This window comes from Gossypium arboreum, chromosome 4 (genome assembly GCF_025698485.1).
Source record: "Gossypium arboreum isolate Shixiya-1 chromosome 4, ASM2569848v2, whole genome shotgun sequence".
Classification (NCBI taxonomy): domain Eukaryota; kingdom Viridiplantae; phylum Streptophyta; class Magnoliopsida; order Malvales; family Malvaceae; genus Gossypium; species Gossypium arboreum.
In genome coordinates, this window is record NC_069073.1 from 2,626,463 (window position 1) to 2,748,358 (window position 121,896).

Sequence of the window (121,896 nt, forward strand, 5' to 3'; positions counted from 1 at the left end):
ATAGAACCTTTGATGTTACTTCAACATGCTCATATATGTTCTTCGAACCTGTTTCCTACAAAGTAGGTTGCACCACATGGTCAGTCTTAATAGTTTGATTTATACAACCACCTTTAATTTTCGATGTGTTACTCGAATTATGAGCTTGAAGGGTGATTGTTTCGTCTCCTACACGAAGTGTTAGTTCACCTGTGCTAAAGTCAATAATTATTCTAGTAGTTGCTAAAAAGGGCCTTCCTAAAATTAAAAGAACGTTACTATCCTCCTCTATGTCTAGAACAACGAAATTAACTAGGAATATAAATTTGTCAATTTTAAGGAGTACATCTTCAATAATACCCCCAGGAAATCTGATAGTTTTATCTGCTAATTGAATGCTCATCCTAATTTGTTTGGGTTTTCCAAGACCTAGTTGCTTAAAAATTTTGTAAGTCATGACATTGATGCTAGCCCCTAAATCAGCCAAATCATTATTAATATCTAAGCTACCAATTAAACAAGGTATCGTAAAAATCCTTGGATCTTTTAATTTGTTGGCCAGCTTATTCTGTAGTATGGCTGAGCAAACTACATTCATTTCCACATGCGACGACTCATCTAACTTCCGCTTATTTACTAAAAGCTCCTTTAAAAATTTGACTGTGTTCGGCATCTGCGAAAGGGCTTCAATAGATGATAAGTTAATATGTAATTTCTTTAAAAGTTTAAGGAATTTACCAAATTATTCATCTGAGTGGTCTTTCCTTATCACATTGGAGGTATAGTACATGAGGTTTGTATTCTGTACTTACCTATTTTTGGTCATTGTGGTCCACCTCACATTTACCTTTACTTACCACAGTTTCTTGCCTCGGTTCTGGTTCAGATGTAACTAGCCCTTCCTCATCTTGAATGGTAATTGCATTGAGCTGCTCCATTGGGTTAGATTCAGTGTTACTCGGCAGGCTACCTTGTGGTCGTTCAGATATCAATTTAGCGAGCTGGCCTATCTGAGTTTCGAGCCCTTGGAACGATGCTTATTGATTCTTAAGTGTTGTCTCAGTATTCTGGAAACGAGTTTCTGACACCGAGATAAATTTTGTTAGCATCTCCTCAAGGTTCAGCTTTTTCTCTTGTTGGTAAAGTGGTTGTTGAAAGCCTGGAGGTAGTGGTGGTCTCTGATTTCCTTGGCCTCCCCATAAGAAATTTGGGTGGTTCCTCCAGCCTGCATTGTAAGTATTACTATAAGGACTATTTTGAGGTCGATGATTATTACCCTTATAATTTATCTACTCGTTCTCCATGTTGTGGCCATATGGTGGGTATTCTTAATTGCTCGATCCACATCCACTTGCTTCGCATTGCATTACTGGGTGAATCTGTGAAGAACCAAGTAAACCGTCAATTTTTTATTCAAAAATTCTACCTGATTGGAGAGCATGGTGACTGAATCGACGTTAAAAACGTCAGTTACTTTTGTTGGCTTTGTCCTCATGACTTGCCACTGATAATTATTCAGTGACATTTCTTCTATAAATTCATAAACATTCTCAGGTGTCTTATTATTGATAGTCCCACTAGTAGTTGTGTCAATCATCTGTCTAGTCGAAGGATTTAGACCGTTATGGAACGTTTGAACCTGTAGCCAGAGTCGTAATCCATGGTGATGGCATCTTCTCAAAAGGTCCTTCTATCTCCCCCATGCATCATAGAGTGTGTCTAAATCCATATGTACAAAAGAAGAGATATCATTACGTAATTTGGTCGTTTTAGCCGGAGAAAAATATTTTAATGAAAACTTTTCAATCATTTGTTCCCAGGTAGTGATTAACCCTCGTGGTAACGAGTTCAACCACTGTTTAACTTTGTTCCTCAATGAAAAAAGGGAATAATAGAAGGCGAATGGCATCATCAGAAACGCCATTGATTTTAAATGTATCACAAAGTTCCAAAAAGTTCGCCAAATGAGCGTTGGGATCTTCGTCCTGCAAACCATCAAACTGAACAAATTGCTGTATCATTTGAATTGTGTTAGGTTTCAGTTCAAAAGTATTTACAGCAACAACAAACCTAACTATGCTTGATTCAGTTTCTGTTAAAGAAGGTTTAGCATAATTATACATAGTGCACGAAGCAGGATTCTGATTAGCAGCAATCGTAGGAGGTAGCGGATTTTCTTGGTTTTTAGCCATCTCATCGGTTGTGGTTTGAATATCATCCTTTTGCTCTTCTTTTGTGTATCTTAGGCTTAGCCTTATTTCTCTTCAGTTTCTGCGAACTGTGCGATTGATCTCATCGTAAAAAAATAGTGGTCTTGACGGTTTTCTTCTGGTCATAAACTAGAAAAACCTATCAGAAGAAAATAAATGAAGAATTAGAAAATAAAATAAAAATTTAAATTGCAATAAAAGTAAAATGGCTAAAGTAATAAAAATCGAGTGTTCCTAATGACTTAGTTCCCCGGCAACAGCGCCAAAAACTTGATGTGTGTGATAATTGCAACAGGTTTTAAAAATTTATAAATGAATCGTTCTTGAACTAACTATTATCATGATGAAGGTAAGTGTACCTGTCGGATAGTAATATAGCTTTAGCAAGCCGGATTGTAGAACCAAAGGAATCAAGAGTACTAGTAATTACTTTTTTTTATTATTTAGCCTAAAAATTAAGATGTTTGTTTATCTAAACTTGGAAAAAATACTTTTTAGAAATTTAGATTGATTAAGACAATACCTAAGGAACAATCCACCTAGACTTCACTTGTTATTTGACTCTGAATCAGACGATTTATTCATTCAACTTGTTCCGTAGAAATCCCTAAGTTATATTATTATCTCTCGAGAGACTAACAACGTCTAACCCTAGGTTGATTAATTGAAATCTCTTTCTAATTAACTCTCTAGTGTTGTATTAACTCGATCTATGGATTCCCTTATTAGGTTTCACCCTAATCCGGAAAAATCTTGTCATCCTATCTCTAGGCGTGCAATCAACTCCGCTTAATTATGACAAATTTACTCTTAGACAGGAACTTTTGCTCCTCTGAATAAGTGCGTCAACTTGAATCAATATCCTAAAATATTAAAACAAGAATTAAGCACACATAATTAAGAACAAGTCAAATATTTATCATACAATTCAGAACATAATAACAAGATTCATCTTAGGTTTCATTCCCCTTAGGTATTTAGGGGGTTTAGTTCATAATTGTAAAGGAAAACATCTCAGAAGAATAATGAATGCAAAACATAAAGAAAACCCAAAACTCCTGAAGGGAAATTGAGGGGAGATCTTCAGTCTTGATGGTGAATCCAGCTTCTAAGATAGATCAATCAGCTTCCTTCGAGTAATTCCTTGCTTCCTACTTTCCGTTCCTGTTCTAAGTGCCTCCTCAAGTGTTTAAATAGGCTTTAGAATGCCTAAGAGCCCTCAAGAATGGCCTTTTCCGAATAGGACTATACTTGGGCTCGACAGGGACACGTCCGTGTGCCACGCCCGTGTGCGATTGCTTCAAGCCGTGGTCAAGGTTGTTAAATAAACACGGGCATGTGGTCTACCCATGTAAGTCGTGCTTCGATTCTGCCAAATTGACACGACTGTGTAGTCAACCCATGTGAAGAGGTCCAAGCCGTGTTAGAGCCTGTTAAACCTACATGGGTGTGTGATCCACCCGTATAAGGAACTCTAGGCCATGATGATTTCTCACGTTGGCCCGTTTTCTCCATTTTTGGCCCGTTTCTTGATCCTTTTACCCTCTTATGCTCATCTAAGTATAAAACATGAAATTAAAGGTTTAGGAGCATCGAATTTACCAAATCTAAGGAGAAATCATCTATAAAATATGCTAAGCATGAGATAAAAATATGTATAAATTACGATTTATCACCTAACATCAATCTGTACCCTTACTCTCATTAAATTGCGATTCTTTTTTCCCAGAATTGATCCATCATATTCTAGAAAAACCCTATAAAATTACCCAATTGTATTACTAAATTTTCAGAAAACAGACCAATTGGGACATTGTGGTTTTGTACTCAAAAGGAGAAAAAATTAATGGTACTTCTAGTGGATCTTCCCCCCTTTTCAATTTGTAAAGCTCCAATAAGTGATTATTGAAAGTCCATGGTGACCCTTCAAAACCCTTTCCATATCCATAATATGAAAAAACTGAAAAAGATACCTTTGTTCCCTTAGATCTCGAATTTGAACCCCATGAACAGGGTGCCACAAATTTGCCATAGTACTTTTCAAAGCTGAGAAATGGATTATATTGACTGTTAGGAAACACCCTATTAATTGAAACTCTTCCACTCCTCTTTCTGTACCTAGATCTTTCTGTATCTGTAAAATCTCTTTTTCTTCCTCATTGAGTGTCAATTGTGCTAATTTGGTTTCCATGATTGTAGGTTTGAAGACTAGAGGCGAAAACAGCACTACCCAACAACCGTATAACAAAATTGGCCTTAGAGGCACCGACTGCAAAACTAAAGGAAAAAAAAACACAAAAAATGTCAAAACACAACGAAAAACCTAAAACCACATGCCAGAGGCGGCAGATAAAAGCGTGCTAGGGTAGCAAACTCTACTTGAACGATGTTATTTACTTGTAACTTTTTACACGACATATACTTATATAATATAAAAAATTAATAAAGTATAATGTAGTTTGATTTGGAATCTTAAAATTTAATTATTTAAATTGATAATTTTGAATTTATAACAAACGCAGGTAATAATGCTTGAAAAACGATATTGTTATTTTTATAATATATTTAATATTATTCAAAGAAGATAATATAAATATATAATAGATCAATTATTTTAAAGTATTTTAAAAAATTAAAATTCAACGAGTAGGTAGCTTTTTTTTTCTTTAAAAATTATAATAATTGATTTTTAAAAGATGCTTTTAAATCATTTTAAAAAAATAGCATTTATCAATTAATTGTTATAATTTTAGTTTAAAATAAAAGTTTTTAATGTCGATTGAGTCTTTAGCTTAGTTGGCGTTGGCATTATTGCGGTGTAGGAGTACTTATATTTGAGTGAGCTGAAGCGCATTTTCTTTCTATTTAAGGGTTAGAAAGAGCTATGGGTAGTTCTAGGCATCGTTCAAAAAGAGCAGATATGATAAGAACCTAAAATGAGATTTATATTTAAAATAAAAATAAAATTTTTTAATGATGTATAGTAGATTACAAGAGCCACTTGCAATATTATGATAACACATTGAATTTTTGCTTAAAATGTTTGTGTAATTTAAGTAAAGACTAAAGGTGTTAATGGACCGAAGTAGGTTTAAGCAAAGTATTTAGATAATTTTTCAACGCTGACCTAATTTTAAAAAGATATTTTTTATTCAAAAATATTTTTAAAAAATACAATATAATAAATATAATAAAAAATATTAAAAGTATTTATATTAAAAAACATTATTAATGTTGTAGGACACTCCCATTGCCTTTTTGAACAGTGATCTCGTTAAGGTGACTAACCAACTACCTGCTTTTATATATACTGGTTTGATACGTTCCCACGTTTGCACATTGTAGCAACGTAAAAATTTTAGCTTAGCTTGGTCGCTAATTGTGGCGATTTATTAAAAAAGTTTGAAATCTGATGTTTAATTTTTTTGAAATAAACAGGGAGTCGCCACCGATCCTTTTTCCTAGGTGTGATCGGACACTTATTAGATCTCTTATTAAAACAAATAAAAGGTGAGTTTAGGTCTACGTTAAAATCCGAGAAAATTTAGGGTTCGAGTCGATTCTGCGAGGAAGGTATCAGCACCCTCGCGACGCCCAAAATTGGTATCTTATAAACAAGTGTTGTCTTAATTTTCAAAATTGCGAGTTCAAAGTAACATTGAATCGTGACCGAGTAAAACACGAGAAATTTCAAGCTTCCTTTTTTTTGAGAAGGATATACCGTTTTAACATGAGTCGATTGATATTCACCCAACATAGCGATGAAATCGATGACATAGTGTTTAAATCGGTACGTTGCCTTGCTTATGGAAATAAAAACACGAGTAAGTATGTTCGAAACAATGTAAAGCAAATTAATAAATACAAATAAATAAAAGACAAATCTAGAGGTACATTGAAGGAATATAAATGTGACAATAATATTATAAACAATAAAGACATATATGATACTAGAATTAAATATGAAATGGAAATAATGAATGTAGATACATGATATTAAGAGTATGTATGTAAACTATACATAATGTTTGATAGTAAAAATATAACTAATAATGTTAAAATATATACATAATATATACCTATATACATATGAAAGATGTGTGCACATGACGTATATGAAGAATATATACATAGTAATATAAAATAATAAGTGATAATAGTGAAAATAATGGGTATAATAATTATAATGATATACTGAAAATAATACTATATATAAAATATGTACACAAATATAATAAAATATATGTCTTGATGTTAATAACAAACATAGTAGGAATAAAATAAATGTAATAATGATATATACACAATATGGTATTAAGAATATATATATATACACAATATAGTATTTAAAAATATATACATAGGATGGTATAAAAAATATGTACATGGAATACAAGAAACTAGAATAACAATAATAATAATATTTCCAAAAAGAAAATAAAAACAAATCATGTACTAATAATAAGAAGAAAGTGATATACTTGGTAATGATAATATAAAATAATATGTACATAAAAGATACTTCATATATATGCATATAATAATAATAATAATAATAATAATAATAATAATAATAATAATAATAATAATAATAATAATAATAATAATAAGAATAAGAATATCTACAATAAAAGAAAATATTAGGAAATGTACAAAAATATATACATATAAAATATTTACAATAATGATGTAAATAAACAATATATAAAATATTTGAAATAACATATAAATAAAACATTTAAATAAGGTTAATAAATGAATTAAATAGATTTAGGACATGGTTAAAAACAAATGACAATTCAGGATATAAAAGTATAAATATTGGATAGTTAATTAGGGATCAAAACAAAAACCAAACAAGATCTGAGGGGCCAAATTTAAAAAACAAAAGAAGATAGAAAATGGGGTTAATTGAATGAGGTTGCGAGGAGGAGGACTAAACACATAAATTTCCTTTTAGGAAAGTGCACAAACTCCACCCACCAAATGAAATAGTGCCGTTTAACTCCATTATTTAAGAACAAAGATTTTTTTGTTTCATTTTCAACCCCAATATAAAAAAAACAAAAAGCTTCCATGTTCTCTTCCTCCTTAAAATCCTCTCAAGCCTTTTCTTCTCTGGTGGAATCCGGTCATTGGGCCACCGCTGCTGGTCACGCCACATTGTCGCCGCCACCGCACATGGTGGCCGAAAGTTCAAAAGGTAATTTTTGTTTTTTTAATAATATATATGTATATGTATATAGAAAGAAGAAAAAATAAGAAAAAAATTGAAAGAAGAGAAAAAATGCAAACCTTTTATTGATTTTTTCTTTGTATTCAAGTTCGGAGGATTTTGTGTTCGTCTCTTTTCAATCTTTCTAAAATCCCCTTTTACAATGCTTTTGAATCAGGTTTTATAACCCGCTTACATGTTTTTTATTATTTTTGCCATTCTTGCTTCGCTTTGTTTGTCTGCTATTTCTTGAAGGGCGTGGGCATGCGCGGGGCGTGGTGGCCGACAAGGTGGAGCAATGTCAGACGCTTGGGGGCATGGTGGCCAAGGTTGGGGAGTGGCGGCTGAAAACTTGGTGGCTAGGGTTTTTTTTGCTGCTGAAAATGTTTAGTTTGTTGGGCTAGGTGGGCTTTAGGTTTTTTTGTTGTTTGGGTCATTTGATGTGGGAGTTGGGCCTGCTGAAATTGGGGTGGGTATTTGGTTGTATTTGGGCCAAAATTGGCCTACAACAGCTGCCCCTCTTTGCTCATTATCGTGTAACGGGAATAGAGCAAAGACATAATGAAAGGCCAATTTTGCCCGGTCTTGCCAATTGTTGACTTCTTTGGCGCTCTTCTTTTCCGGGCAGTCTCTTACTAGTCTAGAGCATCTTGTAGCTTTGGTTCATTCCACTGTGACTTCAAAGAGATAGAAACTTGTGTTTTCAATCTACTCGCATCTTCAGGGATGTAAGATCCATCGTGATCTGCTCTTCTGCAACTTCAGAGAGATGAGATCTGATATTTTCAATATGTTCCGCTACAACTTCAGGGAAGCGAGGTTTGTGGTCTTTTCTTCTGCAACTTCAGAAAGGCAAGATCTTATATCTTCGATCAGCTCCACTGCAACTTCAGAGAGACAAAATCTGGCATCTTCAACCAGCTCCGATCTTTATTCTTTACTCGGTGTGTGATCCTGAGCTTAACTCATTTCTCGTAAAACTAGACATTAAAAACAGAAATCGAAAAATAGCTCAGCACATGAGCTAAAGCTCAACTCACTTCTCGCAATGTGAGTTGATCTTTTTGAAACTTAATTTGAAAAGCAGATTTTGAAAATACCTCGACATATGACCCGAGGCTCAACTCACCTCTCGCAATATGAGTTGATTTTTGAAAAACAGAAATTAAAAGGCTCAACTCACCTCTCGCAATATGAGTTGATTTTTGAAAAACAGGAATTAAAAGGTTCAACTCACCTCTCGCAATATGAGTTGATTTTTGAAAAATAGAAATTAAAAGGTTCAACTCACCTCTCGCAATATGAGTTGATTTTGAAAAATAGAAATTAAAAGGTTCAACCCACCTCTCGCAATATGAGTTGATTTTGAAAATAGAAATTAAAAGTTCAACTCACCTCTCGCAATATGAGTCGATTTTTTTGAAACTTAATTTGAAAAGTTGATTTTGAAAATACCTCAACGTGTCTTGAGGCTCAACTCATTTCTCGCAATATGAGTTGAATTTTGAAAACATAAATTGAAATTACCTCAACGTATCTTGAGGCTCAACTCATTTCTCGCAATATGAGTTGAATTTTGAAAACAAAAATTGAAATTAAATCAGCGTGTCCTGAGGCTCAACTCACCTCTCGCAATATGAGTTGATTTTTGAAAAACAAAAATTAAAAGGCTTAACTCACCTCTCGCAATATGAGTCAATTTAAAACATAAACTAAAAATACCTCAACAGTTCCCGAGGTTCAACTCACTTCTCATAATATGAGTTGATTTTTTTGACAAACATAAATTGAAATTACCTCGGCAGTGTCACGAGGCTCAACTCACCTCTCGCAATATGAGTTGATTTTTTGAAAAGCGAAGCAAAATTGAAAATACCTCAACGTGCCTCGAGGCTCAACTCACCTCTCGCAATATGAGCTGATTTTGAAAAACATAAATTGAAGAAAGCAGAATTGAAATTACCTCGGCATGTCACGAGGCTCAACTCACCTCTCGCAATATGAGTTGATTTTTGAAAAGCATAAATTGAAAACGAAAATTGAAAATACCTCGGCGTGCCTCGAGGCTCAACTCACCTCTCGCAATATGAGTTGATTTTTTGAAAAGCATAAATTGAAAATACCTCAACGTGTCTTGAGGCTCGACTCATTTCTAATATGAGTTGAGTTTTGACAAACAGAATTGAAATTACCTCAGCATGCCACGAGGCTCAACTCACCTCTCGCAATATGAGTTGATTTTGAAAAACGAAACAAAACATCAACATACCAAAACACCGTCATGCGGTGGAACTAGGTGTCTTTTCCTTCAATTCAATACAACTATCATCACATCTTCTTGTTCTACTGGAGTACCTATATATGTCACGCATGATGTTATCATGATATGCATATGTTTGTCTTAAATGCCTTTATGCCTACATGATTATGCTATGCGCCTTAGGCATGTTTGTCATATATCCTTTTCCGTCATGATTTTTGATGATCTGTGTTCATTGCTTCGACTCTTGACTTTCTCTTCAGTACCCGCACCCATCCTCAAGCTTCACGAGTAATCTGTATTTCTCAGATATCACTCTTTTGCCCCTGGTTGAGCTTTGTCCTTGCTTTGAGGCTCTTGTACTTATCAAATTCTCATCCGGGTAATACTCAACATTTGTTTTGTTTGGAGCATGAACTCTTCCACGTTTCTTAATCAAGAATCCTTTTGAGTATGTCTTCTTGCATAGAAATTTTTGAGTCTGAAAATGCTTCAAATCTCAGTAGTCTTCTTTGTTTGACTTGCTTCTTGAATCTTTTTACTCCTTGGGCCCAAACTCGCTTCATTAGGATGCCCTTTCGTGTTTTCATCCTAATTTTTGTTTATCAAGACGCCTTTTCAAGTTTTCATCTCGATCTTCTTCTCTCTTTTTTTTTAAGGCGTCATTACTCATTGCCCATCGTGGCTCTATTATCGACGTAGTACGTTGCCCTAATGCTCGGTTAGTATTTTGACCCAAAATCCGAAGAAATAATCATGTTTTGCTCAACCAGTTTGCCCACCGTAACTTTAGAGTCCATTCCACTTGTAATTTGGGGATACAAGGTTGGCACTATCCTTAAACCATTCCACTTGCAATTTCGCTATAGGGTGTATCCTCTTGTAACTCAAGGGTATATGATCGTAATTTGTTCCATCAATGATATTTTTGATGTAAAATCGAGGAGATAAACTCAATTTGAGCTCAAATATTTCCAACCCTTACACTTGGTAAGCTCTTGAACAATCGATCGGTTTCGTGTTCTGTACTATTTAGAAGCTTTGAGTAATATGCAAAATTCCTTTTATAAAAGTATGATTAGTCCATTAATCATTATTTCAATGCGAAATGCTTGAAAAGGATCGAACTGATGGACAAGAAGAAAATCGGTTAAGAGCATAGCTCGAAACAAACAAGTTGAACAATGAGAGTAAATGCAAGTTTATTGGAAGTCCATTTTGAAAAGAATAAGATAATCAAAGATAAATTCAGAAATGGGTAAAATGGAAAGCTAAGTGCCCCAAATATCGCAGCCTGAGCTTCTCTGTACAAACTCCTTTGAGACCATTTTGAGTTCAACATGTGTTTAGGGGATTCAGAGTACTTTGTCGATGCCCCAAGACGTAGCATACTTCTTCACTGTCAGTTCAAGTATAGCAAGACTACCATATGCCCCACCTTTGAACAAGATTTGAGCTGCCTTTTTCAGGTTTTCAACTCAAAACCCCTTTGGTCTCAAGGTGCCCTTTGCGGGTTTTCACCTTGACTTCTCCATTTTTTTTTTTTTTTTGCTTTTGAATGAATGAAGGTCACAAGGTGCCCTTTGCGGGTTTTCACCTTGGCCGCTCCTTTTCAAGTATTTCTGGACTGAATCCGAATTTAGGATTGGATTAGTATTCTTTCGGGGAAAGCCTCCTTTACCTCATAAAGTTCTTAAGCATCCATTTCCCTTTGAAATCCTTTCGTATAGAAAGGATCTTCTGCAATACCAAGTTCCTACTATGAAATTCCTTTGGGTGAACCATTTCGCCATAACTCAAAGATCATACGTTTGACCTTCAAACCCTTTTCTGCAGTCAAGTTTAATGAAGACATTTTACTTCATCCAATTCTTGATTCAATCAAAGCTTGGAGAAAAAGAATCTTAATTTCCATGGACAGAAACACCTCTAATGCCCCAGTGAAGGTCCTGGTCAACTTTAATAAGCACAAAGAGTAAAAGGTAGCTTCTTATGCCAATATTTACAAGTCTCGGTCACCTTCTATAACTTTTCTTGATTTTTGTATTTTTCTTTTGGCAGCCTTTGTTGCATTGTGATATGACATTGTACAGTTACGCATTAAAACATGATTCTTTCTGGCATTTGATTTCTTTTTTGTTTTTTTCTTGTCTTTTTTCTTTTTGTTTTTTTGTTTTTTTTCTTTTTCTTTTCATGACTGTCGACTTTATAATATTGGCATATGAAACTACATTCATCTTCTTAGTGAAGTAATTGACGGCCACGACGATGATGTCGATTGGAAGCTTTTGACGAGATCATCCTCAGAACATCTATGCCCCACGTATTGAAAAGTTTGTGAAGAGATGAAAGAAGCACGTGAGTTTTGACGTCATAACTGATGCTATTCCCTTCCCATGGTGGACCAACAACATCCGATCCTCATTGATTAGCTTGGCTATTACAGAACCATTGTCATGTGTTCTCTAGACACCCTTATGGACCTCTTTCAAGATGTTCCTAAGTGCGTCTTAATATGATCGTGCGAAAACATCCTTGAATTCTTGAAAATAACTCAATAGTCTTGCCCTATTTCTGCGGTGGGCTAGGTTTCGATCTTCATCCCTTTCCTAAGCTCACAATGTCAGCTGACCCTTTGTAAATTAGGGTCTGTCTTTTGTCTCATTCTGTCATATTCACGAGTCGTAAGATAGACACAATCTCTGTCATCTTCGAAGTCCAGAGATCCTTCTAGACACATATCTTACTCCAAAGGGAGTTAGTGTAGCGTCGCTTCGTGACATTGATATTTGGGACTCTTGTGGGTGCGAAGGCAAATTCTATAGAATAAATGATTCTAAGGATGATTATTTGTATGAAAGAATAAATAATAAAAGAATCTATAAATAGAATAAAATTTACTCAAAAGGATGCATTTCATTGAAATAAAAACCTTGGACCGAAACCTATTTCTCAAAAGAAATCTTATCACCTCTAGGTCTTAAGGCAATAAGTATGTTTTGAATATTACTCTAGATTAGCTTTAAAAGTACACAGATCTCTTCCATTGTCCCATTATTCAAAACACTCCCAAGTCACGTGAAATTTGGAGTGCAATTAGAAGTATAGTGGCTTCCTATTCCCACCACATGTGTTTCGGCTCTTTTTTCTTCATGGGTCTTTGCCTTTTGAGCTCTCAGGGCATTCCATCCTTCCATTTTTGATGGCATTCTCTATAAGTTCCCCGGATATCACAATGTTTGCAAAGTCTTTCGTAGCACTTCCTACCAACTTGTCATAGAATGGTGCTCTCAGAGTATTGATGAAAAGGACTGTTATCTCAGTCTTAGTCAATGGTGGTTCTATTTGAGCCGAGATATCTCTCCACCTTTGAGCATATTGCCTAAAGGTTTCTGCTGGTTTCTTTTCCATCCTTTGTAGAGTCATTCGGTCAGGCACCATGTCAGACACATACTTGTACTGTTCACAAAATACTGATGCTAAGTCCTTCCAGGATCGAATATTTTCTCTACTAAGTTGATTGTACCACCGAAGAGCTGACCCTGTTAGACTATCTTGAAAGCAATGTATGAGTAGTTTATCCTCGTTCACATAACCAGTCATTTTTCGGCAAAACATGACTAGATGCGCCTTTGGACATCTTGTCCCATCATACTTCTCAAAATCAGGCACTTTAAACTTCGGGGGCAAAATCAGATCAGGTACCAAACTGAGTTCTTTGGCACCTAGTGCGGAGAAGACTTCAGTGCCTTCTATCGCTTTGAGTCTTTCCTCTAGACCCCTATATTTTGCGTCATGGTTATCCGATTTCAACTTGGCTACCTCTCTTTGGGTCATCCAGATCTGGGACTAGTGGATCGCAGGACTAGCCCCCGGTTTGACGCGAATATTCCTTGCCCCAAATTAGTAGGCGAGCGGTGGCATAGGTCGATGTTCCAATCCAGTGGGTTCCCTTGAGTATACTCTCTTTGTGTTGTATATGCGGCGGTGGAGTGAATCACGGGGATAGAGTGGATCTGATCGTGATGAATTCTTGATCGAGACTCCTCAATGTCGGGGCTCGCATGGGTCCTTTTCCTTTAACTAGAGTGACATCATCTCCATCATCTTGGCCATTTGATCTCTTTGCTCGAGTAATTCCTCTCGAGATCTCACCATTAGGTCTCTCGTCTCTTGTTGTGATTTGGCCAGTTGCACTTGTAATTCTTTTTGAGCCTTTTCCATCCTTTCAATTCTCTCATTGAATTCACTTCCATCACTCTAGCTTGTCGTAGCGTTTTATCTTGATCTTTGTGGTTCCATCTTGTGGTATTACAACTGCGAATTATATATTTTGTCTTCAGTGACCGAGTATGGGATATGCAATGTATGGATGAATGCATGAATGAATGCACGAATGTCAAAATGAATGTCAGTCATGAATGAATATGCAAAAATTTGGTGTTAATTTCAATATAGCCCCTATTTAGGCATTTCCTTAATCAAAGGAGTATAATACAACGTTTCAGTCACTCGTATAATTGACTCCTCCATTAGAAACCCATTTTTGGCAACCAATCTCTAATCAACACCTTCCTAACAAGATGCCTTCGATGCATGATGAAAAATAAAAATACAGACAAACGACATTGGTTAGCGCAACACATATAAACAGAGAAAAACTGTGGAAAATCTAACAAATTAAGCTACTTGGTCCAGTGGACTCGATTCCCTTGCTTAGAAAGCACAAATGTAAAAGAAATAGAAGGTAATATGTGCTTTTCCCGTGTACTTATTTCGGTGACTACTAAACGAGCGGAGGTTCGGCATGGATCTAATTGGGTGGCTCGTAGGGTTCACTATATGCGGTTTTGGTTCTAGACAGGTACTCGAATTGCTCGTACTATCATCTGCTAAGATTAGCACAAGGCCTCGGTCATAACCCATCACAGGCTCACGAGTTCAATTCGAGGGATTACATTTACTTATGCCTATGCGGATGGACAAGTTAACTCACGAAAGCATAAGTCATATGTAACCCGAAAGTATTCACTAGCCTGTGCGGAGGGACGAGTTAACTCACGAAGGCATAGCGTTTACTTTCACTTAAACGGACAGAGCCCGGGTATAGAGCTCATGTTATGCAAAGATGTATGTGCACGGTGTGTGGGGAGAAACTCATAAACCTTTACGTTTTATTTAAAAACTAAACCAAAACTAAAATCACAAAAATTTAAAGTTGAAAAACAACCGAATAAAACAAGTTAGAATATATACAACACGATGCAAATGCATGATTTTTTGAAAACAAAAAAATTTGAGGATCACGACTAAATGTTAATTTGAACAAGGCACTTTGAAAAATTTGACAACGCGCGTTTAATTCAACTCGACTCTCAAAAATGGTCCCCAATGAGTCGCCGGTATGTGACGTAAAAATTTTAGCTTAGCTTGGTCGCTAATTGTGGCGATTTATTAAAAAAGTTTGAAATCTGATGTTTAATTTTTTTGAAATAAACAGGGAGTCGCCACCGATCCTTTTTCCTAGGTGTGATCGGACACCTATTAGATCTCTTATTAAAACAAATAAAAGGCTGAGTTTAGGTCTACGTTAAAATCCAGAGAAAATTTAGGGTTCGGGAGTCAGTTACGCGCGAGGAAGGTATCAGCACCCTCGCGACGCCCAAAATTGGTATCTTATAAACAAGTGTTGTCTTAATTTTCAAAATTGCGAGTTCAAAGTAACATTGAATCGTGACCGAGTAAAACAAGAGAAATTTCAAGCTTCCTTTTTTTTGAGAAGGATATACCATTTTAACATGAGCTGATTGATATTCACCCAACATAGCGATGAAATCGATGACATAGTGTTTAAATCGGTACGTTGCCTTGCTTATGGAAATAAAAACACGAGTAAGTATGTTCGAAACAATGTAAAGCAAATTAATAAATACAAATAAATAAAAGACAAATCTAGAGGTACATTGAAGCGAATATAAATGTGACAATAATATTATAAACAATAAAGACATATATGATACTAGAATTAAATATGAAATGGAAATAATGAATGTAGATACATGATATTAAGAGTATGTATGTAAACTATACATAATGTTTGATAGTAAAAATATAACTAATAATGTTAAAATATATACATAATATATACCTATATACATATGAAAGATGTGTGCACATGACGTATATGAAGAATATATACATAGTAATATAAAATAATAAGTGATAATAGTGAAAATAATGGGTATAATAATTATAATGATATACTGAAAATAATACTATATATAAAATATGTACACAAATATAATAAAATATATGTCTTGATGTTAATAACAAACATAGTAGGAATAAAATAAATGTAATAATGATATATACACAATATGGTATTAAGAATATATATATATACACAATATAGTATTTAAAAAATATATACATAGGATGGTATAAAAATATGTACATGGAATACAAGAAACTAGAATAACAATAATAATAATATTTCCAAAAAGAAAATAAAAACAAATCATGTACTAATAATAAGAAGAAAGTGATATACTTGGTAATGATAATATAAAATAATATGTACATAAAAGATACTTCATATATATGCATATAATAATAATAATAATAATAATAATAATAATAATAATAATAATAATAATAATAATAATAATAATATCTACAATAAAAGAAAATATTAGGAAATGTACAAAAAATATATACATATAAAATATTTACAATAATGATGTAAATAAACAATATATAAAATATTTGAAATAACATATAAATGAAACATTTAAATAAGGTTAATAAATGAATTAAATAGATTTAGGACATGGTTAAAAACAAATGACAATTCAGGATATAAAAGTATAAATATTGGATAGTTAATTAGGGATCAAAACAAAAACCAAACAAGATCTGAGGGGCCAAATTTAAAAAAACAAAAGAAGATAGAAAATGGGGGTTAATTGAATGAGGTTGCGAGGGAGGAGGACTAAACACATAAATTTCCCTTTTAGGGAAAGTGCACAAACTCCACCCACCAAATGAAATAGTGCCGTTTAACTCCATTATTTAAGAACAAAGATTTTTTTTTGTTTCATTTTCAACCCCCAATATAAAAAAAAATAAAAAAGCTTTCATGTTCTCTTCCCCTCCCTTAAAATCCTCTCAAGCCTTTTCTTCTCTGGTGGAATCCTGGTCACTGGGCCACCGCCGTCGGTCACTCCGCCACCGTCGCCGGCCACCGCACATGATGGCCGGAAGTTCAAAAGGTAATTTTTGTTTTTGTTTTAATAATATATATGTATATGTATATAGAAAGAAGAAAAAATAAGAAAAAAAATTGAAAGAAGAGAGAAAAAATGCAAACCTTTTATTGATTTTTCTTTGTATTCGAAGTTCGGAGGGATTTTTGTGTTCGTCTCTTTTTCAATCTTTCTAAAATCCCCCCCTTTTACAATGCTTTTGAATCAGGTTTTATAACCCGTTTACATTTTTTTTTATTATTTTTGCCATTCTTGCTTCTGCTTTGTTTGTCTGCTATTTCTTGAAGGGCGTGGGCATGCGCGGGGCGTGGTGGCCGACAAGGTGGAGCAATGTCAGACGCTTGGGGGCGTGGTGGCCAAGGTTGGGGAGTGGCGGCTGAAAACTTGGTGGCTAAGGTTTTTTTTGCTGCTGAAAATGTTTAGTTTGTTGGGCTAGGTGGGCTTTAGGTTTTTTTGTTGTTTGGGTCATTTGATGTGGGAGTTGGGCCTGCTGAAATTGGGGTGGGTATTTGGTTGTATTTGGGCCAAAATTGGCCTACAACACACATTTAATTAATTTAATTTAATTAATTATATATTTTTATTTTATTTACTCAATGTGAGTGAAGACACAAAATAATTATTTTTATTTATTTAAAATATACTTCTTCTTTTTTTGCCAATTGAGTTTTAATATTGTTGTCAATATAAGAGGATGTGGATTCAAGTACGTTGAAACGCATTATTCTCTTATTTATAGATTGTAGAAGATTACATCTACTTTTTTTAGATAATGTATAGATTTATTCATAATCCTCCTTAATTTATAAATAAAAGAATAATACATTTCAATACGCTTGAACTCACGTATTCTTACATTAACAATAATATTTATACTAATCGAACTAAGATTCAACTAACAACAAAAGTGGCTCTCTAAATACAATATTTATTAGATTTTATTTGTTTAAATATTTTATTAACTATAATCTAATCATAGTCTATACACAGAAGTCAATAGTCAACAAAAAAAACGTTTGGCATCATTATACGTAAATATTGTTTATTTATTTGATAAGAGCGAGAAGGCTACAATACATCATATCATAATTATTCTCCATGTACTAAATTGTCGAAGTCATAATGGAGATATACATACCCAATGGTTGAAAGCAAGCGTAGTCAAGATATCAACAAATTTATCGTACTTCTTATAAACATGTGATACTTGGACTATCCAGTCTAATCACATTAGTTTATTTTATGGTGCTGACAAGTGTGCTTTTTTGTATGGTTCATCTCTTGCTTATTCACAAATGTTGCTGCTAACAATGAAGTTAATGATGACTTTGAATTTATAATTAGGGATGATTAAAGTTTTTATCAAATATTTATTTGCTATAGATTCCAACTATACACTATATTACTTTATTTTATATTAGGTTTGAGTGTATTCAATCATGTATATCGTTGTTGAATAATTTCATTATAAGTTTTGATTATATTTGTTCTTTTTTACACAATATTTAAAATTATCCATAAATTCCTCTCAAATCTATAAATAGGAGGATAATACATTTCAGCACACTCGAACCTATGTTCTCCTATATTTATAATAATACTAATATCGATTGAATAATGTATATATTTTTTAATTTGAGGGTTGAAGAGTTATAAGTAAAAGTGTATAAAAATAATTTCCACACTTTAAAAGAAGTTATCTAGAGATTAATGATAATTTTTATTATTTATATCTCCTTCTACACACTACAAAATTATTATTGAAGTTACAAACATAAAATTACATTACATCACACTCCCATTACCATTTTGAACATTGATCTCACAAAGTAGTCTTATTGAAACTAGATATTTTTAACATTTTCAAAGGAACTGAGATGAATGGCCAACCATGCATTAAACGACTGCATGTTGATCAAGGTACAGTTGAACATACCTTGAATTTTAGGCCAAAATCACCTAGTTTTTCGTCCATAATTTTGGACAATTGGTGAACCATTGAAGGGGAAAGATAATTCACCCAATCTCCAACTTCTCCTTTCCTAAACAAGTGCTTGTTTTCAAAATTCTTAATTGATTTCCCATTTTGATTGACCTCCAAATCTTTCAATTTCTTGAAGCTACATAGTTTCACAATCTCCTCTATCAAACCTTGTTTTTCCTCTTCAACTGAGAAAGGGAGGCCCAAGAAATTTGCCAACATCTTCACATGGGACATGGCATCTTCTTTCATGTCCTCATATGTCATGAACAAAACCTTACTCGGCCTCTCCTGGCTTTCTTTCCAATACCCTAGCATATGCTCCCAAAAGGGTCCATACCCGATCACCCCCTTGCAATACATGTCGAAAGCTTCTTCTACTGGGATCGGAGGTCGGGATTCCCTCCTCAGTTGGTTGATGTAATGCCATGAAGAGATGAACGTGTCCAAAGGGTTTCGGCATACGTATACGATCCGATAATCAGAACTCTTAATCGATTCCGACAACGAACTGAACGGAATATGAGTGGCAAAAATTCTAGGCTTGGGAAGAATGGAGAGGTTGGGGTTTTGGTTGTTGGCATAAAGCTTGTATTCAAAGAAAGGTACTAGATCATGAGGGTTTGAAGCAAGCAAGGGATGGTTTCCATCAGAAACGGGGACATTGTTACGGTTCATGATGGCAAAAGTCAAGGATTTGATCCATGTTGTACCTGATTTAGGAATGGTAGCAAGGATTACATCAGAGTCTCTTGCCAGGTAGTGTTTCTGAAAAGAAAGTATGGCATCAATCTCTTTGGGTTGACACCAGAACCCTTGGAACTCATACAGGAATGAAGTTCTCCAACCTTTCTCCTTGCGACAACCATGAATCAACTCCTTACACTCTGCGCTAATTCCATTTTCTTCATCCTCATCAACAGCTATTGTGGGGTTTTCAGTGATTTGGGGACTGCCCATTGAAGTTGTTTTAGGTAGAAATTGGCAATTTTCCTTTAAAAAATGAAACCGGCTTGTGGGTTAGCTTGGGGGCGTGGGGGACATGCACTTATAGATACTTGCATGGCTAACTATTACGCGCTCTTAAATCCAGTCTATCAATGCATGCATGTTCTCTTAAATTCACTCTATCAATACATGCATGTTTATAACATGCATGCATTGATATTATCAAATCACAGGTTTGAATGATACAATTAATATTCACTATTCATAAAAAAAAAATTAACTCTTTACTTAATTTTTCAGTCTTTTTAGTTCTTAAACTTACATTTTTTGTTAAATTACTCCAAAATGAATGGAAATGTTTATATTTTTTTACTTTGTTGACGACTACGTAGATTACCACGTGAATAACATATTAATATTTAATTAATTTCTAAAATAAAATAAAAATTATAAAAATATTAAAATAATAATCTTTAATATATTTTTAAATTTAAAAAAATAAAATGGTTACAATCTATGTGTATGTCACAATAGCAAAATTAACAAACATTAATTTTTTCATCCATTTTGAAATGATTTGATAAAAATATAAATTTAAGAGCTAAAAAGAGGAAAAATTAAATAAATTGCTAAAATGACTTTTCTATAAATTTAAAAGACTAAAAAATCATTTTGGTTATTAAATAAAAATAATACTAATATTTGGTACTAAAAGAATTATTTATAATCTCTCGTTTTATTCCTTTCTAATTTTTAGTACATGCCTCATATAAAATATTATATTTTGCATACTATTAGTATTCCATTTTATTACTTCCTCTTTTTAAAATCCTCATAAATTTTTTGTATACTCTAAAATTAATTTTTATTATTAAAAATTAAATTTTATATAAAAATATTGTTTTTTCATACTAATAAAATTTGTTAAATATACTAATATACTTAAAATATTGAAAATTAAAGGAATTAAGTACATTTTTAAGACGAACCAATATTTCGTACACCCTTATAGTTTTTGGCACTCTCTCGGAAATTTGGCATGTATCCAAAAGTAGGGTTTTGCACAAGAAATCAATTTTGGTAATAATATTAAATTTTTTATATATATACTAATAAATTTATTAATATTGAAAAATAAATAAATAAAACAAAAATTTAAAATAAACCAATATTTTGTACTCTATCATAATTTTCGTTATTTCTTTTTGGACCACGCCTCATATTTTTTTTAGTACTTCCTCAAAAATTTTGATATCCTTCCTATTTTTACGGTATTTCATGTTTTTGGGTACCCTCATATTTCTTTTGCTATATCTTCAAATTTTTTGGTATGCATTGGAATTAGATATTTTGGCATGAGATATCAAATTTTCATATAAAAATAATATTTTTATACATTTAAAATAGAAAAAGAAAATCTGGAATTTCACAATTGGAACCAATTTTAAGCTCAACAAATGTAATATAATCTAATCCAATGAGCTCTAAATAACGGCTGGATAATTATGATGTCATAATATTTAAGTTCATCAATTCATACCATCTCTGAGGGATAACATTAACAATTGCCCCTTTATGTTCTTGCTCAACTCACCACAACTGCTTTTCATCTAGTTGTCTGAAAGAAAGAGTTGTTTTCAATGTAAATGAGATATCAGTACTATATTTATTTTGTAGTAAATAAATGTTATTGAATAATAAAAGAACGGCAATGGATACACCTAATTCCACAAAGGTGTCAACAATATCATTAACCTCCCTTAAAGTATTCTGAAACGAAATAGGATGCCAAAGAAAGTGTAATGACCCAATGATTATGGGTATCGAAAAAATGTATTTTTGAGTCTCTGTTTTTATAAAATAAATTCGTAAATATTTATTAAAAATGTAAATGCTCTGTAACTCAAAGGTTTAGAATTCTCCTTGCACCACTTATTGCGGTATTTTGAAATTATTTGAATTATTTAAATTTGGTTTCAGCTTTCAGATGATATGGGTAAGTCAAATTTGAGTATTTTAAAATTTTTTAATTAATATTTTTTTAACAATCTTATTATAAGTTCTGATCATATTTTTTTTTTACACAATATTTGAAATTATCCATAGTCCCTCTCAACCCATAAATAAGAAAATAATACATTTTAGCGCACTCAAACTTACGTCTTTCTGAATTGAAAAAATAAAAAAAAAAATTTATAATTCAAACCAATTCTTATCTCAACAAGCCCAACATAATTTAATCCTATGAGTTCTAGATATCAATCGAATAATTATGGTGTCATAATATTCAGGTTCATCAATTCATATCATTTTTCATCTAGCTGTCTGAAAGAGTTGTTTTCAATGTAAATGAGATATAGATACTATATTTATTTTGTAGTAAATAAACTTTATTGAATAATAAAAGAATGGCAATGGATACATCTAATTCCGCAGAGGAGTCAACAATGTCATTAGCCGCTCTTACAGTATTCTAAAACGAAATTGGATGCCAATGGAAGACTTCTCAGAGTCTCCAAGGTTTAGGATTCTATTTGCACCACTTCCTAAGATATTTTGAACTTATTAAAATTATTTAAAATTTAGTTTTAACATTTTTCACATGATATGGGTAAATGAGAATTTTATTTTTTTAATTTTGAAATTGGGTTCGAATATAAATAATTTTATTTGGATTCAAATTTGAAAAAATTAAGCTAATGTTTTTCGGATAAATGAGTCTAATCAAATTTGATTAGATTAATTTAATTTTTATTTTAAATCAAACTCAAGTTTTAAAAATAAAGCTTGAGTTAAATTTTAAAATTAAATTGTGAATTGAGTTCGAGCTTGAGAATTATACATTTAAGACAATCAGAACTTTAGGCTTAGATTTTTTTACAGATGGTCATATTTGATTGATTTTTTTAAAAAAGTAATTTCTCTTTTTGTTAAGTATTTTAATTCTTTGACCATGAAATGCTCTAGCAAACTTCTTTTAACTTCTTCTTATTTATTTATATTTTTATTTCCTATTTTGGTTTCTTTGAAAGTTATTTCTTAGGATATATTTTTTAAGATAACCTCAACACCTATGAATGTCGAGTTTCACTGTATGTGTTTAATAATATGTGCGGAATCTATTATTTAATCTTTTGATGATGATGAAAAGACATTATTATGAACTCAACACCCAAAAGTGTTCATGAGAACCTTTTCCTCTCAAGAATTTGTATTAAAAATAGAGATTTAACGTAATGGAACAAGATCTCTACTTTTAAAAGTATCTAATTTAGGCATTTTGTGATTCATAGAAGTCGACACCATGCATACTTAAGCTGCCCCATTCCCTTCCCCTTTTATATAAGTTTTATAGTTTCATTGTAAAAACAAAGGAAAAATCATTCCTAAATAACTTTTAAAATCATCTCATATCTAATCCTCTCAAAACCATTCTAGCTACTTGTGAAAATTACCACAACCTAGTTAATCAATTCAATGTTTTTCCCATAATTTATGAATTAGTGGTATGAAAGTTGTCATAAGTTCTTTTAGCCAATATTAATTTATTATTGTGTTTATCAAAAGTTGATGATAAATTTGTAATGCTACGTTGGGTAGGAGTATTATTTTTTACATATGTTTTAGCATATAAGATAGCAATAAACTAATCCAATTGGTAATATTTACCATTCTCATGACTTATTTTTGGAATAGAGAAGGAATATTTTTCGCTTATTTTGGAGAGGTCATAATTTTTACAAGAGTTTTTACTTATTTTTCTAATTTTTGACTTATTTTTGGAATAGAGAAGGAATAATTTTCACTTATTTTGGAGAGATCAAATTTTTTACCAGAGTTTTTACTCATTTTCTAATTTTATGTTTAAAACTATACTAACTATTCTTTATTTTATGTCTAGCTATTGTAATACATATGCAATAAATAAGTTTTTCCCTCATGTTATTACACTAGTAACAAACGAGGCGTAAGTCTTTTGGAGCTAATTTTATGTTATTATTGTTGTTACTATTGTAAGTATGTTTTATGTAGGGTATGAGAAAGACGAGTTTCTTGTGTATGGTTGTCATTGTAGTATGTTAGGGTTAATTTTGTTGGATTATTTGTTTTTAAAAATTATCAAATTCATTAGAATTGTTATATTATTGTTGTTGTTGCATTTAGTGAATATTTTCAACATATGGTCTAATGAAGTTGTGTTATTATGTTTTCTTTTCCATTGAAGTAAAGTTCAGACACCCTCACACTTGATCTAATCACCGAGTTCGAATATGAGACACCACATTTGTTACTAAAACCACTCGAACTGGCTTTTATTTAGAATCTAATATAAACACCAAGAACTTATCAAATCGTGCAAAAATTCATATTGATTATAATCACTTTCAATTCATTAAAAAAAACTTTAGAAACATTTTAAATGAGTTCTAGGTGTTCGAGGGTGACGAAGACCATGTTCGAGTCTTCTGGGGTCAAAACAACTCAAAACATGAGAGGTACCTCTATCTGACCCAATTGTAATATTGGTACAAATGGGTACTTCTATCAATACATCTGGCTAGTACTATTCATTTTTGGCTACTAATTTACTTGTATCCATACATTTTGCCACTTGTAACGAAACAAATTTGTCAAGACCCAAAAAATGACCCCTAAAGTCACCTAGTTTGACCCAAAACACTACCAATTCATTTCCAAACATTATAATATATAAGACATTTCATAAAGTATAAGAAATTTCATATGTTGTGAATTTGACCTTTCTTTCCATTGCCAAAAGTCACCTTTCCAACAATACTAGCTTCGAAAATCAGTAAGATGAGACTGATTATCTATCATATATTGTGAACTGCCACTATCATAATACCAAGTTCCATCATTTTTAGACTTCAAAGAGTGATGGGCTACTAGCATGCACTTTGTCTCTATCTTTACCCAAACCTGTTTCTACACTCTATCAACAATAGCGTAGGCGCTCCTTTAGGCACCAAATTTGTCGACCTCAAATCATGTAACATCTTGTAGCATCGAGGTCTTATATGGCTTGGGGTATTGCAGTAATAGAAAATAACTTTACGAGGATGAACAATCTTCTTAAGAGGCTTGACCACCATCGGTTTGAAACTTTCTCCTATTTCCTTTGATCCCGAGGCTTTCACAAATACAATAGACTTTTCTTCAATATTCTTCCTTTGTTCACAAAGCCTAATCCTCCTTTGTCTGGATCCCTTTTCCCTTCTACCAATAGATCATCAAGCTTTTTGCTACTGTTGTTGAATTTTTCGAGCACTAACTTTGTAAAACCTAGTTCTTTCTTGATCATGTTGTTTAATTCTCCTGTCAGTATAGCTTATTTAACAACCACTTGTTTGGTCAAAACAACATTCAAATATTCCAAACACTTCTTTTTTTGAAACAACTAAGTGTTGATCTCACACTCCATTTCTCATTTTCCCAATATCTCTTGATAAGTCTTCATCAGTTTCACCACTTGACTCCATATCAGAATCCTCATTACTAGCATTAGTAGTAAAGGCAATGAAGTTTTGGTGATCATCTTCTAAGTCAGGTCCACTTGAGGAATCCTCATCACTCTATGTAACACAAAGTGACTTTTTTTTCTTCTTCTTTTTCTTCAGAGCGTTAGCACAATCAAAGTGGATATGTCCATACCCTTGACATTCATAGCATTGCACATTTTTTTTTCTTATCATTCTCAACTTATTTTTTTAACACTATTCTTTTTTATTTGTTTTTGGAAATGTTTGCTCCAGCTTTTAACTTATTGAATCTCCTTGATTACTTTTTGAACATCTTATTGAAGTTTTGAGTAGGTAAGGCTATTTGCTCTTGAAAATCTTTCAAGGTAGAATTCTGAAAAGTGGGCACTTCCTCATTGACTTGAAAAACAATATTTTCTTTTTCCCTTTTTCCCTTGCTATGTTTTGCTTCATTTAGATTGAACTCAAAGGTTTGAAGAGAACCAATGAGCTTATCTATGACCAGTTGTTCAAGATTTTTGGCCTCCTCCATAGCAGTGATCTTGATGGAAAATTTCAATGAGAGATTTAAACACCTTTTTCACAAGTTTTTCATTTAAGTATTCTCATATTAATGTGAAAGCTTGGTTTGATAAGTCATTAATGTGAAAACTTGGTTTGATAAGTCACACAATTTGGCATAAAAGTCTTTTATTGTCTCTTATTATTGCATAATCAAGCCTTCAAGTCTCGAAGTTAACATTTGCATCTAAGCTTGATTTGATAAGCCACATAACTTGGCTTTCATACGTGCTTTCCACTAGGCAAAATTTTTAACTTCGAGTATATGGGGTTTTGATATGGATAAACCTTTCATATTTAGATCTTAGCAACACTCTGAATCCCCACTAGCTACTTTAAATGGTAGACTCTGATACCAATTGTTAGTAAAAAGGTTGTAGCAAAGAACAGAAGCTGCACAATCAAATTGGTGCCTGAGTTGGTAGGAACTACTCTAAGCACTAAATGGAAAAATAGAAATCACACAAGCCACAAGAAGATGATTACGTAGTTCAATTTTCCTACGTCTGTGGAGTATAGCTTAGTGAGAAATATGTATTCTCATCAATAATTACAAAGTGAATCTACATTGTCATACACGTCATGATAGTTTCCCTCGCCCTTGTACTTTGAAGTCACAATACTCTCACCATTATGATCACACCTTGTGACCACAATAAGTAAAACCACAACAACAAGTTTCACTATAAAATAATAGTCTTACAGTTTTATTTTCACAAGAACAGATTAAGTGTCTAACTCTCATTACATTTGCATACACAAGTCTCTCATATATATGGACTTTGATTCCCAAACTTGCTTGTAATCGAAGATTTAATACAATCCCATTAAAATAGTAATATCGTAAGAGTAATACATTATAATAATGACAAATGAACTAAATATGGGTTCTTGGTAGTTCATCAGTAGAATCACGATCCAATCCAAAGATCACAATCTAAGGGATTACTTTGGGGAATTTTAGTCCAAATCAATTACCAATATTTGTATTCCCAAGCAATATAATCTTTCATAATATGCTAGTTATTCACTATGTAATCAGCATAGCCCAAATATAAGATTCAATAAATTGCCATCATTTAAATATGAAAACTGTCTCCACATAGATTTGGTGGGTAGGGAGTGGACACTCCTTCTAGCACCAAATTGCCAGTTTCATATTTTTCAACATTGCTTAAGTAATTTTACATTTCATCAACCAAACAACAAAGTCTTACATTCCAACCAAATGAACCAAACAAGATGATATAACATACTCAATAATGTGTTGAATAATCTTTTATTCTAATAATCTTACTATCAAAGGTAATCTTATATTTCATGAACCAAATAACTCTAAAAGTATCAACAATTAAAATAATTTTTTTAAATATATACACTAAATCTTTTAAAGCTTTTTGTGTGCATACATTAATTTTTTTAAAGCTTTTTGTGTGCATACACTAATTTTTTTATATAATATATACGCTAAATTTCAATCTCTACCAAAATACAAAAAATTAACAAATTTTCAACTTGACAAGTTTTTTTTTTTTATGTAAGGCAATGTATTTTAAAGGCAGGTAGGGTTTTAATAATTTATATATATAATTAAATATATTTTGTTTGGTTTAAATTATTATTTATTTAACAAAAATATTTTTATTTTTAAATTTGAATGAATGAAATAATATTTTGTTATTTTCTTAAAAGTGGAGCCAATTATCATACTTACCAAAGTTAGATGTAACTCAATCTATCAATTTATTTTGCATTTAAAAATAAAAGGAAAATATTTTTATGTTGATTATTAATTTATGTCTCAAGATAAGTCTCAGATTTAGTTTTCTTATATTGGTCTTTTAATTTTGATTTTTTTTTTTGTCTCGAGACAATAAACTTCATGTCTTGAGATAATCAACTCCGAAACTAGAGATAGAAAATAAGAAAGACGTGTCTCGAAACATGATTTCAAAATCTCAAAAATTTTGTTTAATTTTAATTATTTGAATTAGAATTCATGTCTTGACTCCATATTTAACTTTGTATACGTGTGGGCCCAGTTAAGCATTTCAATTGTATAACTTCAAATATATGAACCATGTAATTAATTAAACAACCAAATTAATTAAATTATGTGTGAGATATTACAGAATGCGACATCTCAAATTCAACAACTAAATTAATTAATTTGAGTGTGAGATATTAAATTTAGTAAATAAATTTACTTTTTATTAATTGTAATCAAGTCAATCTAAATTAATTATTTTTAACTCAATCCAATATAGATTAAGTAATAGCCCTAATAAATAAATGGTACCTGAAAGCCAAAAGGTCTATCATTCACGTTTCAGATGTCATATATTTATTTGCGTTAAGCCAAAAGTTTAGTCTCCATCAATAGACAATGTGCTTTTATTTTATTTTTTGAGCGAGGAACATGGTAGATAATTTCGTTTTGGTATCGCTCCTACCAACCAGAACGTTCTGTTCTAATAATAAATCAGAATAAGAAACTTTAAGCTCTGTTTTGATACAAATTTTGGTTGATATCAATTGTATTGATACATATTGGTTGATTTTTTCTATATCAGGCAGAATATAGCGGCGAAACTCCTCTCCTCCCCTAACCCAAATTGTAAATTTAAATTTTATCAAATCATAAATTAATATAATAATAAAATTATATTTTAATTTTTAAAATTTATTATTTATTTTTATCCTAAAATAATTTTTTAACTTTGCCATATGGAGAGGAAAGGAAAGAAAAAAAAAAAAGAAAGGAAATGTGAGAATATATATTTGTATGTGGAATGTTATATATTTGTTATTATAATTTTATACGAAAGAAGAAATATTTTATTATTTAATTTATTTTAAAATGATTATTTGAAGTAATTAGTTTGTACATTGACTTATATGTCTATTTAAGATTTGAATAATTAGGGTAAAATGTTTATAAAAAGAGTACAATTTTAAATGATATATATTTAAATGATTGGTTCTAAATGTTCACATGCATTTGATTTAGATGGGTATCAGTTTTGCTTATCAACTTTTATTTATTTATTATTAAATAATTATTTAAACGAGTTAATTCATGTGATTATTTATAAATAGATACAAGATTATTAATTAAGTCTTAGCTCGATTAGTATGGGCACTGTTGTAAATATAAGAGGATATGAGTTCAAGTACGTTGAAATGCATTATCCTCCTATTTATGGGTTAGAGAGGGGTTATGGCTAGTTCTAGGTATTATTTCAAAAAGAACAGATATGATTAGAACCTATAATAAAATTGTTCCAATATATATATATATATATAGCATTTGCATCAATTCTCTTGAAGACAATTTAATTTTATACAAACTTGTTAACAATTTCTTAGACTTTTAAAATAATGTATTTAAAATAAATATTCTTCCGGTCGATCGAGTCTTAATTTAATTAGTATGAGATGTGAGTTTGAGTGTACTAAAACGCATTATCTTCTATTTACGGGTTAGGGAGGAATAGATAGTTCTAGACATTGTGTTAAAAAAAACAGATATGATTAGAATTTATAATAAAATTATTCAAAACAAATATTCTTGCAAACTAATTTATTCTTCATAAATCTCTAAATAAGCAAAATAATTTTAATAACTAATAAAAATATTTATATTTATAATTTAATTTTAATAATGTATTTTAAAGGTTTTGATGATAATTTATAAGTATATATATAAATTTCCTGGCTAAGTGGTGGAGTTAACTAGAGAATATAGGAAAATTACTGTAGATGGTTGGGTTTAATCCTTTCACATGAACTTTTTTTTCCATTGGGGTGAGGCGTGAGAGGAGAAAAAAAAGGAAAATTGAGAAATCGAAAATTAATTTAAATCGAGTATTTAGATAATTTAAAATTTGTGATTATCTTAATTGAATTGAATTTTATTTCTAATTTAATTTTAACTTTATATGATGTAAAATAAATATTTTGTATTTAAAATAATGAATTTTTTAAAAATATTATATAAAATTTATTGATTTTTTCTTGAAAAATTACTTTTAAAAAACAATATTTATGATTTACCAAATACCGTCTAAAAGTTATAAAATAAAGTTTAATTTGTCATAATAAAATTTAATTTGTCATAGTAAATCTAAAAACTCAAATTTCAAAAGTAGTATGAAAAAATAATCTGAGAAGTTCAAAAAAGCAACTAAAATAGGCCTACCTCTCATCTAATAAAGAGAGAAAAGGAAATGAGAGGAGAAGAAAAATGAAATAAAGGAAGAAAGGAATGTAGGAAAGAGAAAAAAAAATCATGTCGGCTTATTGTATTATTTTTGGGATAAATACCAAAATCATATATGAACTATGCTTTACTGTATAATTATATACGTAAACTTTAATTTTGTGTAATTTTATAAATTAAATTTTGATTTGATCCAATTTTTATAAATTATTAACACAATTATTGATATAGTATAATTTTATGTTTATATATTACGTACATAAATAATTATATTTATCCAACATAAAAATAAATTGATGTATTTATTTCTTTATATGTGTATGATTAAATCAAAATTAAAGTTTTAAGTATACATTTGAACTATAATTAGAGTTTCACGTGTATAATTCACCAAATTAAAGTTCATGTATACAATTGCACATTAAATCAAAGTTCATATATAATTTTGAGATTTATCCCATTAATTTTTTGAGTTAATAACTTTGACACAATGCCTAAAATTACCTATAGCCCCTCTCCAACCTATAAATAGGAGAATAATACGCTTCAACACACACGAACTCACGTCCTCCTGCATTGGCAACAATGCTTATGCCAATTGAATTAAGACTCAATCGGCTTATTTATTTAATTTTAAATGAGATCTTTTAAGAAGTTGGTTGTAGGTAACTTGCAAATATTTTTTTAATTTATTTTATTACATCAATACTTATCATAAAACCCTAAGTTGAATAGTGTTAGGGCATCAACTTAATCGAGAAAAGATAAAAATATCTTTACTTTACAAAGTAGATTATATTATTTTGAGGGTATTTTTATTAATTTATATAAAAATTAGAAAAATAAAATACACTATAAAATTTAAACCCATACCTTTTTAATTCTTTTTTTTTACAATTTTATTTTACCATTTAATCAAAACTTCATTTATTATTTATATAAATTATTTATAAATATATTTATTAAATAATTTTATTTTTCAACCATATCATATTTATACCATAATTTAACTTTAAATAATGCTTTTAAAATGATTGACCAATAACCTCAACCTTAAACAATTCTTGTAAATTTAATTTTCATAATTAATAAATATATTATAAATAAAAAATATTATTTAATATTTTAATTCAAAATTTTCATTTTTTTTGCTTTACCATGGTGAATATTTATATAGAGAGAACCTAAGTGGAGTTTTATTTTAGAAAATATAAAAATAAATTAAAAACCTTAATAAACTTAAAATATGTTCCCTTTTTTTTACATAGTGGAAGGATAATATTTTTATGTTGATATTAATTAATGATAGATGAGCCAAATTGTTTAAAGTGATTATAAATAATGGTAGATGGATAAAATTAAACAAATATAAAAATTAAACAAATATAAATTTTGTTTATATAATGAAGATATTTTTGAAAATTGGGAGGGTGAGGCCCTTTCATTCAATGACTATCCCACCTAATTCAATTTACTTTATTTATATTGCACGAGGAAAAAATGGGTAATATGATGATAGTGAAATTTTTTGTCCACTACCATCCTATCTTAATTGTATTAGTATTTTATTTTGTCTCATTAGGAATTAGTTATTAGTGAAACGTTTGGTGTCGAGACCATTTTTTAAATCGAGTTTTAGAAAATGAGAATCGATTTTTTTTAAAGAAACAAAAATGGGAGTCGTCACCAATCTTTTTAGGTGTGATTGGATCACCTTTAAAACATTTTGTTTTAAAATCATTAGTTTTGGTCCACGAAATAAAAGAACGGGTTCGGGAGTCGGTTACGTACGAGGAAGGATTAGCACCCTCGTAACGCCCAAAAATTGGTACCTAATTGATTATCAAATGTCTTTAATGTCGAAAATTTTAAAAATTTTAAGATGTAATCCTCTTTTAAATACTTCGATTTTTGAAAATTTGGGTTCACTCGTATCAAAACATTGACACTAAGTTAACCTTTTGGAAATCCCTATCTCGAAACGACAAATCATCACATCCAATAAGTTAGGACACAAGGCTTTGAAATTCCAAGACAGTTGCTCGTATTTTGAAAATCTTAAAAACTTAGAAGGGTATTTGACTATTTGAACTCAATGAGAAAAATTGCAACCCAATAAGTTAGGGCACTACTTTTCTCGAAGCTTTCAAATACTAAACATTGCCTTTTTTATTTTTTTAAAAATTTTGGAGCCTTGTCTTTTTTTTAAGATGATGCATGAGGGATTATATTGCATTGTAAATCATAAATAATACATGCATTTAAACAAAATGATGGCAATGATATATAAATCATGCATTAGATTCATACATATACATATAAAGCAAAAAAATGCAAACAAAGATATATAGCATGTATTGAGAACGAATAAACAAGATATATAAACATATGAGATAATATTTAAATGATGCATGATATAAAAACAAACATAATCAAATAATGCATGATATACAAATAGAATAAATATAATGTCAATATGCATATAATTATAAAAAAAAATTAACACATACATGATACATACAATATCAAACATATAGAAGAACTAATAAAAAATGATTGATTGCTAACAAAATATATATAAAATTAAAAAACAAGACATTTCATATCAATTTTAAAATAGTATTTAATATAAAATATAATAACATAATAACAAGAATAAAAGAATAATAATTATATAATAATATATTGGTTTAAAAGTATGTAAGAGATTTCATAATATAACAATATTAGTTTAAAATGAAATAATATATAGTAAATAAATAAATAAAAAATGAAATGTGTATATAATGTGAGTTAAAAATATGATTTAATGATAATAATTTACATTTTTAAAATAATACATGTATAATATAAACATAAATAATATAATTTGCGATACATGATATACATAACATATATATAAAAAACAATAAGTAATATAAAAATAAAACATAATAAAGATTATATAATAAAATGTAATATAAACATATAAGAAAAATAATAGATATAATATAAAGTAACATATAAAACAATATATATATTTATATAAATAATTAATAAATATAATATATGTGAAAATATAATAATATATAAAAGAGATGTAAAATAATAATTTAAGAAAAATAATACATAATAAGTAATAATGTATATAATTAAAAATAATAAAATAATCTTATAATATATAATATAAAAGTAAAATTAAAATAAAACAAATAATAATATATATATATAGAATAATATAATAAATATAGGACTAAATTTAAAGTTTAACAAAATTATGGGGCAAATTTTGAAAGGAATAAAACTGAATTAAGGACCTATTTAAAACGCGTGCAAAATTATATAGACTCACTGGGCAAATCGCCCTATTCCCAAAACGGCGACGTTTCCCAGAATGAGATTTAACAACTGTCAGGACCAAATTAAAACTAAAATAAAATAATAAGGCCGAATCATAAATAAAAAAAGTTTAATTGTAAACACTAAAGGGGTAGAAGGACCGATTGGGAAATTAACCCAATTTTTAAAAAATGCGGGGATCCTGCCCGGGTAACCGGGTCAACGCGCGGATCCTGAGGGTCTAAAACGCTGTCGTTTCACAAGGGTTATAAGAACCAAAACCTTAGCCCTAAAATAATTTTATACCGGGTTTTAAAAAAAAACTTAAAATTCTCTCTGAAATGAGAGGAGAGAGAGAGAATGCTGGGTTTTGGCCTCCGTCGAGCCGAACCTTAGTTCTCGGCCTCACGTGCCCACGCGCCGTCACCAATTCCTCCCCGTACGGTGGTCGGAGGTCCAAACCCCGATTTTCAACGCAAATAAAGGTTCGACCCTTCTCCTTTTCATTATTTACAGTTTATACGTATGTACATGTATTTAAAAATTTCACCTTTGAGTACTTAATCGATCGAAATGCTTGCTGTGTATATATGTGCGAAAACAAACTTTTTGCTGAATCTTTAGTTTTTTATTGATGCTCTGTGTATTTTCCAGTGCGTCCCTTTTTACAAGTGAAAAGAAAGGCTTTATAGCCTTGGTCCTTTACATATTCAGGGAAAGAAATCTAAGATTTCTTTCTATTTTGTGTCTCCTGATGTGCTGCGATTTTCTTGCCATTCTTTGCTCTGTTTTTTTCACATATCTATCGTCTGTTTCCTTTTGTGCAGTAATCGGCGAGGATCCGCGATGACCATCTTTGGTGTAGACGCCTTACCGATCACTTGCTATTTGTTGGAGCCTTGGCGACGGTCATGACGTTCATGACATAATTTGGGGTCAGACCAAGGGACGACCGATGATCGGGGCGTTGATGGGCATTGAAGGCCCTTGGGACAACTCATTAAACGATGGCCTCGATTTGGGGGTTGGCAGACGCTCCCCGAAGCTTCCAAAAATGTTTTCGGCGCCACAGTATTCAGGAAACCCTAGGGTTTCCCGTTTCTTAAGTCTGTTGGGCCTTTTGGGCTGTTTTGTTTTGGGTCAAGGTCTGTAATGTAATGGGTTAGATCTAACTTAGGCTAGCAGGGATAATGAGTCTAATGGGCTGCTGGGTGTAACGAGTCTTATTTGGGTTTGGGTTTAGCTCAGGGGTATTAGGTACTGTTTTTGGCTATTGGGTTATACCCGGATATGGGTTTTTGTATTTGGGCTATGGGTAGCAACAGTAGGCCTGGACTTTCAATGGACTATTTAATAAATAAATGTTTATTTATTTATCTAATTTATTTTTCTTTATTTAAGCCCGGTCAAATTTGGGCTATTACACTTGGATCCTATTTAAAATTCATATCAAGTCGATTAATATTTTATATTTTAAAATTGATAGCATTGGTGAATAGAATTTAGTAAATTTTATTCCGTTTGTATGTGTATCATTCTCCCTTTTCTCAAAAAGATTCATCATCGAATCTTGTATTTGGCCGAACAAGAAGGAATTTTTATCATAGGTGAAATGGTTTAATTGAGCTCCTCTCAAAGGACCAACAAATTCCTTAAAGAAAGAAATAAGTCCACCAAACAAATTCAAGTTAGGAATAGTGAAAACTAAATCATTCCTCTCATTTTATAGGTTTTTTCTTTCTTCTCTTTTTCAGTTTGAATTGAGCTCTCTAATTTTTTCTCATAGGAATTTTAGCTCATCAAAGTTGGACCATCAAATTGACTTTTATCGCTCAAGGTCTCTTTTTACATGAATCTAAAAAAACCCATTTGCTGCAGCTGATCCTCCGCTTTACGAAGTGCCACCAGTGTAACCACCACCACCACCACCACAACCAGCTTTATTGATAGAGCCACCCATGGCTTAAGAAGAATGTACGTTGCATGATTATACACAATTGAATCTAGATATTATGCGAGGTAGTATCGAATGGCCAACAATCAATACGAACAATTTTGAAATTGAATTGGGCATGATTCAGATGATTCAGAATAATTTTCAGTTTCATGGGACAATGATGGAGGATACAAACCAACATCTAAAATGATTTCTCCAACTTTGTGATGCATTTAGATTTAATGAGGTCACTGATGATGTTGTTCATCTTAGGTTGTTCCCATTTTTATTGGTTGTTAACGCTTTCTCTTGGTTAGATTCGTTGGCTCCAATTAAATTACAATATGGGACGAGCTCAAGGAAAAGTTCTTACACAAATTATGTCCCATCAGTAAGACTATCCAATTGTGGCATGATATCTTAAACTTCAGCCAGATAAAAGGGGAAAATTTTATATGAAGCATCAGAATACTTCAAATTACTACTGAGGAAGTGTCCACATCACGGTATGCAGGAATGGTTGCAACTGTAAATATTCTACAACGGTCTAGATGGTAACTTAAGGTCCAGTTTGGATGGAGCATGGAGAGTAGCCTTTATAAACAATAATTACGAGCGAGCTTGTCAATTGATTGAGGACATGGCTATGAACTCGTATATGTGGCCAAATGAAAGGTTTAATTACAGCCCAAAACCACCCACTACTAAAGCTATCCACGATGTGGAAAAGTATCAACAGATTTTGGACAAGTTTAACTGATTGATGACTACATCTACTAGAACGGTGATAAATGAACCAGCTCGCATTTATGGTCAATATATTGAGAACCAACTAGAGGAAATGAATTATATGGGAAATAGGGGTGGAAACCCATACTTCATGACTTATAATCTCAGATAGAAGGACCACACAAATCTAATATGGGATGGAAATCAAGGAGGGGGCAACTTGAATCAGAATCGATAGAGTCCTACCTACCAAACTTTTTATATGCAAATAACTTAGGAAAAGGCCATAAAGGCTGACCATGCTATATGTGATCAAAGGTTATATAACAGTCTGATTTAGATCCTAGTTGAAATAGTAGTTTTGGGACCACAAATCCGAGTTAGAAAAATATTTTATTATTATTTCTGTGCTTAAAATATGTAAATTGACATGTGAGAAAGTTTCATGTGAAAATTTGATCATTTGTGTGCTTAATTTGCAAAAAAGGACCAAATTGCGTAAAGTGTAAAAGAGGCCTACTATTTGAATAATGGCTTAATTGATATGTCTTTGTAAATGAAAGGTCTTTATGTTGCAATTGGACCATTAACAAGGTTAATGGACATTAATGACCATCCATTAAATGATTATTATATGGTTTAATAAAAGGGCAAATTTGGTATTTGATTAATAATTATAAGTTAAGTAAAATAAATACATGAAATTGGCCATTAATTCATCCATGTTGCCGAAATCATCAAAAGAAAAAGAAATAAATACAAGCTAGGGTTCGGCTTTGATTTTCATTGATTGAGGTATGAGTTTTGTTCTGTTTTCGATAATTTTTACTTTTTTGTAATCGTTGCTTTGTATACTATCAAGCCCATGTCTTAATTTCTGATTTTGGTGATGATTTTGAAATATGCCATTGATGAAATTGTGAGCTTTATGGAGTTAGATGATTGAAATTGAAAGATATGTGTTGGGTTAGCATATTTTGTTTTTGAAATTTTGATTAAATTGATTAAAATGGGCTAAATTGTGAAATTTGTAATTTAAGGGACTAAAATGTGAAACAAATGAAATATGTGGGCTTTTATGAGATATAGGAATATTCAGCCAAGCATATGTCTAAAGAAATTTTGTGTATTTTGTGATTTGTGTGATTAGGGACTAAATTGTCAAAATGTGAAATGTGAGGGCTAATTTGTAAAATGCCCTAAATATGTGTTTTTGGATTGATTTGGATGAATATGATTTTGAATAAGTTAAATATGAATTTATATAGATCAAGAACTAAAGAAAACAGAATTAGATTGGGAAAAGTCGAAAGTCGTCGAGTAACTAATTCCGTCTATCTGAATCCGTACGAAGTAAGTCTATATATGAATAAATGTGTTTTGAATTGAATTACTATTGATTATATGTTATTGAACTATGATGAATGAATATATGAGTTGAGAAAAATGAGACATTCGAGAAAGTATCGACAAAGTTCTGACGTCTGAAAAGCCCCGTGCGAACCATAGGAATAGTTAGGATACATATTTCATGACATATGATCGGATATGTGTTATCGTGTAAGACCACGTCTGGGATGTTGGCATCAACTTATGATTTACGTGTAAGACCATGTTTGGGACGTTAGCTTCGTATTTGATTTCGTGTAAGACCCTGTCTGGAATAGTGGCATCGATATTTGATTACATGTAAGACCACGTCTAGGATGTTGGCATTGTACGAGCTTTCTGAGATATACGTGTATCCTTATGATTCCGAACGGTTCAACGGGCATTCTGAGAAAATAGATGACTATGTGAATTTGTATCCGACTTAGGTACGTTTGAATTGTATACCACGTTTAAGAATGAAAGGTAAAAATATGTACCTTGGTGAATATATGATATAAGTATGATTTGCTATGGGAATGAGTTATGATATGTATATGTGAATTATGTTCAAATGAAATATAAGAGATATATGGCTAAGTGAATGTATTTTGCCTTAAATTATATGAATGAATTGATGTTGTTTGTTAAGTTTATTTGTATATGACTTACTAAGCTTTTGAAAGCTTACTTTGTGTGTGTTTACATTGTTTTATAGATATCGTAGCTATCAGGAGCTCAAGGATCGTCAAGGATCTTCACCACACTATCGAACTCTATTTTGGTACCTTTTGAAAATGTATATATTGAAGTATGGCATGTATAGGCTAGAAGTATTTGGATATGTTTTGTAATGTATAAATCAAGCCATGTGATATGGTTGGTTTGTGTTTGAACTTATGGTTTGATTTTGATATATGATATGTGATGCAAATGTGCCATTATGATGTGTTTTTGATTGGCCAAAAGAAATGGTCAATTTGGTAAGTTTTGGTATGTGCATATCTTTAGAATTGGTAAGAATTTGGCATGAAAATGAATGGAATGTATTAAAGTTATAAACCATATATTTTGGTATGTTTTTAGCTTATAGAATGACATAAATTGGTATATGTTATGAACATGAGATTGGTTGATAATGATATAACATGAATGTTGAATGTTTTGATTGTGAAATGGTTGAAATTTGATGTGCAATTGGTGTCTATTTGTTGATTGTTGGGAGAACCCTTATAGGGTGGTATTATGGCCTTGTAAATGGCTTATTTTTGTCCACACGGGCAGGGACACTGGTGTGTGTCTCAACCGTGTTGCTCAATGTCCTTTTCGGAATGAGCCTAGGCAGACCACATGGTCGTACACACGGGCGTGTGCTAGGCCATGTGGCCAAGTCAGTTTCGAACACGGGCTAGACACACGGGTGTGTGGCCCAAGTCAGTAGCCTCTCTAATTTTCACATGGCCTGGCACACGGGCGTGTTATGTGGCCGTGTGGACAAGTTAGTATGTATGCCCTGTTTTGACACGGCCTAGACACACGGGCATGTCTAATGCCGTGTAAAGCCCACGACCTGTTCACATGGGCATGTGACCTATACAACTTTGAAAATTGTTTAAGTTTCAAAATTTTCGTATGAGCTCGGTTTAGTCCTGACCCATTTTTAATGCATGTTTAAGGTCTCGATGACCTATATAAGGGACTCTATGGTAAGAATTGACTATGATTGTGGATGATGTATATGAATTGTTCGTAAAATATTTTGATTTGTCCGATAACGCCTTTAACCCTAGTCTGGCGACGGATACGGGTTAGGGGCGTTACAGGTTAGATCGAATTGAAGGGGAGATGCAGTCAATGAAATCAGACATTAGACAAGTGCAATCTGTAACACCCCCATACCCGACCCGGTCGCTGAGTCAAGGCATCAGGATGTCACATTCATTGCCGAAGCAACAACTGAAAATTTAAGATCAATGTATCATATTATTTAATTAATATAAATTATTAACTCATTTCAGTAATAATTGAATTTACGGTAGAACTAATTATGAGTTAAAGGAGCTCATTAAAACATCCATAATTAATCAAAGGCCAAATTGTATAGTTCATAAAAAAATTTTGAACTATCGTTGCGACATTGGGGTTTCCACGTCGTGACATGGCGAACTTGTCATCATGGCGTCGTCTCCATTTTCCTACAAGTTCCACACTTTATTTTTATTTATTTATTTTTTTTATATCGTTACCTGAATATATATATATATATATATATATTTAGATGTCATAACCGTCACTTCATTTTACATATCATCCACTTACATCTATTTCTAATATCAAGTCCTCAGAAAAACATGATATTCAATCAAAGATAACAAAGTATTTAAAATTAACACAAACATTAAAGTTTTACAAAGAAGACCATTGGAGGACTTGCACTTTCAAAAGTAGTTTACCCACTTTACGTTTATTTCATATTTATTTCTAAATTGTGCCAATCAATTTAATTCTTCATAAAATTTTAACAAAGAATTCAATACCACATCAATTAACAATTATTCACTTATTATTTTATCAATTTGTTTAAACATACTCACATGTATTAATCATTCTATCACTTACAACCATTTCGAAACATTTCAAATTCATCTACTATATATTTATTCATATTTTTTTTCTCCTCCTCCTCTCCATTCCACATCCTTTATGTATATATTTTTAGAATCTTTAACTTTTAGTATATAACATGCTTATATGTAACATTATCTATAATTCCACTATTTACTTATGTGTTCATATCAAAGCTGTCCACTTGAGTCATAGTCACTAAATTATTTATATCTTGAGCTAAAGAATTCAAAATTAAGATCTACTTGATTTTTTTGAAACTAGACTCAAATATCTTTTCATCATAAAATTTTCAAAATTTAGGACTTAGCCAATAAATACAGTAAATTCTTCAAATTTGTCCCTGTTCTACTGTTTGACAGCTTCGACCTTTTTTTACTAAAAATTAATTATCTCTTATTACGGGGTTTGGGATATTTTTGTTTGTTTCTATTGAAAATAGGCTCATTAATAATTTAAACATATAAATTTAAAACCCTAATTTTTTTTTTACAATTTGTTATGATTTCCCAAAGTCAGAACAGGGGAACCCAAATCCACTCCGACCTTTTTTTACAAAAATTAATATATCTCAAACTATAAAATTCCATTTCTTTCACCATTTCTTCCATATGAAACTAGACTCAATAATATTTAATTATGTATTTAATTCAATCTCTAACTAAATTTCTATAATTTTAGGTGAATTTTCAAAATTCAGTCACTGTTGCTGTCCAAACTATTTTAATGAAAAAAATATATTCTTTTCCATGGTTCTTTGCACTATCTTTCATTCATTCACACATAATTGCCATACTTTTGGTTACTATAAAATTTAGACACTTATGTTTATGTGTAGATTACATATTCATTTCTTAATCTTAGTACTTTCCACCATACAAATCACATTCTCTCTTACCAATTTAGTGTTTTAAGTCTCTATTCTTCATCAAATACTTTCTATTTCTAGTATTTAGATTAAATACATGTTTCATACATCTCACTTAAAACATCTATAACTCAATCTATTGAAATACGAGTAGGTTTAGTATGAAACTTACCTCCTTTGTCAAGAATTTCTTCATTTCTTCTTCATTCATTTCTATGCATTTCTCATCTTCACCACTTTTCTTCCTTTTTCTTCTCATTTTCTCCACCTTCACCAACTATTTTCTTGCTTCTAAATAGATGAACATATTCTCTAGAATCACTACTTCATCTTCTCTCTTTAATATCTAAGGAAATTTTCAACAATTTTGAGTAAAAAGGTATGTTGTCATGGCAAAAGACTAAATTGTAAAGAAAAGAAAACTTCTTAAATTGTAAAGAAAAGAAAACTTCTTTTCTCATCCTTTCACTCATGTTGGAAGGATGATAAATTTCTTTCATCCTTCCTTCCTTTTTTATACTACCATTTTCTAAATAAAATAATAATAAATATTTAAGTAAAATATTAATAAAATAATTTTTAACTAATTAATTAAAAAATCTCCAAAATATCATCAATATCATCATTAAATTCTAGAATTCTCACTCTTGCTAATTGACCATTTTTCCCTTTATGATCTTTCAAAATTCCATTATTGAATCATCACTTAATTTGGTAAAATTGTAATTTAGTCCCTTACAATTCTTACCTATTCAATTTGGTCCCTGCATGCCAATTTCATATCTTAGTAAATTAGATTATTTTCACTTTTGGTCATTCAACTTTCTCACTTTTACACTTCGATCCCCTAAATTTTGAATGTTTACACTTGAGCCAAAAACTTTTCATATATTTACGATTTAGTCCCTTTCTTAATACATCATGTCATGCTTCTTGATTTAACTCTCTTTTCATATATTGCAACTTTCATTTTCTTTAATCTTATACCTTATTTCGCTAAGATTTTATCTCATATTATTTACGACCAAGGGGGTTTTGAGGATGTTACACAATCTAAGTAAACGCTTGATTGAGTTAAATGACCAAATGAACCCGATGATGAGCATGAAGAGTGATATCCAAAGGTAAATTGGTATAGACATTCCAAGCAACATAGAAAACAACCTTCGTAGGGATGGAAAGGAAAAAGTTAAAGCAATTGCGCTTCATTCAAGTAAGATTCTGAAAAACTCGAATGAACCCATTCAGCAAGAATTAGAAGAGGCTAATGTAGACAATGCATCTCCATCATGTCATAAACTATCAACGGCACATTTATGTGCAAGATATTGGGATTGACCAAGAATTTGAATGGGCTGCATTGTTGAATTCTCAGAATAGAGTATGGCGTCCATTCAAACTATAGTACAAAATAATAAAGTTTATTATCTATTTAATATTAATTTTGAAATCCTTACATAAATATTATATAATTTAGAATTTTAAAAAAATTAGCCTTGGCTTCCAATTGTTGATCTAATAGTAGTTGAATATCTTCGAGCTCATCGAGTAGTCCCAAATAATTCAGGTTACGGTTCCACCAATTCAAATAATTTTTTTTCAAAAATATAACAATGAAATAATACTATAATAACTATATTATCAAATTAATTTTTCCTTGTTACGAGTGGAAAAATAGAAGGGTTGTCAGCTTGAGGATGTAAAAATGATAGCCGAAACCATGCTCATAATTGTAGAAGGAATACTTAACCGCCAATTTTAATTTTTTGTGGTTGTGTCACCCGACACATCTCTCAGTATAACATCACCTCTGATCCCCAACTATGTCAGCTCGCTTCTTTCAAGTCGACGTGTTGTAGCAGCCAGCTTAAATGTACAAGAGTTTGAGATTTATCAAGAATTAGAACACCTCTGATTAACCTCAGGATGTACTATTGGGCGTGTTGTTCTCTCTCAAGGGGACTCAAACTCTCGTAGAGATATTGGAAATTTTCTTGCAACCATTTCATCTCTATCCGCTACCGAAAAACTTGTATGTCACATTGCCTAACAGTTGCTCGCAAATGTCGCTCCAATCACCAACGAGCACTAATCCCGTAACGACTGGCCCATCCACCTATAAAGTACCAAGCTATAATTATTGGATGTCCTCGAGTGTGATTGTACACTCACCGCATGGAAGATGGAATGTGTATGTCTCGGTTCTCCAACTTTCGACCAATGCGCTGATAAGTGTGGGGTCCAATTTACACCCTCAAGCATACGAGACACGTGGAAGAATCTCGCATCTTCCAAGTAGGGTTCAATTATAGGCGATGGCCTCGAAAATAGATTGTGTATATGTCTCCAAAATCCGATCTTCGACCTAATTTTAAAAAAACAAAAAAAATAAGTTTAATCTTTTTAACTACTTAATTATGAACTTGAATAAAATTATAAAAATTAGAAATATTTTCTTACCATTATCAATTGGACTGTAGAAATGTGGCTGTCATCCAAATGAATAAGAATATTTATCATTACAAAATTTAGTTAAAACAAAAAAAATCAAAATACATCATTAAATCAAGACGAACTTAAGAGAATTTTTATTAAAATTGTAGAATTAAAAACTTGAGAGACTTGATAGACATGGATTTGAATGAAAAAAATGAGAAAAAATTTTGGGTTTATATAGAAATAAAACTAGTTGTTTTTATGGTCGTTGGAGAATTCGACTGTTGGGGAAAAACGCGTTCAGCAAGGGGCACTTTTCGACCTCATCAGAGTGAAAACGCATCCAACTAGACACGTTTGGCTGACTGTACAGGAAAATACACCCCACTAGATGCGTTTTCTTGCAAAGTTAGCTGAAAACGCATCCAACTGACACATTTTCATCCCCTCTCTCCAAAATTCTGTTAAATTTTTTTTAAAACTAGCATTTTTTTGCTAATTTAACCATTTTTGCGATTGAATATTCTCGTGATTTAAGCATTATCAGCTTGATAGGAGATATTTGCTAATTTTGTTTTTGTTGGTTAAGTTTTATCCTACTAGATTTTTTTATAGCAAGGTTTCAAAAGGACATAATAGTAAATACAATTATATATTCATTTATCTCACTTATTTATCTTGGTTTTGTAAATTTTAAAATTTATTTTGGGCATAATAATAAATACAGCTCTTATTATGTACATCTTTCATTAATTTAACCTTTATTTTTTTAGTTAAATTTAACTTTTATTTTTTAATTAATGTCGAATTTGATCATTATCCTTTCAATGTTTAAACACGGTAGCTCGAATGACATGAACTTTCCATGTGTATTTCATGCTAATTATTTTGAATTTTATTATTTTAATTTGAGATTTTTATTTTTAAATTATTTATTACATCGATATATAAAATAAAGTGTCGTGTCAATATTAAGTATCGTGAAATGCCACACATTCATTAAAAATTTAATTTTTAGTTAGTATTTTCGTTAAAATAAGTGAACTAACTCTTTTTGAAAAGTTAATTACTAAATTTAACTCAAAAAATAAGAGTCAAGTTGATAAAATCTGAAATACTAAATGTGTGATTCAAGTGAATGGGGAAAATACAACAAACAATAATTAAATTTTCTTCTCTTTTTTCATATTCTTCCTTTTCTTTCTTTGTATTTCTTGCTACATAAGGAGTGAGTTTGGATGGGCGATTGGTTACGGTGTGGTGCGTTTAGCTTACTTTTTGTCTCACACTAGAGTATTGCTCACCGCCACCACTGTTTTTCACACTAACTGCAGATAAATGCACTGCCCATCCAAAACCATCCAAAGTCTGATCGGGAAGAGTTTTTCTTTTTTTTTTAAAAAAAATCAATTATTTATTTCATTTTTGTTTTATTTATATAATGAATATAATATATATATATATATATATATATATATTTCATTTATACTTCAAATGCACACAATTGAGAAGAGTGAGTCTAGCATACATCACATGGTAGCCGACGGTTCTGTAAATAAATATCTGAGTGGAAAATTCTCAAAATCAATTCAAAACGTGCTTAAAAAATCGTACTCTTTTAATAGGACTGAATTTTATTTTTTATTTATGTAAAAATAAACATTTTATATTTAAAATATAAAGATTAACTTAAATATATTATAGAATTTTACAAAAAAATATAAGAGTTAAAGGATTATTTTATTTAATTAAAATATTAATTTTTACAGACAAATATTGAGTTCAATGGCAAGACTTATTACATTTCTAATGAAAGAATACAAGCCTGAAACTTTAAAATAATATTATTAAAAAAACAACAACAAACATCAAATATAAACCATAAAACGAACATAAATAATAAAATATTCAACCAAACCCAACCTTAATAAATACAGAAATTAAGAAAAGGAAAGAAGGCAGCAACATGTTAGCCTTTATTGTTATTAGAATTTGTCCTCGCTATTAAAGTTTCGAAAGTGATGACTAGTTATTCAATAAATAGTAATTTTTATCATTTAATTATTAGCTTTTTCTTGGTAATTTATCTTTTTTATCAACAGTGACAATTTTAAAAATAATATAATAGTAATTTTAACCCTTAACATGTATATATTAAGTAATTTGGTCCTTTTTGTATTTTTTTGTGACATTGAATGTTACAATTTTAAAAGAATGAGAAAAGAAAATTATTATTTTGAATTTTTAGTGTTTCCATTTTTTATATATGTTTTCAATAAAATTTAGCTAATAAAATTTTTAAAAATTTTTAGGTGAAAAGATGATAAAGAAAAGTAAAAGCGTATAAAAAAACTCTCAAATTACATAGTGTATAAATGTTGAGGGTTAGAATTTTTAAAATCAAGACTAAAGTGATATAATGTATAAATGTTGAGGGTTAAAATTATTTTTATGCCAATTTTAAAATTACTCCCGTCAAGCAATCGGATAACTATTTTGTAATTTTCTATAATTAAGTGACGAAAAAATATTAATAATTAGGTGACTACTAGTGTAATATACCCTTAACTATAATGGATATAATGATCTGATTTGATATTACAATTAAAATTGAATTGTTATAATGGCTTCTTTTAAAACCACAGTTTGGGTGAAGAAATTTGGATTTGAATTTCAAAATCCAAATTCCTTGTTTAGATAACAAATAAAAAGTTGTACTTGAATTTGGACAAATCCAAGACCTGTTTCATAATAGTTAAATTTTGAATTTCAAAATCCATTTTAAAACTTGGAATCTTCAAAATCTAACATGATTAAAAAATTATGGAAACTTTTTTATTCTCTTTCTTTTTCACATTTCTTTCAAAACTCAAACAATAAATAATTATTTTTACTTATAATATATCATCATCGAAGCTTAAGGTTTTCAGAATCGGACCAATAGATGAACTAGTTAGACCAATGGTACCTGATTCAATCGGTTCGATTGAATAAATTATTAAAATAAAAATATTTAAAAATGAATAAAAATTAGTTCGACCGATACAACTGGTTTACGAGATAACTAATCTAACCCCTTATTCTAAACTGATACCCCAATCGGTTCTCAATGCAATCAATCTAACAACAGTTTACATATATGATATCAATATAGTGTATATTTGTACATCAGTTTAGGTCATAATGTTATGCACTTTTGGTCTCAAAAGAATTCTAATTTCTTCATATTATTTAAGAGTTAATGTTTTAGATCCTTTTTAACATTGTTGTTATTATTTATATTATAATATCTATGTTTATATAAAGTTTATATTAATTTAGTTATAAAAATCTGAAAATAGATTTTTAATAAAAACATTAAATATATATAATTAAATTGATTCAATCACCCAATCAACTCATTCAACCAACAAATTCAATTCGATTCAAATAATAATTAAATATATATAATTAAATTAAAAATCCTCTTAAATAATTAAAATTTTAAAAGAATTAGTTGAAAATTTTAGATTAATTCATGTTGTGGATATCTTGCACACTTATATCATGATTCCATGATATCTTGCATAATTATATCATGGTTCTAGATTAATTAGCACAATATTACAGAATCATATCATATATTTCCTTATTTGTGTATAGTTTTTTTTTATAAATAGACTATGTAACCTAATGTAAAAATACAAGTTTTTTTCCTATTTTTCTCTTCTTTTCTTCTCCTTAATTTTTCTTTCTTTTTTCACGATTGCTACAGCCAACAGCAGAATTGCAACAACAGTTGTTTTCTTTTGAATATGGTTGTCAAAATCATTTTTTTGAAAAACGGGAATCGACTTTTTAAAACGAAAGTTTGGAGCTGCCACCGATTTTTTTTATGAGGTGTGATCGGGTCACTTCAAAACGTGGTCGTTTTTCAATAAACAAATTGATTTATCAAAACCATGATTTTGGTCTGCAAAAATTGGAAAAACGGGCTTGGGAGCCGATTACGTGTGAGGAAGGGTTGTCACCCTCGTCACGCCCAAATTTGGTACCTAATTGATTATTCAGTGTCTTAATGTCGTGTAACACCCCTAACCCTTATCCGCTGCCAGAACAGGGTTTCAGAGCATTACTACCATTTACAGATCACTAAAAAAAAATTTAAATACTTACCGTTTCTTCTAAGCATATATCATTCATTTCATTATATCAATATTTCATGCTCTATCATTTCCATATATTTTATGTATATTTATTAGGTAATAGTTTATATCAAACTTAACATAAATTATATTCCATGTACTTATACTTATTTCGTTTATCTATCTTTATAATTATTTCATATAACCATTCGTCATCGATACATATTACACGAATATCAATTGTTCAACAGATGTCATAGCGTCTCCCATTCACGGTCTTATTTATCTTTGACATGATGCCATAGTGTCTTTCAACTATGGTCTTACTCATTTTCTGTCATGTTGCCATGGTATCTTTCAACCATGGTCTTATTCATTTCATGTCACGCTGCCATGGTATCTTTCAACCATGGTCTTACACGTTTCATATCAGGCTGCCATGGTATCTTTCAACCATGGTCTTACACGTTTCATATCAGGTGCCATGGTATCTTTCAACCATGGTTTTACACGTTTCATATCAGGCTGCCATGGTATCTTTCAACCATGGTCTTACACATTTCATATCAAGTTGTCATGGTATCTTTCAACCATGGTCTTACACATTTCATATCAGAGAGCACACTCCCGCGAACCTCATCCTTACAGTGGGATTACCAGTCCAGGCTAAATCCCCTATAATATAAACTCATAGAGTATTGTCGGGATTACCGGTCGGGCTAAATCCCCGCAGCGACAATTACTCTAATGAGCTTGGATCTGAATTACCAGTCAAGGCTAAATTGAGACCCTAATTGGATTACCGTCCGGCTAAATCCATTTACACGTATTCTTGGGAGGGCTATATCAGATAGGATCACCCGTCCGGCTAGATCCTTTTTACCGTCAATTCCTTTTAGAGATCCATCGAATTTTCCTTTCATTCAACCGGGATTTATTTTCAATTTATATCGAGTATTATCAATATTTTTATCAAATATCATGAATTGAACATTCAAATCATATTTTCATCACATAATCACATATTTCAAGTATTTAAAATACAATTCAAGTTACACAAACTTACCTCATTGCTTGTTTGTGTTTATAATTTCATTAATCCCATATCTTTTCTTTTCCACGATCAAGTCTCATATTTGAGTCGTCCGGATCTTTATAAATAAATTTGATCACCATTTTCATTTATTTCATATTCTAATGCATTTAATTAATGCTCTAGGTAAAATTACCATTTTGCCCTTAAACTTTTCATTAATGACGATTTCGTCCTTAGGGTCAGGAAAATAAAATTCTTGCAATTTAATCCTTATTTCCAGCTATTATTCTCATATATATTGATAACAGTCCATGAATTCTACAAAATATCAGAATTTTCCATAATTTCAACACTTTTCAATTTAATCCCTAAAACATGTTTTCCCCTGATCTTGAACTAAATTAATAATTTCATTCAATTTTGTAATTTAAATAATAAAATAATGCATTTCATGCAATTTGGTCATTTCTGAAATTTTTACAAAATTGCCCATAAAGTTTTACTTTTATTCAATTTAGTCCCTGAGCCTAAAATATGCAAATTAGCCACGCTAGATGAATGTTCATACATATTTTTCCTCATCCTCCTCTCCATTCCACATCCTTAATGTAGATAACACACTTGTAAGTAACATTATCCATAATTTTTATTATTTACTTTTATGAATATTCAAGCTGTCCATCTGTGTCATAGTCACTAAATTATTTATATCTGGAGCTATAGAACTCCAAATTAAGATCCTCTAACTTTACATGAAACTAGACTCATATATATTATTACCATAAAATTTTAAGAATTTTTGGTTTAGCCAATAAGTCTGATTTATTCTTTAAATTTACCCTGCTCAACATGTCATCGAGATTCGACCCTTCTTCACTAAAAATTAATTATCTCCTCGTACAGAATTCGAATGATGTTCATGTTTGTTTATATTGAAAATATACTCATTCAGGATTCTAAAAATATAAATTTAATCCCATAATTATTTTTATCCATTTTTTTATGATTTTACAAATTCAGAACAGGGAAACCCGAAATCATTCTGACCTTGTCTCACAAAATTCATCATATCTCATGATTTACAATTCCATTGCTTACATCATTTCTTTTATGAGAAACTAGACTTAATAAGCTTTAATTTCATATTTTATTCATCCTATATAATTTTTGATGATTTTTCAAACTTAGACTACTGCTGTTGTCTAAAACTGTTTTAGTACAAGATATTAATTACCATGTTATAACATCCTTATTTTCTTTTTCTACACCATTTGTCATCACTTTCTCTTATTTTCTCTTCACTAACACATCAAGAACATAAGACCTTATGTAAGAAAACTCTACTATAACATTATTTCCATGTTTTATCAATAATAACAAACTTAAAAACATATTGAAATCTTGATATACTTACCTTGTTCTATTGATACTAATCTTTAACTTGATTTTCTCTCTCCTCCAGCTTCTATTTCTTGAATCCAACTTGATATTCTAACTCCCCATGGTCTCCTTAACATTTCTCTCTCTTAGTAGCAATGGAAATTCTTTTGATTTCTAGGTGGAAATGGTGAATTATTGGTGGAAGGACCAAATTGTAAAGAAAAGAAAATTTCTTTCTTTTCCTTCTCTTCTAACGTTGGCTGCATGCATGGAAAGATGATGAAAATTCTTCATCTTTCCTTCCTTTTATACTAAATAATTAATAATAAAATAATAATAAAATATCTCATTAAAATAATATATATCTAATTAAATAATCATAAAATATCATCAACATCATCATTACTTTCTAGATTTCTCTCTCTTCCAATTGACCATTTTGCCCTTTATTATCTTTTAAAATTCCATCCTTGAGTCATCATTTAATTTTGGTAAAATTGCAATTTAGTCCCTCATAGTTCTTCACCTATTCAATTTGGTCCTAATTCATCCATTTTCCTTAGTTTCTAGATCATTCCACTCTTAAAATATTTACACTATTGGTCCTTCAACTTTTTCATATTTACACTTAACCCCTTAAATTTTGAGTATTTACTCTTGTGCAACAAAACTTTTCTCACTTTTACAATTTAGTCCTTTCTTGAATTAATATATCATAATATACTTCTTAATATTGACATAACTCAAAATTTCCCTTTATGTCACTTTATTTCCTTATTTTACTATATTAAAGATAATATCTTACTGTAAAAATTTTCAGGGTATTACATGTCGAAAATTGAAAATTTGACAAGAGTTTAAAATACGATCCCTCTTAGTGTTAATGTTTTTTTAAAGTATTTGGATGAATTAAAACGTATGTCAAGGACCGTTTCATCTTAAGGTAAAATGTTATATCCGGTATGTTAGGACACAACACCTCGACCCTCGAGTATGAGCTTGCCTTCTATTTCATTTAAAGCTCATGTATTTAAATTTTAAAAAGGATATTCAGATATTTAGATCAAACGAAAAATCAAAACCCAGTACGTTAGGGCACGACTACTCGAATTTCTAAATACGGAATATTGCCTTTATTTTATTTAAAACTCATGTATTTTAATTTAAAAGGATAATCGGTTACTTAGATCAAACGAAAAATTGAAACCCAGTACATTAGGACATGATTTCTCGAATTTTCAAGTATCGAATATTTCCTTTACTTGAAAAATCTAGACAAAGATAATAATAAATAAAATAATACAGAGATAAAAAATGGAACAACAAATAAAATTCGAATGAAAATTTAATTTAAATCAGGAGTGGGCAAATAAACACATGTACAACAAAATATTGAATGAAATAGTTTAAAAATAGGACGGATCATAAAAATAATAGTAATAATAATAATAAATATATAATGGTAATAATATTAAAAAAAGTAAATATAATAATGATAATAGTGTTAAAAATAATAATAATAATAATAAACAAACAACATATTAATGATAATAGAAAATAATGATAATAATAATGGAAGTAATGAAAATAATAATAATAGAAAAATAGTAATAAAAGTAATAATAAAATAGAAAATAACAATAATGCATTAATAATAATAATATACGTGCCAATAATAATAACAATATAAAAAAAGAAAATAATACTATAATAATAATAATAATAATAGTAGGTTAATAATATTAGTAATAAAAGGTAAAATAATAATAAAATAATAAAAATATTATTACGTTACTACTAATAATAATAAAAAGAAAACGATAATAGTATATAGAATAATAGTTAAAGTAGTAATAATAATAATAATAATAATAATATATTATTATTATTATTATTATTATTATTATTATTATTAAAATAACACTCTCCCCCTCCCTTCTAAATCCGGCCATCGGTTCGGCCTTACTCCAGTCACCGGACCTTCACGCGCCACAGTCGGCATTACCGTACATGGCGGCCAGACCTAAAAAAACTTTTTTCTGGTAATTTTAAAATGGGTAAGCTTCTTCCCCTTTATTTTTACTTTCGTATGTAAAAAATAAAATAAAATTGAAAGATAAAATATAATAAACAAAGAATTTAAAACGAGAATAGACGAAAAAAACACCTCTTTTGCTTTGATTTTTGATTAATTTCGTGTATTTCTTGTATTGAAAGTCTCTATTCGAATCTCTTTCTTTTTTTCTCCAAAAAAAAGAACCCCCTTTACAATAGTTTTGAATGGCTTTTATAGCCAAATTTTACAACATAGGATGGTTTAGTGGGGTGGTTTATTGGTTGGTTTAGTGGGGTGGTTTAGTAGTTGGTTTAGTGGGGTGTTAGTTAGACTGTTAATTTATTTGATGTTTTGGGCTCTGCTTATTGGGCTCGGGCAAAATTTGAGCTCTACAATGGTATCAGAGTCGTTGAATATTTCTTAATAAAATTTGAAGTTTTTTTTTTTTCTAGCCATACCTAATTGAGCTCAATCTTCTCTGTTCCTCTCAATCGTCATTGCTTTCTTTCTTATATTTCCCTATTTGTATATATTTTTTATTCAATTAATCATGTTGGATCACCCAAAAGTTTTGTCAAAATCACCAGCCCTGTCACGAGTGCCCCTACATTCGAAAATACTGTCGCTGCTACAATCGAAGATTTATAGAACATTCAAGCAACATATCGACTAAATGGGAATAATTACTTGAAGTGGTCACAATTGGTCCGCACTTTTCTAAAGGGCAGAGGAAAATTGAGCCATTTAATGGGCACAGGTTCTTCTTAGGACGATCCCAATTTTTTGGCATGAGACAAACAAGACTCCATGGTGATGTCATGGTTATGGAACTCAATGCTGCCAGAAATTAGTGATACATGTATGTTTCTCGGAATTGCCAAGGAGATTTGGGAAGCTATCTGACAGACATATTCCAAGGTTAACGATGCTGCACAAATCTACAAAATTAAGACAAAAATTTCAGGAACCAAACAAAGGACTCGAACTATCACTGAATATTCGAGTCTCTTTCAAGGCTTATGTCAAGAGATAGATCATTATCAATGCATCCAAATGCGCGACAGAAAAGATGCTGCAATTCTAAAGCAATTTGTGGAAAAAATTGTATTGACGATTTTCTTGCAGGATTAAACGTTGAATTTGATTTTGTAAGAGTACAGATCTTGAGGAAATCGGACTGCCATATCTAAACAAGGCAATCTTTATTATACGCGCTAAAGAGAGACGTCGAAGTGTTATGCTTGAACCTCAAAGGGGAGATGGTTCTGCACTTGTTACCAAAACCACAAAATTGAAATAGGTCAACAATCCTTCATTAGTTGCCTGAGAGGACTCAACCAAACCATTCAATTGAGATTCTTTATTCTGCATATATTGTAAAAAGCACCATCACACCAAGAAGAGATGTTGAAAACTTCATGGAAGGTCCAATGAAAAGCCCAATCAAAGTGTGAATGATTGAAGTCAAGCACATATAGTGAGTACTTCGTCGACCAATGAAGAAAATTTAGAGAAATCTGCTCTTGAATTCAACATTGAAGAAATTGAGAAACTGAAAACTTTTTTGGGATCATTTGAAAAACCAACCTTGACAAGTACTTGTTCATTGGTGTTTTCAAGTATTTCTTCTTCCTCTTGTACTAATGTCTCAAAAAAAATTCTCCTCTCATGTGGGTGATTGATTCCGGTGCCACTAACCATATGACATGTTCCTCTAAACATTTTTTCTCTTATACTCCGAGCTATAACCATAAAAAGATCACAATAGTCAATGGATCCATCACATCGTAGCTAGACAATGGGATATTTACATAAACAAGGACCTTACACTAAGAAATGTACTCTATTTTCCAAAGCTATTTACAAACCTTATTTCTATTCAAAAATTAACTACAAATTCAAATTGTAGTGTAACCTTTTTCCCTTCACATTGTGTCTTTCAGGCACTAGACACAAAGAAGATGATTGAACGTGCTAGTTAGAGAGATGGTCTCTACTTCTTAAAAAAACAAAGCAGTATCACAAGTGGTGAAAATCTAATATCAACATCGTTTTTTCCCGAGTCTGTCATGTCAAACTAAAAGAAAACTTAGTTTCATCATTGTCATTAAGGTCATCCATCTTTTATAGTGCTCAAGTTGATGTTTCCTTCTTTATTTAAAGGTCTTGCTTTTGACATTTTTCATTACAATGATTATGAACTTGCCAAACACAAACGTGCTTCCTTTCCAATAAGCAATAAAAATATCCTTTGTTCTTTTTTCTCTCATTCATAGTGATATCTGGAGACCTTCTACCATTCCAAATATTTTTGGAGCTAGGTGGTTTGTTTCATTTATTGATGATTGTACTTTACTGACATGGCTTTAAATTTTGAAAAATAAATATGATGTTAGCACTATTTTTCCTAATTTTTACAACATGATCAATACTCAATTTGATGTAAAAATTAAGAGATTTCGATCAGACAACACAAAAGATTATTTCAATCTAAACCTTTTCTCCATTCTTTCAAAAAACAAGAATTATTCATGAATCCTCATGTGTTACTGGTCCATAACAAAACGAAGTGGTTAAGCGAAAGAATGACTATCTCCTAGAGATAACTAGAGCATTGTTGTTTCACAAGAATGTTCCAAAACAATACTAGGGTGAAGTTGTATTAATTGCTGCTGCCCATCTTATTAATAGGCTCCCGACACATGTCCTTGTGTTCAAAAGTCTAATTGATATTCTCACAAAATTTTTCTCAAAATTTTTTACTTCAAACAATCTTATTCCTCGAATTTTTGGGTGTGTTGCTTTTGTTCATGTTCAATGCATTTTTATCGGATATTCTTCTGCATAAAAGAGTTATAAATGTTTTCATCCACCTACAAAAAAATTTCTCAGTTGATGTTACTTTTGTCGAAGATGAATCCATTTTTCAACAAAATTATCTTTAGAGGGAGACCTTGAATAAAGATAAAGTAGAAGATATGTTTCTTCTTAATGAGTCTATACCCATAATCATCTCTGAGCCCACTTCATTACAATTAAAACCATTCATGGCATCTGAATTTGTTCTTAGTGAGTCCATTTCTCCTATTTCTTCGTTAATCAAGTTAGTCAAATCAGTTGAAATGATGAAAGATAAGGGAAATCAAGATAACATTCTGCCATTGCCGGTTTATTCCATGAGGAAAATACTAGTCTCTCGACCAATACAGGTACAATCTCCTATTTGTGATGTTACCCATGTCGAAACCATTTTTTTGAAAGACGGGGTCGACTTTTATTTAAAAATGAAAATGGGAGTCGCCACCCATTTTTTTTTAGGTATGATCGGATCACCTAACAATTTGGTCATTTTAATAAAGTATTTCGATTTATTAAAACAACGATTTTGGTCTACAAAATTTGAGAAAACAGGTTCGGGAGTCGGTTACGTGCGAGAAAGGATTAGCACCCTTGTCACGCTCAAAATTGGTACCTAACTGATTAATTATCGTCTTAATGTCGAAAGTTGAAAAGATTTTAAAAGAAATTTTAAATTACGATCCCTTTTTATGAATGTTAATTTTAAAACGATTGAATTACATTGAAACGAGCGTCAAAGGCTCACTCGTCCCGAGATGATAAAATGCCACATCCCGTAAGTTAGGCTGCGACGTTCGAATCTTCGGGAATAAGTTTGCCTTTAATTTTTATCGAAACTTCGTGTATTTTGAAATCTAAAAGGATATTTGGCTATTTAGGTTTAACGAGAAAATCGAAACCCTGTAAGTTAGGGTACGATTTTTCAAAATTCTAAAACGCAAAATATTGCCTTATTTTTTTTAAAAAAAGGTTGTTGAATAATAACAAATACGATATTTAAACGATACGTATTTATTTGATTTGGAGTATAATAAAGCAGCTAATTGTGTATGAATGTTAATGAATGTCAACAACATGAATATAATAACAAATAATTTATAGGGCACGTAATGAAAATATTCACATAATACACTATTTTAAGATTGATATTAACAATCAAAGAAAACGAAACAAAGTAATATATAAAACAATTCAAGTAGATAATATATATAGAGTTTAAAATAAATAATATGCGAGAGAAAATCAAATTTTAAAATAAATAATACGGAAAGGGTCAAAATGAACAAATATATATAAAATTGACATAAACAAAATACAAAAACAGTTTAAAATAAATAATTTAGATCAATTTAACATAAATAATATATATAAGAAATAAGATATAAAAATATAAAATAAATAATATATGTGAAACAACTTAAAATAAAATAATGTATATATCAGTTTAAAAAATAAATAATATATGAAGCCATTTAGAATAAATGATATTTAAAACAATTTAAAATAAACAATGTAAAACTGTTTAATGGTAATATATAAAAAAATAATTAAAATAATTAATATATAAAAGGGTTTAAAATAAATAATATGTAAAAGAGAAATTTGAAATAAATAATATATAAAAACAGTTTAAATAGAAAAAATATATATATATATATAAAAATAATCCAAAATAAATAATATATATAAAAGTTTAAAATAAGAAGATATATAAATAATTTCAAAATAAATAAGGTATAATAGTTTGAAATAAATAATATATGTAAAATCTAAAATGAATAATAGTTTAAATATATATAATATGTAAAAACCTTAAAATAAATAACAAATAAACGATTAAAGATAAACAATAGAATAGTTTAATGATATATAAAAATGTAACAAACGAAACATAAAACCGTTTAAAATAAATAATGCATATAAAAATGAATAAATAAAGGAAAGAAAGAAAAAAATTAAAAAAAAAAGATTAAAATCAAGCTGATTAGGGATTAAATTGGAACAAAAATTAAATTAGAAGTGAAAACCATAACAAAATAAAAACACGGGGGTAAAAAAGAAAATGCGCGCAAAGTTGAGGACCAAACGGGAAAAAAACCCATCCTTGGACAGGAGTCCCTTCCCTAGAGGATCAGCGCGCCAAGACTGATTTGAAAAGTGCTGCAAATTCTGTGGCCGAATCTAAGAAAGTAAAAAAAGGAAGGAAGAGACCAAATTGTAGCGCGCCACAAATTTTTGGGCGTCTAGGGGGCTTAATGAAACTACGTCGTTTTATGGGTACTATTTAAGCCCAATTTTTTTTTGAAATTTCGTTTTCAGCCATCCCCTTTTTAAAAAAAACTAAAGAAAACTTCAAACCCTCTCACTTTCTCCCTTTCTCCGGCGATTGGGCCATCGTCTATCTACCATGGCTGCTGGTGACAGTGGCCATCTTATACGGCGGCCGGAGTCCAAAAGAATGGGTTTTTTCTACGATTTTTTCACCTTAAGTCCTGATTTAATGCCAAAACACCCAAAAACCAACGATATTTACAAGAAAAGGGAAATAAAATGAAAAAAAGAGGGACCTTTTGGTTCCCTCGTGCCACCGATGGGGGTTTTCGGTGAGCCCATTAACTCGGCCACCCTCCAGACCGGAGCAATCTCCGACGGCGGCGATAAGGTAACTAGCTTTCCTTTTCTTTTTTTTTTATATGTAAAAATACATAAAGAAAGAAAAAAATAAAATAAGACGAGAACTTAAAACTAAAACAAATTAAAAAAGAAGATCACCTCTTAGATAATTTTTGTTCTTTTTTTTATTTAATCTAGTGCTCGTAAAGAAATTACAAGGATAAGGTTGTGGCTTTTAAAGCCAATTTACAAGACTTTTCCTCCTTATTTTTTTTGTCTGTTTCTTCTTGTTTGCTATTGTTATTTGTTTTTTCTTTGTTTGTCCTCTTTTGCTTACGTTCTCTATCACCTGAGGAGCAGCGGCAACTCTTAGGCTAAGGTTTCTTTTTTTCCTTGCTGAAAGTTAAAGTTGTGGGCTTTTGGGCTGCTAGGGTTTTAATTTATTTGGGTTGTTTGGGCCATTGTAATTGGACTGTAATATTTGGATTTTTAATTTATTTTTGGGTTTTATTTTATAATTGGGCCAAGCCAAAATTGGCCTATTATAACCCAACTTCCTGAAACCACTTCCAAACCAACTAGCAGTGTCACACCAAGTATTGAGCCAATTAAATCAGCAAACAAACAAGAAAAAATCGAGTACTGAAGACCTGCCAATTACACTCAGGAAAGGAATAAGAACTTGTACAAAACATCCATTATATCTTTTCATAACATCCATTATATCTTTTCATCTCCTATCAAAATCTATTTGAAAACCATAGAGCCATCCTAACAAATCTCCTTACTATCCCTATACCAAAAAATCTAACTGAGGAATTAGGAGATAAGAGATGGGAGAATGCTATGAAAACCGAGATGGAAGCCCTTAAGAAGAACAAGACATGTTAGTTAGTTGAATTACTGAAAGGGAAAAACTGGTCAGATGTAGGTGAGTTTTCACTATAAAATAGAAGGCTTCCGGCTCGGTGGAAAGATATAAGGCAAGATTAGTGGCCAAAAGATACACTCAAACCTATGGCATTGAATATCTTGAGACATTTGCCCATGTTGCAAAAATGAACACAGTACGGATACATTTGTTACTAGCTGCTAATTTTGAGTGGGATCTACAACCGTTTGATGTTAAGAATGCATTCCTCCATGGTGATCTAGAAGAGGAAATTTACATGAAAGTTCCCTTTAAATTTGAATCTAAAGAGAGAATGGTGTGCAAGTTGAAGAAAGCTCTTTATGGGCTCAAACAATCACCACAAGCTTGGTTTGGGAGGTTTGCTAAGGTAATGATATCATTGGGATACAAGTAAAGTCAAGGGGACCATATCTTGTTCGTGAGACACTCGGATTCTGGAAGATTTACAGCACTATTAGTTTATGTAGATGATATCATCATAACGAGTAATAATGTAGAAGAGATGAACAATTTGAAGCAATGTCTATTGAAGAAGTTTGACATCAAAGAGCTAGGAAAATTAAAATACTTCTTAGGTATTGAAGTAGCCATTCAAAGAAAGGAATTTTCATCTCCCAAAAAAAGTACATACTCTACTTGTTAAAAACAATAGGGAAGAAGGGTTGTAAACCGATTGAGATGCCGATCAAATTCAATCATAGACTATGTGATGCTTCAAAAGATCCCATAGTAGATAAAGGATCCTATCAAAGGCTTGTTGGGAGGTTGATATATTTGCCACACACAAGACCAAAAATAGTATTTACAATGAGCGTGGTCAGCCAATTTATGCACAATCCCAAAGAATCACTCCTCAAAGCAATAAATAGGATATTACAATACTTGAAAAATTGCCCGGGAAGACAAATTTTGTTTAAGTGATGAACAGGCACAGGCGTGATGATAAAAGCTTGTATTGATGCAGATTACGTAAGATCTTTGGTCGACAAAATATCAACATTTGGTTATTGTACTATCCTATGTGGGAATCTTGTAATATGGAGAAGTAAAAAATAGAACGTGAGAGCAAGATCAAGCGCAGAGACAGGTTTCAAATCAATGGTGTAGGGAATATGTGAGCTATTCTGGTTGAAAATAATCCTAGATAAGCATGTTCATGGCCTGGGCTACTCGTTCAATCCCGAAAGCCCACTCGAAATTTGGGAGGGTTTGGACAAAAATATTGAGCCCAAAAAAGGGCCTGGGTAAAAAATTAAGCCCATTTAAAATATGGGTCGAGCTCAGACTTTAACATTCAAGGACCAAGCCCAACCCGACCCGACTCAGTTTTATGTTTGTAATACTTTACATTATGTTATTTTTATATATAATGTAATTTAGAACACATTAAAAAAATAAAGCTATACTAAATATATAATACTACTTTAATGTAAACATTAAAATAATATTAAGACGACTATATAAAAATTTTCAATAAATAAAAAATATATAAAATTATTATATATTAAAATAAAATAAATATTTTTTAAAAATAATATGGGCGGTCCTAAAATAGGCTTAGGTTAGTCTTTTGCAAATGTAAGCGGGTTTGGGCAAAATTTTAAGCTTATATTTAGGGTCAGGTCAAGCTTGGGCAAACATAAAGTATGTTAATGTAATACTTAGGCCCAGTCCGAACCCGACCCAACTCGTCCCATGAGCACCTCTAATCCTAGATTACTTAAGAATAAAATGGGAAGAACCCATAAAGTTGTATTGTGATAATAAATCAGCCATCAGTATTGCCCATAACCCTATTCAACATGATCGAACAAAGCATATTGAATTTGGTAGACATTGTGGCACCCCAAATCCAATCAGGACAGTTCGACCCAAATCAAAAACGTCACATTAGTCACATTGATGACTACAAAACACACCATAACATTTTCACACACAACTGATGACAAGAATGCTAGACATGCAATTGACTCTGACATAATTATGGAAAAACCAACAAAACCTAATTGCATGCTTCAACTAACAAAAAAAAAAAAAAAACCTTTCAGATTGCAATCAAAGGCAAAATCATCAGATCACATTCAACATATGAAATCACTCGTATAAAAAAAATTTAGAAATAAATTTTAATTCTAAAGCCCTATTAAAAACATTATTGGAAGATTCAGTTTAAATCGATCAATAATTTTCAATTAATTTTGAAGTAAGAGTCTTGAGGACTAAATTGTAAGAATAACAAAATATCAAAAAAATATCCATATTACAAAGTTATCTGTAAATTTACAAAATTAAACATCTCAATCTCAAGTATGTGTTTTCAAAGCAATTTTATAACCTGTTGGACTTCAATTGTATTACTTAAAACTTAGGACTAAATTGCAATGTTAGAAAATCAACTATGAATGGACAATATGCCACGTTACGATAACGCAATTTACCACGTCACAATGTAATCTGAAGGAGGCCTCTCATCCCGATTATGTGACATAGGGCGTCCCGATGCCGATCCCTTGTCGCAACGACATTTGAACGTCGTCGCGACATCATCTGCAATTTCTGCAAAAATAGCCTAGTAACCTTCAAATTTTAAATTTGGTCACTACCAAACATACCATTTCATGCATTTTGGCCTATTTCTCATGTCTAACTAGTCATCTTCCCTACCAACACCATTTAGAACATGCTCAAACCTTTTCATCACTTTATAGCCATGTTTCATGCAATTTTAACACATAAACTTCAACAAAACAAGTCATGCATCCTCATCATTAACCACAAACATCCAAATAACTACAACCCAATGTTTAAAGTCCTTATCAATAGTCCAAAAATCTAACCCCACATAATAGCCCACATTGCCGTTATTTAAAATTCCAAAACCATTATTATGTACTCAACACTTATGCCTTGTAGGGATCACCCCACTTGCCAACTTCACACTCTTCAAAAGCATTATTTCTCTGCTAAACATTTGAAACACGAGTGTGAGCTTTACTAAGCCCATTGGATGCTTAAGAATGTCACAATGAAACACATTATCAAAGGTTAAACAAAAGCATGCTAAAGATAATCATTCATGACACTTTTAAGCATAATCAAACATTTCAATAATGATATGTTGGCTTCTTGAGACTTATGAAACATGTATGTGAACACAATACATTGGACGGATCTTCTTATATCGTCTCACTATTACTTGTCTATCATATCACTATCAAAGTGTAGCATAAAGCTAACTCTCTCCAACACACCAAACATGTCCAATGAATGAAGTCATTGCTCAACATTCCCTTATCTCTCCAACATGTCTCGAGCCTCAATGTCCATCTACCAAATATATGTGTAAATACTCAAATCCTATGGCATGCCAACTCTATCCAATGGTTTCAAGATATCACAAGGCCCACGTATCCACTTTTAAACAAGTTTATTTATTGTTGTATGCACCTTTTTCACTATTCATGTTCACCATATACACATCACTATCACACTTACATAACATGTTTGCCATATACACTAATGATGCACTACATGTGCCAATACAATGCTCAATGAGCTACAATCCCTTTAGTTCAAATAGATGTGCATAAAACCAGTAAATCAAATATCATTTATTGACATAATCACATATCATTTATTGTATTAACTCATCATGTATCACATCTCACATAATCTACACACTATTTGCAAAATAAGGCAAAAATGAGTAAAAAGGCTTACACTCGAAACTTAGGATAGATGTTTAAGCTACCCTAATCCCTTGATTAACTCAGTGCAATGTGCTTACAAGCAGCAACTCCAGGCCACTTATCATTTCCACTTTCGCATACTTGCCTAAAGCTTAAACTAGCTTTGTTTTGCCATTTGCCTTATTCGAAAAAGGCTCCAATGAATCCAAAACTTTGCAGACACAATAAACACAAAACAACATGGTCATTAACAACCATAAACACATCAGAATCTCAACAAAAACGTAGATCCAAACTACCCTCTCATAAACCGAAGATTTGACTTGATTTATCGAAATCTTGGATTTCTTGATCAATTCTTGTTGCTATTTCTTAAACTTGATTCTAAATATCTTGTTAACCATTTTAGGATAAATCCTAACCACTTAGAGCAAATAAAATATCATATTCAAGTTTTCCGAAAAAGTCATCACATGAACATTTAATAGGAAAAATAATTAAATCTTTAAAATATCGTAATGATTTGTTAAAATAAGATTAGAAACCTTCCTATCAAGATAAGATAAAAAATGTTTAGAAACAGAGGTTGAACTTAGGAATCCGAATTTCACCATCTTAGAGCTCAATTTCGACTTAAATTATCATATCTTTAGAAATCTCATTTTAAAAGATCAAAGCTTGACTTGAAAAAGCAAAATGCATAGAAATAGAATCAAAAAAACAAAATCTCACCTTGCTTAGAGAAGAAAAACAAATTAGAGCTTGAATTTCTTAAAAATCCTTTAGAAAAGAATGAAAATTTTGATAAAAGATTTTGATAGTTTTCTTGAAAATTGAGAGGAAATTAAGTGTTTGGGAGAGAAAAAAATCGAGGAGGTTAGATTTTTTGGCAAATTTCAAATGGGAAGCACGAAGGAGGTTTGGTTTTAAGCTACAGATATTTAAAAAAAAAACTGATTTTTAAAACTTTGGTAAAATTTTAGGCAACTCTCAAGTTCGACCCATTTACAAATTAATCATCTTTTAATTAAATCCCTTTTTCTAAATTGTTTTTAAGAAAAATGATTTACTGCCTCCTAATTCCATTTTTCCGAACCTAATTTTAGGCTACAATTTTGAAATTAATTCCGAAATCCAAACCAAATACCCGATTCACTAACTTAAATCTAGAGGTGTGGGTGGCCCGGCCCGAAGGCCCGCCCAAAATGTGGGAGGGTTTGGGCAAAAATATAAACTCAAAAAATGGACTTGGGCAAAGAAATAAAGCCCGTTTAAAAAACAGGCTAGGCCTCAGGTAAGGCATTTTTTGCCCGGGCCTAGCCCTGCCCGAATTCACTAAATGACAAAAAATATATTTTTTGTGTTATTTTCTTATTATTTTCTCCTATTTTGCTACTATTTTGTTGTTATTGTTTGGATATTATATAAAATTTATTTTATTATTAATTTTTATTATTTTAAAGACATTTACTAATTTTGTTATTATTTTAGAGGCATTTGCTTATTAAGTTGCATCTATTTTAATGTTATTTAAATATACATATTTTTTAAAATTTATTTTCAATTTGTTGAGAAATATTTATTTTGATGTTTTTAATATTTTTAATGGTTTATATATATTTTAAAATTATATAAAAATAATATAAAAATTAATATGGGCAAGCGTGTCAGGCTCAAGTTTTAACATTTTTATTTGCACCGGACTTAGATAAAATTTTAAACTCAATTTTTAAACCAGGCCGGGCTAACCTATCAAATGTGTCTAAATTTTAAGTTGAACCCAACCCGAACCTGACCTAACCCGCCTCATGCACACCTCTACTTTAAATCTATTAAACCAAATTTTGAGATATAACAGACATCTTATCAAGGAGAGACTACACTGTGGCCTGATATGCAACCCATTCGTTTCAACCGAGGATCAATTGGCATACGCACTCACAAAAGGACTGACAAGCACTGTGTTTGAAAATATTATTAGCAAGCTTGGGATGGAAAATATCCATTCACCAACTTGAAGGGTAGTGTGAATAGCTATGACATCTTGCATAATTATATCATAATTCTAATATTAATTAGCACAATATTACAAAATCATTTATGTATAGCCTTTATATAACCTAATCTAAAATGTAAGCTTTTTCCCTATTTTCTTCTCCTTATGGTGCTGCAACAGCAGCGGTTTTCTTTTTAACAATTCAAAATCTTAAATTTCAAACATGTTAATTCTAGAACCAAAAATTTAAAAATAATGAATTCATAAATTTTAAAGTTGCAATTTTGAAATCAAATTTTAGTCCTCATAAGCTAAATAGAGAAATGTATTTTAACCTCTGTTTTTCTTTTTACTTTCTATTGTAGATAAGAATAATCAAATCTGGTCTAGACTAAAGAATAATGAAATTTGAATTAAGAAATTATTAATAATAATTATTAATAATAAAATGATTATATTTGTAAACCACTTTAAGTAAATAATACAAAACCACATTAGCTTGGGAGGAGTTACAGCACAAGCTAAGATTTCAGTAAAAATAAAAAAGAAAATAGTAGTGTCATGCATGGAGAATCCATTTCTAACACTTCCCTATTTTCCTAACACAATTTCTACAGACCTGATGCTGGGCACATTGGTAAGGTGCAGAATTCTTCCTCCCAAAAACATCCCAACCATCTGCTCTATAGCTACCAAATTTTCAGATACACCATTAACACCAAATAATCTGAACATACCATTAATTCGCCTCCGCTAATTTCAAACGCGGAACGATATTCATTGACTGGAGTTCCTGGTAGAATGCCATGAAATGGGAAGAATGTTAACGACAAAAGTCAAAGCAAAGAACTGATGAATGCATAAAAATGTAGTCAAGGAACAAAGCATTCAATGGCCATTGAACCGAATATGAATGAAAAACCAGAAGGTATACAAGAAAAGTAAACTAAAAGCTTTTATATCCAATAAGCATATGCAGTTTTGATAAGCTTTACTAACGAAATTTAGCTAAGTCATGAATATATTACATCACCTAGCATAATGAGAGCAAAAAACGAACTTAAGAAAACCAATTCGTTATCCAAATATCTGAAACTTTATACAATCGCTACTAAAGTTCAAAACTAAGGCACTGAAAATAAAGTCAAATATTTTTTCTTATTATATGTCACATGAAACGGGAAACTGTAAAATAAACAGAGAGAAAATGGAGAGGAGAATTTGGAGACTGCAATCTCAAACTCGATAGAAACAGTGCTCTTTTAAAATGTAGGGCAGAAATCTTAAGTACACACAAGTCATTTAACTTTTCTTTTTCCATCCTTTTTGGCTGAGGACTTGAATCTGAAGCCTTTTGTATTTCGATGTTTTTAGAAAATAGTAAATAACATGGACAATGACAGGTCAGGTGCGTTGTAACTTCTATTATGAACAAGGAAAAGGGAATGGTTGGTAAAGTAAAGAGCTATCTGCCCCTTTAACCGAGACAGAAGGAGGAGATACTATGTTGCTCTAACTCTTTATTTTCTTTTAAATACCCCATTTCCAAGGCATATCTGGATATGGATAAGACCATATGACACCCTCCTAAGGCCCTCCAAATACCATGAAAAAACTTTGAAAGAGTTGAACATACAAAAACCAGCACATACCCGTATGCGACACTTAGATAGTCCGATTGACAGATGAAACCTTTCAACTACAAGTGCTCGGTAGGAGTAGGACTAACAAGTCCCATGCTAAACCGTAAGAATCAACATGCAGTATAGGAATGGTGATTCTCGGAAAACAAATTACATTAGAGGCCTAACTAATACTCCTATGTCCAAATTAAAATGTCAAAGTTAACTTTCTTTACACAATTTTTAAACTTTGACCGAAATTTTATATGAAATATTTTAATTAATTAAAATTTAAAAACATATATCTAAAACCTATTTAATTCAAAGTGTTGAAACTATTTTCTTTTAGATGTTATCAATAATAAATTTCAAATAATGAGTCAAAAAGTATAAAATTTTCAAACAACAAAAGTGAAAAGTTGACTATTTTATTAGAACCAAGTGAGTATTAATTTAAAAATCAAATTTCAATAAGCATCCAATTTTAAGTGAAATTGTATATTTTATTTGATCAGGTCCTACTGCAATACTGTCACAGATAATTCAAACACATCATCTGTATAACATAAATGTTTACCGAATCTACCTGGATTAAAAGCTTGCAAGCGTATGGTAGTTGCATGGTTGAAACATCATCTCCATTTTTACATGAAGAACAAATCCCTGTTTTCAGCTTATGGCTGTAGTATCCTAACAATCCACATTTTCTGCAGACCTGTATCCAAAGAAGGTTATTATCAGATCAAAGCTGATTATGCTCAATATCGCAGAAGTAGAAGTGTAAACCGAAAGCACCCTACTTCACCATTGCTAGAAAATTGTGGATAAATAACAGGTAATGATTCATTCAATGTTAAGAAATACGAAAATAACAGCTATTCGTGAACTGAACTACAATGTTTCATATGAGCAAACTTCAACGAGAATTTACTAAGTTTTTCCGATTGGGAAAAGCACAAAACCTTTGCAACCTGTGGCCGTAAGAGACTAGATGTAATTTAAGAAAGCAAAAGGGCCCTATTTTCAATAGCCATTTCCAGGAGTGATTTGATGCTGGATTACTTCTCAAGTGAGTTACGTGTGGAAAATATTATGATATACACTATATACCACAAGCATTATTTTTGCTGCTATTTCTTTAGCAGTACAATGCAGCATTGTTTTATATTCCACTGCTTGAGAATTCTAAACAAATTGTGAACAGTCTGTGCATGTAAAAATTGATATCTTAAAGCATAATCAAATACCTGGACTTCAAAAGGATCGCTGGATACCATCAGGCGCTCAAAAATCAACATACTGGCACCATAAGCAATTAGACAATCACGTTCCATTTCACCTACTCGTAACCCTGTGAAGAAAACATACGTAAGCGCACACTTATTAGAACAAATAATACTTCTTAAGGTAAAAATTAATGACAGCAAAAATCATCTAACTGTAAGAAAATAACCTCCTTTTCGGGCTCTCCCTTCTGTAGGCTGTCTAGTAAGCATAACTCGAGGCCCATTACCTCTAGCATGCATTTTATCAAGGACCTAATAGGCATATCATATTTAGAAAGGAAAATATGCAAGTATTAGACAACCATCAAGCAAGCTAGATAAACATAAAATGATATATGAATTTAGCTGTGATAACACATTAACCAATCAAAGTAATATAGCAAAATAAAAAAAGCTTCTCGTGAGGTACTATTGAGATCAAGGCACCCACCCCCCACTGGCCTAGAATAGACATAAATACAAGAATAGATAATGAAAGAAGATATCTGATATGAGAGAAAATGAACAGGCTAGTTTTGAAGAACAGAACTAAAGTTGCTGCTTTAAAACAAAAGCGAGGATAGACAGCTATTTGAAATGGTATTCACACATTACCACTTAGCTTGGTATAAATGGTATCCATCTTACTTATTTTTATCCAAAAAGAGGGAGAAGAGAAGGAGAAAGAAATCAGAGAGGAATTTTGGCTGTTCCATGGCTTCAGTTACTCATGGACTTGAGTATCTAGCAATCCATAAAAGATTTTTTCAAGAACTTAAGGAAAAGGTTAAATGTTCCTGTATAAAAAACTTGAATTTGTTTCCTTTTTTTCTCCTTTTTGATTGGAAACTATGAACAATTCAGCACATAAAACTTCATATTTAGATTTAATTCTTCGGCCAAAGAAAGAAATAAAGGGGAGAATAAACGGACCAAAAAATGGAAGTTATGGCAGCTGCTCCATGGACACAGAGTCAAGCTGTAGATGGGGTACATGGTGTCAAATAAAGTGTTATCCTTAGGATATAATCAAGCATTTTGTACATTATTATGTCTAGGATCATTGCAGCACAAAAACTAAGGCAGTTATGCCAACAGCCCTAAGTAACCCTTATCTTACTCCAACCCTTCTTAATATTTTTTTTTTTTTTTTGGAGTTCCTATCTCCAACACATATCCTTCATGGATATAGGGATATGATCCTTCAAGGACTCTTGAAATAAATGGAAACCTTAAAAAGATTAAGGTACGCATCTCGTGTCCCAGAATCCAACGATCAGTTTGTACAGAGTACAAAAGAAAATAACCATAAAATTTTTTTGTTGTGATTCAAGTTTAACTCAATAAAGATGTACATTAGAATAAAGAAATGAAAGCTGACCATATGCTTTAACTTCTGGTAGTAAATTGGTCCCATAAAAATATATGCTTGCAGCGGACAACCAGTGATACCTGAAGAAAATTTGCAGATGTCAGGATTATATCATTTTAAGAACCTAAATCAGAATAATGAATATCTAAAACAGAGAATAAGTTTCCAGCCTCTCGATGAATTATCCAAGGTCACAAATCAATTTGGGAAGATGTGTTAAAAAGCGATAGAGAACAATAAAATTAATGGTAAAAGTTACACTTCATTCCTATGTTCTCCCTATTTTGCAGTAACTGTGACTGACACACATGCTGAACGAATATCAGGACATGGATATAGAGATATGAACCCCCAAGAACCCTCCAAGTACATGGAAAATTTGGAAAAAGTTCAAACATACACATAGGACTTCTGCCTGATACTCACAAACAAGTAACAGAGCTTTATTCCGATTTCCATCTGATTATGATATATTATCCTCTCTACTCCATCCTTTTAAATTCAGAGGCAAAAATCCTCAGGAACTGATCATTTCAGATTCTAGTTGGAAGTGCATTTTAGTTACCAAAAAGTTCAAATGAAGGACCTAAAATATGAATTATATAATGATATCACTGTTCTAGATGCAATCCTGTGTATGACGATTGAAAGGGAATTTCACATTCTTTGATGGTGAAAGGCCCAGTTTTAGAAAACAAAATAGTTGCATTTTCTAGGCCCCCCTCTCTAATCTCCAGTTACTTCAATCCTAAATTCTGTTTTATTCTTCTGTATATATCACCTATAATCAGACAGGCATCAATATTGGTAAGCAATAATAAATTCAGTCATATTGATATTGTACCATAACTTACTGTCAGTTTAATTGTCAGTGATACTGAAACAGATTAATCCACATCATTCAAGATGGGTGTCAACAAAGATAGCTTCTTAACACTTATTCTCTAGCAATGCATCCAATATATTTGTGACCTCTTAAAATAATGAGTTTGAAACTATAGTTCTTTTATTATGTAAGTGTAGACATATTCCAGATGCATCATTTGAAATAGAAAACGTAACTCTATGTATCTTGATAGCTGCAGTAGGCTTCAACTTTCAAGAAAAGGGGAGAGGGGGAAGGATAGTAAGCAGAAAAACCTGAATAAATGAAGTCCTTGCCGTTGTAGCAAAAACCGTGCTTGACAAGAGTCTCACTGAAAAAGATCAAGAGTATATAATAAATTTGCTATGCTAGAAATGAAACGATATAGAGGAAGGGTCAGGGAAAGGAAGGTAGTAAGTAACCTTATAGTTTCAACCTTATCCGCATGACCACTAGGCTCGCCAAAGGCACTACCATAATGGAACCTACCACATGAAACTCCAGCTTTGCCACCAAGAAGCTCTATCATCTTGCCTACAGTCATTCGACTAACAAAAACAAAAAAGAGCAGTAACATGCATCAAGCAATAAGTTGAAAATAGCAATGCTAGCAACATAATACAATAATAAAATGAAATTCCATAACATTCTGAACAAGAAGCTTATGATGTGTTGGCAGCATTTTACTTTATGTTGTTTAAATGTATATCCTCTTTCATTGAGATATGCATAAAAATTATGAGGTCCAGGACAATAGTTGAAGAACCAAAAACCAGACATCAAAACTTGCATCAGAAAACAAATTAAAGTTGCCTAGATCCATAAAATCAACCAACCACCTCAAGCAAACCAAAATTCAACAAGTGCTTCTTTGATGCTCCAATAAAGTCAAGCACTTAATTTCTCCACATTCCACCCCAAAACAGATCTCTTGTTAGATCCATCTCCTTTCCCATTTGTAAGCATTCACTGTAATCATTTTGTAAGACCAAAAACACTTTTCTTCTTAAGACCCAAATAAGCAAAAACAGTCATTTATTTTGGTTGTTTATGCGTCTTTATTGGACATGTACAGTGATGCTATATATTACATGCAAAATCATAAGGTACAGCTCACAAATAACAAGTGATTTATGAAGGTGACCACCTATCCTTTTTTATTTTCCTTTAAGGTAGAGAGGGATAGGGTAATCATGCTTAAATTGACCCACAGTGTTATTTAGTAATTAGTTGTTCATGCATCACAACATGTCTCAATGAGAAAAGAAAGTGAGAGAAATAGTAACAAGTGAATGCCTTCTCAGGTGTTTATCAGTCCAAGAAACTGTCTTTTTTAGCCAATAGGAGCTAGAGATAGGGGTGAATGCCTTAGATTCTAGTCATTCAAATCATAATAGTATGACTAAAACAAAAAAATTATTACCTTGGAAAACCATGAGGATTCATAATTAAATCAGGACAAATGCCACGCTCAGAAAAGGGGAAATCTTCCTGTTGAATGATAATACCACAAACACCTTTCTGGCCATGTCTGCTACTAAATTTGTCACCAAGCTGAAAAAAAATACACATTAAAGGAGCAACAAAAAGAAAACAAGGTCAACCCTGCTTTTCTGAGGAAAAATATTAAAATGATAATGAAGCCAAATCAATATTGCCTACCTCAGGTCTACGAGTATGACGTATTAAAAATTTTACTGACAGATTGCCGTTCCTATCAGTGCTAAGAGAAACTCTATCCACCACACAAGACTCTCCTTCAGGACCTTTGTATGATTGCCTTGCAGGTTTATAGGCACTGCAAATAGAAATTGGTAAAAAACTTTTCATAGCAACACAAGATCAAAAAGAGGCTTAGTGAAAAATTAAAATGAATAACTTACCTATCTGGAAGAGAATCTGAAGATACGCGAGTCCCTCTTGTATGAATAGGGACCTCCTTATTAAGGAGGCTATCATTTGGTCTAATAATCTCCCCAGGAGAAGCAATTCCATCATCATCTAATATCTACATAAAGAACTTCACAATTGTAATTTAACGGAAATCATCCCTCCCCCCTCCCCAAAAAAAATCTAATAAAATTAGAAACAGTGATTGCACATAGAAAGTTACCATGCTAAGTTTCCAAAAATTACTAATAATGAGCTAAATTTCTGATTAGTCATTACTTTGAGAGTTGGGATGCATAAAAGAAAAAAAAAGTTAATTTTTTATATGCAAAGGAATCCACCTGAGGCAAGAAAAAGGGACTTTCCGAAGGATATTACGAGGTAGCAAGTTCATTTTCACCATTAGAAACTCAAACTGATCGAGCATTAATATTGCCTAACCTCTCTTTGAATATGAAAAGTGTTCTTTGCATAAGGAGAGCACATTAAAAACTCAAAAGACAAATGTCCATTATTTACCAGTTGCTAACAGACCAATAAAACTTTACTTGCATTGCATTCTCATTTAAATATAATTGAACTAGTTAAAGATCCTCCATATACATGGAAATTTTCGGAAAAAGTTGAACATACTTGTGTTGAACACATCCATATCCAACGTTTACACCTGAGCTAAAGTAACTTAGAAATAAAGCACGTTATAGTAAACCAGACCATTCAGGCGTCTAATTGTTTTCTGAGTCAAGATGTGAAACAGTCCTAGAACCCTAGTTATGTTCTGTATGACTGCAGAAAATATATAGCTTCCTCTTTTAACTATTAACAGACCCCTTTGGTAAGAAAATAAAAATCCTGAAGGTTCTATTACCCAAGCCATCTCTTTTAATGAAAAAAGATTCAAAGTGTCTAATTTTAAAAGGTCATCTTTTAAAAGGTAATTTGGAAAAGAAATTATTAAAGTTGCCTTCCAAAATTAATTGTCAACTTGTTATCCACCATATTGAAGGAGGAATTTCACTACCAACAGAATTCTAGATTGCTATAGATCGTTATTGGAAGGGGACACAAGTTACAGAAAAAATAGTGAGAAATTACAGAAAAAGAGAAAGATGTAATCTCAACAAACAAATAATTGTTTGAGCAGCATAAGACATGCTTAAAAAACCAGTAATTTGACAATGCGGCAGTTCATTCGTCCAAACAGGAAATGTAGCGAATGCATTACCTGCATTTTCTCTAAACCAGGTCCGGTTCTCTGTGGCCTAAGAATTCTGTCGGTTGCACCATTTTCATATTTTTGAATAACGTTAGAAGACCTGCTCAACAGAGAACACAGAAGATAATATGTAATTGCTAAGCCATGCAGGATTACAAGATCTAATCAGAAAAATAAGAAAAGCCCCCATAAGGATGAAAAAGCCGTATACTTTTTCATGACAATACAACGACCAAAACCACGGTCTAGAGAAGACTTGTTCATGACAATTGCATCCTCTATGTCATAACCACTATAACTGATGACTGCAACAGTTGCATTCTGACCAGCACCAAGCTTATCATATCCGACCTGAAAGCCATGACAGTCAATTTACAGTACAAAATGGTGTGCTCATACGCTACAATATGCAGACTACTGACCAGTTCAATTGTCCTTGTTGTCAATAATGGCCGCTGAGGATACACCAATAGATAAAGTAATGTGTCCATCCGGCACAACTACAGCACAAAAGAGACCACCTCAGCCAGGAATAAAGAAAATTTAGCTAAAAGCATATGGACAGAAGTCTCAAGCTAAACTCAAACATAAAAGATGAAATAGAAAACTTAGAATATCTAGCTGGGAGACGTGTCACCAAAAAAAAAAAAAAAAAAGAAATATCTTATTGAACTGTAAGGAGACAGAAATCAACAAATAAAATGCAAACACATAAGCAGACTTGACATTAACTGCAGCATTAGGAGAGTAACCGTTATTTTTAACAACTCTATGCCTCAAATTCTTGAGGCAAAAACCCATCACAAGTTTAAGATAGATATTTTTCAGAAAACAAAAGTGGAGTTTATATGATACGTGAGCATATAACATGCACAGTGCAATATCAGATTATGGAAAACAGTGAACGCTTGTATTAGACTGACAAAACCTTCATAAATTTCTTCTTGAATTCAAGAACTGAATTTCGTATTTAGTGGAATACAAGGACTCTTTTAGAAAGAAAAATATATATTAACAGAATACTGAATAATACGGCTTGCCTGGTTATATGCAATATTTCCCATTGCTTGCTTCCCCATTGCACACTACGAATACAGAAACATTTAGAGAGGGTAAGAGCAAAGTTACAGTTCAGAACTATGTCAAGTTCAAGATATCAGAAAGTGATGTAAAAAACCTGATAGGTATTTCTTGGTGATTGATTATGATGAGGATAAGGAATCAACCCCGCAATAACACCTAAAATTGTGAAAGGCTCTATCTCAATATGGGTTGTTTCAGGTGTTGCCTCTCCCTCATACAAAGCAATCTAAACAGATAATCATGTTGTTAAAATTAAAGTATCTATAAATTGAAGCAACTAGATGAAAAATCTCTAAAACATTAGGTTAAACAAACCAGAGCATTGTTCTCCTCGTTGACGTCAAGATACTCAATCAATCCATCACTTAAAAAGTCATCAAAAGTACGCACTCCATCCTTAATAAGCACAAAACTTACAATTAAATTTTAAACAAGAGTATTCTCTTTGGATAAACAGGAAACAAAACTCTTACCAACAACTCCTTCATATGGTGTTCTTTGATCCTTGATATTCCCTTGTCAGCTATTACCAATGGTCGACAAACTCGACCCCCATCAGAAGCAATGTAAACACACCGCTGATCAATATTTTTAAATCTCAAGGATCAGTAAAATTTTAAAATAAAAGAAAAAAATACAGTATACAGGAGCGATGAAAACCACTAGTCCCATCTGCACTCTAGTCTAATTTCAACATAATCATAGAAAACGAATACAACCAAATATGGAGACAGCAATGTGATGGTTCAAAAGGGATTAGATTAGAAAATGCACGATGAAAACCACTAGTCACATCTGCACTTAGTCCAATTTCAACATGATCATAGAAAACGAATAGAACCAGATATGGAGACAGCAACACAACTGTTTGAAAGGGATTAGAATAGAACATGCACTCAGTGGGATTCAGCATTAATTCATATGTGTGGATGTATGCATGCATATCAATTAATGATGTGAAGAACCTGGCCTTTGGAAAGGAAATCATCCATAAATTTGTTTTTATGTGGGTCAAGCTTCATGACTTCTTTCCCAAAATAATCTTTTTATCTCATCTTCTCCATTTTGGAAATTGGAGCCAGTTTTGGAGCAATTGTCAATATTTCAGATTAACCATATACCCCATAGTTTCTCCGAATAGAATCTCACCACTTATTTAATGTGATAAAAGAATTTATCTTCTACATTTTGTACTGTATATTTGTTATCTATTAGACTCCACATGACAGGTGAGGATTTAAACATCTATTGAGGTGCCATTTATTTCAAATTCCTGAACTAACCCTCTTAAACATATTTATTTAGAAAATTACAAAATACACAGACATACACATGAATACCAACAAATATCTGAATACAACTGACAAGGCGACCAGAAATTTAATAAAGAAGCTTCTATCAGGGACAATATTAAAGTGAGAAAGAGATCAACCAGACTTGTTTCAGCTAAATATTCAAAATAGTACCTGCAGCTCAAAGGATTCTCTTCAACCCACCCTTACATCAGATTTTGGAAGGATAAGGGAGTTACAGAACTATATCCCATAAAACAAAAATTAATAATTCACTATACAAGATTGAAGTGGTTTAAGGGAGAAAACAGCAGTTAATAAAAGAGCTGAACAAACAAATAGGCAAGATGGAACTCTAGAAAACTTAGGGTTATAGAAAACCTCTAGTTTTTGTATTAATTCAAAGAAAATAATAAGAATAATAATCTGGCTGTAAATATTTTACAGCTTATTTATAGTAAAACTCGAACAATGCTACCTTCTAGTAGATTATTTAAACTAGAACTGTTACTAAGAGTCCTATCCGAATCACACAAAGTCTTAGCCTAATCAAATAACTCATTAAATATTTAATAAAATAATTTTTAATACAAATAGACTCCTATAACAAAAATAAAATAGTAAATAATTAACTAATTTAGATGCTCCTGCATCAAAGACATTCCAAGAAGTATATGATCATGAACACATCTAATTATCAAACCTATTTACATGTTCACATTATGTTCAACATTGGACATGACTCTTTACATTAGTTGTTGGATCAGCAACTAATTACACTTACTGCACCATACATGCTTGTAAAACACACAATATACGAGTATAGCGCACAACTGGATGATTGTTAGATCCAAAACCAACAGAGACGATTGCAAATAAATAATCTATCTTTATACACGAGCAAACATTACAGCTTTGATTCCAAACATGAACTACAATCATAATTCTGGTGTAAAGCAAAGATAAATCTACAAGCTGATCTAGACCTTAGCATGAGTGTAAGGGTTATTAAGACTAGACAGCATGATTATGCAAACTGAAAGAAAAGGTATATAATCACATGCAAATTAGTTACATAGCTTTTAAGTGGAAGAATATTTTACCTGCTTCTCATTTACGAAGACGCTCACAAACTCGCCAACTTTGCCAGCTCTTCGCAGCTTTCTCAGAGCATTAGCAAAATGCTACATAAAGGGGAGACAATATTACTGAACTAGTGGAACAAAGTTAATAAACATATGCATATATTTTACAAAACAAATATGCATGTCTAGGAATTGAAAAACGACAGGGAAGTTCCTAATTTTTTTAATTTCTGAATATAAGATAATTGTTAAAAGACTTAAAAGAAAATATTATTTTTATCAAGAAGCGGGTTGAACAAAATAGAGAAGTTCATCAAATGCTATAGGAAGCCTTCCAACCAGAAAAAGAGCTGCCATATAATGAGGATACGACCAAGTATTTCGTCCTAATGAGTCAGGCAATAAACATGCTATCATACCAAAGCAGAAGAGCCCAGAATTTCAAACAAACAAGCACTAACAACATTAGTTTATCCTTATTAACTTACAAAGTTACTAGTTGGGAAAAACTGTAAGGAAGGACACGAAAAAACAGTAACATGTATGCATTAGTGTACAACAGTGATCTAATGCAAGTAGATACAATTACAAAAGTAGCAAGGATGAACTTGTAATCTCAACACTTTTTGAAGGGTATACCTTTAAATCAAGCACAAAAAGAAACATTACATAGGTAAAAGACAGCAAAGTGATTGAGATTAAAGTTGACTGAGCTGCCTTTGCATATTAATACATAAATTTCTACTGATGAAGTCCTTTTATCACCATCTTATTTTTCATTTTTCTTTTTCCAAGCATCAAAAGGCAAAACAATCTGTCCAACAGTCTAGACCAGTTTTTAATTATATTTCAGTTTAATTGAGTGACTTCCAAATTTGGATATCAATTGTTTTAGGCTTCAAAGGAACACTAGAAGCACCTGTGGCCTTCTATGTTTGCCAAGAATGAGCCCATTCAACATAACCAGGAATGAATTTGGCGTATGAAGCTCTTCTCCAGATAGTAGCTCCAAGTCCTCAACACCCAAGCAATAACACTGTAATTGAAAAAGAATACAATGAATTTGAGATGAAAACATAGGCAAAATAATGATAGCACTAGGCATATTGATAAGGACTAAGTAGTATCAAAAAATAGATGAGGACTAAAAATTGGTTGCATCCTTTCAGTTTGAGACGCAAAATAACTCTTTTCTTTGAGTTTGTCCTAAATTTAGTTACAAACAAGTTGCAGTAAAATATCTAACCAAATATAATGTCTTATGTAATTGAATTAATTAATTAAATTTTAATATCTTTCAAAATTATAATCATATAATAAAATCAAATGAACAAAACAATTTTAGATTGTAAAATAAAATGTCAACAAGAATACTGAATTTTTCTGATCAAAGAATAAAAATAAGAGATTTAAATGCAATATGATAGCCATGGATTAACCTTGTAGGAACAATCATGATGTTTATTTTCTAATTCAAGCTATTGATTGAATATTACACTAACAAACCACATGTGTGAAAAGACTTATTACTAATTTTAGTTTTACTCAATTTAGATCCCCACTACTTCATTCTTTTGAAGTGAACTTCTCTTCCTTTAAATATCCAGGTGCTTCTTTCTAATTTCTTTCCTCTTTTAGCTTTCTTCTTGAACCATTCTAGTTCTTTTCTGATCAAATCTCCCCTTTTATATATGTAATATTTAAATTCATAAGTGGGGTTTTAAAAAGTCAAAAATACACACCAAATTGCTTTTGGTTCTTTTCTCATAGTAAATACTACACAAGCAAGTTCTCTACTTCATAGTATTTTTTTTCTCATATTATTTCAAGAAATACATATTGATCCTCAGAAAGAAATTTGTTTTTCCTTATATCAAATTTCTTTAAGCTATGCAGATATTTTCTATTTTGACTAGAAATCACTTAATGTGATGAAACTATAAATAAATTAACCACCCTGAAAATAGATAAGTTCACATTAAGGAACATAAAGGCTCCATGTGGTTAGAGTTGATGAAGTACTAAAAAACTGAATCAAACCAAAAACACCTGTAATACTTGATAGTATAGTATCTTGTTCCCCAATGGATTTCCATTAGCAAACCGAACTTTTATATTTTAGAACCAAAGACTGTTTGATATCAACGGGAAGTATTTCCTCGCTATTTACTTTAGACTTATGCTATAACTATGACAATGACTTCACAAACAAAAGCAATTTCAAATGAATAAGTGCATACCAAAGAAACCAATGGACCCTCATCATCGTCAGTAGTAACATGAGTCATTAGAGCCAAGTTTTTAACCAGACCACAAGCTTCACCTTCTGGAGTATCACAAGGGCAAAGCATTCCCCACTAGAGAAAATTAAAAAGAAAAGAATAAAAGAAAAAAAATAAGCAGACTGAAAAAAATTATGTAACTATTAGTGAATAATCCATGTTGATGTATTTTGAATGAATCCAGAGACATCACACTCACCTGACTAGGTTGTAAGGCCCTCGGTCCACTTACTTTCCGAGATTTCTCAAACTGCGGTGAGACTTTTGTCATAAAGCCCAGAGTTCCAATAAAGGACAACCTTGCCAAGACCTATCAGTGAAAGATTTTCCATCAATTGAGATTGTACCAAGAACATACGGGAGAAAAATGGATAAATAAAAACCAATTGAGAGGATGATAGATACCTGTGTCATGCCTTTTCTGTGCATTCTGAACCGCTGGATATCAAAGTTTCCAGTAGAAAGGGTCCTTTCAAGCCCTGCAGTGATGAACTCCATACGACGCAAAAACTACAAATTTAAAGAAAAAAAAGGTTACAATGGATTGAGAAATTAAAATGTAAAACTGGAAAACAGATCTAAAAGAAGAAAGAACAAATCAGTGCGAAACAAAATGAATATGGAGATTAAAGCATATATTTATATGTAGAACCAGCTTTTACAGGTTTTTGTTTTCTTTTCTTTTTAAGCTTTTACATTTTCAATCCAACAAGAACTGTCTCATGGAGCCTAGGAGCTCCTAAATGCTAAATCCTTCGTGGAAGAATGATTCTGTATGCTTCGCGTTAGAGAATATTATGTAAATGTTCTAGCATAATCTTAGGGATTTTTATTTTTTATCTTATTTGATTTCTTTCCTAATGTAACTTGTACAAACTGGTTTACCTTTAAGATGTAAATACAAGAAGTTCTTTTCTGTAAAACTTCATCTGCTCCTATTCTCATAACACTCCTCATAATAGTTAATAATTCATAAATAACAGGAGCAATTTGCATGTATTTACATGTAGAACCAGCTTCAAGATTTTATTTTTTTAGTCAAATAAAAAACCTAGGCAGTTCCTAGGTAGAAGAAGGAATATGTATGTTTCTCTTCATAATAGCGAATAATGTATAAATAAGAGGGGCGATTTGCATGGGTGAGATTCCAGTTCTTCATGTCGTTAATGCGAAACACAAACAGAACTAGGACTGACTACACAGCCAAGCTAGTTGGTGCTTGCATTGATTCCAGTTCGTTATGCTGTAGAAATGAAACCAATTACAACTCAAACTATACAGTCACACTAGTTGGACTTTCAACCAGTTGATACTTGGCTCAGACCATTGTTACTTTTTTAGCACTAGGGCAATAACTCAACTGTTGATCAATGTTTAGCATGTTCAAGTTTTTTAAACAATCTACAGAAGCCTAAGCTGAAGCAAATTATGTGACTCAATGGAGATGCTTTCACCATAAAAAATCTTTCTTCACAACCCCAACTCTCCTTGTTAACACCCTCCCCACATCCTTAACTCCACAGCCACCTACCACCAGTACAAAATAGATTGGCTTTTCCAAATCTGAGATGATAATAGACAGGATTTAAAGCTAAGAAATTCCCAAAACTTTGAAAATCACACTGGGATTGGCAAAAGCGCTTGCCTTGAAAATAGCTATTTTTGCCACTTACCTGAGAAGGGTCTAATGCACTAGATCTGCTGGTCTTTGATAGGACACCATCAATCGACTTCTTAACCTGGGCAAGCGTGGTCTTGAATAGATCCTATTACATTAACAAGTCAATGAATACAGCTGAAAACATTGAGAACTACATAGCAATGTAAATAAGTTTTGAGGAACAAGCAGAATTATGAATAATACCTCAAAAAGAAGAGAGATTAATTGTCCTGATAGCTCAAGACGCTTGTTCCCCACATAATCCTACAAAATAAAGGAAACCATTTAAAGACCTCGCACAAGTAAGCTTGCATATATCAGACTGTAAAATGTCCATCAATTTTCATGCTTCCACAAGCTCTTCAAATGCCTGAATAGCTAGCACCTATGACACAGCACAACACCTCATTTGCCTTGGACAGAAAAACATGGAAAAAGGACTATAACAATAAATTGCAGCAAACTTGTCTGATGGACGACCTCGGTTTATCTTAAAGGCACGTGTCTTTCTCTTTGCTCAGGGGTGACCATGGTTAGAATAGAAAAATGTTATAGAGAACTTTGACCGGAAGGACTAAACACAGTAGCAACTTTGAGAAGCAGCTGCAGTAAAGTGAAGAACGTAATCTTTGGAGTTTTAGATGAGTGGATTGGCATGGGTTTAATTGGATAGAGCTTCTAGTGCTGTTTTTCTAGATGAACTAGCATTTAAGCAATGGAGTTCTTGTTGTTTGCTTCCGAGTACTTTCTTAGTTATATAGCTACATAATAAGGGTAACTATCAGTTCACACTAGTAGTGACTTCACATTTGCCAAAAGCTAAAAAAGAGAAGGGTATTTACCTAAAAATCATTGAGTTTGACTGTAATTACACTCAAGTACATGAGTATGGAAAACTAACAACCCACAGAAATTGTGCTAACATTAGTAACAGAGTTTGGAATTACTAAAATGCCCATTTCTGGAATTAAATTTGTTGTTTAAATGGATACTTTTGCAAGAGATTTAAAGAGGCAATTTCACCACTTTCAAGCAAAAGAATATCAGAATTCAGAGTCAAACAGTACAAATATAAGAAACCGTATGAACAAATTTAATTGAAATCGTAAGGCATAAACAGAAATTAAATTGGGGGATTGCAAGACTGCCGAGCAAATAGTATCAAAAGATAGTTTTGAAGGAATTTCCATCAATGTCAGTCGTAAAGAGAGGACTTAGGTTTGGTTGTACTAGTGGGTAATTTCTTTTGTCTCCAGGTAGTCGTTCATCCTATTGATGCAAACACCAAATTTTTCTTCTCCCTTGCTTGGCCTTTTTCCCCAAAAGTCTGAAGATCTTTAAATTGAAGAGCATTCACTTTTGGGTAGAGGCAAATGTACTACTGTTTTCTTTGAAGAATTTTATCAAACAATTTCCACACAGACCACTAGATTAATCTCAGCATCTTGCATTACCATTAATCAAAGGTATTTTCATCATCATTTTCCATGTCATCATTCTAACGGAAGCCTACAGAATTCTAATGATTGAACTATATTATAATCTAAAAGGTATTTCTTTATGATGGAACATAATTTTTCCAATTAATGACTGAGTGTAATATCTTCAACCTAAGGGTTCCAGGGTAATTTACTGAAAGGAAACATTTTCAACTATATGAATAGCTACCTTGTCATCCAGAGCATCCTTATTTAAGATTGCTTCCATCATCCTTCTCAGCATTACCGCAACATACAAACATTTTGGACGAAAATTATTGCAGCGCACCTAAAAGGAGAAAATTAAATGTAAAACAATTGTTGATGCCAAAATACTGTCATTTGAGAACTAAAACAAAACCTACTGGAACATTGGCAATAAACACATCTCGAAGAATAGAAAAAGCTCTCCCATCCTACAAAGAAACAAAATAATATAGATAAATAGACTCATTAACTTAAATTAGTAAAACAATGCTGGAATCATAGATTTTTTTTTTCATTGCCATTGATGAAAAGCTCTCAATCGCATCTACATGTGCAAAAACAGGTATTTATTCAGAGAAAGACTAAAGACTAAGAAAAACCTGTTCAGACGCCGAACTAGCATATAAAGGCCTTTTCGCCTGCAAAAGGAAGCATTCAGCATGAAAACTTGAACCAATCAGGAGTATTGGCACAAAAATGAAAATGGCATGTATATTAGTACAACAACAATGAATATATAGAAAATGGGAAAACCCACAAACTAAATGATGCAACAACTCTTCAAACAGGCTCCGACTTTAACAAGAAAGCTCTTGGAAAAAACCTTAAACCAGTAGTTTCAGCTAAAACTACTGCTGAACAATGAGCATGAATATAATATAATATAATATAATATAAAGGCCTTTTAGCCTGCAAAAGGAAGCAATCATTAGGAAAACTTGAACCAACCAGAATTATTGGCACAAAAATGACAATATACATCGTACAACAACTATATAGAAAAGGGAAAACCCACAAACTGAATGATGCATCAACTCTTCAAACAGGCTCTGACTTTAACAAGAAAGCTCTCAAAAATAAAAACCCGTAGGTTCAGCTAAAACTACTGCTAAACAATGAACAAGCACAATTATAAATGTTTGAGTTAATTGTAACTCATAAATTAGTTGATTTCCTAATAAAGAGAAGAAGGGTAAAAGAATAACACCACAAAAAGAAATGGAAACTCCTCAAAAACTACAGAAACCTTCATGGAGTTAAGAAACTCCTTGTAGTCGGGAATGCAAATGGACCAACCATAATGATTGGCTCAAGCTTGATTGTTACCTTAAAAGTAAATTAACAGCCAGCAAAATAAGGAGCCTTATGAAAGAATAGAGGCCGTAAGAGCAAAAGTTCAATACTTATGCACCACTTCCTTTCATACTTCAAGACTGACATGATCATTAAGCTGATAAGGCCTCACAGAATTTTCACTTTTAAAACATTGCATAAAAGTAACAAAAACTGCAGATTAGAATTAAAGTAAAACTAACTTATAAACATCTAAATAAGGTTCCATGTGGCCACTAAAATCTAGATATAAAAAGCTAAATTCATAAGTTTTATCACAAAAGTAAGCAAGAGAATTGAACCTTCGTATCAAGGTAGGCCAATGCTTGTTCCTTGGTATATATGCCAATACCCGCACATTCCTAGAAAAGAACAAATAAATAAATTAAAAAAGCATCACTATCCAAAGACAAGAATAACTCCAGAATAGTCCAGAACACGTTGCATAAAACACTCTTTAACAACACCATGATGGCACAGATCATGTTACAAGACTGAAATACCAGATGCAGATCATTTTTATGACGCCAATGCTTAATGACTAAATAATAAGATGGCTCACAAAAAGAAAATTGTGAAATTAGTTAATGAGGATTTTGTATGCACTAACTCGCAGCTAAACAGTAGACACATTACCAAGTTAGGTAACATCTGATCTAGATAGGAGTTGAACAGGGTTTAATGGAATGCCAAAACTATTAGACACATATCAGACATGCAATGACAGGGTAAGAAGGGATAGATATGTACAAAGTACAGGTTTTAGAATGGAGGTGCTTGTGCAAGATTATAAGAACACAAAAATAGAGAGGAAACATTATGGAACACAGAAGAGATATGACGGAAAACTGAATTTCATTTCAGAAATCTAAATTCAGTATAATTACAAACTACATAGCTTTTTATAGTAGAGGGTGGAGTTGAGACCTATGTTGCTCCGACCATTCATTTTTGTTGAAGTACCTGTGTTTGACACATATCCAACCATGGGTTTGTCCAATGACCCCCTAAATACATGGAAATCTTAAAAAATATGAACTGCACCCATGTCAGATACATATCCGTATCCGACACTAACACCCAAGTCCCAAGTAACAACGCATGAAAACTTCTCAATTTTCTTGAGAAACATTGAGACGGATAAAGAATCTCACAATGATCTGAATAAGATCTCTATAGGAGTTCAGAAATCGAATCCTAGTTTCAAGACTCTTACCTAAGTCATTTTCTATCTCTAGCTTCATTATTGTAATCCAATCATAAAATTTGCTCTTATATATTGATGCATTCCAGCAAATTGATAAACCATTCAAGTGCTCTTCCCTCAACTCATCAATCAAACTATTACTATCCCTTTAATAAGAAATATATACATTTTTAAAGTCCTTATATTCCTTTCATAAGTATTCAAGCTATTTGCAAACGACTTTTCAGGAAGCTATTTACCAATCTTTTAAATAATACAAATTATGAACAACTACACACCCTTAACCATATAGCTTACCTCTATAGAAGGTAAAAGGAGGGCACTGAAACGAGGATCTCTCCCAAGCATCTGCACCACCTCTTGATCACTCTCCATCCCCATTGCTTTCATGACCACCATAATAGGGATCTGTGAGAAAACAATACTCAGCAAAAACTGAAGTCTAGTAATGCAACACTAATAACGCTTCAGGGAAAGAAGAGAAAGTAAGATGCAACAAGACCTTTTTCACAAATTGGTTGAGTAACAAATATATCTTCTCTTTCTCCATCTGAATAACTGTTTTGCTTTTTGTTGCCTCCGAACTGCTTGTCACAGATGCATTTATACTGGGGGCAGAGAAAAAAAAGAATCAAGTAGAACTGACATAAATTAGAACAAATACAAACAATGAGAAAATTGATAGGAAAGGAAATTACTATAACAAAGCGATAGCTATACTAATACAGCTAAAGATAGATGTATCAACCGAGTAGAATGACAATAAAAAGATTAGTCCCAGGTTGAAACAATAAGTCCATAACAAGACCTTGCTCATCCTATATGCCAAACTGAATGCATAAATACTTTATGCAGAATAAAGCAATATAAAATTTTACGTACTAAAATTGCAGTGCATCAATAGAAGTCACTGTTTCCTTCCCAATCCTTCTATGAGCTTCAAAACATATTTCCATCAGGCAGCGATGCTAAATGACCATAAGCTAGACCATTTTAATTGATTATTTGCTAATAAAATCTCTGATTTTTTTGTAAGTTCATTAGCAAGTAATAAAATATATGACAGATTACATAAAGTCTTCAAGAACCAACTAGACAAACAAGAAGACTTTAACCCCCTACTTTACACTCTTCTACAACCCACGATAACTATTACAACCAGAGTTATATATGGAACCAAGGAAATTCTAGTACTGCACACGATAAGAAAGTGGAGGAGTCAATCATTAGCAAGTCATAAATAATTGAAAGAACAACTCACTTTCCCTTCTTATCTGCATCAATAATTATCCTGTTCTTGGAGAGTTGTTCCTGTATTAAAATCACCTGAAAGACATTGGCAGAATCATGACATTACAATGATAAGATACTATCAGGAAACAGAACAATAAATATTTGAAAAACAAGAGACTAACAAGAGAAGAGAAAAATAAAATTCAATTCCAACGAGAAGAGTTCGAAAAGAAAAAGTATCAACAAATACGGCTGTCAATATGTCTATATCAGGTAAATCAAACTCAGAATGCGCATAAAAAAGAGCCTGGGTGAAAAACAAGTACTTAAAGTGAAAAGACAAAGACAATCATAACTCCAAGAACCATGATATGAATTATTCTTAAAGCAACAAAATTTTACATGTACTATTCTTATTCGATTTTGAAGTTATCTTCCAATCATTGAAATGAAAAGGTAAAGAAGAAATTACTTAGGATGAAAAATACCAAATGGATTTTGTAACTACATTTATATCATCACTGCATCCAAACAAAATCCTATCAGACAATCCAGAGAGAAAATATCAAGACCATTTGCTGATGGGTCCATTAGAAATACTACATCAAAAGAGGTAGAACTGGAAAAATTAGCATAATACTAATGTCGTATATTTTTATCCATTCAATGTACGATTCACCAGCTACTTTACTACAATTTTCTGGCCCATCATGAATATTAATTGAATATTATGAATGGCAATGCTGTCAAACTAAAAGCATGTTATAGCGAACAAGCATATTTGTGGGCGTGTGAAGCAAGTGAAGAACAAAGCAAACAGATATGTATGCAACAAAGATGGTCTGAATTACCTTCTCCGTTCCTTTAATGACAAAATACCCTCCAGGATCAAGAGGACACTCACCTAATATCAAACAATAAAAAAATATATATTATAACAAGAAGAAAGTGAGAAAAGCAATTACAATTATTTTGAATTTACTGAACACAGACCAAGCCTCGCAAGTTCAGCTTCATCTTTTCCATGTAACACACAGCAGCAACTCCTTAACATGATGGGCATTCTTCCAATAACAAGATCATTCTGCAGCGAACGGATGTTGTATTACATAAAAGCACCTATCATTCTGCATCATACACACATCATTGAAGCATCTGATGTACCTTTTCTAGTCTAGTTTTCTGCCCATGACTCCCTTGAATGTACTCTATATTAACCAATATCGGTGCAGCATACCTTAAAAATTAACAGCATATTAATAGGACAAAACAGAACAATATGTACCACTCACTATTCCTTTTAAAGCTTCAGTTGTTATAACACCACAAAAATAACAAACTCCAACAATGTCTATATGAAATAGTTGAACCTAGAAAATTACTAATGTATTTAGGAAAAATCATTTGTACATACGTCATTTCCGACAACCGGCACGCATGGGGATTAATTTTTTCAGTAATCCCATCAACAGTCATGGAAGGCTCACCAATTCTAACATCTTTAAACCTGCACAGCAACACAAATCACAAATGAACATGATCAGAAAAATAAAATAAAAATTATACCATAGGAAACTTAATTCCCCGGACAGGTAAGTCATAACCTGAACATCAAGGAACAAAATACAAGGCAACCAAACTAATTCATGACAGTAAAACAGCTAAGGCTCCGTGTGGTTGTTATTATCACTAACCCACCACCTGCTTTTTGCTCCCTCAAATGTTACTAAAAAGAAAATTCCTCAAATTTTATTAGAAACGAGCAAATAGTTAAGCCAAAACACATCTGAAATTAACAAATACAAAAAATTAAATAAGTAGTATGTAATCATTCCAAAAGAACGTTTTTTTATTTATTTTTAATTGTTCAAAAAGATTACATTCTGCTTCTTCTAAAAAAATTCTTTTTTAAAAATAAAAACATTTAAATGGAGCCTATATCGGCAAGATGGCAAAATATATTTTATAGCAATCATCACCAAAACATAAACAAAAATGCTTTCAAACCTGAGGTAAATACTAGGGTCAACATCGGATACAACCCGGTCATTGGCACGAACAATCTTCTTTATTCCGGTATTAACGAAATAATTAAATGAATCCAAGTGCTGCTTCACTAATCCTCTAACCTATAATAAGAAACAAAAATGCCCAAGACCCATAATTCAGTTCAAGAATGAAAACATCTTCACATAAAAATAAATACCAAATTAACAAAAAATCACCTTTAAAAACTCAGGGAGAAGTTGAAACTTGTCAACAGCAGATTTTATTGGAGCAGCAAGCTTTTGCTTGTCCACTGGTATCTCGGAAACATTTAAGCTAGTGGGTTTTCCCAAGAAAAAAAAATTAAACACAGAAATCAAACAAAATCAAATAATATATCGTAAAATGATACAAAAATGAAAGAGAAAACCAATACAAAAGCTTACTTCTTGGAGTTGTTATTGAGTATATCTTCTTGCTTAAGACCCATTTTTCATATAGATGAAAATATCGTGCGTTTTCTGGAATTTGATTGATTTTTGCTTAATACAGAAAACAAACCGCCACTGCAGGTGGTTTTGGTTTCTTTTCATTAAAAGACTAAAACCCTTTTAAAAACTTATATAGCATCGGGTTTCAGGTTGTTCTATGGATTTATATTTATTAGCCTTTTTTTTTTACCCTCAATCTTTAATCTAATATAACATACAAAAGCATTTCATGTGTACTTCTAGTTACATTTACCTGTTTTGTTTTTTAAATTTACTAAATAATTATTTGTTAATTAAATAATAATTAGTCTAAATTATAATGAAATTTCATTAATTAATGTAATAATATAAGAAAAAAACTTATTTATTAGATATCTATTATAATAGTTAGTATAAATTTAAATTTAAAATTTAAAAGATAAGGAAGCGAAATTTTAAATAAATAAAACTTAAAATGTTAAAGTAAATTTTGAAAGGGTTAGATAAATTTTGAATTTTTACTTAAATTTTTATGTAAAAAATAAAATATATAATTATCATAAACTAGCATTAACATTATTATAAATATAAATATCATTTAATTGTCATTAAGATGAAAAGTATATTCATAAAAAATAAAATAATATGTTTGATAATGAAACCTTAAAAACTTTATTTTCCAAGTCGTTTGTTTTATCTTTTTTGTTTTGCTTAATGATAGTGCCAACTTCTGAGTGGGTTATTTTTTGCCTTTTACAAACCCTCTATTTCTTTTTTTTCTCATACATTTGGTGTCTTCTTGCAATCTGGATGAGTTATATCAATGTATTAAAAATTAATTTCAGAAAATATTCAAAACTTTATTTGATTCGTGGTAGGAAATCTTTTTAGAGTTTAATTGAAAACCAAAATTCGTTTTGTTGACTTGAGTTGTTTTATATTTTGCGTTAAAAATTATCAATTACTGACGAATTTAGCAAAAACCAATACAAGCTCAGAAACAGACTACAAACCCAGAAGATCAAAAGCATTTTTATATTATTGCAAAACAAATCAAGCTCTTACACGTTGTCCAGTCCTAAGTTAGAGATTTACCTGAACACACAAAGATTAAACCAAAATATGAGCTATAAAGCCTAGTGTATAATCAACATCAATTGCAATTAACAAAATATAGTATATAAATCAGAGTAACACAAAAAACTTAATAGCGAGTATAAAACCAGAACAAAACAGACCAGAGTATCACAAAGGTTGTCATCATGCTAATATAACAAAACAACACAACCCATCAGACCAGAACAGAACTACGCAAAGGATGTATATTTATGTAGATGCGGTATTTTTTAAAACCAATCAGAATGTAGATTTATCAAAAAACATCCTACTCATCTCCGCTGCACACCAAAATAGAGCTCCCCCGTAACTCCTCTAGCCAAATCACACCAACAGATAACTTTGGACAGTGCCATCAAAATTTTACAGTTTAAACTGTTAGATTAGATACATGTGGTCAAGCCACTAAATTGCAACCAAGCTGCTAGAATAGACTAAAATACCCTAAAATAATATAACTCATTTTAGTTATAGAATAATATTTTCGTAATTTCTTAACTATGTGACTCGGTCGAGGGTGACACCAACTTAGTAACACTTAATAAATAGTATATATAAGTATAATATTTAAATATTTAACCCGATGTAGCCAAGGATCAGTAAAAGTACCACAAAACTACTTTTACTATATCTTAGATTGCATTTTAGCTATTCTACTAAAAAATGAGCAAATTAGTCCCTGTACATTAGATGAGTAAGCAAAACAATCGCTCCGTTAAAATTATATTGTTAATTGTTTGTTTTGGTGTCTATATAAAAGGTATTATAACAAATTTAATCCTTAAAATTTACATTTGTATTCAATTTAACCCTTACTCTTTTATTGGAAGTAAAATTTATATTTTTGAAACTAATAAAACTAAAAGGTCAAAATGCCTTAGTAAAAAATTTAAAAAATAATTAAGCCCTTTTAAAATTTAAAATTATTAAAAATTATAAACACAAATTATAAAAAGTTATAAAAATTTTATAATTATACAACTTTTATTCAAAAATAACAATCTTGACCCAATAAAAAAGTAGAGTCAATTTTCTTAAAAATAGTATAACTATTAAATTTTAATGAATCGGTATTGTTAATTTTAATAAAAATTATAATATTAAAAAAATTAACTTCTTTTATAATTTTGTTTATAATTATATGATTTTTAAGTATTTTTAAATTTTAAAATATTTTAGTTGATTTTTCTAATTTGTTACTAAAGCCTTTTGATCCTTTAGTATTATTAGTTTAAAAAAATCAAATTACTTTCAATAAAAGAGTAGGAGTCAAATTGAATAAATATGTAAAGATTAAGGACTAATTTTATTATTATAAGATTAAGGACTAATTTTATTATTATACTTTATATATAAACAATGAATTTAAAGGGATGAATTGCTTTACTTACTCGTTCAGTGTATGTCGACTAATTTGTGCATTATTAAGATGCAATACAAAATATAATAGAGAAAATTTTGTGGTAATACTTATTTACTTTAGGACTTCACAGTAAAAACAGTGTGTATATACAAATATAATAGGCCCAAACCAATTTTACGGCGAGAAAAGCCCAAATATTAACATGGTTATTGTACAAAGTTGAGAGATATTTTTGGTGAGCAGATCCGTGCGACATACAACCACACCATACGCAACAGTTTATGGACAGCCGAATCCTTAAAATCTCACCACAAAATACTCATCACCAGACACCACCACAAACTCCATTAAAACAGCCCCCCCAAATCTCTTTGCTCAGTTTCCTCCAACCCCCGCATGGCATTTGCATCACAGGCAATGATATCAACCAACAGCTGTGCCTTCACTTCCCCAAACTTGTTGTTTTTGAAGAAATGTTCCAAAATTAACAACAAGACCAGGCAATTCCATTTCTTCACTGTTAGAGCTTCTTCTGATGAACCCGATGACTGTAATGAAGAGGAATGTGCACCAGATAAAGAGGTCTCAACATCTCTTTTTTCCAGTAATCTTCTGTTGCATGAATGTGTTTATTTGCTCTTTATTTTCTTTGAGTTAAAAGACTTTTTAGTTTATATACATGTATGTGCATATTCTGGTTTGGGCCAATACTTCTTGTGGTTTAATATTTCTTTTCTTTTGGGAGTTTAGTTCCTTTGATTTATGTAATTACCCTTAAGAGACGAGTATTTGTAGTTGTAACCTCTTCTCCCATTCTCAAATGGAGACCTCCTTTGTAGGAAAAAGATGTCACTTCAATTCTCTTAGTGCTTGTCAATGTTTCCTAAGTTTAGCTCTACCTCTTTAAGTTGTTCATCTATTTTGCATAAATTACAAAGCAAGTATAGTTTGATATAATTAGGCAATTGATATAGTAGTAAAATAGGTAATTAAATATTTAGATTTGAACAGGTTGGGAAGGTGAGTGTGGAATGGTTAGCTGGGGATAAGACAAAAGTGGTCGGGACATTTCCGCCTCGCCGACGGGGCTGGACTGGCTATGTCGAAAAGGACACCGCGGGGCAGACCAACATTTATTCAATAGAGGTTGGTAGTCTCTAGATCTTTCAATTACCTGCATAACTTATGTTGAAAGCAAGGTGTGTTTTTTTCCTTCCCTATAGCCTGCAGTTTACGTAGCTGAAAGTGCGATAAGCTCGGGAACCGCCGGTTCTTCAGCGGACGGAGCTGAGAATACTGCTGCAGTTGCTGCCGGATTCGCCCTTATCTTTGTTGCTGCAGCTTCATCTATAGTCCTTCAAGTTGGCAAGAACTCACCTCCGATAAAGACGGCCGAATATACTGGACCAGCACTTAGTTACTACATAAACAAGTTTAAGCCACCGGAAATTATCCAGGCTGCGGCACCGAGTGTGACTGAAACGCCCTCCTCAGAGTTAACAGAAAACTCGGCTCCCGAAATTTCAGACATTCAGGTTCAATCTGAACTTCCACCTGAATCTTCTAGTCTAAGCAGTACTTCATAGGAAAATTTTGGGATCAACCTGTTGTAATGTTCAAATTTTATTTCTTTTGTAGCTCCTGTATTACTATATATATATATATATATATTGAATAGCTACAATATTTATACTGGAATATGATATCATTCTTACTACATTAGTCTTCCATCGCTGCAGCTGTTTGATATATTTTCGGTTACAGATGCTAAGATATGATCCTTGAATATTGGGATGTAGATTAACAGGGTATATGATGAACAATTCATGAACAATTCGGCTTTTATCATTTATCAAGCTAATATAAGGATGTAGATTAACAGAGCGTACGATGAACAAATCATGAACAATTCGGTTTTTATTCATTTATCAAGCTAAATAAATAATATGAACAAAATTTTGAGGCCAGTTTATTAAATGAATTAAACACTAACAAAACTTTTTCAGTTCATTTATATTTATGAATAATATTATTTATGTTCATTTAATTTTCCTTTAATAAATCATTTAAAACTAGTCTAGAATTTGTTTATTGTTCAATAATTATATAATTAATAATATTATTATTATTTGTGTGATTATTTTATTTATAATATTATTATACAAATGTATACTTCTTTACCTTTACATCGATATCTATCTATCTATATTGTTTGTTTATTATTATTTATGAATATTGCTCCTGAACATACCCAATTATATGTTTATAGACATGTTTGTAAAATGTAAAATTAATTTAATCAATAAAATTAATTGAATAAATAATATTTATTTTGACATATTAAAATTAAATATTAGGTTTGTTTAAATTATAAAATGTTGGGTTTAAAATTCAAGAAACACGTATAATTAGACCCAATACATAAAAAGCTCAACTTAGTCCTTGTGTGATCAAGATAACCCTAGTAATATTATTAAGGGTGTGCTGCCCCTCCCTACTTTAGTTAGAGTGGAGTGTATTTTCTATTTAAATAGTATTATTTATCAAGGTCGTATTCAATCAGGATTCTTGTAGTTCTCCCTATATAGAGAGCACCAGTTGACCTAAAAAGACAGTTCATACTATTAGATTGATAGTTATTTTGTCAAAAAATAGTAAGATTTTATCTACTTAAAATAAATTCTATTTTTTGAGAATTACGATAATTATTGTTTTTATAGAGAGAATTTACTTTTCTATTGAAAGTAATTAGATCATTTTTTTCTGTGATTTGGTCCGTGTTGCTCGATTCCACAGTTGACACGATTTGTGATACAATGATAGCGAAGAAGGTCTTTCAGTACAAAGTCAGGATCAACTAAATCCATCTCGCACAAATTACATATATTATTTTGATTGGGGTTTATTACTATAAATATCATAAGAGGGCTCGGTTTTGAAATTTTTTATAACTTCCGTTGTAACTATAAAATCATTTTTTTAACTGATTTTCCCAACATGGTTACGAGTTATTTCTTATAAGACAAATGATTTTATTACTATGTGTTAATAATTTACTTTTTCATATCGGAGATATAATAGATATCATGAGATAAAATAGGATCACATTAGAAAAATAAATTTTATCACAAAAGATAATAATTTCTCCTGAATGGTATGTAAAATAATTTCAATTGTTGAAAATATAAAGTATTTTATATCGATATAATAGAGATGTCAGATCAATTTGAAAATTTATATGTATGATAAGTGTAATTATATTGATATATTTAACGGTTGGATCATTAAATATAAATCATATAAATAATTAAAGAAGTGTGTAAAACTACTTTAGGTTTTACACTGAGTAAGTTGATTCCTCTCCTAACAATGGGATAATTTGACAAATAATACAAATTTAAAATTTAAAAGAGACAAAAAGATTAAATGGAAATCTAAAACGAGTGTTGTATCCTACAGTAATCTTTGGTCATTGTGTTCCCAAGGAAGACAGTTTTCGGTTCGGAATTTGATCGAACAGTTTGAGTACATGGTCCATGTCACCAAGTTTGTTTATACAAGAGACTACTAAACATCAAAGTTGAGTAAAAAAAATGGGTGTTCTTGTTAGGGCTTGGCAGCGGATTTGCTTCAGTTGGTCCATGGATTTGCTGTGCATGAGACTACTAAACATTAAAGTTTAGTATAAAAAACAAGAAGCTCAGAAGCGCCGTTGATATCGTCTTGAAATCGGACAATTGCGAAGAACCCAAGCTCCGCTTGAGCGCAGCTATCATCACAGCTTCAACGAAGGTTGCACCAGCCGGGAATCGAACCCGGGTCTGTACCGTGGCAGGGTACTATTCTACCACTAGACCACTAGTGCTTGCTGGCAATGGGTAGAAATATGAACTATAGGTTGTGTTTATTAAAACAATTCATATTACAGATGATTAGGTAAATGATATTTTTTTTTTTGAGAAATGTTAGATTATAAATCGATTTGGTTAGGTTGAAGATTTTTATATTAATTTTTGTTTTAAATTTTAAATTTATTTAAATTAAATGAATTTTGTTTTATAACTTTTAAATATTATTCTTAAAAATTTTAAATTTTTATTGATATTTTAAAATATAATCAGTTTTATTATTTTATAAAAATATAATTCAATTCGATTTTAAGTAATCTATGAAATTGTTACTTAATACTCTATTGTTTGTTATGTATAAAATAAATTATTAAATTATGAAAGAATGATACAAATTTATATTATTTTGAATAAAAATAACAACATGATAAAAAAAAATTCTTTTTCTAACTTAAATCACGTGCTTGCCGCTAGTTAACTGTCAAAACTGTGGGCAGGATTTGAAGAAATGTAGACCAGAAAGACATTTCTCTCTTTTTTATTTTTAATGAGAAGAAAGAATAATATATTTTTTAATAATTTTATTTTAAGTTCTGATTTTTATAAAATATTTAAAATTATTTATAGTTCTTTTATAATTTATAAATATATAGATAATACGTTTCAGTATACTCGAACTTACATCATTCGCAACCGTCAAGACTCTATAAAAAAATTAAATATATAAAATAAACAGATTTGAAGTGATACCAAATATTTATAGTAAAATATTATAAAGTAGATATGTAAAAAAAAAGAAAAAAGAATACCACTTGTGAATTAAGTCGTAATAAAATTACCATATGCATGAGAAAAAAACCTATTAAAAATATACGAAATAAATATAAGTAGCTATCAAAAAAGATATTCATTAATTATTAATTATAAAATAATTAGAATACAAATATATATATATATATATTTATCATTTTGACTCGAGACAAGTCTATCCTTCCCTTTTATTACATGGCAAAATGTCTCTTTTGAGTAAATTATAAAATTAATTAAAACATGACATAAATATATTAAAAATATTAAAATATTAAAAATATTACATTAAAATTGTGAATTATAAAATTACTAGAAATCTTATCAAACATGTATGCATGTAAAAACTACTGATTTAAAATATAGATGTGTGTTTAAAATAATATACAATAAACAATGAAATGTATGTTTTGAAACTAATTAATCATAATAACACGTTAAAATGTATGCTATTAAAATAAAAAATAGATTTTAATTAAGGGTAAAACGACATTTAAATACATAAATATATCGATAAATAATCTGAATACACTACAATTATTTATTATGGTATTATCATCAATTGTGAGTTAGTGTTAGGTTGACTTGTAACACTAACTCAATTAACAATATTATCGATACTAGAAATCCTATCACACGCAGTATGTATGTGGAAACCACAAATTTAAAACACAAATGCGTATTTAAAATAATATGCAATAAATAATGAAATTTATGGTTTGATATTAATTAATAATAACACTAAAATATGTACGCTATTAAAAAGAAAAAAAGAGATTAAATTGTTTATCATGGTGTCATCATCAATTTTGAGTCAGTGTCGAGTTAATTGTGACACTAACTCAATCAAATACATTATTAATATATATATATATATGTATGTATGTATATATGTTTATAAAACTTATAGAGGTAATAGATTGTGCATAATAAAATAAAAATGTATGAAAATATCAAAATAAAACTTTAGTTTTTTTTTTTAACATTCTCATTATAAGTTCTAATCATATTTACTCTTTTTGACACAATGTCTAGAACTACTTATTGCCCTTCCCCAACCAATAAATAGGAAAATAATGTGCTTCAGCGCACTCAAATCTACATTCTCCTGCATTGGCAACAATACGTCAATGCCCATGCTAATTGAGCTAAGACTCAATCAGCAAATAAAGTTTTAGTTGAATGGTAAATTAAAGGTTTTATTGATGCAATCGAAATGGGCTTGAATCCCACCATAAGCATATTTTTATTGATTTTTTAAAATAAAAAAAGACTACAGTACCCTCGAATAACATAACTTATTTTAATTACTGGAGGATATTTTCATAATTTAACAATTGAGTTAGTGACTCAGTTGAAGGTGATACAAACTCAATAAAACATTTAAATAATAGTAAGTATAGATAAAAAAAATACAACTGATGAAGTTAATAAAGTAGCATAATAAAATAAAAAGTATAAAACTATCAAAATAAAGTTGTAGTTGAATGGTAAATTAAAAGTTTTACCAATTCGGTTGAGAGTAACATCAACTTAGTAAAACACTTAAATAATAGTAGTATAGATATACAATTGATGAAAGTAATAAATTGAATAACTTTAATATTTTTGTTAGTTTTATAAACTTCATCATAATTAACTGATTTTGATGAATTATGAGATTATTGAAATTGTAGTTGAGTTTATATGTTTGAATTGTAATCTGGACTAGTTAAATTGTGAGTTTTGATCAGTGACTAGATTGGTTAAAATTGTGTGGATTGTTCAGGTAAATTTTCCCTTAATTTTCTAAAACATCGAACTGTAAAATAGTATCGATACTTTGACTAAGGTATAGATACTTTGTTAAGGGTATCGATACTTTTTTATCTTTGTTCAATTTTTTCTAAACATAGAAGCTCAAAATGGTATCGATACTAAACAGGGTTATCAATACTTTAACCCTGGGAGAGAAATTATTTTCTAATCGAAAAATTTTGTAAACTTTACAATTTAGTCCCTATTTAACTCTAGACTGTTCGGAAAACTATTATAAACCAGATAGAGCTCGAAAATCATTATGAGGTATATAGAAAATACATATAGACCCAATTTTGATTAAGGTAAATGTTTAAAATATATTGAATTCGATTGTTTTTTGTTCCAGCAACAAATGTAACATTCCAATACCTTGACCCGACAGTCAGGTCAGGTATAGGGGTGTTACATTTAAGGTTTTAGTACTCCAATTGACACAGGTTCAAATCCACCATATTCATATTTTAATTGTTTTTTTTTAAATGAAAAGACTAAAAAATAATATAACTTTTTTAATTACAAAAGGACATTTCTGTAATATCCTGACCAATTGGTGATGTGACACCTCACACCCAATCCGATTGTCGGATCAAAGGATGTGACATCAAATTACATTGTCGGAGCAACACAGGTTATTTCAACATAATAACACTAGGTTTAATTCACGCTTATCAATAGCTTGACAAATAAAATGTTTAATAAAATCATCCACACTTATCAACATAGTGGTTTAGGATATTATTTCATCTAATTGCAAGGTCATCCCAAGTCAAAACCAAAGTTAGGACCTTAATCCAAACTCACTTGTCAAACTTCAAGGTTATGTCTCGAGACAAGCTATAAATTATTTTAGGAATTTTATCTTTGATGTTAACTTGTCTTGAGACATTAAAAGATGTGTCTCGAGGCAAGGTCTCTTATGTCTCATGACTAGATCTCGATACTAGCCTCCAATGTTTTCCTATTTTTGCTTCAATGTTTGGATGTCTCGAGACAAGGGGTTCTTGTCTTAAGACCTAGAGAAAGGCAAAATTTATTTAGCTTCTATGTATCTTTTCCTTGAGAGACAAATACCACTTTGTCTTGAACCTCGTTGAGATTATCTTGAGACTACCATGGCAAGTCTGGAGACATCAAGCAATCCACTGTACAATATGGTAAATTTTATTCCAATGGTCTCGAAACATGTTCTTGTTTCTCGAGACGCAAAGGAAAAATGACCCTAAATGCACGTTTTTTACGATTCAAATCATACCGATTTGTACCTAAAACATACTCACACCTAGCACCAATGCAAAATCACCTATTTAACATACATAAACACATTCAATCGCTAGCCAAAACTTGAAATTCATTTCATCAAGACATAACTAAACTAGCTATGCAATCAAAAACCTAAAAACATGTATATTTAACTCCAAATCAAAAGATGAAATTCATCGACCTAAACATTATAGGTCATAAAACTAAAGGTATCAAAACATTAGCTTAACAACTAACCAAAATCAACCTAGGTATATGTCATATGACCCAAAACACATATGTACATACAAAACGAAAACAAGTTGATTTCCGAGTTGAGCTTTCGTGTTGAATGCTTGATGACCTTAAATCTACTCTAACTTTTACCCCAAACTTACACACAAAAACAAAAGTAATTGCACACTTAGTAAAGTAAACTCAATAATGCTAACATAATTTGAATTCAAACATAACATAATTAAAATCCTATAAGCCACTAAATATCAAACATGAACATATAAATCACAAATCATTCAATAATTATCATTGATATGAATATACCATTAAATCAATAATTCATTATTGATCAATTTTATTTATTACATATAGATACCTATTTACACAATATTATTTTTTATGCACCCTCATTATATTTGCATCTATTTCATCAGAATCAAACCATGTATCATTCAACATTTATTTCTCATTTTTAGTCACCCATGTATACACAAATAACAATATCACTTATTAATCCTTATTATCAAATTTGAGTATCTTATCACATATCGCATTCAATTTATTATTTGGCCCTTATTAACTAACTCGAATTAGATGACGAATACACAAATCAAACCACCAACACACCAATTACACATCGAAGTGTTATTTAAAAATAAAATACCGATCCCACCAATCACACCAATATAGCATGCATAAAGCACTGAATATAACACGCACAAGGTGCTAAATATAACATGCATATAGCGCTAAATGTAACATGCATAAGGGTCTGAATATAAATGCGTAAAGTACTGAAACTCCCGCTTATCAAACAGACCCTATGATATGTCAATTACACTCATAACTTTACTTGATAATGTTAACTGTGAAAATTTCATTACTAATGTCCATATATTATCAAACAAGCATTTATTTGTACAAATCACATACCAACAACCACAAATCACTTAGTCAGGTATATACGTACCTTTCAAACATAATAATGTTGATTGTTTACTATTTCTGATCACTTAACAAGTCAAGCAAATACATTTAAATATGTAACAAACTCGAATTATGAGATCACAAACCATATTAACTATTCATCAACAACATTGCCTTTCCATTTGCTTTTCAATGTCCTGACATCATCTTTAATTACATACAATAAATTCAGATATAAGAAATCCATTAACCACACAATTCAAATACAAAAAATAAAAAATAAAAAAATATTATACACGTGAATGCATTTTATTATATTTAGTTCCTAGATACCCTAATATCGGAAACACTCGTTTTTGACAATTTTACCTGATCAAATTTAAATCCGGCTTAATAAATATAATACATGGACCTCCTAAAATCATTATTTATTACCAACCTCAAAATTTTTATCTTTTACAATTTGATTCGTAATAAATCACTATTAATGAAAGGACTTAAACTTAATTTGAAACTTTTTTTTCATAAATTTAACATGTTTTTCCATTACCCAACTTAACATTATAAATGCATGAAAGGAAGTTTACACTTAATTTCACTAATTTATCAAATTGAATTAATGGGTCCTCAATATCTAACTTCTATAACCAAAATTCTATTGAAAATTTAAAAGAAAGAACTTACAATTAGTTTAATGAAGATTCGACAATGGTGAGAAATGGAGAGAAAAATTTCCTTTCTCTAGTTTTGTTCATCCTAGCCGAATGTGGAGAAGAGAAATGCCTTTCTTTTTCTTTCCACTATTTACACACATATATAAAAGGATTAGGAAAGTGTTTACTTTTAATTAAACTATATTAATCAATCTACATGAATTTATTAATTAATGTTAATCATGGGGCCAAGTCAAAAAATTTTTAGTGGTCGAAATTAAGTTTTAATTTTTAATAGTCTATATATTTATAATTTTTAAATGATTAAATCAAATTTTATCGGATTAAATCAATTTTTTATCATTTTAAGAAGTTGAAATGTATTTTTACCTTTACTAATTTAAATTTTAATTTTTTTAAAAGACCTAAATAGATAATTTTTCATTTTATGAGGCTCGACCCTTCTATTTATTCTAGTTTAATTTCTAATTAGTTCTTTCTCCATTTTCTTAAATTTAAATTTTATTAGTATTTTTTAAAATTTAGTCTCTATACTATTTTTATTAATCGATTTAATTCAATAACACTTTATTACTCGACCTCTCCGATTCATAAGTGACTTGTAATTATTTTATTTTAAATTATTTACCAACTCAAATCAATTAATCTAGTCTGTAACTGAATGTTACGACACAGTTGAAAATTGGGTTGTTACATGTGACAAGATTGAGAGTGACACTAACTCGATCAGGGACTTAATAAATAGTATGTACAGATATACAATTAGTAAAAATGATAATTTGTGCATATTAAAACAAAAATGTATAAAATACATTAAAATGAAACTTTAGTTAAGTGGTAAATTTAAAATTTAATTAATTTAATCTCATCATATTTATATTTTAATTAGTTTTGTTAAAATAAAAGACTAAAATACCTTCAAATAATATAATTTTTAATTACTAGAATACTCTTAAATACTACATATTTTTAATTATGAAAGAACATTTCTATAATTTCTTGATCAAATTGATGACCCAATTGAAATTGATATCAACCAATAGCTTTATTTTATAAAATTAAACCTATTATGTGCCCATAGTTAACCGTCAAAACTGTGAGCAGAATTTGAAGAAAAAGTAAACAAAAATACATTTACAAAAAGAATGATATAATTGCATATGTAGCACTACTCTTTTAAAGTAGACTAATTAAAAAAAATTATTCCAGAGTTATCTATATAACTAGTGGTAGAGCTAGAAAATATTATTGGAGGAGCTGGAATTAAATTGAATATTTTAAGCTAGTAAAAAAATATAATTTTATTATTTTAACAAATTATATTTTTATAATTTTTAAAAATAATTAAATTTGTATTTTTTAAAAATAAAATATAATTTTATTATTACTAAATTAAAATTTTATAAATTATAAAAATTAATTAAATTAAAAATTTGTGACTAACATTAGCCGTCAAACTCGTGAAACTCTTACTCTTAGCGGCGGATATGCATACAAATATGCTACACGGATCGATTGTATTCCATATTAATATGGTGATTTTATATAAGTTAATTTCAAATATAATATTTAATTTTTAAAATATTGAAAAGCATGTCGTTAGAAGATTGGAATGATACATATTTTCTATTTTAAAAATATGATAAAATAATAAATAATAATCATCAAAAGCAAATAATATAATGATTAAAAATAACATAAATCACTAAAAGTGTAAATGTAAATGGTAACGTATTAAGAGAAGGTAAATAATTAGAACCAATTTATAGCTTATTGATAGTGCGTTTGTTTATTACAAAATAATTAAAATTACAATTATTATTGTAAAAAAATCACTCTTTTATTAACTAGACTTTTAATTTGTAATTTAAAAATAAATATAAGTATTATTATTAATACAAAAGATATAAGTTGGAGTGCGTTGATATTTATTATTCTCTTATCTATAAATTGAGAAAGATTATGAATAATTCTAAATATTATATTAAAAAGAGAAATATTATCTCAATTTATTGTTAAAAATTGAAAAGGAAAATGATAGGAAGACTATGAAATATGGGTCAATTTTGTTGTTGTAATTTTTTTCCTTTGGCACATTCATGCATCAATCTCTGCAGATTTTCTTCTCATTTTAATAAATTCATGCACGTGGATCCAATCTTATCTTAAAACTCTCAACCCTATTATATATATATATAACGTATACGATAAGTAGTGCGATTATGTTTTTTATATAATTTATATATTTTTAAAGATAATTTCTATAATTTTATTATCCATTAAATTAAAATAGTTTATATTTAAAATAAATAAATAATTAGATAAAATAATTTATTCATTTGATTTAATTTAAGTATTTTTATTTAATTATATATTAGCTATAATTAAAATTAATTTATGTTAATTAGCTAATATATCAACTTAAATAACTATTTTTCTTATTAAATTATGTAGAAAATAAATTTATATTATAATCTGATTTATTAAATTATATTTATTATTTAGAATATAAAAATATATAAAATTATTTACCAATATATATGATTAAAAATATAATCATAATAAGCTGAATATTAATACCATAATATATTAAATATATTTAAAATATATAATAATATATTTTATCATAAAATTAACTATATTATAATTTTATATATTAGTTAATATCTATACTATTACCCCCAATCGAGTCACCAACTCGGTTGTTAAATTAAGAGAATGCTTTCCTCTAATTAATAAAGTTATATTATTCGAGGATACTTTAATTTTTTCATTTAAAAAACCCAATAAAAATATACATATGGTGACTCATCTTGATTGCATCAATAAAACGTTTAATTTACCACTCAACTAAAGCTTTGTTTTGATATTTTTATATGTTTTTATTTTATTATGCACATTTTATCATATTCATCAATTGTATATCTATACTTACTATTATTTAAGTGTTTTATTGAGTTTGTGTCACCCTCAACCGTGTCATCAACTCAATTGTTAAATTATGAAAATGCCCTCTCTTAATTAAAAAAGTTATATTATTCGAGGATATTTTAGTCTTTTTCATTTAAAAATGAATAAAATTACGCCATGTTGATTGCTTCAGTAAAACTTTTAATTTACCACTCAACTAAAACTTTATTTTAATATTCTTATACATTTTATTTTATTATGCACACTCTAATTTCCATCAATTGTACATCTATACTTACTATTATTTAAGTGTTTTCTTGAATTGATGTCACATTCAATCGGTCACTAATTTAGTTGTTTCTGAAATGCCCTATGTAATTAAAATAATTTAAATTAAGTATTTATACTTTTTAATAATTTTAAATTTTAAAATAGTTTTTATAATTTTTTATAATTTTAAAATTAAAAAATTAATTAAATGTTGATGTGTTATCTATATGGTAATTTATATGTATGCCATGTCACTAAAGTTAAAAAAATTATTTTTCTATCTATTTTTGGGTGATTTGACAAAAATGTAAATTTAAGACTTAAAAAATATAAAAATTTAATGGAGGACTAAATTAATTCTTTTTATAAAGTTGAAGTGCTAATAAATCATTATGCTTTAAAAAAAAAAACTACCCACCAATAAATTTTTGGTCTAGCATCTAAACTATGATTCATACAAACGACCAAAACCGGTAAAAAAGAAAAGAATAACCAGGATGACCTAATCATGAATAAAATAATATGTTTGTTTTGCAGATTTAAAGGCACCATGGGAGCAGGCGGAAAGACAGAAAAGTGGAAGCTTTTTTGCTTATAAAAAATTTGAAATAGATCTATAAGGCCAGTTGTTGAAGAAGAAGCAGATCAATGGCGAAGGAGTTGGAAGGATTCAATTTCGAGCAAAGGCATGGAAAGGCGAGGGTGAGAGTGGGTAGAGTTTGGAGGAGCAAAGATGGATGCCGCCCCTTCATGGTCGAATGGAATGTTAACATCAGCTTGCTTTCCAATTGCGTTGCCGCTTATGTCCGCGATGACAACTCTGACATCGTCGCTACTGACACCATGAAAAACACTGTAAGCTTAAACTGCTTTCTTTTTTTCTTTTTTATTAGCTAAATAGTGAAGCTTTTTTTCATTTTACTAGTTCATGGAAATTTTGTTGTATACTTATTTTAGCATGATTTCCCTTTCAAAGTATTGTAATTCTCTATTGTTTCAGTTCATGATACTTCTTATGCTCGCTCTGTTCACTCTTTACTATATTTCTTTTCAAAGTTCCTAACCTTTTGCTTAGAAAGATACTATAAAATTAGGACAGAAAAATGAGAAGAAAATATGTATTTTTCTTTTATTGGCATGCTTGGTAGGAAATATGAAAAAGTGGATATGGATTCCTTGTGGTGGTTGAAAACCGAGAGAGAATGAAATTAAAATTTTAAAATAATAAATAATCTTGTAAATACAACACACTCTTTGAATTCAGTTTAGAAATCAGCTTCAGGAGAAAGGACGGTTGGGGGGAGGGGGAGGGGAGGAGAATGATTATGGTAATGTATCTCCCTATAAAAATTAATCTTCAAATGATAATTTCTTAAGTGTTTATCAATATTTACAGTCATGTTGATTGAGAAATTCTTCATATAACAGCATTGTTGCTATGTCATCTGAGTAATTGTTGAAATTAATACAGGTTTATGTCAAAGCAAAGGAATGTTCAGAACAACTTTCGGCAGAGGAATTTGCTATTCTACTTGGCAAGCACTTCACATCATTTTATCCACAGGTAGTTTCTTGATGCTTAAAAATTTATTTTAATCTTATGAAGAAAGTAGTCAGGAGCTGGATGATTCCTTCTCTTTCTTAGTATGAGGATAATTCAGTTTGCTTTTCAGTAGGGTATCGTATTCCCTACATTTGGAAGAAACCAAAGTATCGTAGTTCTCTTTCAGAGGCTACAAATGCATCCTATTTGGTGGCTTGGGCAATTTGAGGTTTGAGGATTTATAACAGATGTGCATTCCGGCTTTGGAGTTCTGTATCGTTGGCTAAGTGTTTGTCATGAATAGTGATAATCGTTGGCTAAGTGTTTGAGAATGAATCTTTTATGTATTCTTATTTTGGCTTCATTACAAAAGAATTTTTCATTACTAAATTTCCTACGTCTATAAGCATAGAGACTTCTGGAATTCATTTTCTTTTGTACCCAAAAATAATATACAAAGCATTGTTGGGTTCATCAAGTCCTTTTTAAAATAAAGTATATGCTTTTGCTTTTAGCCACAGTATGACGAGCATTTCAGTAGGAATATACTTCTATATGTTACCTTAAAATTGTCAGTGATGTCTATGAATGAGCTGATGAAACTTTCTTTCTTGACCTCCATCTCATTATTTTAAATAGAGCTTCAGCTTGACATTGGATTAAATCTGCTTCTTCCTGTCACACTTTCCATCTCTTTTTCATGCATACTTCTACAAATGTATGCATCTTTAAATGCTTCTCTGTGACTTCTTTTTATTAATAAACTTGATATTGAGTAGTTTCTTGTGAGTGTAAAAAGTGCCTATCTCACAATATTTTGGTATTTGTTGAGCATATGATTTATATAAACTTGATTTGGTAGACCATCTTAATTTTAGCCTTGCTTGGCTTGTTGACAAGTTTCTTGGTTCCTTTTATGTCTTTTCTTTTTGAAGCATTAAGCTCTATGTATAACACTTGGCTGTACCACATTAATAGTTCCGCATACTGCTTGCTATTTGACTGATGCATATGTTTGTTATCTCTTTTTTGTAGGTTTTTACTGCAATAGTAAAGATAGTGGAAAAGCCATGGGAACGCATTTCTGTCAATGGCCAACCACATGAACATGGTTAGTCTTCCTAACTTTTGGCGAGGTTGCAGTGGTTCTGCATAATATCTGATGAATTTCTTTTGGGATCAACTTCCATCAATAGTTCCATTTGATATTTGTTTTGGTATCTTATTTATTGAAGGCTTTAAACTGGGATCTGAAAAGCATACAACTGAAGCGATTGTACAGAAGTCTGGTGTTTTACAGCTGACTTCTGGTGTTGAAGGCCTGTCTTTGCTGAAGACAACCCAGGTAAAGTTGTCAGTCTTTTTTTATGAGAGTTTGGTTCTTGTATTTTTAAATATCCCTTTACCTGAGCAGGAAAAAAGGCATCTTCTTGTAAAAGTAATTATATTTCTTAACATAGTCTTGTCTCCAGGGAAAATAAAATTGTTGCAATTTCTATAGTTTTCCTTCTAGTTTTTTGTTTTTGCTATACAAGCTGCTTGCTGTTTCCGCTCCAATGCTATTTAGAAATTGCAGTATCCATTCATTATCAAGATATAACTTTGAAACGCAGTTCCATGGTTAATGACCTGTATTTAGCAATAATGAGACCTTCATCTGCTTACAGACTTTAATGGGAACAAAATTCACTTATATTATGGTAGTCAAGCAATTAGATTTTATGTTATAATTCTCAGATGGATCTTTTTGGTTACATTGCAAAAGTGCCCTCAAACAATAAATGGTTATTGCATCTGAATCAGGAAACTCATTCCCAGTCTTCCTATCTTTCTTCTAAAAAGAGTTTGTTTTCTCATGTCAATGATTTATTGGGTCTTAGTGAAATCTTCTGAATATAACATTTGTTTAATTCATTTTTCAAAAAATTGGCAAATACAATGTCTTCTCAACATTAAATAGGTTGATAAACTTTGATCTTATAACAAGCTCCTCATGTGTGATAAGGAAGAAACTTGAAGTTCTATTCTGAGCTTTATTATTTTCATAAGATATTTCACTTCTTGTCGAGTAACCAAAGAGTAGTATGTATATATTTGTCAAAAAGTTTGTGTTTGATAAATGATAATATTCTGTATCTTCTTATCTGTTTCCTCCTTTACTCCTGGTATTTAACCTTGTAGCCTTAATAAGGCTTGTGCCAATAGTGCACAAGGGTGCAGTTTCTTGGGCTAAGCAATTACAAAGTGAAAAAACATAGTGCATGAGTGGGTAGTTTCTCTTATATAGGATCTACTAATTCATCAGGTGAAATAGTCCTTGAATGCTGATCTGCAATTGGGTTTCAGTACTTCCCCTTATCCTCTATTGCTACATAGATGCACTGGTTGTTTATTTATTTAAGTGGCCTCAATGTGGAACCCATTGAAGCAATCATTGTTGCTGACTTTTTTTATCTCATTTGCTGCTTCTTGCAACAATTTTTTTTTTTTTTGGTATTTGAGGACTCTAAGATCCAATACTTGGTTCAGTGATATTCTTTTCTTTTTTATCCCTTAAGCTAAAGATCTTTTTTTCTTTGCTGATTTTTGGAGTATATGAATGTGAACAGTCAGGATTTGAAGGATTCATCAGGGACAAATACACAGCACTTCCTGAAACACGAGAAAGGATGCTAGCAACAGAGGTCACAGCTTCTTGGAGGTGAAATTTCTTTTCTATTTGTTAATATTGATGCTAAGTTTAAGAAGGTATATGTGGTTAATTTGTTATCGAGTATATGCTACATTCAAAGTCTTTTCCTAAAGATAGCTTTTAACATGCTTGTTGCCTTGATTCTTAGGCATTTTGTTTGAGAGTAAGTTATTGACCCAAGTAAACTGTAAATGTTATTTGTGGAGCAGGTATTCTTATGAATCTGTCTCTAGCATCCCTCAAAAGTCGCTCTACTTCAATGAGCAATACTTGAATGTGAAAAAGGCTTTGGTCGATACTTTCTTTGGTCCTCCTGAACGGGGTGTATATAGTGCATCTGTTCAAAGCACTCTTTTGCAGATGGCAAAGGCTGTACTTGGCAGGTTCTCTCTCACACACATACATATGCACATAGCATCATCTCATGTGAACTCCTGCTTGCACATACAAGCTCGAACTGATTTCATCTTTTGTTTTAATGGTTTTTAGGTTCGGTGACATATCATCAGTTAAACTAAAAATGCCGAATATCCATTTCTTACCTGTTAATATATCAAGCAAGGATCACGGCAGCATTGTAAAGGTATGACTCTTTGCCAGATATTAGGTATTAGAATGCAAGTAAACTGATCATCCTAAAGGGCTGTGAAAGAATGAGTGTGGGGTGTTTGGTAGAACTCAGATAGAGTACAAGGAGCTGATAATGAAAAATAACGCAGCTGATTGAAGAGATCTCCAGATAATGATATTTGGCAATCTAAGCTGATAAAGAAGTTTTCGAGTTAAGTTGGATAGAAAGTTCAAATGGAGGGAGTCTCAAGTTCGTAGCCCTGTTTAATCACCTAACCTACTTCTGTAGTCCACTTGCTGCTTTTACATTTTCCATTTTTCTTTTAATTTTGGACGTTATATTTTGTTGAAGTTCATTAATTTCTACCTGAAGATGCAATTGCTTCTAATAGTTGGAATCCTCTTATTTAACGAGAATGGAAAAGTAGGAGATACATAAATCATTTTTTTTTTTTTGGTTTTGTCAAAACTTATATGGAAAATGAAGCTATCATGGTGACATTTTATCAATCATGCGATGACTTTGTGCAGTTCGATGATGATGTATATCTTCCGACAGATGAACCTCACGGATCGATCGAAGCTAGCTTGAGCCGGTTCTGGTCAAAGATGTAGGTACAAGACAAACGTAGTGTATGGTGGAAGAAGGGTATAATAAATTTCTGCTTCATGCTTTGTTCATTATCTAATAATGATAATCAGGACAGTCTGGTTTACTTATGTTAAAGAAGTAATATTAGTGCAACATGTTGATGTGTAACAACTTCAAAACAGTTAACAGTTGATGGGTTAATAAATTGTGTTCCTTGTTTGGGTTCTTCGTTTTAGGCAAGGCTTTTTTTTTTGGTTTGCAACAGAAAGGATTTAACAGGTATGCTTCCTTTCCCCTACCGAGTATTCAGCATTACACACACATACATATATGGTGGTAACGTGGCAGTAAAAAAAATTAATATAATAATAAATTTAATCATCAACTTTTATATATTATATTAATTTAATTATAGCTTTAAAAATTAATCGTCAAAATTTATAAATAATTTTAATCAATTTGATCTTAATTTTAAAAATTCAAAGAAATATAATAAAAATTTAAAAAATATATAATAATAAATGTAAATGTTATGTTGATATTTATATTATCATTAAATAAATATAATTATATTAATATTAAATAAAATAAGAATCCATCCCTCCCGTCCCTCTCCCTCTACCGCCGGATCTACCCCCACCATCGTCCCCATCCCCCCTCTCCCTCTCTGCTGTTGCTGCTGGTTTTCTACTGAATGTTGCAGTATGCACCTTAGATGACAAATAACCATCATTCATATATGTTGCAGTAGCTATAAAGTTACAAAATTTATGCTACTAAAGTGCTTGATTCATGTGAGGACTTACTATTTCTATGAATTTGGAAGAGATAAGTGGCACATTGTGATAATGGCCGCCGTTAATGATGAAATCAAATGAGTGTCTTAATTTTTTAAAAAATCTATATTAATATTTTCAATATTATTTATTACTTCATCACTACCAAGTGAATGGTTTTTTTTTAAAAATATAAAACTAATGAATTTAACAGAATAATTTTAATTGTGGTAACAACTTAATGAATTTTTTAAATTTAAAAAAGTCAAATGGTGATTATATGAACCTATGTTGTTCCAACTCTCTCTTTAATTCTTTTTTAAGTACCCATATTCAATATTTGTGTCCCACATAAGTATGGAGATATGAACCTCCAATGACTTTCCAATTTCATGGAAGAACTTGAAAAGAAAAATTATACATCCAAGTCCAAGTAAAATAAACACCAACCAACCGGGCCAAGGTCTAGATTCCAAAATTCATGGAGCATTTATTTTACAGATAGTAAGAACTAACCTCTTACCATCAAACCGTAGTAATCGTGCTCAGTCCTGACTCTGAATCCAAATTATTGTATCCAACTATGATCTCAACACATTAGAAATGGTGATGTTTGCAAATATCAATGGAGGTAGGAAGTGAAAACTTCCAAAACCTTATTGTAAACAGGTTTCTTGAAATCCACTGCCTGAAACAACATGAGCAAATAAACTATTCAATAGCCAAAATCTAAAATCTGCCACTAATGGCAGGACTAACTTAGTAGTAGTGGAGTACTCACATGCTCAACTATTTGCTCTGGTGTCATCCAAGACCATTCACCAAACTCAGGTTTCTCACTCCCATCACCCAGAAGATTGATTTCTTCTTCTTTCCCCGTGAATTTAAGGAGAAACCTGTTAGTTATTTCACATGGCATCGAAAATCAAACAAACAGGGAGTATTATATCAATAGTTGGACATCTGCTATATAATTATGGAATAAACTTGGAAAGCTGTTGCCAGGTTTCAACTTGCTTCTGCTCTCTACCAAAATCCAATTCAAGACACAATGGAATGATTGGTCTTATCTAACTTCACTCACCAAAAGTTAAGCTTTATGATGGCTGTCTAAGATAGACAGCGACACAGAAAAAATGCATGGCCACATGCATGCTGTGTGTGTGTAGTTACATTACTACATATATATATGGACATTGACGCTTATTGATGCATATTTGAGAAGTATACCATTTACGAGTTGCCTCATTCTCTACAAACCTAATACAGCCAACTTAATATGTCGTCTTTCCAGTCCATACATGTAGTGCAAATTATGTACCTTAAGGCTGATTCAAGCACTCACCACTTTTGAGCTTGACCCTTCCAGTCTGATCCCCACTGATGTTTCAGTTTTTCCCTGACTTCTGGAGGGAAGTCGTATGTCAGCCAATAAGGTACCTGCATGGCAGAACCAATAAATGGACACACTCCAGGTAATACAAAAATGAGAAGAAAAAAACAGAATTTGAAATAAAGGGAGAAAGCAAATCTCAATAACGTATGCAAAGCAATAAAATGGATGGATCACAAATATAGTAAAACTCATGAACACAGTAACTACTAGTGAAAATTTAAACATAAATATGAGTTGGACTTCCTTGTATATATGTTAAAAGGTGTTGGACATTGAAACACGAGGGAGAAAAACAGATGCCACTAAAACACTTTCTCACTGTTCCTCTAACTACTACCTACAAAAGCACATAAACCCTCAAGTTTCTTTTAACTTATATATACACCAATTATTTCAGTCTGTCGCAGTATAAAAAAGAACTACAATCATTTTTTTCTTAGGTTAAAAACTACAACTGAGCTTTTCTCCATTGAATTATGGTCTAAGTGAATGTGAATCTATCCAAAAAAACATTGCTGCAAAGCAGGTTATCCAGCCTATAAAATAACTCATACCCGCCCCTTTTTTTTCAGTAGCTGTACTGAATTTTATGGTAGTATCATTGACCTTAGCCTAGAATCATTAGATTTCAACTAATAAATAATGAATGTAATGTGAAAGATGAGAAAATAGAATGATGAAAAGAGCACTGACTTCTTCCAACCGATCAATAACTTAAAAAACACACATGCCCCAATATATTGATGGTTCAAAATGCTTTGCACCATTTCTTTCCAAACAGTAAGCACTTGGAGAAACAGTTTGCCAACTTCTGTGTGTAAGAACATCCACTACCTGATTAACTGTCAAGATTATTGTGACCTTTGGGTTATGAATGCATCAAAAATTTCAGTTTTTCAATTTAAAATGAGTTTCCAAACATCAATTCCAGGGATCAAAATTACATTTTCATTGATACACTAGAGACAAGAGCCCACATAAACATTTAGATTTCAAAGCTTACTAGTTTAGAAGCAGCTGTCAAAATTTTGTGGTAAAGAATAACAGTAAATATAAAAAGGCACAATATTGAAGCATCTAAATTATGAAATCCAAGCGGAACCGAAGTAGCTGTTTGAAATATACAATATTACTATGCTTGTATGCATAAAACTTTGGATTGAGTTTGAGATCGTGAGTCAATTTCCGTAACGAATTAACTTATAATAAGAGACATAAACTAGTAACGGTATATTAGTGTTTTACTTTTCCTTAATAGTAGCATCTGGACCAACAGCTCCTCTCTTTTATAGTTTTCAGAAAATTATAAATTCTTTAAACATTTATCCAATGACAAAGTTATTCATTCATTCCACTCACATAGTGGTGTGAGTGTGCAAAGGACTAGTTTCTAGAAAGATCGAATTAACTCAAACATATGAACTTATGTTCTCAAACTTTTAATTCTTTCTTAGAAAAAAATGCAATTGTAAAGCACTTGCCCCCGTCTAAGTGAGGGTTTTAGTAGTCTCTTCCACTAGTAATGCTAGCAGGATAAAACAAAATGCCCATGCAATTCTTAAGAAGAAAAAAAAAAGGATGTCTTAAAACAAACCTCTGCGAGAATTTCAGCTGAGCTAACACCTGTTTCTTCCTTTAATTCTCTGAGGGCTGCAACTTTTGGATCTTCATTGTCATCAATCCCACCCTGTACATCATTAAATATCATGTAATGCAAATTTGAGTAAAATTTTATGTTCGTAAAACAGCTCCTATAGAAACAGAAGTTACGAAGTGAGGACAACTGCACAATATAGCTCATTATTCAAAAGGTTCAACTTCCATTGTAGTGGAGCTCCAGACTCTAGGCTGACAAGAATGTTATTCAAAAGGATCAAAGATAGCGCAGGAGGAGAAGCAGCTAAACAGATTTGAATCATGATGAGGTAGAAACGACACAAAGCCAAGAGGAGAGAGAGCCTAGAGAATTCATATTGAACACAGGAAGCAAAATCTCCATTGTAATCACCAAGGAGACGGCTATGCCATAAAATTTCATAAACTTATTATGGTTTTCATTTATCAGAACTCAAGTAAATGGAGCAATAGTCATATATACAGAGAACTGTCTCAGGGGGTCCTCACTTAAAGGTCTATTAATGTGAATGAAATAAAGTGAAGGCAAATCACCTGCAAAATTTTATTAAAATAAAATTCCCTTGGAATTTAATAACAGAAAGTGACTTTTAGCCCTTGCTTTCCTTCCTAACTCAAAATTTACCCAAACAAGGCGAGGGTTTCCCCCTTCTCCATCTTTCCTTCCCCTCCCCTCAGTCCAAACAATTCTTTTCTTAAATTAATAATAATAATATAATAATAATAATTGCTGCCATAGCTATAATCAAAGCCAGTTCAATTAACTAGGAATACTGTTAGAAAGACAAAAAGGGAAAACTAGAGAGAAATAAAATCACAACAAAAGGGAAACCTGAGGCATTTGCCAAGCACTGGGAATGTCTAGTCTCGAGGCCGAAAAAATCTACAAAAATGGAGGGGGGGGGGGGAGAGAGAAGGGGAGTGTCAAATGAATAAATTCATCATAATACAAAACCCACAAAAGAAAAACAGAGGTAGTAAATTAAAGACCTTTTTGGAGGAGTTGATGAGACAAATACCCACATTTCTCCTGTAACCTTGAGGAGGGGCTTCCATGGAGGAGGAGGAAGAGCAAGTACAGGAGGATGGAGAGAAATATGAACAAATGGGCTTGGGAGGTACGCTAAGATGGAAAGGGGAGTAAAGGGAAAAGGACCGCCATAATACAGCCATTTATTTCCACAATATTCTTTTTTAGCTTCCATTTCAAAATCAAAACCCAACTATATTTGCCTTCTTTTTTCTTTTTCTTTTTTTTTTCCAAAAAATATCTCATTAAAAAAAAAATCAAAGCAAGTGATACAACAAAGAAGCCCAAAGGTTAAGCCCAAAAACCCATCCCACAAAAACCTTAGCACCATGCTCTACAACCACCATGTGTCACGAAATTAAAATTTAAGTCTAGTAAACCGAATGATCTTAAGTAATTTTTTTGCTTCAAATCTACTAAGTCAGCCTTACTTTCGAAAATAAAAATTCACTAAAGAATTTTTCTAAGACAGTGAAATCAAGTGGAAGCAACTCAAAAAGACAGAGTCTTGAATTGAATAAAAAAAGGTACAAAAAATTAATAGCACACTAAGTGTTTGAGTAAATGCTCTTAAAATTATTCTTTTAACTCAAAAATGAAATGATTAAAAATGAAGGGAGATGAGTCTATTTGTAGTTAAGCTTCTCTAGATCTAATGATACAGAACGAATTATATCAATGGCTGAAATTAGTTCTTAACTACAATAATAGAGCCCGAAGGGATATAAACTCTATACATCTTTATGCTTTAGGATTTACAATAATTATCTTGGTAAAAATACAAGTTACTAAAGTGTTTAGATTTTAACCAAGATCCAAGTAGATGGACTTTGAGTTTTTTTCCAAGTAATGGGTCAATTCTATCGAGCCGAATGACCCTAAGGGAACATAAAAGATTTGAAACGTGTGCATCAATCATAGGCTCTTTTGTGCAACCCATGATATTCTGCCCTACCTGTTCTAGTGACACCCTCATCGCGTCCTTGAAACGGAACTAGTTTATCTTCTTTTGGAATTGCCATAAAGCCTCGATAGGTTCCCAACTAGCCTAATTGTCGGGAAGTCCCTCCATCGAACAAGGTACTCATGCCTCGGCTCGTAATACTTCCGTTGAATCAAGTTGTTTGCCATGATGCATTCAACTTCACGATCATACGAGACCATTACCCCAATTGGCGCTCATTTGGATTTGCCTCAATTTAGGTCATCTTATTCTTCATGGAAAGGCTTAAGCATATTGACATGGAACATCGAATGAACCTCAAGTTTTGCTGGTAATGTCAGTTTGTAAGCCACTCTGCCTACTCTATTCAAAACTCTGAAAGGTACTTCATACCATCGCATAAGCCCCTTGTACAAGCTGGTATGGCATAGAATCAAGTGTAATTTAGCAATGACTGAGTCACCAACCTGATATTGCACATCCTTACGATTTTGATTAGCCCAATTTTTTATTGCACTTATTTGCCTTGTGTGGGCAACCTCTGGCTAAGTCTCTAAAGGTAACACCCATAACCCGTATCCGTCGCCAGAATATGGTTATAGAGCATTACTGAATAAACGTAACATAAAACATTCATTTCAAAACATTTCAATAATCATAACATAATTCTTCATTAAACATACATAATGTCCCTTATTCAAACCTTTGAGGTCTTAAAATCACTTTAGAAACGATTTAGGACTAAATCGGGAACAATTGAAATTTTTAGGAAAATACTAGAAAAAATGCAATTGTAGGGGTCACACGACCGTGTGACTCACACGGTTGAAACATATGTCCGTGTCTCAGGCCGTGTAACTTTCGAAATAGGGACACATAGCCGTGTGCTAATCCGTGTTCGTGCCCGTATAACTCATTGACTTGGGTCACTTGGCCAAGCCACACACCCATGTGCCAGGCTATGTAACTCTCGAAATGGCCTTACACTCTCGTGTGCCAGCTTGTGTCTTACACGCTCAAGTCACACGCCCGTATGTCTGGCCGTGTGGACCTAAAATGTACCTTAAACAACAAGTTTATTTCCTACTTGCTTGGGCACCAAGCAACTCAAAAACCATTCATTTAACCTATTCAAAACACAATCAAACATACTCAAAACACGCTCAAACAATCATCCTAGGTGCCTAACCAATGTATCCTCATTGGTACCATATTTATATCATCAAACATATCAACCATGCATCATTCAAATCAAAGTTTAAAACATGCCAAAATCACTCAATTTAGCCTAGTTTATAACTACCTAAATATCAAGCTTAAGTTCACATACACCTATCAAGCATTGGTTTAAACAATATGTCAAATTATGGCTTCAAACACAAACGTATGTTTACATACTCAAACTAACATTACACTTATAACTTCATTTACAATCCATCCACAAAATAACTATCAACTAAGACATCCTAGGTACATGCCATCACAAAAGGTAAACATCACCACATTTGAGATTGGGATCGTTGTTGGATGCTGAGTCGGCGATCAAAAGAGAAATACCTAACCTGCATACAGAAAACAAAACCGCACGCTGAGTAAAACTCAGTGATATTTCTATAATCCGAACATTTAAAGACATAGTAATACATGAATGCTTAAATTGAATTATTCAATCACATTATTAACTAAGCATACCATTACAAGATATCATCATTTCAATTTCATACATATTAATACATCGTTTCATGTTGTATTCAATGGTTAGTATGATTTCATACTTGATTTGGCTTAAACAATTATCTTAATTCACATCACTTGCTATATAAATTACTTTCCATATATCAATCAACATTGCATTTATACAATGGCACAATTCACTTCATATTCAATTCATGAGTACATAACTCATATATTTTATTTGTTCACAACATATTTCACATTTCATTTTCAATCCACTATCCCATTTCCATTTCACATACATTGTCATTTCAATATCAATTATAAAACTTTATTATTTATTTACTCCTATTAACACGACTCAGACTCGAACGGATACACGGATCCAAACAACACACCAGTTTGGGACCTAGTGCCTCATTGGATAAATCTGAAGTAATAATTGCGCCCAACGCTATATAAAATTGACACCAAGTGTCTCATCGGTTAAATCGAAGCAAATTGGCACCCAATGCCTTATCGACTTGAAGTCGAAGAAATTCTTGAACTCTTCCTATCCATGGTACGCCATCTATATCTGAATCAGCCCAAAATAGTTAATAGGGTTCCATTTCACTTTCAATTTATATATCCAATATCGAATTTTCATATAAGCACATTATCACATATATACATAAATTCAATTCAATCTATATAATTTCAGTAAATTCGTCACATACCAAATCAATCCATTTCAATTGTAAAGCACAATAGTTCTCACCTCAAATGGTTACTATTTGCAAGAAATCAAAATGCAATAATTTACAATTTAGTTCGGATTATAGAAACAAAAACCATAGATTCTAAGCTATTCGACGTCGATTTTATTTTTCTGCTTTTTAGTCGAGGATTCCGACACGACTTTAGCTATGAAGTTAAAGCAATTAAAATACATCAATACAACACAATACAATTCCACATTGAATATTTCAATTTTTACTCAGTATTTGCTTAAATTTCAATTTAGTCTCTAAACCGAGACTAATTTTTATCTTCCACATTTAATCCTATATTTTTATACCAATTTCACTTTAAGATAAATTTAGCTCCCTATTTTCAATTAAACCCCTAAATTTCAAAATTTTCACAATTTAATCCCTATTACTCAAAATTTACAATTTGTTCTACAATTTAATCCTTTTCTATTTCTAGCTTAAAAATCAATCAATTTAATCCCTAATACTAAAACTATTCAACAATAACAACATCTAAAATCTTAATCAATGCTAAAATTTCATCATGGGTTGGGTAGTTCTAAATACCGAGATTCCAAAAATATAAAAATTATAAGAAAATGAACTAAATTGACTAACCAATTGAAGTTAAAAAGTTGAAACCCTTTGTGACGTGCATTAACCCTTCTTCTTTTCTTTCTCTTTTCTAAATTTTGTTTTCATGTATATAAAATAAAGAATGAATATATTTTGGTTTTGTTTTTATACATTAACTATTATTATTATTATTATAACTTCAATATATATTAAATTAACATATAAACATACAATATAACCCATTAATGTCGTCCACATACCAGATTAAATGGATATTTTTTATTTTAATCCTTTTAATTAATTTTAATCTATAATTCAACTTTTACCCTATATGCGATTTAGTCCTTATACTCGAATAACTCTTAATTTCACAAAATTCACTTAGTCAGAATCTAATTCATTACTAACTAACCTCGTAAATATTTATTAAAAATATTTATGATTCTGATTTATGGGAACAGAGTCTAAAAAATGCACTTTCCGACACCCCTAACTATCGGGTCGTTACACTGCTCTTGTTAATCTTTAGCCAATTGATAAGCTGTTGGATTCAGTCTTGCATACCGAGTCGCAATAGTGTTGGGTGTGAGTGGCTGTTGCCCCATCACTATCTCAAACAGGCTCCGATTCGTGGCCCCACTTCATTGCAAGTTATAAGACAATTGGGCCACATCTAACAACTTTGGCCAATCCTTTTGTATGGCATTCACATAGTGTTGAATATAAATCTCCAACAAAACACTTACTCTCTCGGTTTGCCAATCAATTTGTGGATGCATGCTAGTGAAAAAGTTCAAGTCTTACCCCATCAACTTGAACAACTTTGTCCAGAATTGACCCGTAAATCACCTGTCTTGATCACTAATAATAAATTGTGGCACTCCTTAATATTTCACCACATATTTAAGGAACAAACAAGCTACCTCCTTTGCAAGGCACTCCTTGGTTGCTGGAAGAAAGGTTTTATACTTGAAAAATCTGTTCACCATAACAACAATACTCGCAAATCTATCAGATTTAGGTAAGCCAATAATAAAGTCCATGGATACACTCTCCCATGGGTGTTTCGGAATGGGAAAAGGTTGCAATAAACCAACTGAAGTTCTCAACTCTATCTTGTCTTGTTGGCACATTAGAAAAATCTTCACATAGGTTTCAACATCATCACCCATGTGAGGTCAATAATAACAGTCCTCCAATAAAGCTAATGTGCGGTGCATCCTTGGATGGCCAGCCCATCTCGAATCATGGCACTCTTACATGACTTCCTTTCACAATTTCTCATATCGAAGCACATAAAGACGATGCCCCTGATTGTATAATAAATCTCTCTCGAGCCAAAATCATATTGTTTCCCCTTCTTTGGCAAGTTCCATCAAAGTTTTGGCTGGGATCATGGGATAATCTCTCTCTAATGCGCTCCAATATCTGGCTGGTTGATTGTTGTAAACTCTAGTTTTTGGCCTAATGCATCAGCCATTACGTTGGCTTTCCTTAACTTATACTCCATGTTGAAATCAAATTCGGCCAAGAAAACCTGTTAAAAGTATTTTGATTCTGGTCTATATGTTTTCTTTTGTCAAAAATGAGATAAATAATTATTATATTACATTTTTTGGTGAACAAATTTACAATAAGCTAGAAAGAATCTAAGGGAGGGATTGCAAATAATTGTAAGCCTTCTTCCCTGTTAAACGCCAACTTGATAATATGATCAGTTTCATCATTTTCTTCTTTAGGAACATGTTCAAGCGACCAACACTCCAAATTCTTTAAGAGCTGAGCTATGCGTCTAATTATTGCTAAGTTTGAAATCTTCAACAAAAATTACCTGTTAACCACAAGAACTTCTAAGCTATTTGTCTGCACTAACACTCTATCATATTGTCTTCCTTGCACCAACAAGACACTATCGAGAATGTCCCACAATTCGACTTCAAAGATAGAACATTTCTCCAACCTATGGTTGAAACCAAAGATCTTTCCATTCTGATCTCTCATTACTCTACCTACAGCAGCACACCTTGTGTTGATTTAACAACTCCATCAATGGGAACCCTACCAAATACACCTCATTTCTCTCTCTTTTAAAAAGTGAGGGAATATGCAGGTACATTAACATACATACATACCATCTCATTTTATAGCTTGCTATACAAGCTTCTGCTTTCTTCACCGAAAACCCTAACTTCAATCTCTCTCTCAGATTCTCCAACAACTCTCTTTCCATAAGAATAATAATTGAATCCATGATTTCTCATCCTTAATCATTTACTATCGCTTTCAGTTCGTTTTGATGCTTTAACGCATTCCTTAACTAACGCCATTATCGTCTTTATCTACTTTTGCTTTCTTTTATTTCACTCTTTCTTATTATTCCATTTGCCTCTTCCTCATTTTCTATTCTCTAATTTGAAACCTAAAATAATGGGGAATTGTTTCTTTAAGTCAAAGAAACCCACGGCGGAGATCGCCCCCTGCGATTGCACCAGGCGTTTTAGGCCTGCTCCGGTGGCACCCACCGTCCGCTTGTACGGTTCTGCTTCGAGTCCAGTCGCCGCCTACATCAGGTTCGCATTGCTTCACAAGAACGTGTCCCTGCAGTTGGTTCCCACCGAGGGCGACACACTTGCGCTGGAGATCGGGCCCGAAACGGTGTCGGGTCACCGGGAGACGCTGCTACAGTTCATAGAGGAGAAGTTCCCGCACCCGCCGCTGAGGTTTGATTTGGTAGAGAGGACGCCGTTGGTGGTTAAGGTAACGCGGTTGCAGCACAGGAGCATTACATGGCACCTGGAGAGGATGGTGAGGTGGGTGGAGGATTTACGGACGCGTGGGAAAAGGAAGACGGTAGATCCGGCGGTGGGAAGTCCGAGGATGGAGCTGAAAAAGTTGGAGAAGAATTACGCTCAATTGCTGGAGGTGATGTTGGAGCATGCTCAGATGGAGGAGAGAATCGTCTTTCCCCTGCTCCAAAGAGCAGATCCAGGTACCATCCATTCCATCAAGTACTGATATATGGAAAATAACTCCGTTATAGAATTGAATTTATAATAAAATTTTAATTATTAAAATATTCATCCAAACAGTATAATTTTCAATACATATATAAAAAAAAAAAATATTAATATAATTTATTATTTTAATAAAACTATTTAACTATATAATTTCATTTTAATAATAAATTTTAACATTATGAATAGTTTTAAAATTTAAATAATATTTTGAAAATATTTTATTTTATTAGCACAAATACAGGTGCAAATGACTAAAAACGTGTATTTTAATTTTAAAAAGTAAGTTATAATTATTTAGGAGGTATTTTTGGTTTTTATATTTATATATATATTATATGCAAAATCATTCGAGTACAATAAAATTATTTTTTAAAAATTAATCTATTTTTCAATAGGATGTAACTTAACTATAATTAATAGGTTCTAATCATATTTTTTTTGACACAATATCTAGAACTATTTATAACATTTTCTCAACTTATAAATAGGAGGAAAATGTGATTCAACACATTTGACTCACATCCTACTACATTATCAATAATACTAATACCAATCTAGCTAAGACTCAATTTTGAATAGATTTAATTTTCACATTATCCGCTGGAGCTTCTAACTTGAATAGAATATTTTATCCATAATTTGGTTGGACCAAATCTAAATAGAGAGAACTTTTTTTTTTAATGTAAAACTGGTTCCAATTATAATTGATTGCAGGACTATGTAAAGCTGCAAACGAGGAACATGCAAGGGACCTACCGGTTATGAATGGCATCAAAGAAGACATGAAATCCATCGGAGTTATGGATTACGGGACCCCTGCCAGCAAGGAAGGCCTCTCCAATCTTTCCACCCGCCTCAAATCATTACAGGTATTATATAAATTTACTCTCCTATAATATATATATAGATTATGATACGCTTGATTATGTGCTATTTTCGTTCATATTTGATTTATCCTAGTGTTTTTGGGGAGGTATAGAAACACTGTAAAGAACATTTTGATGAGGAGGAGAAAGATGTACTGCCATTGTTAGAGGCAACGGAGCTGAGTGGAGAAGAAGAAAAGAGGGTATTTGAAGATTGCATTGAGGCGATGAAGGTAACTCATTCACATTTATTTAACTTTTTCCTGGAAGGCCTACTACCATCAGAAGCTATGGACTATGTGGACTTGATCATGAAATGCGGTGACAAACAACTAAGAGCCTCTATGATTCAGATTATTTCCAATGCCAAGTAACACTTGTGATGTTACCTCTAAAGTCTAATGAGTGGAAAAGCATACATACATACACATGTCAAATACAAGACTGTAAATACAGAAATGTCTGCGTGCAAACAAAAAAATGGGTTAGTTCGGCTGTGCCATATGTACCTTTTGGAGATATTAGATGGATAAAAATCAATATTTGTATCTATATAAACTAATAAAAGTAAGATGCAAATGTAAAAGTGTTGTAATGTAGAAATGTTATACTCCTGGTGCGGTATAGCGGCTGTGGGTTTGTTTTATACCTGCATGGAGCTGTGTTGGTTTGGTTGGATGTTGCTGAGAGCTAGCTGTATATATGATTTGTTAAGTGGGGTGTTGTTTTCTGGTGTTTTGGTGGGTAAGGTTGTTGCTGTCTCTGTGGGTGTGGGTGGTCCTCATGTGTTGCTTTATTGCTAGTAAGAGGTTTCTTATTTGGAACATGAGGGGTATTTATGGTACGTGGTAGTGGAAGAAGAGTGTTGATAACTTTTATGGGTGTCCTTAATATTAACATAAGGGGGGTTGGGGAGGAGTGTGAAAGAAGGGAGTATACATTTGAAGGTGGTCGTTTGAATAAAGTGATGGTGGGATTTGAGGGTGGACTTTGCTGTGTTATCATTGCCACTTGGTTGTTGTGATGCGAATGAGAATGGTGTTCTAACATGATTTTATCGTATGGCATGGTGTTTAACTACGTTTACTTTCTTCGTATTATCATATCTTTGGTGAAGTGTGATTGTTAACTGTTGTTCATTTCTATTAATAAATTTGATTTAGTAAAATATATATTTGCAACTATAATCCATTCTCACGAAACCGATCGAATTTTACCTGACAAAATGAAAACCATTTAACTTTTAT

At 31.4% G+C, this 121,896-nt stretch overlaps 6 protein-coding genes, 1 long non-coding RNA gene and 3 other non-coding genes across 11 annotated transcripts; 4 read left to right on the forward strand and 6 right to left on the reverse strand.

Moving 5' to 3' along the window:
- Positions 1 to 1,634: 1,634 nt before the first annotated feature.
- LOC128292560 (small nucleolar RNA R71) lies at positions 1,635 to 1,740 on the forward strand. The gene has a single exon (XR_008282545.1). It is a non-coding gene; the product is annotated as a small nucleolar RNA R71 (small nucleolar RNA).
- A 16,895-nt stretch (positions 1,741 to 18,635) lies between these two features.
- Positions 18,636 to 19,926, reverse strand: LOC108458860 (cytosolic sulfotransferase 15-like). Its single transcript, XM_017758259.2, has one exon. It carries the CDS (start codon positions 19,868 to 19,870, stop codon positions 18,845 to 18,847), a length of 1,026 nt encoding a protein of 341 aa, XP_017613748.1. The 5' UTR covers positions 19,871 to 19,926; the 3' UTR covers positions 18,636 to 18,844.
- A 44,569-nt stretch (positions 19,927 to 64,495) lies between these two features.
- On the reverse strand, positions 64,496 to 87,606 carry LOC108460354 (DNA-directed RNA polymerase III subunit 2). Its single transcript, XM_017759814.2, has 38 exons — positions 87,391 to 87,606; positions 87,184 to 87,280; positions 86,966 to 87,087; positions 86,373 to 86,465; positions 86,123 to 86,195; positions 85,952 to 86,042; positions 85,810 to 85,862; positions 84,987 to 85,051; positions 84,228 to 84,333; positions 84,023 to 84,133; positions 82,821 to 82,880; positions 81,786 to 81,824; positions 81,564 to 81,614; positions 81,389 to 81,487; positions 79,925 to 79,984; positions 79,734 to 79,826; positions 78,466 to 78,570; positions 78,260 to 78,370; positions 78,019 to 78,135; positions 76,698 to 76,814; positions 75,797 to 75,877; positions 73,875 to 73,979; positions 73,717 to 73,797; positions 73,496 to 73,627; positions 73,359 to 73,403; positions 72,741 to 72,818; positions 72,530 to 72,669; positions 72,328 to 72,418; positions 71,096 to 71,220; positions 70,875 to 71,010; positions 70,636 to 70,766; positions 69,635 to 69,760; positions 69,488 to 69,543; positions 68,357 to 68,427; positions 67,164 to 67,248; positions 66,958 to 67,061; positions 66,297 to 66,425; positions 64,496 to 64,881 (listed from the first exon to the last, which is right to left on the reverse strand). The coding sequence occupies exons 1-38, from the start codon at positions 87,432 to 87,434 to the stop codon at positions 64,828 to 64,830; spliced, it is 3,477 nt and encodes a 1,158-aa protein (XP_017615303.1). The 5' UTR covers positions 87,435 to 87,606; the 3' UTR covers positions 64,496 to 64,827.
- A 2,502-nt stretch (positions 87,607 to 90,108) lies between these two features.
- Positions 90,109 to 91,610, forward strand: LOC108459518 (protein MAINTENANCE OF PSII UNDER HIGH LIGHT 1). The gene is made up of 3 exons (XM_017758904.2): positions 90,109 to 90,475; positions 90,905 to 91,039; positions 91,117 to 91,610. The coding sequence occupies exons 1-3, from the start codon at positions 90,290 to 90,292 to the stop codon at positions 91,477 to 91,479; spliced, it is 684 nt and encodes a 227-aa protein (XP_017614393.1). The 5' UTR covers positions 90,109 to 90,289; the 3' UTR covers positions 91,480 to 91,610.
- Positions 91,611 to 93,589: 1,979 nt separating this feature from the next.
- Positions 93,590 to 93,677, reverse strand: LOC128292087 (small nucleolar RNA snoR114). The gene has a single exon (XR_008282072.1). It is a non-coding gene; the product is annotated as a small nucleolar RNA snoR114 (small nucleolar RNA).
- Positions 93,678 to 93,687: 10 nt separating this feature from the next.
- TRNAG-GCC (transfer RNA glycine (anticodon GCC)) lies at positions 93,688 to 93,758 on the reverse strand. The gene has a single exon. It is a non-coding gene; the product is annotated as a tRNA-Gly (tRNA).
- Positions 93,759 to 98,795: 5,037 nt separating this feature from the next.
- On the reverse strand, positions 98,796 to 99,543 carry LOC128291742 (uncharacterized). The gene is made up of 2 exons (XR_008281566.1): positions 99,436 to 99,543; positions 98,796 to 98,958 (listed from the first exon to the last, which is right to left on the reverse strand). It is a non-coding gene; the product is annotated as an uncharacterized LOC128291742 (long non-coding RNA).
- A 3,439-nt stretch (positions 99,544 to 102,982) lies between these two features.
- Positions 102,983 to 108,237, forward strand: LOC108460823 (uricase-2 isozyme 2). Its single transcript, XM_017760488.2, has 8 exons — positions 102,983 to 103,460; positions 104,077 to 104,169; positions 105,184 to 105,259; positions 105,384 to 105,493; positions 106,758 to 106,849; positions 107,050 to 107,223; positions 107,330 to 107,423; positions 107,942 to 108,237. Exons 1-8 carry the CDS (start codon positions 103,254 to 103,256, stop codon positions 108,023 to 108,025), a joined length of 930 nt encoding a protein of 309 aa, XP_017615977.1. The 5' UTR covers positions 102,983 to 103,253; the 3' UTR covers positions 108,026 to 108,237.
- An 832-nt stretch (positions 108,238 to 109,069) lies between these two features.
- On the reverse strand, positions 109,070 to 113,032 carry LOC108457859 (nudix hydrolase 26, chloroplastic). 2 transcript variants are annotated; one of them, XM_017757039.2, is made up of 6 exons: positions 112,800 to 113,031; positions 112,642 to 112,692; positions 111,769 to 111,861; positions 110,124 to 110,218; positions 109,560 to 109,674; positions 109,070 to 109,466 (listed from the first exon to the last, which is right to left on the reverse strand). In XM_017757039.2, exons 1-6 carry the CDS (start codon positions 112,980 to 112,982, stop codon positions 109,401 to 109,403), a joined length of 603 nt encoding a protein of 200 aa, XP_017612528.1. In that variant the 5' UTR covers positions 112,983 to 113,031; the 3' UTR covers positions 109,070 to 109,400. The 2 variants fall into 2 exon arrangements, with proteins under 2 accessions (XP_017612528.1, XP_017612529.1); XM_017757040.2 differs by lacking the exon at positions 112,642 to 112,692 and having other exon boundaries at positions 112,800 to 113,032.
- A 5,865-nt stretch (positions 113,033 to 118,897) lies between these two features.
- LOC108458481 (uncharacterized) lies at positions 118,898 to 121,297 on the forward strand. The gene is made up of 3 exons (XM_017757902.2): positions 118,898 to 119,755; positions 120,498 to 120,652; positions 120,763 to 121,297. Exons 1-3 carry the CDS (start codon positions 119,194 to 119,196, stop codon positions 121,021 to 121,023), a joined length of 978 nt encoding a protein of 325 aa, XP_017613391.1. The 5' UTR covers positions 118,898 to 119,193; the 3' UTR covers positions 121,024 to 121,297.
- Positions 121,298 to 121,896: the final 599 nt, after the last annotated feature.

What these genes read in the sequence shown, in the direction of transcription:
- LOC108458860 (XM_017758259.2), bottom strand. Translation starts at nt 19,870, where the DNA reads ATGGGCAGTCCCCAAATCACTGAAAACCCCACAATAGCTGTTGATGAG.
- LOC108458481 (XM_017757902.2), top strand. Translation starts at nt 119,194, where the DNA reads ATGGGGAATTGTTTCTTTAAGTCAAAGAAACCCACGGCGGAGATCGCC. An exon ending in GCTCCAAAGAGCAGATCCAG is followed by an intron (nt 119,756 to 120,497) that starts GTACCATCCATT and finishes AATTGATTGCAG; the next exon opens with GACTATGTAAAGCTGCAAAC. An exon ending in CCCGCCTCAAATCATTACAG is followed by an intron (nt 120,653 to 120,762) that starts GTATTATATAAA and finishes GGGGAGGTATAG; the next exon opens with AAACACTGTAAAGAACATTT.
- LOC108457859 (XM_017757039.2), bottom strand. Translation starts at nt 112,982, where the DNA reads ATGGCTGTATTATGGCGGTCCTTTTCCCTTTACTCCCCTTTCCATCTT. An exon ending in GTGCTTGGCAAATGCCTCAG is followed by an intron (nt 111,862 to 112,641) that starts GTTTCCCTTTTG and finishes AATGATGTACAG; the next exon opens with GGTGGGATTGATGACAATGA. An exon ending in CAGAGCAAATAGTTGAGCAT is followed by an intron (nt 109,467 to 109,559) that starts GTGAGTACTCCA and finishes ATGTTGTTTCAG; the next exon opens with GCAGTGGATTTCAAGAAACC.
- LOC108459518 (XM_017758904.2), top strand. Translation starts at nt 90,290, where the DNA reads ATGGCATTTGCATCACAGGCAATGATATCAACCAACAGCTGTGCCTTC. An exon ending in AATGTGCACCAGATAAAGAG is followed by an intron (nt 90,476 to 90,904) that starts GTCTCAACATCT and finishes AGATTTGAACAG; the next exon opens with GTTGGGAAGGTGAGTGTGGA. An exon ending in CCAACATTTATTCAATAGAG is followed by an intron (nt 91,040 to 91,116) that starts GTTGGTAGTCTC and finishes CCTTCCCTATAG; the next exon opens with CCTGCAGTTTACGTAGCTGA.
- LOC108460823 (XM_017760488.2), top strand. Translation starts at nt 103,254, where the DNA reads ATGGCGAAGGAGTTGGAAGGATTCAATTTCGAGCAAAGGCATGGAAAG. An exon ending in CTGACACCATGAAAAACACT is followed by an intron (nt 103,461 to 104,076) that starts GTAAGCTTAAAC and finishes AAATTAATACAG; the next exon opens with GTTTATGTCAAAGCAAAGGA. An exon ending in ATCACGGCAGCATTGTAAAG is followed by an intron (nt 107,424 to 107,941) that starts GTATGACTCTTT and finishes GACTTTGTGCAG; the next exon opens with TTCGATGATGATGTATATCT.
- LOC108460354 (XM_017759814.2), bottom strand. Translation starts at nt 87,434, where the DNA reads ATGGGTCTTAAGCAAGAAGATATACTCAATAACAACTCCAAGAA. An exon ending in GCAAACATAGAAGGCCACAG is followed by an intron (nt 75,878 to 76,697) that starts GTGCTTCTAGTG and finishes CCCTTTATGTAG; the next exon opens with CATTTTGCTAATGCTCTGAG. An exon ending in AATCCTCATGGTTTTCCAAG is followed by an intron (nt 69,761 to 70,635) that starts GTAATAATTTTT and finishes TGTTTTTGTTAG; the next exon opens with TCGAATGACTGTAGGCAAGA.